This window comes from Pinus tabuliformis, chromosome Q (genome assembly GCF_031772625.1).
Source record: "Pinus tabuliformis cultivar Carrire ecotype Pingquan chromosome Q, CPIR1, whole genome shotgun sequence".
NCBI lineage: Eukaryota > Viridiplantae > Streptophyta > Pinopsida > Pinales > Pinaceae > Pinus > Pinus tabuliformis.
The window spans coordinates 194,219,476-194,363,654 of NC_142296.1; positions in this window are offsets into that span (position 1 = coordinate 194,219,476).

The window sequence follows — 144,179 nt, forward strand, 5'->3', positions numbered from 1 at the left end:
CATTCCTTGGCCTGCACCCAGTGTTCAATGTGGACCGCCTTCGGCCATACTTTCCACCATTGCTAGACACATCCGACATTGCAGAACAGCTAAAACCCACAGAATTAAATCCAGATTGCGTGGAACAAGCTGCAACTGATCGGATCATGGACACACAGATCAAGAACACTCGCCAACAGAATATCCAACTGTATCGAGTTGTCAAAGTAGGCCAACTCCTTCAACAGGGCAAGTGGCTCACCAGGGAACAAGTTCAGCAGAAGTTTCCTCATCTCATGGAGGAGCTCAACGCAATGGGGACCATTGCTTCCTAAGGGGGGAGGAATGATCCAGGTGGATATTGGTGGCCACCTGCCAAGTCCACCTGGACCCCCACCATTGTCTTTCTCAGCATTTTCAGTTTCCTTAATTGTAGCACAACTTACTATTTTTAGCAGTTTTTCGGGCCCTGAACTTCCGGAGCCATTTTGAGGCCCTAAACGACGTTTTTTGGGGAATCCGGGGGCAACATGGGTCCATGGAATGGACCGATGTTGCTTGTTCCAACAATGATAGTGCTCGGATAGATCTTTCTAATGAGCTATTGTACGCGTCAAGTGGAGATCATATGCCAAAGTTACGACCCCGGGAAATTGATGTACCAATTTACCCCTAAACGGGGCCTACAGTTTGGCGTTTCATCTCCTAGGGTTAGGTTTTGGAATGTTAAGGGTTTTCCATTGTTTCTCAACAATAAATAGGCCTTCAAGCCTCATTGTAACATAGTTCAGAGGCATGTAGCCATCACATCTCTTCTCAGAGATAAGATACCATCGCCCTAGCTGGTTTATTTCCATTTCTGGTTGTAAGCATATTTCAGTATTTTCCATTAATGAAATGAAGTATTATTTCCGTTGCATCTTTGTGTATATGGTTATCTTTGTAATTTGTTGCATTCCTGTTTAAATCCAGATCACTGCGCATACTCGCAGTACTATGGGCCTATCAGACGACATGTAAGAAGTTGACTAGACAAACACCTTTTAGGCTTCTATATGGTGTTGAAGTGGTCATGCCCATGGAATACATTATGCCTAGTCTACGCATAGCGGCACTCACAAGTATGACGGATCATGGAGCCCTTGAAGAGAGGCTCACATAGTTGGATGAGCTTGAGGAAGAAAGATTTCTAGTTGGATTTCACCAACAGGTCCAAAAGTAGCACGAAAAACCATGGCATGATTGACACATTAAGCTACGCACCTTTAAGGTAAATGACCTGGTTTTGTTATATGACAACAAGTTTGATAAATTTCCGGGTAAATTTAGAATGCACTGGTTAGGGCCCTATGTCATTAAGGAGATTACCGATGGAGAAGTAGTTCAGTTGGTTAAATTTAATGGAGGTCCCTTCTAAGGAAAGGTTAATGGCAGTCAATTGAAGCCATACACTAGTGTTCCATCCATGTGACTATATGAAGGTAACATAGTCTTAGCACTCCAAGCATCTAAAAGGAGGCGCGGGACTATAAACTACACTGCATGGGTTTGGGAGCTATGTGATTAGAGGATTGTGCGAAGTAAGGAAGTTTCACAGGGTTCGCAATAGTGCAAAGGGAGCTACTCTGCCCAGGGAGAAATTGTGCAGGTCAGCTGGAAAGTGACCGTTAAAGTGATTGTTCATGATTTGATGGTAGAAATGTGGACAAATGGAGCTGGCGGCCGACATTTAAGACGCAATTTATGGGTTAGATCCTTGAAAATATGCAGCCAATTCGGGATTAATGAAGCAAATGTGGGGGGAACAGTCGGATTCAAATTTAAAATGCCTTATAAATTACAGGTGGTTTCCCAGCAAAAAAAACTTGGCATTTTGAGAATTGAGTTGTTGAGCTCTTAGACGCACATGAACCGCAGGAACTTTGAAGCTCTAATATCCAGTTTAGTATTTGAGACATTGCTGAAGGAGACACAGGAATTATTGCAGAAAATCATGTCAGTACCCATGAAAGCTATAGATACCGAGGTAGTGACAGTAGAGGAGTCAATGCCAGAAGTGGTTATGGAGGTAGAAGAAGTTGCTCCAGAGGTTTCTGAAGTATTACCGAAATTCCCCAAATCACCAAGGATGCTGAGACCAAAGCCCACCCAACCAAAGAGACAGCAAAAGGATAATAAGGGAAAGTAGCTTGCAATACTGATGTGCGCATCACTGAGAAGAAACCCACCGAAGGACAAGCTCACCGCACAGGAAACGGACAAAGCCATCAATCTGGAGCCGGAGGAGGAAGAAATCGAAGACATCCTGATGGATGATGAGGATGTCGGAATAGACGTGGAGGAAGTTGAATTCGAGGGTGCTAACCCTATCACTTGGTTGCTTGAGTATGTCCATCCGCGTAAAATTAAGACCAAGGTACTGAAAGATATCGATGAGAGGAAGGTCCCCTTGTAAAACCCTCTGCTACTAGATCAGATTGTTTTCGAAGGACCGTGCTTGGGGTGGGTTCCTCTGGTAAAACTCAAAGACTCAAAATTGGCTGACCAAGAGAAGTGCCCACACTTGGTGACCGATCAATTGATGCGCTACATTATCAATACAACCACTAGAATGACCACATTGGAGCTGCGAGGTGGCTCAGACGAGTAGACAAGGCAGATCTTCTCAACCTACTATGGCTGTCACACTACAACCGCACCCCGATTACAGTCTTGGTCATCAAGCAGCTACTATGCTTGGTGCATGATGGTTTTCTATGGATGCAGGAGCCAATACCCATCACTGACAGATTGATCCACAGGATCACGCGGTTTCCCTACACAGGAGAAAATACGGCCATGATATTTGGCATAAACGGTAGTGAGTAGCCCCTTGCGAAGGCCATGAAGGAGAAGTTTAAGTTGGTGAAGAAGCCACATAGATATGCCATATCGAGCATCAGTGACCCTATTGTAAAGGTGGCTACGTAGATTTTGGCAACGAAGGTGATGAGGATGTGTCGTGCTGATGAGGTGTCGGCACCTGTCGTCGTGCTAGCAGCCCAATGTGCCGAAGGATTCCAATTCAACTGGGTGGAATATCTCCGCGGTGAGTTCCTTGTGAACTGTCATGAGGCCCAGGAGCTCAGCAAGACGTTCCACTACACGTGACTCTTACTGTCTATTGTGTTGGTACCATGGGAGCTGCCATAGGACAATGAATTCCCTTTGGTTGTGCCAGACCTACCAGAAGCAACGAAGTATGCTTTGCTGTGGGTGACCAAGGATATGCAGTGCATCAAGGACAACAAGATCTTCTAGATCTTGATGGAGATGAACATCCACATGGCCATTAATCGCAAACTGTGGTTTTCACCTATAGTGTTTACGAACCTATTGGGCTGCACAAAGTTTAAGGCATATTTTTACCATTTGTCCATCAGGGCATGGAAGGACCCTGTGCAGACATGATATGACTTGCCTTACCTAGCAACGGATGGTGTCATTGATGTAGTACTTGACCCTTGGCTGGCAGAATGGCACACTACAACAGACATCACGGTGGGAGGGAGCAAGTCCACCATGTAGCGCAAGAAGGAGGAGGCCAAGCTCGACATGACAGAGCTGCCCAAAAGGAGAAAGAAGGAGGCCACTGATAAGGCCCAGGAAGAGTGTGATGCCACTCAGCAGATGGGAAGGTAAACATGTGGAAGAGAGTGGTGCTCTAACAAAGGCACGAGGTTACCTTCACCCGAGACAAAGGAAGAGATGGACGAGCAGACCGAGCAGCATGATGCGGACTGACACGCGACATCTGTCCGCATTAAGCCCCCAAGGAGACAAAAGAAGTGAGGGTCGAGGAAGAAGTCCAAGGCCGCTAAGACATCATTGGACCCAATCATCCTCAAGAGGGTGACTTGCATGACATTGGAGACATAGTGTGAGATGTCATCGCAGATGCCCTACAACAGTTTGAGTAGTAGCAACAACTAGTATTGGAGGCTATCCAAACAGGTCTGCAGGAGCTGCAAACCTGCATGTCATAGGCTGGCACGGTGTCCACCAGCCTTGCTATCAGCACTTCAGAAGCTGGAGGCCATTGATGCTACTCGCAAAGGCCTCTAACATGGTAGTGCTGCCTGATGGAGCAATGACCATGAAGATTGAAGTTAACAGGCCCACTGTCAGCACCCGCGAGGTATTAGGGTTGAATCTAGCAATGCTCCATGGGGAGGTGCTCCACCTATTACAGGATGGAGTGATTGAGGAGTTGAGGGCCCGTCAGCACCATGCCCTATAGGTGATTAGTCAACAAAGAATTAACAATGAGCAAATGGCACTACAACGAGACTCTGCCATCACCGCCATGACTGAGGCAACTGACCAAAACAACTGTATACTTCAGGTCATGGAGGAGGCAATCCGAATGGTCTTAGAGTTGGTCATTCTTGAGAAAGAACCAGTTGAGGTGCACATCCACAAGTTAGCTACAAGGGTGCGTGACACTCATAGAGATATGGCGAGGGTTCAGTTGGAGTTGAACCTTCAGATTATCTAATTGAAATTGAAGTCCCAACCTTCAACCTCACCAGAAGTGAATGAGGAACGTGCAACCGCTGTCACAGAGGCAATAGCGGTGGTTGACAGTGCAGTAGCGGACTGCACACAACTCTTTGAACAATCGTTCGAGGTCCTTACGAGTTTGCAGGAGGAGCCTAATGTACAACGACTAGAGATAGAAGCGCGTGAGCTGCAGTAGCACTATGATGAGGTCAAAGGCACAATGCGAATTGTCACGCTCACATAGAGACTGGAAAAGCTGCAAAAGGTAGAGTAGTTGAAAGAACAAGTGGATGCAATGCAGCACAAGGAAGAAGTGTTCAAGGCGTGATTGAATCCGTAGCTGGTTGAGGCTTATGTGGTTATGACCTCTATTAAAGGAAAGCATGTGACTCTGGAAGAAACACAGCAAAAGCTTCAGGCCGACATTTCAAGATCAGTGACTGAGCAGATGGTTCAAGATGCGAAGTAGGCGGCTGGACAGTGCACTACCAAGGTTGTGGTCATACAGATTGTGTTGGTAGGTCTTCGTGCTAAGATCTCCGCACCCACAGAGTGACTCGAGGGTGAGTCACGATGTTTGTGTTGGGGGCCTATTGGGAATGGGATCCCCCAAGGGAAGTTTTGGGGCTAAAAGCCCATGTTTTGGGTCAAATTTTGTAATAAAATAGTAAAGTCTTTGCATTTTGTGGTCGCGGAGTGTGAAGGTGTCATGAGTCATAAAAGGTTGTCTGCCCTTATTTTGTAAAGTGTAAAGTAGGCTATAAATATCTACCCATGGTCTACAGACCATGGGATTGTATAAAAAGAGCTAAGTAAGTAAGCTCTATGTAATAATCAGTTTTTAGTAGAGAAGTAAGAAGTCTTCAGCGATAAGGAGGAAATCTTTAGAAGTCTGATTTTTTGGTTGTAGTGTAGGTAGAGGCTCTAAAGCTGAGTGCGCAGAGGACTAGGATAGAAATCCGTAGCTGAGTGCGTTGACCCCTGCAGCTGTTTGTGTAGGGCGGATAGAATCTGTAAGCATCTGAAGATATCAATAAAGAGAAGCATTCTACAAATTTTGTGTGTTTGTTTCTTGTTAATGCATCTTGTCTTATTGTGTATGAATTTCATTTACAATGCTTATGTGATGTGAGAATATATGTAATTACGTTAGTTAATTGAACGCAAGTAACAATATATGTTTATGTGGTGCTAACTACGATTGTTTAGTAAGATAAGTAAGACACTTAAGGTAATTTGGGAATCTACATGATACACTGCTCTAGCAGTGTGAAAGTACCTAAACCATCGGTTAGGGCTGTGTGAAGGTCAATCATACTCCTTCGCAAAGGTACCAAAGGGTGCAATAAGGGGCTAGATAGATAGAGCCCTAGAACTTAGTGACCAGAGTGGAAGCAGGAATAAGAGGAATAAACTGACATCACGACCATCTCAGAGTTCCAAAACTTGGTTCCAGCATCCCCCCATACTGCTTCAAGTGAGACTTCGGTCCACCCTCCATGGGCTGATGCCGAAAGGGCCAGTAGTGTAGAGATTTGTTTGGTTAACTAATGTTGAACCTGGGTCATGCCCCACGCAACTAACAGTCTTTTCACTTGACTTAGGAGGCCTTGTAGGACTAGTGAGTGGCCCAAACAAGGAAGAATATATAATTGCGATCTCACTATTGATATAGTTGTAGACTATCCTTCATTTCCTCGCACGTGCGACTATGTATACCCTAGAAAATAGTCCCTCAATCTTTGTTTTCCTTCCTTCTTACTTCGTTGCCCTAGTAGACCTTTTACCTTGGCTTCCTTCGTTCTTCTTGTCCTCTTTGTTTGTGAATTTCAAAACTGAAGTGAGTATGTTGTATTTAAGAAGACAACCTCTATAAATAGAGGATTATCCCTGCTCTAAGGCTGACTTGATTAACTACGTGTAGGCCGACTTGAAGAGTAGACTTTAGATGGTTTCTATGGTGGTGTAGCATTCTTGAAGAGGCTTCGTGATGGTGCCTTTGCATAGGAGGGGACTTGACTTTGCTTGGAGGCTTTCCTTACGTATTCGTACATGGAGTAACATGACTTCAACATTTTACCTATAGCACTTAAACTAGTGCTAGACCTATTTAAATGAGAAAGAAACTCATTGACATATATTATAAAATAATATTTATTTTTCTTGAATAAATACAAATATTAAAAGTACATTTATGAAGACGAACCTAGTTACATTCCTTCAACAAGATAAACATGTTTATATAGATGAAAATTTTAATAGTTCTCATAGAATATTTTTTTTAATAATAATTATGATAAAAAATTAAGATTTATATCAAACATATATAAAAAAAATAAAATTATTAAATTTATTAATAGAAATAATAGAAATAATCCATTAAAATTATTAAATTAATCCATCCACAAACACCTTAAACATGTATATCTACTTAATAGTAGATAATGTTTACATAATTCAAAATGTAAATTATATGAATAAAACTCATAATTGTAATAAATTATTTTTTACTAAACTCAAACCAAAATTAAAATAAATGCATATTGATCTCACATTATATATGCCATATCCCACACAATAAGCATTGAGACCCTATACGAATCAACCTAGTCACCATTCAATAACTATAGTGTTGTTTCAATCAATCTTAATTGACCGAGACTATAACATTTAATTGTCAACCCATGGCAAGTCTTGATGTTTCAACAGAGTTCGCACTGTTTGTGCCGATACACTCCAGCCAAGAATAAGAAAATGCAGAAAGTAGTAAAATATGTCATTGATCTAAATTACTGAATCGAACCATGCATATATACATAAAAGCACTCTACAAAAAAAAATGTAAACTTTGAAACGAGAACTATAAACTCAAAACAAGAACTCTGCCCAAGAAAAAACATGAAAAACAATGCTAAAAACGAAAAGTGCGTATACTAGAATGATGGTTTCTTTTTTAAGGGTCAATTTTGAACATGTTTTAAAAATGGCAGTGAGAACGATTTTTTTTGCAAAAATTGTGCAAAAAACAGCATGAAAATTAAAAGTGATAATAATGGAAGGATGAATTTTTTTTAGGGTCGATTTTCAACATTTTAAAAAAATGTCAGTAAAACCGAATTTTTATGTGCAAAAAACACCCTCAAAATGAAAAGTGTCGATGTTGGAATAACACTTTTTTTTTGGGTAAATTTTCAACATTTTGAAATAATGGTGTAAAAGATTTCGTTATGACTCCAAAAAACATTAAAATTTCAAAAAAATAATTAAACCATAAAATTAAAAATAAAAACAAAAATAAAAACAATGAAAAAAACAAAAAAAATGTTTAAAAAAATACAAAAATGTAAATAAAAATACATATTAAAAAAAAAAATCGGATAGCCATCACTCGACCGCCCATGGGGACTGAGAATCATATAGCCACCGCTAGGCCACCTGTGGGGACGGCGAAGCACTGGCTATCCGATTCTGAGAATTGGATATCCACCTCAAGGGCGGTCACGGGGTGGTTATCCGATTCTGAGAATCGGATAGCCACTGCTTGACCGCCGGAGGGGGTGGTTATCCTATTCTCGGAATTGAATAGCCATTTCCTGACCGCCTGCGGGGCTGGCTATCCAATTCTTGGAATTGAATAGCCATCGCTCGAATGCCAGTAGGGGTGGCTATCCAATTCCCGGAATCAAATAGCCATCGCCCGGTTGCCCATCGGGGTGGCGATCTCATTCTTAGAATCAGACAGCCACAGCCCAGCCACCGCCCAGCCACCTGTGGGGGTGGGCAAGCAGTGATTATCAGAATCATATGGCCACTTCTCAACCGCTTTAGATGGCCACTGCTCGGCCTGTGGGGGTGGCTATCCGATTCTGAGAATTGGATAGCCACCCCCATGGGCAGTCAGGCTGTGGCTATCTCGGATACCCACCGTCTGACTGCCCATGGGGGTGGCTATCCAATTCTTGGAATCAGATAGCCACCGCCCGTGGGGGCATGGCGCTAGGTGGCAGAACTGCGTGCATATATATTTTTTAAAATTTTAATCGTAAATATATGTTTTTTAAAGTTTTAAATGTTTTTTCTCTTTTAAAAATTGAAAATATATGTTTTTTTTTAAATGGTTTCTTTTTTTAAATCCAATATATATATATATATATATATATATATATATATATATATATATATATATATATATATATATATATATATATATATATTAAATTTAAAATGTTTTTTTTTAAATATATATATATATATTTTAAATTTTAATAGTTTTTTGTTTTGTTATTTTAATTTGAGTATATTTTTTTTTTTTAGGTTTTTTTTTTTTTCAAATCTTGATTTTAATAGTTTTTTAGATTTTTATTGACTTTTTTTTTCTATTTTTTTTTAATCTAGTTCATATTTTATTTTTAATTTTAAATTTTTTAGCTTTTTGTTAATGCTTTTTAAAAATTTTCTATTTTTAGTTACTTAATTTTATAGTTTTATTAAATTTTTTTTCCCAACTTTTATATATATATATATGTATGTGTATGTATGTAAACCATAAAAAGGTTGGAAAAAAATAAAAAATAATATATATATATATATATATATATATATATATATTATTTTTTATTTTTTTCCAACCTTTTTATGGTTTACATACATACACATACATATATATATATATATATTTTACATTTTTTTTGTCCTTTTTTTTATATATTTTTATATTTGTTTTTTTTTTATAAAAAATTTGACATAAAAAATTTAAACTGTCAAAATTTGTTAAATTTAGAAAATAATTATTTACATTTCATACATTAGAAAATTTGAAGTCAAAAAATAGGTCTTTTAAAAAAAGGGCTTGATGCAGAATCACCAATTTTTTAAATCAGCATGCAAATTACTAACATTCTAAAACGAAATGTATATAAAAAAAATTAAAGTGCCAAAAAGTATGGTTTAAAAGAAATATGTGTGTTCTGCATCCAACCTTTTCAAAATCGGGTCACTCTTTTGCTATCTCTACGAAATAGATAATAGTATTAGTTCCCGTTTGAAAGTTTACATTTTTAAAATTAGATCATGCTCCGCAACTATCAAAGTAAAGGCATTCCACATAGGAACTAATATCAAATCCAGTTGGTTACTACCATTCTATTGATTAACTCAGTGTAACAGCATAATATAAATGGAAACAACAACGAATTTAATCCATGATTTTTACAACAATAGCAAGAAACCATATATCAATTAGCTAAACTAAAATGTACACTATCTCTATCATTGCAATCCCTGCCAAAGAGGAGGGCCCTTCCTCCTCAGCAAGGTGCAGGAGTAACACAAAAGAATTTAACAAATCAGCTGAAGAGCAGTAACAACATCACTGTGCTAATTAATATTAAAAATAAACTCAGAATTATAGAAGAAGAGTAACAATATTTTTCTATATGTTGTGTCCTTGTACATTAAAAATCGAGTTCCTTTATAGTTATTACAACCTGAAATTAGAAAACAGATCAGTTATGAGAATCTCATGGTTCTCATGCTGATAAAAAATAAAAGTAGTTACAACCTATTTCTAAATGAGTATACATTAGTTATGATTGCAACCACTTGGGTCTTGTTTCTTCCAAAATAAACAATCTCTATTGTTGACAGTTGTTATGTGGAATAGTACCTACATTTGCGAGTTTCAATGCAACAACATAGAGTGAATGGCAGTTCACGATGTCACGGCATCAGTGGAGACAACACTTTTGGCGTGACAATGGACTCTTGTATCAGTGCATAGTGTAACAACATCCAATGTGTAACAACAACTTGTAACAGCATCTAGGGTGTAACAGTGAATCATTCTACCCTTGTCTGTAGTTAATCCTCGCTAGTTGTCTGCTCCACAGCTTTGTTCTCGCAAGCCATCACTTGAAAAGAAGAAGAGCTTCCCAAAATACTTCTTCAATACTCTCCCAGTTAGCCACAAAAAGGGATAAATCCTCGTATTATTCGGTAAAATACAAAATGTAACATGACAGTAGAATAGGTTAAAAGGTGAGAAAACATGTAAATGGATCATGTAAAGTCATAGGCCTAGAAGATTGAAAGGTCAAAACTAGGGAAAGAATGGGAAGAAAAGAGATAAAAAACCACACCCAACATCTCCCCCCGACTGAAGCAACTACATGTCCCCATGCAGAGTCTCAGCTCGTTCTACTATACCCCCAATGCAAGTCTGTGAAATTGTAGGCACCATTAGTGTCTTTGCTCGAAGCTCTAAACCCTTTAATGGAAATCAACAGATGTGGCCAAGATTCCTCTTCATAGTCACATAGGTGGTAATCTGGTTGATACTCCCCTGCTGGCAACCATATGAAAGGAAATTTGAATCTAAGGCCAATCGAGAATGCCCGTAGTTTCTGAAAAATCTGAGCATATTCTAGCACCCATGTAACAGTAGCCAAAAATTTCATGTACTCAAAAGGATCCCCTTCTTGTAATTCATTGCTACAAGCCTTAGTGCGCTTGAGATATCCTGCTAGTGCTTGACTTTTCATATTTGCATACAGGTTGAGGCAGATTCTCGCGATCCATTTTCTATAGGTGGTTGACTCTTCTCTAATATTTAGAGTGCTCAGGATAGTTTAAACTCACACCCAAGTTCGTAAACCATCCCTAGTTTGACTCTGACCCACAATGTTGTTCTCTCCTTGTTCACTTTTGCTGATTTCTTGGCCAGGTGCCACTCAATCCGATTCCTCATGAATGAAAGGAAGGTCGGCAACTGCAAATCCCCCATGTAGGAGAAGACACTCGCCACCATATTCATGCTGACATATTCACACATGATATTATGCAAGAATAGCTCACACAGCAAGCTCGAGTCATCAAAGTCGTAGGAGTGAAAAATCTCCAAAAATGTACAGGTTGAAGAACCCAAGTAGGACCTATTTTCAAAAGCAGCTTTTAATCAAGAGATAAATAATAGCATTCCCAGAGGAACACTAGATACGGTGGGGATGACTGCCTGCATGCTAGTAGGTTTAGGGCAAGGTCATGGAGCTTAATATTACCATTCATCAGGTCTGAGACCTATCGATTCAACTGATACAACTGTTCATCCTTCTTCTTTATAGTTTCCTTGTGCCTTCGTGCTTCCTCTTCTCTTTCACATTCTTCTTTTAGCCATTTTTCTCTAAGGGTATCCATCATTCTTTTATGTACTTTGAGTGAGATCACTCTCTCTTACAGAGAGAGCGCCAGCTACTTCCATTTTTGTAGCTCTGGAAACAAAAACATCTTCTTAGAACACCATCCTTCATTAGGACCCAGTGTTCTTCCACATGCACTATCAATTGAGGGTGTAGTAGCCTCCTTACGGTGAAATTGTTCCACCACGGCGGTTGTTTCTTGTGTAACAACAAATTCGTCAGTGGATTTTATCACAGTTTCTTTATCTTCCTGGTCAGCTTCCATTTTCACCGGTAGCTCTTGTCTAACAACAACATTATCCATAGAATTCTATACATCCTTTTTCCCTGTGTCAACTTCTGTCTTCACTATTGGTTCTTGTGTAACAGCAATGTTGACCCTAGGCTCATGGATGTTAGCTTCCCCTTCCTTCTCCACTACCAGTTCTGATGAAACAGCAGTGTCAGCCAAGGGCTCCTGTGTATCCATTACCCGATCACTTTCTGTGGATTGTACCATCTCGATTGTTGGTTCTTTTGTAACAGCAACGTCCTCAAACGGTTTCTTGTGTATCATCTTCCCATATTTCAGTTTGGGTCTCCCTAGAGGTGGTGTCTACTATACAGACCTTAAATCCTACTACCACTAGCTTCTTAGCACAAGTTGCGCACACATTGCTCGAAACATCTCGCTTTCTGGCTCGGTCCATGGCCTCAGCCAAAGTATCTAGCCCTAGGGCTCTTGTCTTTGTCTTTCCTTCTACTAGTTGTTCCCTCAGCTCTCTATTTTCCTTTTTTAGAATTTCAATTTTTGACAGAAAGGATTGGGTCTTTCTCTTACCAGGTGAAGAAGGTTACTCTGGCTGAGCCTGCTTCTCATCCTTCTTCTCTGCTATTTCTTTGTTCTTCCTTGACATGAATGGGTACTCTAGGTGCATGTTAACCCTTATCCTCTACTTTGGTCACCTATCACCAATTGATTTATCAGCTAGACTCTTGCTAACCCTTATTGTCGAGGGCTAGGGTTGCTCCTTTGTCACCACTGGAGCTTCCTTAGATGTCTCGATTTTCCTCATGCGGGTGGTCATGGGCCTCTTCCTCATGAATTCTTCCCAATCATTGCCTTGGCAGCTCTAAGCGTCCAACACAATGAGGTTGATAAGGCAATGGTTGGTGACACACGTTTATGGATGTGCAGTTGTTTTCACACCTGCATCCATATGCCTAATGTTTCCCAACAAGAAGTAAGGAAGGTTGACCAGCTGTTGATGCCGGAGGTGGTTCAACAATGGAAAGTGGTAATTAAAAACAACTATTGCCCTTCCCTCATAGGTAATGTACTTGATGAGGTAGAGTCCAACATCAGTCCATGGATAGGGGAGTGACAGTGTGTCAATTTTCCTTCCTTTCTTTACCAATGACTCTTCTTCGTAGAGGAAATCCCCTTTCAGTGAGGGGTCATTGACCTTCCTATTGAACCACCTCTTTCTTTCCACTAGTAATCCTATTACTCTAGCAATCACCTCTTCCGTGATCTCCATCTTCAACCCTCTGACCTCTGTCTGGTTTCTCTCCAAATTCTTTGCAAATTCCATGGAAACACCACCATCAGATCCTTCTAACCTCCAGAAGGATTCAAACCATCCCGCATCCTTGAAAATCTGGCATGCTTTTGGGTACTCCGGTAAGGCTTTTGTGGACCCTCGCTTGTTTTGTATTACTGCTCCACACCTTTTTTATGAAAATTCAATGTTGTTTCACCTCCTTCCCCCTTCCACTAGACGCTCCAGGGCCATTGACACACAACTTAGTTGTTTCACCCTACACTGTTATCTTCTAGTTCTTTGAGCACTTTGAATGGGAATTCAGCGCTTCCAGCGAGGGTAAATGGTAGGGTGGTAGGGTGGCGCAGGTGAGGATTTTGAATTAGGATTTTTCACTTATGATTCATACTACACGGTCAATTTTCCTTATTAATGTTCAGTCATGGTAGGTCTCATCGAAGGTACATTTTTCCTTTTTGGCATAATTGGCATTAAGTAACAATAACTACCAAGTCATCGTGCCTTAATTGCAGGATTTTTCGAATAATCACAAATCATGCGACAGTCATGTCACAATATGATCCCCCCCCCAGGCTTAAATATGATAGTTGTCCTCGGCTCTCAAAAATCATGTTAGGTTTCCATAATTACCAAATAAAGCAAATTCAATATTACCTTTTGATGATGTACCTGGGTGACATGGGGTGAACTCATGGGTGGCGTGATGTGTAAACCAAGCTTTGACAACGAGACGCGCAACTTAATTATGACGACAAGGATCATGGTGATGTCTACTATTTTATTACAATAAAATATGTCATTTATTTCTGAAAAGTCATTGGATATTGTAGGTGTGACATCCAAGACGACTAATATATATTATTTTAATTTCTACAAAAAAATAAAGAATAAAATATGATGTAACAATACTTATATCATAAGATATGCCTTGACATAATAGATGTTGTAACAGAGTGTGTAACAACCACCACGAGGTAATTTTCAACTGCTAGAAAAGGTCTCTGTTTGTGCCTGGGGAAGGTTTTCACAGCCAGATTATTATTATTATTATTAGTATTATTATTATTATTATTATTATTATTATTATTATTATTATTATTATTATTATTATTATTATTAGAGTTTGAAGGTGTAATAGTTGCAAGTCATAATTGATTTTTAGTTGTTACAATTATTCGAAAAATTAAAATTTTTGTAGCACAGGGGGGCTTTCCCCTGTTCCTATAATCTGTAGATCCGAATTTGTGACAATGTTGACAAATGAACCCATTGAAGCAGGTTTGTGATATAACCAAAGACATTACCCATTTGCATGCACTGGTGTCCTCGCACTGTCAATGGTCACCCAATTTACAGTCCCATTGTCAAAGACTTCATCTACCTCATAGGGACCTAACCATCTGGTGCATATCTTACCCTTCAAGTATTTAAATCTTGAGTCATATAAAAGAGACAAATATCTTTTCTGGAACTTCTTCTTCTTGATAAATCTATCATTCCACTTAGCTCTCTGTTGTTGGATAATCTCTGTTTGCTAGATAGCAGCTAACTGTTTCTCCTCCAATTCATTGAGCTAGTTCAATCACTGCTATTGTGTTGTAGCCAAATCGAAATTGACCTGCAATGTTGTTCCTAGTGTCTTGGTTTCAAATTTAATGGGGAATAAAGGGTTCTTACCATACCCAAGTTCATATGATGAGAATCCAGTGGTATTCCTCCATGTAGTCATGTATACTAACAACACTTCTGGAAGTTTATCAGTCCAATTTCTTCGGTGAATGGCCACAGTCAGTAAGGATCGCCTCAGTGACTTTGTTAGTGCTTTCCACTTTTCCATTTGCTTGTGGATGATAAGGTGTTGTGATTCTATGATGGATTTTATATTTTTTGACCAACTCCTGGATCTTATGAGATGTGAACTAGGGCCTTTCGTCTGTGACTATCTCCTTGGGTATGCCAAACTGGACAAAGATGTCTTCAAAAAAAATCCTGAGACAACTTGCTCCATGGATCTAGTTAGTGCCTTCGCCTCTACACATTTTGTGACATTGTTAGTGCAGACCAAGATGTAAGACCTTTGTCTAGATGAAGGATTAATTGGTCCCACAAAATCTAGAGCCCATTTCTCAAAAGGTTCTAAGACGATTTGGGGTTTTAACGACATCTCATTTGATTGCAGTGGTTGGCCCATCCTTTGACAACTATCACATTCCTTCACAACTTCTTGGCATCGTAAAATATTGTTGGCCAATAATACCCTGTTTAAAGGACTTTGTATCATGTCTGTTTGTCTATGAAGTGCCCTCCAGAAGGTTTCTTGTGACAAGATTTAAGGATATCAAAGACCTTATCTTCTCTAACACAACGTCTGATCTAGAAATCTAGTCCAGTGTGATAGAGATTCCCATCTCTCCAGGTATATGTAGCACTTTGCTTTATGATGTTTCTTTTCTTCTTGGAGGACAAATATTGTGGAAAATTCCTTGTAGTAAGATAATTGGCTATATCTGCATAACAAGTTGAGTAAGCAGAAATAGCAAAAAGATATTCATCAGGGAGAGAATCCTCAGTGGGAATGCAACTATCATGAATAGTTAGCCTAGAAAGAAAGTCAGCTACTACATTATCTTTTCCAGGCTTATCTACAATAGTGATATCAAATTCCTGTAACAACAATAACCAACGTGTAATCCTACCATTGGTAATTGCCTTATTCATTAAAAAACGAATGGCAAAATGGTCAATGTGTACAAATTCTTGATACTTAGTGATATAATGTTAGAATTTATTGATGGCATGCATGACTGATAAGAACTCCTTCTTGGTCACTATGTAATTAAGCTCAGTCGGGGTTAGTTTTTTGCTTATTTAGTAAATAGCATACGGATTCCTATCCTCTAGTTGGCCCAAAATAGCACCTACAACAATATCAGATGCATTTGTAGCTATATGAAATGATAGTTCCTAATTAGGTCCTCACAAGACCAGATCTGTTGATACACAACATTTCAGATTTAAAAAGGCCTTCTCACACTTCCTTTTCCATAATAAATCAACATCCTTTATGGGAAAGGAAAATAATTACAATGCAATTTTTGAAATTTTTTCTATAAATCTCCTGTAATACCCTGCACGCCCCAAAAAACTACGTACCTATTTTTGCGTTTTGGGGGTTGGAGTTTTTAGAATTACCTCTATTTTTGCAGGGTCTAGCTTAGTTCTATTAGTAGAAATGTAGTGTCCAAGCACGATCCCTTCAGTCATCATCATGTGACATTTTTCAGTGCTGAAAGCAACATTAATCTATACACACCGTTCCAACACTTTTTCCAGATTGACTAATGTTGTTTCAAAAGCATCTCCATAAGGTGTAAAATCATCCATGAATATTTCGACGCAGTCATTCAACAAGTCAGAAAAAATTCCCTGTATTTCCCTTTGAAAGGTTGCTGGCGCATTACAGAGTCCAAAAGGAGGTACTCTGTATGCGTAAGTTCCCCAAGGACAAGTAAAGGTCATTTTATCCTAGTCTTCCAAGGAAATCTATATCTGATTGTAGCCACTAAATCCATCCAAATATGAAAAGAAATTATTTCCGGAGAGGGTATTAAGGACCTGATCTATAAATGGTAAGGTAAAATGGTCCTTCTGAGTGGCCTTATTGAGTTGTCTGTAATCAACACAGACTCTCCACTTGCCATTCGTTTTGGCAACGATGACAAGTGGTGACACCCGCTGACTGTAAGGTATTGGATAAATAAAATTAGAACTCACGAGTTTTTTTAGTTCTTATTTCACCACATCCTTTAATGCATGGTTCATGCGGTGTTGTGGTTGTCTAACTGGTTTGCAGCCATCCTTCAAATAAATACACTGAGTGCATAGGTTCGGGTGGATCCCTTTCATATCGATATAGTCCCATGCAAATGCCTTTTTGTATTTCTGTAACAATTGTAATAGTAGTTGGTTTTGCTCGGCAGTCAGGTTGGGGTTAACATTAAAAAATATTCCAGATTCTATCTCAATTGGACTACTGTCAATATTTGGAGTAGTTCTCATTTGTTCAAAATCTATATCTTCACCTCTTCTTCCTCATTCGCATTCTTAACAAAAGCGATAAAAAGTGAGTTACTAATAAAACCATTAATGACATCATCTTCTATCTCATTTTTGAAATACTGGCCTTTCCGTAGAGTGAGGAGTGGCAGGGAAAGATCTGACTTAGGCTCAAACTCATCCCACCAAGGGTTGTGTACTTCCATATTTGATTTTGGGGGGTAAAGATTAAGATTCTTTGTTTACTCACCATTTGAAATCACCATAGATCCTAACCTGCAACCTATAAATGCATCCACAATGGCCAGCCAAGGTCTTCTTAGGATCAAAGGATTCCCCCCCAATTTTGATTTGGGCTATAAGATAAGAAATTCAGTCAGATACCTCCAGGAAGCTATTGTAATCATTATATCCTTTAAAATCCCCTCGGGTTTAACATGGGACTTGTCTGTGAATTCAAGTATAGTAGGAGTATGTCTAAATCCCTGTAGCCTGAGAGCGATAAAGTGGTCCTTTGTCATTACATTAATGGCATCCCCGAGATTGATCAATGTGTTGGCTATGGGCTAATTATTAATGTAGACAGTGACCGTAGGATTTCCTAGATCATTGTACTTAGTTAGAAGAGTTTGAGCATACATTAATTCAGATAATTTCCCCATCACATGTATGGGGACAGGGTCTTTAGGATTCCTCCTAGGTTTCTTGATGCACAAATCTCTCACTATTTTAGCATTAATAGGTACTTCTTTAAGGGCTTCTAGCAAAGGAATTCATACATGCAAATTTTTCAACTCCCTAAGAAAATCAGATTTGGGCTGTGAAGTCATCCTAGGTTCATCCAATCTCTGAGGATACAGAGGGTCCTCTATTACAACAGTCGAATCTGTTGTTACAGGTGTATTAGCCTTCCTCGAGTTGGGTATTACAACAGTAACAGTTCTTCGTGGATCGGTTGTTATAGATGTAACAATTTCCTCTATATCAATTTTTGTAGGCGCAGTAGCAGCCTCAGAGCCTCCGTCATCTCCTATAGATGGCTCATTCCTCCTCTGTAATGAGAGGGGAGTGACTTGGTTTAATTACCTTGCCCACTCATACTTGTATTTCATTAAGTTCCACGGGGGTAATAATGTAGGTTTGGAAGGTAGTTGGAGCTCCTATGCCTTGAGCTACTTTATTATTTGGATTTGGGTTAGGTTGCATAGGTAGTTGGCGCCGCACAGATGGTGGAGTAGCAGGAGCATGGAAAGGAGGTAACTGCAGCTGTTCTTGCATGGGTAGTCTAGGCAGACATGAATTCTGGGTATTTCTTCTCCATTCTGGTTCCACGGATATGGTTGAGGTTGAGGATATTGAACAGGAGGAGATGGAGACCACTGGTTCTGGGGTGAAAGAAACTGTGATAAAGGAGGGGTAGGATATTACCACGGATATCGTTGAGTATTATATGAATTGTTCCATGAATTGAAAGAGGAAAAGTATTGAGACATACTTGGAGTTTGTGGTTGTCATGGCCTCCTTGGTGCAATGAAATAAGAGGAATACACTTCCTCACTTGGTTCTCTGAGTACTGCCTTTAGTCTAGGAAGCTCCAGACATTTCCTTGTAGAATGCTCCAGCTCGAAAATATTACACAAGATGATGTTGTTCAATTTTCATTCCCTTAAACGATGTTTCTTCCGATAATTCAGACAGAAGAAAGCTAGAGGTGTGTCAGGTTCCACTTGTGTCTTCACAATTTGTGATGTTGTTATCTGGGCAGAGAGAGTACTGAGGATATCAGTCTTGAAATTTTTGAACAAATTCCTGATCTCTGCTCTGATTACTCCTCTACCTGCGTATTTGTGTATTCAGGTAGAAGCATCTCAAATTGTATTCCTCAACTTGGACGATCTTCAAGAGCATCTTAGGCAGAGATTTACAATTTTAGTGAATCGCTCTTGCGATATGTCCCCTTTTCCTAATAGGTTCAAGATTTCAAGATAGTCATCCCTCATTCCCCTGATAAATATAGTCTTCAAGATTTACTGGTCTAAATCGCTATGTTTAGACCTCCGCAAATTATAGTGGAACTGTTCCACATAATATTCCAAGCTTTCATCCTCCTTCTGTGTCATTCTAAATATCTCCTCCATTAAGTCCCTGGTTCTCCAATAGTCCTGGTACATTGATAAGAACATCTCCTTCATATCATTCCATGTTTGAATAGAAGTGGATCCCAATCCCATGAACCATCTCAAGGCTACCCCTTTTAAAGTAACAGGAAATAGTTTTAATTTTTGAGCATCTAAAGTATAATCATAACTTTTTCGTAAGACATCAAACTCAAATAAAAAGGTGTCTGGATCTTCCACAGTCATCCCCTGAAAGGATGGTAAGGATGATAGAGGAATATTTTTCATAGGAGATTCACCTCTGATATCCCCAATTGGGAACTCAAATGTGGTGATAGTAGAATATGTTTTCGCATTGTTGTCATTATTGTCCCCCATGACAAATTCTTCTAATCCTTGTTGTAGCAGATGTCCCTAAAATTGTTCTTGTGATGGCCTTGTAGATGTGATTAGTGCCTCAGATATCGATTGGGCTAGTTGTTTCACTGCACTACTTGTATCTAGATATTGGTAAACCAACAGGTGTTTTTCCATCTCAAGTGTTCGATTCTCTCCCTCTGTTTCCCCTTGCCCCTCTGTCCTCAAGTTCTGGCTACTAGCTTCCCCTTCCTTCTCATGAATTGGATTTTTGAACTTGGGGGTATGGGTGCTAGCTTTAGAATGATATGGTCCCGAGATAGAGGAATCAGAGGTCTCTGTTTTCGCTATGGGAGTAACAACTTTCTATGGGCATATTTTCCTTGCATCCCTTTGGAGCTGGACTGTTCTTTTTCTTCCTTGGAGATTAGTTCCTGGATAAATGTCTTCCTTCCCAAATCTACACTCTTCCTTTCCTTTTTACGACCTGTTTTTCCTGTGACTAATTATAATGGGGGGTGATTTTAGTATCTCTGTAATTCCTACAATTGCATGCATGGAACTTGTGTGTATTAACTCACACCCTAACTGTCTCAGTGTTCGACCATGGTGAGCCTTCCCAGGTATGTTAGAGAAATGCACAAGTTCTTACCTCTCGTCTTACTGCCCAGAAACTAAAGATCTGAATACATGCTAATCAAAACACCAAAATTCCCTAAGTTCGATAGTAATCACAATGGTGAGCCTGCCAAGTCATGTTAGAGTGATGCACAGGTTCTTACCTCTTGTCTTACCACCCAACAACTGTGGACTAGGGACACTCTATATCAAACAAACAATTTGGCTAATTGTATCATCAAATGCCATCCCCGACAACAATGCCAAAATGTAGTGTTGTTTTAATCTGTTATGAAACCAGCTCACAAAAATATAGAAAAGATAGATCAACACCTTAGAATTCAGCCTCTTCGAGGGGGCAACCTTCTTTGCATTAAACAAATGAACAATTATTGGATGATTCAAATGAAAAAACTGCCTTTCTATATATAGGAGTCTAAGGGGTCACAATATAACCAAGCCGACCTAACAATAATAATATAAAGGCACAAAAATAACAATAGAGGGATTCTATGGGGCACAGTAATAAAAATATGGGGACAATAGGGGCACAACAATATTAATAAGGGATACAAATAGAATATTAATGGGGGCATCACTAGTATTATAGGGACCTAGCATGCCCCTCTCCTTCAAAAAAGTGTTGTCCTCAATGCTTGATTAGTTCTAGATTCTTTTGTATAAAATTATCATCCTCCCATGTGGAATCTTCAGTGGATAAGTTCTTCCACTTGATGAGATACTCTGAAATGGATCAATTTCATAGTTGTTGAGTTCCTATTTCTATGACTGCTTCTAGTTCCAATATAATTTTTCCTTCCTCGTCAAGTTCTGGAAATATTGTTTGAACTGGGATCTTGTCACCTATAACCTTCTTTAAACATGAAACATGGAAAACTGGGTGCACTCGAGAAGTTGCAGAAAGCTCCAAATTGTATGCCATAGTACCAATCTTTTGCAACACCTTGTATGGACCACAATACTTTGGTGAGAATTTTTTATCCTTCTTAGCTTGCTTGAGGGAAATTTGTTTATATGGTTGTAACCCTAGGAATACCCAATCACCTACATCAAAACTTCTTTCAATGCGATGTTGATCTGCCTGTTGTTTCATTCCATTCTGCGCCAACACGAGGTTATCCTTTAAGAGTTAGAGAACTTGTTGTTGATGATCGATGTGATGTTCCACTGCTTGAACCTTTGAATTTTCTCTTAAATACGATGTGATGGATGGTGGCTGATATCCATAAAGTGCCATAAATGGGGTCATTTTTGTTTCAGTATGGAAGGAAGTGTTATACCACCATTAATCCATAGGCAACCATTTCACCCATTGTGTCTGTTTATCAGATACAAAGTAATGAAGATATCCTTCCAAACATTTATTTATTATCTTTGTTTGCCCATTAGATTGAGGATGATAAGATGAGCTATGAGCTAACTGAATACCAAGACAAGAAAATAATTATGTCCAAAAGTTTCTTGTAAAAATGGGATCTCTCTCACTTACAATAATATTTGGGTTTCCATGTAGCTTTTGAATTGTTTCCATAAATGCCGTAGAAACTGTACTGGCTTTAAATGGATGTGATAATGCACAAAAGTGTGCATACTTGGTAAGTCTGTCAACTGCCACCATGATGACATTCTTTCCCTCAGAATTGGTTAAACCTGTGATAAAATCCATTGAAACCTCCTCCCAACATTGGCTTGGAATGGGTAAAAGTTGTAATAGACTAGGTGTCTTAATTGTTTCAGCTTTATTTTGTTGGCATACCAAACATTTTGCCAAAAACTTTTGAATATCCGATTTAAGGCCATCCCAAAAAATTTTCTTCTTAACCCTGTGGTAAGTTTTTAAAAATCCTGAGTGCCCTCCTAAGGGAGAAGCGTGCAATTCCAGAAGAATCTTTTGTTTGAGTTGGGAATTCTTACAGAGGTATAAGCGATCTTTGTACCATAATGAATCATTTTTCCAGCTAAATGTATCACATGTATTGGAATCTTGTTGTAACTTTCGAATAAGTTCCCACTCTTCTTTGTCATTCTTCCATTGCTCCCTTGCTTTGTTTATCCAATCTGGTTGGATAATAGAAATGGCACACAACATTGATTCGATATCCTCATCCTTCCTTGAGAGTGCATCTACCACAACATTTTGCTTCCCTTTTTTGTATATGATTTCAAAGTCATAACCCAACATCTTTGTGACTCATTATTGTTGTTCTTCAGAGGATAATATTTTTTCTAAAAAGTATTTAAGGCTATCATGATCCGTTTTTACCTTGAAGTGTCTTCCCATTAGGTAGGGTCGCCATTTCTTAAGTGCATGTAGTATTGCCAACATTTCCTTCTCATTAATAGCTTTGTCTAAATACTTTCCCTTGATTAGATGACTTTCGAAAGAAATGGGTCTTTCATCTTGCATTAAAATAGCACCAATTCGATTTCCGAAAGCATCACATTCCACAATAAAGGTTTTTGTGAAGTCTGGTGTAGCTAAGACCAGTGCTTGGCACATTACCTCTTTAAGATATTCGAAGGCTTTTATTGCTTCTGGAGTCGATGAAAATGCATCTTTCTTCAACAATGTTGTTTGAGGTGTTGCTATTTTCCCATAATTCTTAACAAACTTTCATTAATACCGTGTCAATCGGAGAAATCCTCACAAATTCTTTATGGATGTGGGGATTTCCCATTCCTTAATGGCTTTAATTTTGCTAGGGTCTACCTTAACTCCTTCATGAGATACAATATGACCCAAATATTACACCTTTTGTACTCCAAATAAACATTTGGATCTCTTTTGAATATAATTGTTTCTCCTCCAATAGTTTTAGCACCATGTCAACGTGTTCAACATGATCCTTCCAAGACTTACTGTCGATTAGTATATCATCAAAAAATACAAACACAAATTTTCTAAGTAAGGGTTTGAAAATGGAATTCATCAAACCTTGAAATGTAGAAGGTGCATTGGTGAGGCCAAAAGGAATGACCAAAAACTCATAGTGACCCTCACGAGTTCTAAATGTTGTTTTCGAAATGTCTTGAGTTTTCATTTTGATTTGATGATATCCTGACTAAAGATCTAACTTGGTGAAGTAAATTGATCCATGCAATTCATCCAATAATTCATCAATGCCAGGAATGGGAAACTTAACTTTAATAGTGAGATTGTTAAGCTCCCTATAATCTAGATACATGGACCATGATCCATCCTTCTTGTGCACCAATACTACTGGAGTAGAGAAAGAAATTTGACTAGGTTGAATTATACCAGCTCAAGCATTTCTGTAACCATATGTTCAATTTCACTCTTTTCGGCATAGGGATATATGTACGGCCTGATGTTTGGAGGAACACTTCCTAGAATCAAATGAATAGCATGATCATGATCACGAATAGGTGGGAGACCTTTGGGAGTCTGAAATACCTTGGAATTATTGTCCAAGACTTTTTGGAGATCTGGAGAAATAGATGATTTCGATGTGGAAACATCTAGTGAACATAATTGTGCAATGACACCTCGTTGTTCCTTTTTAGAAGCTTTTTCATACTGTTAGAGATTATTATCTTTCCCGATTTCCCTGCAATACCCCTTAATTCAACTTCCTTTCCTTCCACATAAAATTTCATGAAAATTTCTCGAAAGTTAAAAGCTATTGTACCCAAGGATTGTAGCCATTGGACTCCTTGTACAACATCAGCACCTCCCATGGGAATAGAAAGCATTAGGCTTTTCAATACATATTCTCTCATGGATAGCTTGATATTATGGAACTTTCCAAAGCAATTTATCGTTCCTCCATTTGAAACCATCACTTGACACTTTGGTGCTAGATATACAAAGCAATTCAATTCTTTTGCTATCTTACAATGAATAAAATTGTGGGTACTTCCTGAATCAATCAACACTATTACCTTTTTCTTCTTGATTTGTCCTTCTATCTTGATGGTTTGAGGAGTGGTAATTCCAGCCAATGCACTACAAGATATGGTCGGATTCATTTCTTCTTTATCTAGGCTTTGTTCCTGGAGTATATCGTCTTCTTTTGACTTTCTTGCTCCCTTTCTTCTTCCTCTTCACAATCTATGTAGAATAATTTCTTCTTAGCACACTTATGACCTTTAGTGCATTTGCTATCACAACTGTAACAAAGCCCTTTTTCTATTTTTTCTTCCAATTGTTCTGGTGTCAACCTTATAGGTTGTGGAAGGCTAGCGGGAACAACACTTCCATCTTTATAGTTCTGAGTGGTATGCTTCCTGGTTGCCATAATTTTGCATTCCATTTTTCTTGCTAACCTGAATGCCTTCTCCAATGAATCAGGTTCCCAAGGGTGAACATCATGTTGGATATTACCCTTTAAAGTCCCTATGAAAACATCAATCCTATGCTCCTCTGGAATATTTTTTACCCTTATGTTCAATTTTTGGAACTCCTCAATGTGATCCATTATTGAACCCTTTTGTTTGAGACTTATCAATTGGCTAAAAAATGTGTTTCTTTTTGTATCCTCATAATGTGTTGTCAATTCTTCTGTAAAAATTGCCCAAGTGATAATTCTTTAATGAGAGCAAAGCCATTGATACCATACAAATTGATTTGGTTCCAAATATAAAGTTGCAATATGTACCTTTTGTGTGTTTTTCACATTATTCAGATCACAAAATTACTCCATATGTAATATCCATGTTGTGGGATCCTTGCCATCAAACTTCCTCATATCGATTTTTGGAATATGGTGGGTCTTCGATCCAACATTAAAGTCTATGGAATCATAATTAACATTTCTTTTGTTCTCATCATGAGTGACCATTTCTTGTAGCAACTTATTCAAATTTATCTTCAATTCTTCCATCTTATCATCGATGCCATTCATTTTAACGTCCATGCCATTCATCTTAGTTTCCATGCCATTCATCTTAGCTTCCATTCCATTCATCTTAGCTTCTATGCCTTTCTTTAAACAATCTATCTCAACTTCTACAGCTTTAAACCATCGATATTAGCATCTACATCTTTCTTTAAACCATCCATCTTAGATTCTGTTACCTTTTGTGCAAGTGACACTTGTTGCACTTGGTCTCATAATTTTGATATATCATGTTGCATTTCTTCCTCTTCTTCATGAGTATACTAGAGCTTTCAGGTTGCTTACTAGGTGTTTGCATTTTCTTTCCTCGGGGCATCAATTACCAATAATAGTTCTTTACTATGCCCTTTGAATTCCTTCAAACTAATTTTTCAAACCAAGCTTATGCAAAAATTTAAAAAAAGACTACACACCTTTTTTCACTTTGTAGGAGATTGATATTGAATCTGATGTATCTCTGTAATTTCGGATAATCTAGTTCTAAAATTATGACCTGTAGTAGCCCTCTGCGTCCTCTTTACAATGCCACCAGTTTGATCCAAATTGGATTCTCCAAGGAAGAGTTATGCACAATCTCCCAATATGACTTGATTATAGACCTTTCCAGAAGAACGAAATTGTATGAAGTGCCACGTGTCAATGTTTTGACCTTTGGCTTTGAAAAATATATACAAGAAACTAAAATCCGTCCTCTCTTTGTACCTTCTTACAAAATTTCAATCTGATGCTCAGAGAGAAAGTTATGACGATCTTCCCCAGGTCACCTATTTGGAATGTAATTCAGGATTCTGCAAAAAGACCAACTTCTGCAGATCATATCTCCGCAAATATAGCGCGAAAAGCTCTAAAATTCGGACTCGAGGTTCAGTGAAATTTCATCTCAAATATGTTTTGTTTTTTTTCTTTTGAAATGTCGCAGAAAAAAAGTTAGAACGAAAATGCCACGATGACCTATTTGGAGCAGCAAAACCCTAGAATCCAAAGCTCTGATACCAAATGTTATGAAACTAGCTCACAAAAAGATAGAAAAGATAGATCAACTCCTTAGAATTCAACCTCTTTGAGGGGGAACCTCCTTTACATTACAAAAATGAACAATTATTTTATGATTCAAATGACAAAACCTCCTTTCTATATATAGGATCCTAAGGGGTCACAATATAAACAAGCCAACCTAACAATAATAATATAAAGGCACAAAATTAACAATAGAGGGATCTATGGGGCACAATAATAACAATATGGGGACAATAGGGGCACAAAAATATTAATAAGGGATACAATTACAATATTAATGGGGGCATCACTAGTATTATAGGGACCTAACATAATCAATCTCAACTAACCGAGACTGCAAGATTTAATTGTCAAACCAAGGTAGGTCTTGCTGTTTCAATGGAGTTCACGCTGTCTGTGCTGATACACTCCAGCTAAGAATAAGAAAATGTAGAAAACAGTAAAAGATGTCGATGATCTAAATTTCTGAATAAAACCATGCATGTAGAGATAAAAACACTCTACAAAATTAAATCATGCTTCGCAGCTATCAAAGTAAAGGTGTGCCATAGAGGAACTAATATCTACTCCAACTGGTTACTACCATTTTTTTGACTAACTCAGTGTAACAACATAATATAAATGGAAACAACAACGAATGTAATCCACGATTTGTACCACAATAGTGAGAAACCATAAATAAATTAGCTAAACTAAAATGTACAATACGTCTATCACTGCAATCCCTACCAAAGAGGAGGGCCCTTCCTCCTCAGCAGGGCGCAGGAGTAACACTAAAGTATTTAACGAATCAACTGAAGAGCAGTAACAACATGACTGTGCTGATTAATATTAAAAATAAACTCAGAACTACAGAAGAAGAGTAACAGTACTTTTCTATATGTCGTGTCCTTGTAAATGAAAAACCAAGTTCCTTTATAGTTATTACAACCCAAAATTAGAAAACAGATCAGTCGTGAGAATCTCATGATTCTCATGCTAATAAAAAATATAATTAGTTACAATCTATTTCTAAATAAACATACATTACTTATGATTGCAACTGCTTGGGTCTTGTTGCTTCCAAAATAAACAATCCCTACAGCTGACAGCTATTATGTGAAATAATACCCACATTTTCCAAGTTCAGTGCAACATCATCAAGTGAATGGTGGTTCGAGATTTCACATCATCGTTGGTGACAACACTTTTGGCATGACAACGGACTCTTGTATCAGTGCGTAGCGTAACGACATCTTGTAACAACGTCCAATGTCTAACAACAACCTGTAATAACATCCAATGTGTAACAACAACCTGTAACAGCATCCAGGGTGTAACAACGAATCATTCTACCCTTCTCTGCAGTTAATCCTCATTTCCTGGCTGCTCCATAGCTTTGTTCTCCCAAGCCATCAACTGAAAAGAAGAAGAGCTTCCCAAGATACTTCTTCAATACTCTCCCATTTAGCCACAAAAAGGAATAAAGCCTCGTATTATTTAGTAAAATAAAACAAGGTAACATGATGGTAGAATAGATTAAAAAGGTGAGAAAATAGGTAAATAGATCATGCAAAGTCATATGCCTGGAGTGTTAGGCCCCTATACTACTAGTGTAACCCCTTATTGTTAATAGTACAACCCCCTTATTATATTGTTGTACCCATGTAGTCCCCATATTGTTACTATTGTGCCCCATAGAAGCCCACTATTGTTATTATTATGCCCTTACATTATTATCGTTATGTCGGCTTTGATTATATTATGACCCCTTAGACTCCTATATGTAGAAAGGAGGTATTTTCATTTGTATCATCCAAGAATTTTTCATTTGTGTAATGTAAAGGAGGTTGCCCCCTCGAAGAGGTTGAATTATAAGGTGTTGATCTATCTTTTCTATCTTTTTGTGAGTTGGTTTCATAACATTCGGTATCAGAGCTTTGGATTCTAGGGTTTTGCTGCTCCAAATAGGTCATCGTGCAATTTACGCTCTAAATTTTTTTTCTGCGATGTTTCAGAAGTGAAAAAAAAAACCATTTGAGAAGAAATTGTGTTGAACCTCAGTTCCAGATTTCAGAGCATTTTGCACAATATTTGTGGAGATATGATCTAAGGAAGTTAGCCTTTTTGTAGACTCCTAAATTACATTCCAAACAGGTGACCTTGGTAAAATAGTCATAACTTTTGTTTTGAGAATCAGATTGAAATTTCATAAGAAGTTACAGAACTAGGACTGACTATAGCTTCTTGTGTACATTTTTCAGATCCAAAGGTCGAAACAGTGACTCATGGCACATCGTACAAGTTCACTTTACTGAACTAGTCTATAATCCAATCACCGTGGGAGATTTGGCATAACTCTTCCTTGGAGAATCCAATTTGGATCAGACTGGTGGCATTGGAAAGAGGACACAAAGGGCTACTGTAGGTCGCGATTTCAGAACTGGAAATTCCTAAATTACAGAGTTACAGTCGTTTCAAGATCGAGCTCCTAAAATCAAGAAAAAGTAAGATGACGAAGTTTGATGGCAAGGATCCGGTAAATTGGATACTACAAATGGAGAAATATTTTGATTTACATGGTGTACCATTGTTACAAAAGGTATGTATTGCATCTAATTATTTAGAACTGAATCAATTTTTATGGTATAAAGGGCTTTGTTCTCGTAAACCACTTGTCACATGGTCAATTTTCACAGAGGAAATGATAGCACATTATGAGGATACAAAGGAAAACTCCTTCTTTATCCAATTGATAAATCTTAGACAAAAGGGTTCAATGGAAGAGCACATTGAAGACTTTGAAAAATTGAGTAGAAGGGTAAAATATAATCCAGAGAAGCAAAGGATTGATGTCTTCATAGGGACTTTAAAGGATAACGTTCAACATGAGGTTCGTTTTTGGGAACCTGATTCATTGGAGGAGGCATTTGAGTTGGAAATAAAAATTGAAAGCGAAATTATAAAAACAAGGAACCCCACCACTCATAACTATAATTATGGAAGTGTTTCTTCTCCTAGCCTTCCACAACCTACAAGGCTTACACCACAAAAATTTGAAGAAAAAAGAGAAAAAGGGATTTGTTACAATTGTGATAGAAAAGGCACTAAACGTCATAAGTTTGCTGAGGATAAATTATTTTACATAGTGTATGAAGTGGAGGAAGAAAAGGATCAAGAAACATCAAAAGAAGTGGATATACACTAGGACCCAGCCCTAGAGAAAGAAGAAGTGAATCTGACCATTAAAGCATTAGCATTAATTACCACTCAAACTCTTAAGATAGAAGGACATATGAAGAAGATAAAGGTTCAAGAAGTGAAAGATCACATCGATAAAGAAGAAATGAATCCAACCATATCTTGTAATGTATTGGCTGGAATTACTACTCCTCAAACTATCAAGATAGAAGGACATATCAAGAAGAAAAATGTTCAAGAAGTGAAAGATCACATTGAGCATCAAGAAATGAATCCGACCATATCTTGTAAAGCATTGGAAGAAATTACCACTCCTCAAACTCTCAAGATAGAAGGAAATATCAAGAAGAAAAAGGTTGAAGCAGTGAAAGATCACATCGAGCATCAACAACAAGTTCTCCAACTTTTAAAGGATAACGCCACTTTGGTGCAGAATCGAATGAAAAAATAGGTAGATCAACATTGCAGTGATAAATGTTTTGATGTAGGTTATTGGGTATTTTTACGGTTACATCTCAAGCAAGCTGTTTATGAGAAGGAAATGTTGGAAATACTACATGCACTTAAGAAATGGTTACCTTACCCAATGGGAAGACACTTCAAGGTAAAAATGGATCACGATAGCCTTAAATACATTTTAGAACAAATATTATCATTAGAAGAAAATAAAAAATGGGTCACAAATATGTTTGGTAATGACTTTGACATCATCTACAGAAAAGGGAAGAATCCTTTTGTTGCATATGCACTCTCAAGAAAGGATGAGGATGTGGAAGCATTATTTTGTGCTATTTTTGTTATCCAACCAAATTGGATAAACGAAGCAAGGGATGAATGGAAGAAGGACAAAGAAGTGTGGCCACTCATTCAAAAGTTGCAAAATATCCCAATTCAAACAATATTGCTAGAACTTGAAGAGGAAGGAAAAATCATATTATAACCTGGAGCAGTCATAGAAACAAGAACCCAACAGCTAGGAAGAACTTACCCACTGAAGATTCCACATGGGAGGACAAAATTTTTATACAGAAGCATCAAAAGCTACTCAAGCATTGAGGACAACACTTTTTGAAGGAGTGGAGCATGTTAGGCCCCTATACTACTAGTGTAACCTCTATTGTTATTAGTACAACCCCCTTATTATATTGTTGTACCCATGTAGTCCCCATATTGTTACTATTGTGCCCCATAGAAGCCCACTATTGTTATTATGCCATTACATTATTATTGTTATGTGGGCTCTGATTATATTATGACCCCTTAGACTCTTATATATAGAAAGGAGGTATTTTCATTTGTATCATCCAAGAATTATTCATTTGTGTAATGTAAAGGAGGTTGCCCCCTCGAAGAGGCTAAACTATAAGGCGTTGATCTATATTTTCTATCTTTTTGTGAGCTGGTTCCATAACATGGAGGACAGAAGGGTCAAAGCTGGGGAAAGAATGTGGAGAAAAGAAGTAAAAAAACACACCCAACAATAACCAAACCATTTGATAACATACATTTTCAACATTCAAATTTCAATATACAGAGATAGTTCGTAATTATGAAGATCACTCATCACTGTGATTGATGTGCCAATTTCTGTGTATATTGTTCACGGTCTGACTTAACACCAAAGGTGCTATGAAAATAATTGGCCGACAATGATATGGGTGTGACGATGCATTTGTATGAACAAAAATGTCTCCATGCAACAAATTCAATATTGGAAGCATTAAATCAAAACCTATTACATGAGATGCTATCCTTTTATCAATAATATTTTTAGATAACAATGTGGATAACCTAATGTACGTATATTGAACACACAGCTAGAACAGAATCATTATATTGAAATGGAAGATAGAGGACCATAAAATTTCTTGTGTTACTTTTGTTTATATACAGTCTTTCTTTGACGTATACATATAGAATAAATTAAGGTAAGCGCTTTTCTCAATCCAAATCAGCCCAACTGAATACCAAATTGAAACTGAATACATCACACTTTAATAAATAGATGCAAAGTGAAAGATAGAGCTTGCAAACAAAGGACTCCTTCCATTAGTAAACTTATTTCTCCTAAACCACGTCATGATGATATGGATGACCCTCAGGTGTTTGTTCAATGATCTAACTAACCATTTACAAGTGATTGCTAGACTCTCTCGAATTCACTACATTTTCATGGGCTTCCTTGCTCCTAAACTTAATTTCAATGTAGATAGAGTCCCATTTTATAATAATAGGAACAATGCATTAAGTAATTACAACAACCTAATGAAACTTAAGCAACTTCAACTTATTCTTACATTGGAAAATAACACATTGTAGAACATGGCATTGAACCAATAATAATCTAGAACTTTCATTTACGTAGTTATCTCCAACACAAGTTTTTACCGAAAAATGAATTATTTATCATATCTAACTTCTCTACATAATCTAAAGTTATACTTTAATAAAGGCTTAGTAAATATGTATATACTTTAGTAAAGGCTTAGTAATATGTATTCCTTATTATCATTTGTATTATAATAGATCAAATCAATTTCTTTTGACTGCCACAAAATAATGTTTTGTTTCAATATGCTTTGATCTAGTACAATAGATTATATTGTTCTGAAGTTTGGTAGAGCTTTGATTATAACATTTGATGATTGTTGGTTCTCTCATGTTTTCAAGAATTATTCTTAGCAAAATTGCTTGATAGGTTGCATGGAATAAGGCCTTATACCTGGCTTCAGTCAAAGACAAATAAATAGTTGGTTATTTCTTGATGCTCCATGATAGGCTGAATGCATAACCAAAGTTGGAGTTCATGTCATCTAGATCTCTTACCCAACAAAAATATGAATAACTTGTCAACTCAACATTCAAATCATTTTCAATCCCCTTTAAATATTGAAGGTCTCTCTACATTGAATTTCATGTGGCTTAGCCATGAATTAACCAAATATGGCTTACCCATGAATTTATTAAATATGTTGACTGATTATTCAATATTTGGCCTAGTCATAGTTAAGTAATTTATATTTCCCACCAATTGTAAATAAAGTGTGTCATTCACTTTTTCTGTTTCAACATCATTGGTGAGTTTAATTTTGTTGAAATTGTGTAGATACTACCTTGCATCCATTCATATTGAATTTTTCTAATTAATTCTTGTGTATATCAAAACTTCACTACCTAAACATTAATGAAACTTTCCAAGATCCTTCATTTCAAATTCATCTCATAGACAAATTTTGATCTTTTCAATTAAAATGGTACCATTTCCTATTATGATAATATCATCAACATATACATAAATCAAGACAAAATGTCCTTTTTCATCCTTCTTGATATACACATTTGGATCTCCTTTACTTTTAGTAAATCCTTGTTGAAAGAAGAATGATACATTTCTTCCTTTAATTATCGATTTAGAAATCTCATCCTAACATCTAACTAATTCAACTTCCAATTATTCTTAGTAGTTAATATAATCATCATTTTAATGACATTCATTTTAACTGCAAGTGCATAAATGTCTTCATAATCTATCCATTCTTTTGGTGAATAGCCCTTTAATACCAATATAACTTTATATTTATCAATAGTTCCAGTAGCATTAAATTTAATTTTGAATAATCATTTTGAGCCTATGGGGACTTTATCCTTGGGAAATTTTGTGAATTCCCGTATTTCATTTCTCATAATAGAATCATATTCTTCTTTCACTTTGTCATAATTTGAAGTATTTACTATACTCATGAATTCAATCATTAATGCCTAATCTCTATACATGACTGGTGTCCAAACTTTTCTTGTTTATGTTGGTAGTGGTTCATTGCTTTTTGGAGTTGGTCCACTTCCTCTTAGTGTGCTAGTAGCTTCATTGCTACATTTTTCTTCAATATCAACATGTTGATATTCACCTTCTTTTGCTTCACTATATTTAGGTAATTTCCATACACTATGTTCTCCCTTTTTTCGAATCTTGTTGGTACATTCATGAAATGTGACATCTCTACCTGAAAATGCTTTGTGAGTCATTGGATCATAAATTTTATGATCATAACAATAACTAATTAAGATACATTTGATTTCCTTGGCATGAATTTTTCTCCTATCTCCTTTAAGAACATGAGAAATGTTATTCTTCCAAAGATTCTAAAATGACTCACTACTAGTTTATAGACACAAAATGATTCATAAGGAGTTTTATGATATAGAATTTTTATAGGGCTTCTATTTTTCAAATATACAATAGTATTAATTAGATGAACCTAATTTTTTTATTTTAGTTTTTACCTTTTATCATGCTTCGAACACATTTGACCAAAGATTCTTTTTCCCTTTCTTTCTAGTATTTTTTTGAAGAGTATGTGGTACTGTAAACTATTTCTAAATCCTATGGTTTTTTCAATTATTAATGAATGAATCTTATGTATATTATCCCCCTTAATTAGATCTAAGGATCTTGATGTATTTACTTTCTTTCTTTTTAACCATAGTTTCAAATTATTTAAAATATTCAAATAAATAACTTTTTCTTCGAATAAAGTAGAGTCACCCATGTGTATATAGTTTTATCATAAATGAAAATAAGTAAATATGAAGCTCCACTCAATCAATAAGTTTGCATGGGACCACATACATCAATATGTATTAGCTTAATAATGCCCCTTTTTATATTTTTTTGTTTTGGGGGGAAACTCTTCCCTATGATTGTTTTCCTAATGCACATCCTTGACATTCAACATATTCATTCTTAAAATTTGGAACACTCTCCACCATTCCTTTATTTTGAAGTAATGTAAGGTCATTGTGATTGAAACGACTATAATTTTGATACCATGGCTCCTCTTTTGACATGGTTGTAGAGGCCATTGCTTGATGATCTTTCCTAATAACATCAACCTTGTACAATCCTCCAACTCATACTTCTATTGCTATGATGCCTTGGTTATCATGTATATCCTTTACAATGTAATGTGAATTAAAGAATTCAACTTTAATATTTTGATATACAATAATGGACACTGAGATTAAAATTTTCTAAATTCTATGAGCATACATCACATTTTGTATTTGTCTCACATGGTCACTAGGTGAAGTTACACATATATCATCATAACCTTTGACTTCATCAGATATACTATCAACTAGATAGATGTGAGTAACATTATTGTTTTAATGATATGTATTAAACCATTCTTTAATGCATGTCATATGAACTGAATCACTGGGATCAAAAAACCATGCATTAACATCATTAATTTTTACTGATAAAGTGGCATATGAAATGAATATGTTGTGTTTTTTTATACTATTACTAATTGTGGCTTATTTATCAACAAAATTTCTTGAATTCCTTCCGTGTGTGGACTCATCAAATTTCATTTTATTGCATTATTTAGAAAAAAATCCAAGCTTACTAAAATAGAAGCATCCATCCTTCCTCTTCTTACAGGTAATTTTCCTTGATGGTGTTGTGCCTTGATGTGGTTTTGATTGCAACTTTCCTCCTTTGTTCTTGTATGGTGGCTTTCGTTTGTATGACTATTTCCCTTTGTTTTTTAATGTTATATTTGAACTCCAACATAACTTATTGATATTCTTCCTTCTTTCTTTCTCTTGTAGAACAATAAGTGGCAATTCATCAAAAGTAGGAGCCTTTTCCTTAGCTACAAGTCTAGTGATGAACATATGAAAATCATCCAACATCCCATTTAATGTAATTGATACTATATCATCTCTTGAAATATTTTCACCAATGGCACCAAGCTTATCTGATTTTCTTTATTCTATAAAGCAAGTCACTAATGTTTTCATTTACCTCCATTTTAATTCACAAAAACCTATTCTTTAATAATAAAACTGAATTTGTATTTCAAGTTTCATACAAAATGTTAAGTGTAGCCCAAGTTTCTCTATATTTTTGTAATCCCTAATGTGTAAAATAATATTGTCATTTACAAACATTATCAAGAGTACCTTTCTTTGGTCTCCTCGCATTCCTCATAGTGAAACTTGGCAGGTTGGTCTCTTTGACTCATGATGTAAAATTATTTCATAGCACCTTCGCTGCAAAATCATTTCACAACGTCTTATTTTGTATCCTTCTACCCTATATCTATTGTGTTTGTGATCACTTCAAATCCTCCATGAAGGAATTGGTAAACCACTAACCACCTTTTCTCCCTATGTGGTTATTCCAAAGGGGATAGAAGTGTGTGGGTCAACGCAGTGTCCCGTTCTAGTTTCGTTTGGAAAAACAAAAGGGTAATAGTACCATTGGTTTTGGTAGCAGAAAGTGTTGGCAGAATTTCATTTTCTAGGCTTAAATCATTAAAGCTTTATAAAATCCATAAGTTACAAAAAATCAAAAAGTACACATAAAAAACTAAATCTCCATCCAACTTTTATAGGCATATAATATGTTCAGAATTTGTAATAGCAAAGACTAAATCTTAAATAAATGTACACATAGTCCAATTAGAAACAGAGAGAAAGAAAATAAAAATATTTGTGAATAGTATATAGGTGTGAAATCCTTCTTTCATGCACTTAAAACACATACTCATAGGCAAGAAAGGAGTGCTCCTCCTCCCATTCAAGGTCCCTTTATTCACAAACTTTAGAAAATGGTTCAATTCCCCTTCTCTCCAGAACGATGGAAGTAAAAAAGATAACTAGGTGAGATAATCATTGCTATGAAAAATAACTCCTAAATTCTAAGCTCTTCAACTTATTCAAGGAATACTTCAATTCATACTTAAATTAAATATTTATAAATTATAACAGAACAAAAAAAATCATTTTCCAACATTAACATGTGGTCAGTCCACCACATTGTTAAGATCTGCCCAAATTCTTCATCTCTCGAGCTCGGTCTAGTGCATTTACATCAATTCCCAATCTTGAACTGAGGTTGCTGGTGTTTCCCATTTGGTTGAAGCTCCAGATTCTATTGACCAAATATTGTAGTCTTCCATTATTGTCTACATATTAAAATTATAATTTGTGTAATGTTATCCATCTAGCTTAGGGGAGTCATTTAATATGAATATGTCAACTGATTCACCATATTTAGATAAGAAACTATCAAATTGTTATGTACCTATCTCACAAAAACACAAACCTCTACCATATGTTTAGAATATATGATAAACATACAAATACAAATATCAAAGTATCATGTCAATAACAAGAATATTTGTATGAAAAATACTCAAATGATAGATCCCTCTCAACTTCTAATATCAGTGGTGCATGCAATACATAAAATGTAATGCTAACAACTAACAAGTGTTCAAGGAAGCTTTGAAAAATAGTAGTTATATCTGCTAAGTCCCATTTCAAAAGAATAACCTTATTGGTGTGTAGAGGGAAAACCCAAGTTCAAAATTGTTTTTGCCACAAAACCCCTGAGATATTGGCCCTTTTAGCAACACCTGCAAGCAAGTCAAGTCTTACCTAATGCATCTACGAGGGATTTTAGGAACCTTGATAGTTCTATAGTGATGAAGGAGACAATGGTCTTACACTATCATTATTATACTCAATCGTTACTTATTCATAAACTGAGGTATGCCCTTATTCGACTTCGTAAACCCATTCTTCACAAATATTCAACAAAATTACAACATTGAAAGCAAACAATTCATCACATAGTGTGCAAACATAGAACATAAGCCAAAACAAATCCTTTTATTATCACTATAAAGTCTTCATTACAACCCAAAATGTCATGGATCACTATCCTAATAGATCCATCCATTACAGCACAAACATACATAAATTTAATTGTATGCATAAAAATTAAAAACCATAGCTTTTACATTGTAGCTTTATCTATTTATGGTTTTACACATAGGCACAAGTCGACCCAAAAGCCCCTTTCTACTAAGGACAATAAATTTTACCATGGGAAAAACCAACATAAGCCTAATGATGTTCCTTATTCTCTGCATTCCTATGTGCAAACTCTTGGCTAACCTTCCTGCACAGCTCTCCTTCGCACGAATCCTAAAACTTGTACTCAAAATTATGCTCCAACATGACCCCAAAAATCACATGTGGCTTGACCTTGAGCCACTCAATCTTTCTATCATTCTAATAAGGGAATTGTTTCTTTTGTTTTCATGATGAATGTTTCTAATATCTTCTTGATTGTAGTTACCTTTGTCGTTACTTCCTCTGCTTGCCCCAAAATGTTATCTTCTACCTCAACTATTATGGGGGTCTACAAATTTTGTGAGTTGTCTTGAAATACTTGCTTGACCATTTGATACCCAGTATCAATCTCATTTGTGACTTTAAATGACTCTTCTTGCAAGGTATCAAACCTATGTGATAACTAGTGCTACTCAATTCTCATGTTATTTATTTGTTTTTCCATATACAATCTTACCATCATGGCATACCTACACTTAGAAAGTTGTAGTGTGCTCAAGTTGTCCTTGATATTTTAAGCCTTCTTAGTTTGCATAGTTTGGATTTTTTGTGCCACTTCCTTGAGAAATTCACTCTCCATCAATGTTGTCCATATAAAAAATCCTTGCTCATACAACTTGTTGCATTATACATCCAATTATTTTATTTTTTCTATCGTCTATGTGGTTGTTTATTCCTTTTCCCTATTCTCTTTTTCTTCAAGTGGATTAGTTGTATTGATTCTAACTCCACAACCTTTGCCTTGAGACCCTAAATGGACTCACCAATATTTATTACTTTTTCCTTTGTTAGTGTGTATATATCCATCGATGTCTTTAGGAGGTTACAGTTGTATGGCTCCTCTACTGCTTTCCTCAACTTCTCTTCCCTCTTTTCTACTTACTCCTTCTCTACAACTAGATGCATTTTCTCTACATGCAATGCATCATGTCTTGTTGAAAACTATTCCAAATCTAATGTGGTTTTTGTCGCAAGGAACTAGATCTATTTAGTAACACTCAACTATAATTGGTTCAATGTTTCCAAGGGAAAGGGTGATGATAATAGCTATGTTGGGAATCACGATTATCGTTAGACCAAAACCCGGAGGAGTTAGTCAACAATCACATCGCCAGATTTGAGGATCCACAAGATGGGCTTAGTCCATGTCATGAAATACATGGGGAGCATTGGTTTATCCAATTTCCAACAATCTCCCCCCCAACGTGAACCAGGTGTTTGTTGAACCCATGACCTATGCTCTGATACCACTTGTTGGGAATCATGATTTCCATTAGACCAAAACCCACTTGTGTTAGTCAACAATTGCATCACAAGAGATAAGGATCAATGTTTGGTGGTTAGTCAATGTCACGAAACATATGGGGTGTGTTGGTTTATCTAATTTCCAACAAGCTTTGTATGACTAAACTCATTTTCCCATTATCGTAACTCGACAGTTGGAAACTCCATTACCATAGGTGAAATTTGAAATGTGCAAAACCCCCTAGATATGGATGATGACTGAGACTATTTTGTCCATGTATATATTGTGCTCACTACACTTTTCACTTCTATGTGTTTTTTCCCTACTTGTTGCATCATGTACAATATGACTGAATCTAATAACTAGTGCAACTGATCCAACTCTTCTTGTGTTCTTAGTTGTATTTTTTGTTGTTGTTGCAAAACTCTCTCCAATACTTCTTATGCTTTCTCTTTGACTTGGTCTTTCTTTTTTCTAAGTTGTCATGAGAAAATGATAGGACCTAAGTGACCCCTAGCATTTTTTCTTTTTTCCACAGTCATTCTCAGAAGGTTCCCCCTTCCATGTTTGGTGCTTGTTTCCTCTTTTCCCTGACCTAATAGTATCTTCCTCTTGAATATCTTCCACACCATTGCCGTGCTCATTCTGCTATGCATAATTATGAACTGATTATTCCTTGCTTCTCTATATGGTTATTGGATCCTCTGTCTCTCTCATTCATACCTTCCATTCTATGTCCCAACCATTAATTATTTTGTTTACTTCTGCTTCGTCGGTCTGTAACAACTCTACAACCATTTCTTTGTTGGATCGGGTTGCAACTATATATACATCAAGTGTGGGGTTGCTTGAAAGCATGTGATCCCCTTGTAAGCTTCTACTATTTGAGGTGCTATGTGTGGTATGAACTCTATTTTCGTTTGAACCCCCCTTGTAAACATAGAAAGTGACATTCTTGTCCTGCTGCCTATTTTTATTCAAGATAAGACATGAGGAGGCATACTAAGGCACCAATAAAGGTTTGTCTGTAGCTTCCCAAAATTGTGTCTCCTCCAATTCCCTCCATGCAATGAGCATGATCAATATTAGGAGCCATACATAGTGTAACTACACATTCTTGTCTTGTACTTCATGATAATCAATCAAAAATTGGTTAACCAAAAATCTCGCCCAATTCATTTCACTATGATGCCTACAATACAACTCATGATAGCACCTGATCCTTGTAAAATTTGTGCAATTACTTGCTCACCATCACCTATGATGAAAAACTAAAAATGTCCTCTTTTATGTTTGGAATGTAAATTTTTCACATACCCCTATGTGTGTCTATTCTCCTTGACTTCCTCTACGTGAGATTTTTCTCTTCTTTTATCTATGAAGTAAGGTTTTGGGTCCTCTCCCTAGGTAAGTAACCCTATAATTTTAGCAATAAGACTAGTGTCTATGGACACTAGCTAATTTAACCAAAGGAACCCTCCATGGACACAACTCGATAGAAATTTTACAAATATGTTGATTTTTGTGCTTCTTTAGAAATACGGGATTTATAACAAGTTTAAGATACATGACTGCTTTAGGCGGCACACCCACTCATGTAGTTCCACTATAATGACTAATTCATCTACGATCATGATTATCTCGACGTATGTTTCCAATGTAAGCTCTATAAATTATTTTTGTGTCTGTGATATCATGGTCATAATATTTTAAGTTCTCGACCACGTCGATCATGATCCCTTTCATGATCACTATTATGATCACTATTTCTATAATAAATGGTGTCACCATCAGATATTTTGGCTCCTTCTTGAGATGAATTGGTGGTGTGCAATATTTTCTTAACAACAGGTATGATCTCAGAAACTACCTTATTATGGGCTTAATCGATCTCGCTACTAGTGCTAGTTCTGCTACTATTGTTTGTGTAGGGTGCAGGGGCAGCCCTAGTGTTTTGGTATTGGCCTTCCTTCTAGGTGTAGAGGCTTCTCCTATAACCATTTCCATCTTGATCTCTTTTTGGTTCTCTTTAGCTATGCAAGTTCTATTTTCTATACACTTCCCTCTCTCACCACTCTCTAAATTCCTTAAACAAAATGAGCTCGTTTGACTAAGTATAAAGAATTTATGCTTCCATGCCATGCTACATGGTTTTTTAGTTGTCATAACTCTAAATATGTTAGATGCAATACTATTTCTCTTCACATTTAATTCTCCAGCTAGATAGAAAATTGGAGTGTACACTTGGGTGAGACTTGGGTGGGTGGATGTTCTATTATTGGCCGCTCCTATCAGATTCACCAATGTGCAAGGTTTTTGTCATTAAAATGTATATGATTTGTTATTTATGGAGTGGATTTTCATGCATTATGTCACCCTATTTTCCATCCTACATGGATGATATTCATGTTTTAGATTATCTTTCGTTTTCCCCCTTCCCTCTTTTTCCATCTTGTTAGTGCTTGACAACTGACTTCCACTTCAATGGATTTGTGCAATTTTGCGATGTTCTATCTTCTATGTGTGGTCCCTTCCTTTTAAAATATATAAAACCTTTTGTTTTTGTCTTCTCTTTTTTCTTCTTAAATTTTTGTTGTTTCAAAAAACATACGAACATCTTACTACACAGAAGTTCAGTTGCTCCTATAGAGTTTCATTCAGCTTTCATTAACAAAAAATTATACAAGTTATTCATTAAGATTTTCTAATTATATAGCCCTTGCCTCTATGACGCACTTGATTGTATGTGGGCCTAGAAAATGCATTTGAAACTTTTTGGGATGCTTCAAAAACTTCCTTTCATATAAAAAACCAATTCGACTAATTGAAACTTTTTATGTCTTACGAACCTATCATGCTATTCTTTCTAGCACACTTTTTTCATATTCTATGAAATCCTGCTATTGTTCAGTCTTCCTCTAGATGTAATAACTCTAATAGTATGTTTTCTACTGCGACTAAATTAGTCAAGTTTTCCATGGCAGCAATGTGTAGACTTAATACCAAGAACTCTATATGTATCACTACTTCTTGTCCATATACCAATTTGAAAGGTGTTTGTCCTATCACTTTCTTACAAGTAGGCTTAAACACCCATAGAACTATTGGAATCATTAAATCCGAATCGTCTTGGTTTAAATTACATACTTTTGTCATAGTGTTCTCCAAAATCTCGTTGAAAGCTTCAACAATGCCGATTTATTGAGAATGATAGGGGGTACTCTTCCGATGGTAGATTTGAAATTCTTTTGTTAAAAAAATAATTGTCTTATTCAAAAAGTGAGTACCTTTATCTCTCATCAGTATTTTAGGAATTTAAATATTGTGACCAGGTTTTCAAATAGAATCTGCATGTTTTTCTTTGTGTTGCAATCTCTGACGGGTCCTACATCAACCCATTTGGTAAGGTAGTCTATCACAGTCATTATATATCTAGCCCCTAATCTTCTTGATGGTGGATTGATAGGTCCAATGAAATCTACTTCCCACTTGTCAAATTCTTCTAGTGTTACTTATGGAAATAGTGGCGTCTTATCACTCTTAGATAGTTTTCCAACTCTTTTGGATACATCACAACTCTATAAAATTCTTTGGTATCCTTATAGAGCATGTGCCACTACAGTCCTGTGCACTAGATCTTTTGCATTGTGTCCATCCCTGCATAGTGGTCTCCTATTATTCCTTCATGTGCTTCTAACATTATCAAGGGCCTTTCATGTTCCACAATACAATTTCGAAGGATGCTATGTGTACATAACTTGTATAGGCACATTGTTATAAGTTGATAATCTACTTCCTTTACTACTAGTTGTTTCTTTAGTGCAACTATATAGTCTGTTGGGGCTACCCCTGGTCTAAGGAATTTGACATTGTATGTGAAATAATAATCAACCATATCTACTGAAAATAATTGTGCAATCAACAAATTATTATCAATGTTTCATTTATCCTCCCTCATTATTATGCGCAATAAGTGGCCTGGTCCTATATTAAGCCTTTCCAGTTTCACAATAATCACAAATTCATATTATTGAGAAAGAGAGAACCATTTGTATATCGTCCCCTTCAACAATGGATTGATAACTAAGTATCTCAACACATAATGGTAAATGCACAATTTGGACTATGACCCAAGTAGGTAGTGTTTTAACTTTTATAGTTCATATACCATTGTTAATCCTTCTCATTTTGTAGTAGTCTAATTTTGTTAAGTAGTTGATAGCTTCATACTTGCAAATGAAATAGGGTGATATATGTCCCCTTATCCCAGTTGAGCTAAAACTATGCCCAAGGCTATGGATTATGCATCTATATGGACATGGAAATCATTCCCCCAATCCAGAAAAACCAAAATTTGCACAATAACCAACTTTTACTTCGAAGTATCCAGAACTTGTTGGCATTCCTTGGTCCATTGAAACTTAGTATCCTTCTTCAAAAATTTCTCTAACGGATTTTTGATACATGCATGTCTCCTTCCACACTACATGACCCAACAAAATACCAAATTATGAGTAGAAATTACACTTTTTCAATTTCAATGAAATTTGCAATTGTCTACATCTTTCAAGCCTCAAACGCGGAACCTCAATATGGTTCTTTAAGTGAATAAAAACTATCCAGGCAACCAAATATACTTCTAAAAAACTATCTTTGAAGGCTACCACCATAACTCTAGAAAATGTTGTTGTTGCATTTTTCAGACCAAAGTGCATGATAGTAGATTGAAAGGACCCCCACTTCATTGCAAAGGTGGTCTTATGTCTATCTTACGGTGCAATTTTGATCTACTAATATCCTAAGAATCCATATGTAAATGAGTAGGCCTCTTTTCCTCCTACATTCTCTAGTACTTCATCTATAAATGGGGTAGGGAAAAAATTATGCACACAAGAAGAATTCAACTTCATTAGGTCCATACAAAACTTGATTTCCCCTGTCTTCTTGTCTTCTACTATCATGGGGCTTATCCATTCTAATTATTCCACTAGTTCAATAATCCCATGCTTTCAAAAATATTTTCGTTTCTCCTAATTCCCTAACTATGCCATTCATATTTAAAAATATATTAAGAAATAGATCTTGGTGTTCACACAGTAAATTGGGAATCTTACCTACTGTCTCCTTGTCCCAATAGTCTCCTATAAGTGCCAGTTTAGGATTTTCATTACTTCTAATGTTCACTTTGCATTTTCTGATAGGTTTGGCATAATATGAAAATTCAATCTCTAGTCCAATTACTGCATTCTCTCCTTCTTTTTCTAGTACTTATAGGTTCCTTGGATCATCTTCCTCTTTGAATTCTTTTGTAATGTTGTAGCATTGCATTAATTATTTATTTTCTTGAGAGTGTCTATGCATGGAACATAAAGGTATTGACTTTTGTGTGGTCTAGCCTTTTTGTGAAAAAATATTCTCCTTGATAATATGTAAATCTACATCCACTGAGAGATCATTTGATTCAAATTGAAATGTCTCCTTGAAATCTTGAGCCATGTCCCGCAGTTTGTCGTTCCTCGACACAATTCTAGTTTCATATATGCGTTCCTAGGAATTGCGTCCAATGTATGAATGAACAAATGCACCCATTCTTCTTTTGGTATCTTCCCCTTAGTCCATGTTTCGATGAAATCCTTAATATGAGAAGTAGGGAAAATAAGTCCTATATATTTTGTCCCAAAATTTACAAAATTTGGTCTGAACCTACTCTACAACAAATGTCTACATTTCTTCTAATTCTACACTATGTCTTTATGCACAACCCACCATCGTGTAGGAGTTTCTTTTAGGGCGACATTTAGGGCTCACAATCTAAGTTTTTGAGGTACCCGTGATGGTAATTATTTAACAAAGGAACATACATCTATCATTCCATCAAAATTTTGGGGATCACATACCTCTACTCCAATCAAACCTACTACATGGGTAATATGAGTGTATCTTCTAGTGGATAATTCACGCAATATTTGTTTCCAATTATCAAGTGCTTCATATGAATATGATGCATAGGAATTAATATTTTTCCATCTTAAAACACCATCATTAAATTGACATAATCATCCTTGTGTGAAGCCATATTATAAATGTTGTCAATGTCTTCTATGTTGAACCCTTCCCTCATAGGTTTCAGATATCAGTATCCTTCTGTTGGGTCCAATGGCACAATAAAGTTTAATTTCACTAACTCAAATTTCATTTTCCTCTCCTTCAAGTTGATTATGACTTGATTATCAAACTCCCATTCAATCCCTAGCAATGTAGGGTATGAGTTGGTATCATCCATAGTATCTATGACTTAAAAATCAACATACTTGTAACTCCATCAATGTTGTCCTCTACTCTTGTCAACCCGGTAATAGGGAAAATCATGTAATTGTTTTCCAACCTCAGTTGGATAGGTGGCCAAGTCAACTTTTGCCTCCTCATAATTTCCCATTTATTTTCTGGAAGAATATTCATATTTGACCGTAGATACAAAATAATGTTGTCCATGTCATAATCTTCAATCTATTTTATAAACTTGAATTCTCTGCTCATCATTTTCTTGTGTATAACATACTTAACTATGTGACGGGCTTCTACACAATAGGAATTTCCCACTCCTATTTGGATTGATTAATAATTACAACCAACTTGTCTATGGTTGACTCATCATTTATTAGTTCAAAACAACTCTTGAAGAAATTTTAATTGGGGCAACACAACTGATTTTAAATCAGTGATATCTCCCTCATCCGAACTCTGATTTAGACGAATTTTTTCTTGAATTTGGGTATTTTTCCACAAGTAATCCATATATGCTATTATTTTTCCAAATTTTGCACCAAAATATTTAGATCTAATCTTGGAAAAAATGAAAAAAATAGTTGCCCTGTTTGCCTAAGAAAGTGGTTTGATACCACTTGTAATATAACATACATGGAAATATATGATAATGAAAATATACCCAATAACTGCAAATAATCCCAAGATAAATACAAGGAAAAAGTATAAAAACTTCAGACCTTTATTAATAAAACCCTTGAGGTAGGGTAACACCATATAATTACTCCTTAAGGAAGGAAATCACTCCACAATCCATTGCTTTTCACTACAAAAATAATACTTGACATCCCTCAATGAAGCATCTGTAGCCTCTATATAGGTTTGATACATACAATACCATGGGTAATTACCATCAGTCTCTCAATAGCATACATCTAATACAGTGGGCTTATCACATTATTCCTAACTACTTTCGGTCCCTCACATTATGTGGTTTAACTACTTTATTTATTAACTATCGCCCATCACATTATTACAGTATTCCCTTGGGTACCTTCCTCTCTACACCGTAATATTCCCCCTAGGTATACTACAATGAACAACAGAGACACAATGAAATATACGATCTGAAATGTGAAAATTTCAAAATCTTTGTCTTCTTTTTCCACCACCTCTTTCAACATTGACGACAGTAGGTCGTCCAATGAATCATAGGATCACATGTTTTTCTTCCTCTCCTTCATAATTCTTTTGATTTGGTCAGAAATCTCTTTCCTTTTCTGCAATTCCAAAAGTGAATGCATGATAAGTCGATTACTTCACAAGAAAAATGTATGAAGGGTCAAACAAGGGAGGTGGTTTCTTCAGATATTGAATTGTTTTAGTTAATCTTCGATGAATGAAGGTTATTGTTAGATGTAGGGTTAACTAGCTGACGTCAGGTTGAAATTTTACTTGTTCTATTGTTCTTTTAGGTTACTGTTAATTTAGGTTTTAATGGAAACTTATAACTAATAAAAGTTGAGGTATTGTATTGGGAAGCGTCTATCCTTCATACAGCTAATAAAGAGATCAGGATATCACTCTACCGAAATAAAATTGAGTGAATAAAAATTACAAAAACTTTTTCCAACCAATTAAACCATGGATTGGAAGAATAATCTTATGTTTACGATCGGAAATGTTAGTTAGGGTTTCAATGGGTAAGTGCATTATTCAGTGACCGTAAATAATTAGCTCTTATTAACAGTGATGGATATGTTATATCAATGAAGTGAACAAAAGTAATTTCATTTTTGTAAAGGTACCTATTACATGTTTCTATTGATCTGATGGGGAAGGTGATACGAAGTGAGACAATGGGGATGGCATGATGTTAGGAAGTGGGGGACATTCAAACATGTGACTCTCCCTCTTGATCTCTTCTCTCAACCTTCCTTCCTGATGATATATTCTCTCTTCCTTCGATTGAACTTGTCACCTTCCTAAATGTTGATACCGCGTGACAAAATGTAGCTTCTTTTGGGTCATTGTCCACATAATTTTTGGACAAGGGGTAATAGTTTCTTTCTTTCGTCCCAACCCAACAGACTTATTTACTCTATTATTTGTTCCAGTATATGAGGTGTCTGATCAGTGCTATAAGTGTACGCTAGGGTCTTTCTATCTTTGTATGGGTTTCTATCACCTTAAACTTTGACTCACGGATCATGAATTTCGGCAGGAACAACAATTTTAGTAGCTCGACTTTGACCTTCATCCCTCGACCTGGCCTTCAACCTTTGAACTACATGTTTTCATTGACCTTTCCCCCTAACCTGTAAAGAAGGAAAACCAACTCTGCTTTGCGAAACAAGAGCACCAAAATAGAGACCTTATATCGACCTCTCATCTTGAGACCCAGATCTCTTGATTTCCACCTATAGCTTGATACCCAGATCTCCTCTTCCTGCCACCTTACGGAAATTAACTTGATGATGGGCTTGACACTTGCTAGATTGATTACAGGTGGTGCATATCTATTTATAAGGAAGGGGACTAAAGTGTCAGGGTAATAAACTTAGATTGTGATTTAAGCCCATTGGAAACACTCTTTTTTACCTGATAATATGATAATGTACCTCCAACAACGACGAAAAGTGACATTTGATTTTGGAATAATCCCATTTGAAGACATTTCGAACGACTAGGGGAATGTGAGACTGGACTCGCTAGTCTTGCTACAATTGTTGGCTGGTGGGCAGAAGAAGGTTGGCTAGTTGACCTAGCTAGGATATATTATTTGATCGTTGGTTGGGTTCGGCTAGGGCCTAGTCAATATATGCTCAATCAATTCATTCATTTATGATTAATTTAGCAATCACATTCATTCTAGATCATGCATGATTGGCTTGATATTGTTTTCTTTCCTATGTGGGGCTAGCTATCTAGCTTGGTCTTATCTAGAGTTCTGAAAAGATATTGGTCTGGTTTTCTTAGTAAAATTCCCATTATTGCATCTGGTTTCTATAGTAAAATGCCCCAATATGTGTGAAGCTAGGGTAGTTTTAGTAACAAGGGAAACAAAATAAGTAACATCAGCAGTTTAATCACCAATAGTCATGGGGCACACCTCATGCTCTAGGATTAGCATGTTTTTCAATAAGTATAGTGCAAGGAAGAGGTGTTACGTTATTCGTTGAGCCATAAAGGCAAAGGACACAAAGACATAGGTAAGAGAAGCAAGAACACATCTAGTTGTAACAAAGAAGGGAGAGAAGCGCCTAGTGACCTAGGGAACTAACAAAGGGAAGGGGGAAGGACCAGTTGACCTAGAACCAATCGATATTTATATAGATCCTTATCCCAATATCCCTTCCAAGTTGAAGGATTATTCCATAAATATAGCTAGTGAATGTGTTAGATGTCGCTGATTTGGAGGAAAATCTTCAATTTCTACATATGGACTGTTGGGTGTGGAGCCTGATTATCTTCTGTATTCAAAGGTTTCAGCCAGATGTATAACCCAGGAAGACTATACATCCCTCCACGCAGGGGGGACTTGTCCCCCCCCGTGGGGGTCTGGGGGGGCTAATCCCCCCCGGCTGGGGGGTCCGGGAGCCAGCGGTCCCCCGGCGAGGGTTCGGGGGAAGCGCCCTTGAAGCTAAAAATAGATGTAAAATTGCCTTGTAAAATTCTAGTAATTTCCAGTCAATCTGGATCGTTCATTAGTTGGATGATCTGATGGTAGAAGTTATGTTTAATTTAGGGTTTTTCACCCTAAAAGGCAACCCCTCACTATATATGAGGGAATTGTATTGCATCTATGTACATCTATATTTTGAGTGAGGAAGAGAGAGGAGATTAAGAGCAAAGGGGGTGTTACAATGGATATGTTGTAGGTTGTATCTCTTTAGTTTGCTAGATAATATAAAAGGAAGGACCAGTTGTTTCTCTGTTGACATAGCCCAAACTGGGTGAACCACGTATATATGTGTCTCTCTTGTTTTATGCATTTTCTGTGTTTATATTTCTGCAATATTTTATGTGTTCCATTGCTCTGTAATATATAATTTTCTAACATGGACTTCACCCACATGGCATCCTTCTTGGACCATATTCAAAAACGATTCCAAGATCAGCACAAAATGTTGTCAAAGCCCACAAAAATGTGTTTGAGAAATATTGAGGATGCCCTCACAAAAAATAAACAACTCATCTATCGCGTCAAACAATAGCAATCGCAATGTTTAAGTTTTTGTATTATTTGCAACAACAATCTCTCTAGAGAATGTAGAGAGTGTAAGACAACTTTCGATCACCTCTTTCAAGAGCTTCAAGGTGACCTTCAAATTCTTGCCGATAATTAGTAGATTATGTCCATTGTAGCACCTAAGGTAAATTTGGTCCTCATCAAACCTGTTTCAAAAGAGCTAAACATTGAAAAAAAAGGGTTTTTATAAATCCCTCTTGCAGGCTTAGATCTCTGTTAAGTCCCCCCAAAATCTTGTTAACTTTGTAGGGAAAACACTAAATTTTTTTATTTGTTTTTGGTTGGGTTTAGTTAAAAGTTGCTTGGTGGGAATTTGATTTTCATTTTTTTTAGAATATTTGGATTTTCAATAATTAAATCATTTTTTATATTTAAAAATTAAAAATATTTAATCAACTAAAAATCATTTTAGTTTATGTTCTCAAATTAAAATATTTGGCTTTTCAATAGCCAATCCAATTTTTATATTTAAAAATTAAAAATATTTAACCAATTAAAAATCGTTTTGGTTTATGTTTTCAAATTATTTTTAAAAATAATTTAAACAATTAAGAATCATTTTAGTTTATGTTTTCAAATCAAAAGTATTTTTAATATTTATCAAGAAAATCAAAGTGGCCATTGGATGGAGTATATTTCTAATATTGTCTAATGTTCATGCATTTGAAGGATATTGCCAATTATGTTTGGTGTTAAAATTAACATAATAGAATGAAGAATGATTAACCTCCTAGGAGCACAAGAGCTCATGTTTATCTGACATCAATGATTAGCAATGTTATTAGAATATGCTAAAAGAGATAAAATAATATGCAAATAAATGAAAAGGTCAGGCCTCCTTACTCATCTAGAATGTCGTGATCCTCCTATAAAATATAGCAGAGGTACTTGCATCTCCACACATAAATATAACAAAAGGTAATGAGAAAAATGAGGGAAAATATAAATCTAAATAGGATATAATGAATGTCTTTGGTATTTGGTATACATATATCAATATCACACCACACAGATATAATTGAAGCATTCATTTGAGGTGATAATTTAAGGAGAGGATCAAACAAAGTGTGAAGAAAGTATGATTCTCAAGACTCAGGTAAGCATGTGAGTTCAACATGCCACACTAGGCTTGAATATAACCCTTTCATTGCTTAGAAGATTTGGCAATATAATGCAATTCATTGTTATAGGTTGGGTGTCTATGAAAACCATCATAGAGTGTCTAAATACGATAGACCATCAAATGTTTGTGTCATGTGGGAACTACATCAAAGAAATTAATGATTGGATCATAGGGTCCCTCTTATGTAGTCATTCATTGACAAAAGCTACTTCCTGATGGGATAGAAGTGAAAACTAATAGTTTCAAAGGTAGGAATAATGGCGTCAGAGGTAATATTGTTTCCATAAATAGGAGAAACAAAAATAGGCTCATGAACACCATTAATATCTATTGGAGGTGTTACGATGAAATCAATAACGAATACAAAAGTTACAGTCAGTAGGATATGGATCATCAAGATGTTGAACCATCCAATGTAAAGATGGTTCTAAGTGATAGTGATCTAGTCACATAAAATACCTTATAATTTTGTGCTTCAGGATACCCCCGTGATTCAATAACTAATCCAAAATGAGAGGATATTTTTCTAAGGTGATTAGTTCCATATCAAAAACCATTATGTTTAGCTCTCAAATTTTAATAAATATATAGTGATATCCTTTTGCATCCTTAAATTATAACACCCTAAGACATCTATTTTCCATCATGTATGAGAATTCAAGTAAATCCATATATGTCATAAATTAGGTCATATACCATACTATTGAAAATAGCAACAAGAAATGCTAAAAATAGAAGTGCTAAAAATAGCACTGCTATAAATGTCATTTCCGGATACATTCCAATTGTAGTTAGTCCCTGAACTAAAATTGAGAAGTAAAATTCGAATTTTATCTTAGCAGTTATTTGTAAAATAATTAATTAATTCATCTTGAGTTAATTAGTTGTCGAAAATCAAACATGAAGTCTATGTGAATATGTGCAACAGTTTCCCCTTTGATTGAGGAAGTTATCACTTGATTAAGGAGATCAGGATGAGTTGTAATTAGTTAGCTCAGTTAACTAAGTAAAGTCCAGTTAGATTAGTTCCAATAGTTTGTTGAACTGATTGTGAGTTCAGTTAGTTAATGCATGCATGCATGTAACTACTGCACTTCAGATAACTGAATATTCTCTCATAAATAGCTCATGCATGTTAGTTCAGTCAGAGTCCTAGTTGAGATCAGATGATGGGACAATGTACTATCAGTTAAAGGAATATTCCATTGAGGATATCTCTTTCATGCAGAAGGAAATTCATTCCTTGGAGATTGCACAATTACTTCTGAGTTTGGTGAGTTGTGTGAGAGGTCAATTCACACAGGTGGTAGCAGATGACCTAGGAGAAGCTGCACAAGGAAATGGGAGGCTTGGATGATTGAGGGAAGGCATATGTTGTGTCTATTCATTCTATGAGCAGCATTGAGGGATTGTACTGAAAGATGGATAGCTTGTGAGCTAAAGATTTTTGTAATCCAGACATATTTCCACTTGTATGATAATACAGAGATCGGGCTTTTTAGCTGAAGCTTTCCCCAGAGTATTCTTCTGTGTTCATGTGCGATTGATTTCTCATTATATGTTATATGTGCTATATTTGATCTTGCTCAAAATCGATTAAGCTTCTGCAATTTTTTTTGTAGAAGTAGATCAATTATTTTTCTTTAGTATATTGCATTATCAGGTGATCTACATTAGGAAATTCTACATGGTATCGGATCAAAGGTGATCGAAGAAAAGAATGGTATAAAAAGAAGGGAGAAGTTTGAAGTTTGAAGTTCCTGATTATAAAATTTGAATTCTTATCATATCTCAAATTTCACCAATGGCATTCAACAGTTTGAGACTCGAGTATGCCCTTGATGGCAGCTCAAATTATATAGCCTGGGAGGATCGCATGGAAGCAGTATTAGAGGACAACAGGTTGAAGGACTTCATTGATCAAGAAGTCCTCAAGCCAGCAGCTGCTAATGCCCAAGAATTGACGGAATGGAAGAAATGTGTGGCTAGAGCGAGGAGAATCTTTCTGGAGGGAGTTTGAGACCACATAGTCTCAAGTCTCAATGGGAAGGAGACACCATTTTCAATGTGGAAAACAATGAAGGATCTATATTAGAACAGCAGTGATCAAAGGAAGTTGGCACTGAAAGAAAAGCTTCAGAAAATCAAGTTTGAAAAGGGCGACACGATCTCTACATATCTGAACAAGCTCACCACCTGGAGGGATGAGCTTGGAAGTGTAGGGATCATGACAGTCGATGATGAAATGGTGAGTCTTTCCCTCCTCGGTCTTCCTAAGAGCTAGCATGGCTACCAAGACTCGATAAATGGAAGAGAGAAACTGCCAAATTGGGAATGAATTTGGTCGGATCTGATGCAAGAGGCGATAAGGAGAAGCACCAGAGATGGATCTTCATCAAAGCGAGATGATGAAGAAAATCTAGCCTTAGTGAGTAAGGTAAGGAAAGGGAAAGGGAAGGCATCCCATTCCAAATCTGGTTCTTCCCATGGTGGGAAGAAGTATGACAAATCGAAAGTGAGACGCCTTCATTGTCATGAGGTGGGACATTATGCTACAAATTGTCCACAGAGGAAATCCAAGAAGGGATCCTTGAAGGGATCAGATGGTCAGGCACTGGCCTCATAGTTCAAATTGGATTTCACCCTCATCGCATGTATGGTTTCATTGATGGTGGGGTGTGTTTGGTACTTGGACAGTGGAGCTTCATTCCACATGAATGGCAAAAAGAATCTTTTCAGTACCATGGAGGAGAAGGATCTCCAGATGTGGATTGAGATGGGCGATGACGGAAAGTACCATGTTTTAGGTGAAGGTATGGTTTTGTTTCAAAGGGAGCATGGAGCTCCTCTCACCCTGACTAATGTAAAGTATGTACCGGGTCTGAAGAAGAATCTTGTGTTCGTCGCTATGCTGGAAGACAAAGGCTATGATGTAGTCTTTAGTAAAGGAAAGGCATTCCTGACGCATATCAGCATTGGACAGACCAAGAGGATTGGGATTCGAGTTAAGAATATCTACAAGCTGGAGGTGGACGACTGTACTGCATTGAGTTCCAAAGCAGAGTTGGAGCAGAGCCAAGATGTTGGTGAGCTATGGCATAGAATATTGGTCCACTTGCACCATGGGGTCTTGAAGATCATGCAATAGATTTCTACTGGACTTCCCAAGGGAAAACTAGAGCAAATGGATACATGCAAAGGTTGTACCTTGGGTAAGTATGCAAAATATTCCTTTCAGGATCGAGACAGTAGAGCTGGAGAAATATTAGAGTGAGTTCATAAAGATGTGTGTCGACCATTCTCTATAGCCTCCACCGCCAAAAAAAGGTACTTCGTTATTTTATTGATGATTTTTCTCGTAGATGTTGGATCTACTTTCTGAAGAAGAAGGATCAAACCTTCTCAAGGTTTTGTGAGTTTAAAGCCTTGGAAGAGAAAGAATCTAGAAAGAAAATAAGGGCCTTGCGTAGCAACAATGGTGGAGAGTATGTCTCCCAATAGATTAAGGACTTCTGCGGAGCAAAAGGAATTAAACAAGAGTTGACAGTACCCCATAACCCATAGCAGAATGGGGTGGCCAAAAGGAAGAACAGATCGATTGTGGGAGTAGCTCAAGTGATGCTGCATGACAAAAACCTACCAATTTATTTGTGGGTTGAGGCATGCAATACAACAGTATACTCACAGAATAGAAGCCGACATCGTATACTGGGAATGAAGACACCAATGGAGGCCTTTTCCGGGAAGAGACCAGATGTGAGTCAATTCAGGATCTTTGGATCATCGGTTTATTGCCATGTGACCAAAGATGCCCGGAAGAAGTTAAATCCAACAGCTGAGTTGGGGATACTTGTGGGGTACACTGATACACCCCACAACTATTGGGTGTTCTTGGATACCAGTCAGAGGATAGTGGTTCACAAAGATCTAAAGTTCGATGAGAAAAAAGCCATGTGAGTATCACTTGAGTGGAAGCTCAAGTTGCATGCAAAGGAGAAACTTTTAGTTCCTAAGGAGGAGGAGCCTCATACTGATGTGGAGAAGCTGCATGCAAAGGATCTGGCTATGGAGACATCCACTCATGTTGATTCCTCCAGATATGGGCGAAAATGCTCAAGGGAAGCTGACAGGTTGACAATGGATGCGCAAGAGAATGTGGGACAACCATCTTCTCGGTGCATATAGAGGAGGTCACCCGAGCGGTACACTGGTTACATGGCCCTAGTTGGGGAGTGTGTAGAGACCGAACCTTCTTCTTTTGAGGAAGTAGTGCAAAAAATAGTCTGGATTGATGCAATGGTGGAGGAGTACGACTCCATCATTTGGAACTATGTTTGGGATGTTGTCCCAAGACCGGATGACAAGTGAGTGGTGAGTTCCCGATGGCTTTATAAGGTAAACCAAGCAGTTGATGGGGGTGTTGAGAAACATAAGGCAAGGTTTGTTGCCCATGGTTTCTCACAGGTTGAGGGGATCGACTATGATGAGAGTTTTGCTCCTATAGCAAGGTACTCATCTATCAGGTCTACGTTGGCACTATCAGCTCATATGGATTGGAAGATCCATCAGATGGATGTGAAGACTGCATTCCTCAATGGGAATATTGAGGAAGAGGTGTACATTGAGTAGCCGGAAGGCCATGAGACCTTCGATTGTGAGTCACATGTGTGCCGACTCAAGAGGGCTTTGTACAGGCTGAAGCAAGCACCTCGTGCCTGGTACACTAGGATCGATAGCTATTTCACTAGGTTGCGCTTCAATAAGAGTGAAGCAAATGCGAACCTTTACAACATCATGGTAGAAGGTAAGCCATTGATCATTGTTCTTTATGTTGATGATCTGATATTGACAGGTAATGATCAGTTGATCAAGTGTTGGAAGGAGGACCTTACAAGAGAGTTCGAGATGAAAGATATGGGTCTTATGCACTAATTTCTAGGCATGGAAGTGTGGAAGAAGGATGGGGAAGTGTTTGTGTCTCAAGGCGAGTATGCCAATGAGATACTCAGGTGATTCCACATGGAGAAGTACAAGCCCATGCAGACTCCTCTAGCTGGTAACTGGAGGAAGGAGGATGCTACTTCAGGTGAGGTAGTAGCTGCTACTCTTTATTGGAGGCTTGTGGGTTCATTGATGTATCTAGCAAACACACGACCAGATTTGTGCTTTGCGGTGAACCAGCTGAGTCAAGCTATGGTTCAACCTACCAAGCTATTTTGGAAGGCAGCGAAGCATGTGTTGAGATACCTCAAAGGCACATCCCAGTATGGATTTTGGTATAGACGGACAGAGGGAGTGAAGCTTCAGGGCTTCATAGATGCAGATTGGATAGGGAGTCCATCAGACCAGAAGAGCACTTCCGGAGGAATCTTCAACCTTGGTTCAACTACAGTTTCTTGGTATAGCAGGAAATAGAGGTTGGTTGCACTTAGCTTACCAGAGGATGAATACATGGCTACCATTCAGGCAGCATGTGAGGCCATTTGGATGCGGAATATTCTAGTTGGATTGTTTGGTCAGAGGATGGATCCAACTGTGATCTACTGCAATAATCAGAGTTGTATGAAACTCTTTGAGAATCCAGTATTTAATGACAGGTCCAAGGACATCGATATCCAATATCATCATCTTCGAGACTGTGTGGCGAAGAGGATCATGTTGTTGCTATATGTTTCGACCAAGGAACATGATGTAGATATTTTGACTAAGGCATTGCCAAAAAGCAAGTTCGAGTTCCACATAGACAGGAATGGGGTGACTGATAATCCCTTTCTTGTTGATAGGGAGTGTCGAAAATAGCAACAAGAAATGATGAAAATAGAAGTGCTAAAAATAGTAATGCTATAAATAGCATTTCGGGATGCATTCCAAGTTTAGTTAGTCCGTGAACTAGAATTGAGAATTCAAATTCAAATTTGATCTTAGCAGTTGTTTAAATAATAATTAATTAATTCATCTTGAGTTAATTAGTTGTAGAAAATAAAAAAAGAAGTCTATGTGAAGACATGCAATAGTTTCCCTTTGATTGAAGAATTTATCCCTTGATTAAGGAGATCAGAATGAGTTGTACCTTGAGTTGTAATTAGTTACCTCAGTTAACTGTGTTAAGTCCAGTTAGCTTAGTTCCAACAATTTGTTGAACTGATTGTGAGTTCAGTTAGTTAATACATGCATCCATGCATGTAACTACTGCACTTCAGATAACTGAATATTCTCTCATAAATAACTCATGCACGTCAGTTCAGTCAAAGACCCAGTTGAGATCAGATGATGGGACAATGTACTATCAGTTGCAGGAATATTCCATTGAGAATATCTCTTGCATGCAGAAGGAATTCATTCCTTGGAGATTGCGCAGTTACTTCTGACTTTGGTGAGTTGTTTGAGAGGTCAATTCACACAGGTGGCAGCCAAAGGACCTAGGAGAAACTACGCAAGGAAATATGAGGCTTGGAGGACTGAGGGAAGGCATATGTTCTGTCTATTCAGTCTATGAGTAACATTGAGGGATTGTACTGAGAGTTGGATAGCTTATGAGCTAAATCTTTGTGTAATTTGGACATATTTCCACTTGTATAATAATACAGAGATTGGGTTTTTTAGCTGAGGCATTCCCCAAAGTATTCTTCTGTGTTCATGTGTGATTGATTTCTCATTCTCTGTTATATGTTTTCTTTTTGATCTTGCTCAAAATCGATTAATCTTCTGCAAGTTTGTTTGTAGAAGTAGATCAAGTATTTTTCTCTAGTATATTGCGTTATTAGGTGATCTACAGTGGGAAATTCTACATATACTATCCTAAAAATATCTACTAAAACAAAAATTATCATAACATGCTGAGAATGACCCAGCGTGTATTAAATTATCATCATGGAAGAGAAAAGTCATATCAATGCAAGGAAGTGCTTGTAAGACTTAAAAAAAACTAAGGAAGCGATGTTAACATACCAAGATTCTAAGAATTCCCAAACCATTTTCCGATTAGATTGGCTAGCCTTACATGTATGAAAATAACCCTTGATTCTCTTTCAATTTCCTTTTCAAGTAATGTTTTCCTAGTTTGATAAGGGCCATACACCAAAACGCGTTATGGAGGACTAAGGAACTTCCATTGCCCAAACAAATTTGGCCTCTGTAATGGAGGAATAACCAACTCATAAAGTTCCTATTTAACCTATTCTAACCCTCCAATTGAGTCAAAGGTTACATCAATATCATCTGTATTTATAACATCACACATGTAAGAGAAAGGAATCGAAATCCAAAAAACATGGCTGTAACAATAAAACTAAAATAAAAAGAAGGATGCGGCGATTATAAAAATACCATATGTGTAATAACATTGGGATATGTAGTGAAACAAATATTGATAAGTCTACATGGAGATAAAAAATATTCAGCATTACAAATGTCTCTCATCCATACATAGCATGCAAAATTGGAATGGGAGCAACAACATGGATTCATGCATTTACAAACATGTAAATTTTGTCATAATAAAAACTATACCTAAAATCCCATCAAATCACATTTGTAGCAGTAATAGAGAGTGGTGTGATCAAACTCTGACAAGGTATAAATTAAAATTTAAGGGGCCAAAACTTACATTTCAGACACAAATTTGAAAATTTCAAATTTGTTAGAAATTTCATCCATGAAGGAGCATAAAGTTTTAAGTTCTAGGAGGCAAGGGTTTGGATTTGCAATGTTATTCACAAAATTCATAGTAGAAACCCCGAGAGAACAATTTCAAGAGGCTAAATGATCCCTATATTCAGGGTTTGGTCCATAGGGATATGTTTCATTAGAAAATTAATATGCTGATGTGGAAGGCCACCTACCAAGGTCCAATTCCCTGATGACACAAACAAGGTTGGGGACATATTTTGACAAAAGAGTACTCGATCACATGAATATGAAGGAAGTGCATGTGAGTATTAATTCATATTTTGAGGGCCCTTGTGCCCATGGAAATAGGCCACTTTTGGTGCTTGAATTATTCAGACCAATTGCAATGCTTCCAGAGTATAGCGGGAGAACTTTCAAATAGAAAAGGTTTGGGACCTGAAATTTTGAAACAAAACTTAATGAATTTAAGGTTACAGATCCAAAGGTATGAATACTAAGTGAACAACATTAATAGAAATGACCTTGGAGCTAGAAATAGAGACAAAAAAGTAAATGACTAATTAATAAGAAGTTCGAAATCAAAATCAATGTATGCAAAGAAATAAACCAAAATGTTGTGGCATGAATATTAAGTAAACTGTCAAGATAACCAATGATCCATCAATTTAGGATTTGAGGTAAAATCCAATATTTTTCTTGTCTAGGATTTGAAATAAAAGTTCACATTTTTAAAGTATAAATAATTAGTAATTTTTGTGTACATCCGTGAATTCAGTTTTCAAGGGTTGATGTAATAAACATTGATTTGACCATTAAAAATTGTGTATATTATTTGATTTTAAGTGGAGAACAAAAATTTTCAAATATTGATAAATACCTCACAAGAGTTTCCGATGAATACCTCATAAGGATTTGTGAGTATCTAAGAGAGACAAAAACATTTTTTTATTTGCTTCCTTCATTTTTTCATCTTTGTTAAGGTGTTCTTGTTAGGATGGAGATGCTTGAGCCCTAAAACTAGAACCAGAAATCTTACCGCAATGTTGTTTGTGTATAATATCAATTCCTTTGTAAATGAAATCTACTTGTGTGCCCTGTTTGCAAACTATTGATAATAACTTGTGTAATAAAATATCAATAGACACCTGACATAATCTCAAATTGTTATAGACATTTTTGTTCCTTACAACATTGAGCATGAAATGTCCATAATCTAAGGGATCCAAAGTCCCTAAACATGTTGTTCCTACCCCTAGAGGAACAAGGCTAACAAACCACAACAATTCACATAAGTTCTCAACCAGAAACTGCTCAAAAACAAGTCAATTCAGGATCAATTCAGTGGCTCCACTAGCTGTCTGCGCTGAATGTCAAAGCCAACACTGGCTAACTGCACTGCAACGCAGGTAGAAGCACTACCAGGGTGCGCTGAGCGAGAGTTGACAAATGGCAAGTTCATTCCAAGAGGTGTCAAGACCCAGGAAGTTTCCAGAATCTTCCTCAATGACACTTGCCTCTGTGAATTCGACTAGTGATGAGTAAGAGGTTCCCAATCTCCAAGTGGAAGCAAGAACCTCCAAGTGGAATCAAGAACTGACAAAGGGAGAGGACACTAGTCAGATCTCAAGCTGACTCATCCTCTCTCCAAACATCTATATATGGATCTCTCCTCCATGAGATCTAAAGGCTGGAATTTTGTTATTGCAAAGAATTGCTGTTGGTTTGAGATTAGAATCATTGGGTGCTTAATGCTTTGAAGGGGGTGAAGATAGGAATTCCATTTGCTGGGAAGGAGATGCTGGATTGGAGCCCTCTGGGTTGTATCTCTTCCTGAACCTTGTTATTCATCAATAAAGCTATCTTGGTTTCTCCTATATACTGATGTATCTTTGATGTATGATTGCATTAGTATGTTTAGTTTATTTCTAATCCTGAACTAGTTATGAATATGAATCCATGTCTTGTGTAGTGTTCTCTTCTTGTGATCTTGCAGAAACCTCTTGAAGCTGGGCGAGCGAGAAGGCAAGTAGCTGGGAACTCTCAAAGAGAAGAGGAACTAGATCGAGGGACAAACGGAAGACACTGGTTAGTCCATCCATCTCTCTTCATTATTAATTCATAAAGGAAGAATACTAGAATAGTTGTCTCTGTTTGTTGCTAACGCACTGTCACACCTTAGGTGGATAGGATCGTCCTACATAGGCATTTTTCCCCACAACAAATTGGCGACTCTGCTGGGGAGATCTGTTTAGTCATTTTATTTGTGTCTCTATCATTGTTTGTTTCATAGACTCAACAGCAACAATCGAACTGCATCTGCTATTCTCAGATGCAGAGTAGACAGCTGCTGCTTTGATCCAATCACTGGATTTGTCTATGATCTGAACAATGGATTCACAAATGATTTGATGATCCTTTGTGATAGATCTTAGTACCCCCTCAAAGCATCCCTTTGATTTTACCTTGCTTGTTGCTTTGATTTGGCCTGAAACCGTAGATTAATCAGCAATCTGCGACCCAGAACCCAGTGAGAAACTCTCGCTTCTCCTTCAGCACAGACCCTGTGAAGAAGTTCTACATTTCAACGCAGGTCCCGTGAAGGCTACCTGCGCTGAATGTCAAAACCCCTGTGTTGAGGTTGCGCTGATCCAGTTAGGCCTTGTGCAGCTGGGGTTCTCTGCTCTGTTTTGCCTTGTTTTGATCTCTGATTTTTGTAGCCTGTAACCAGCATAGGTACCAGTCTGATAACTCCTTTTCTCTGCTTAAATTCCGCCTCCTTTTGTACAAAAAGACTGTGAGTGTTTTTATGTGTTTGTGGCGTCATTTGCAGTCTTCCTTTGCAAGAGTGAAATAATCATCCTGTAGCCCTTGATTAAGATCTGTTGATTGTGATCTTAGGAGAGAGTTCATTGGCTGTTTACAGTTGATTTTACATTTACTTTTGCTTTTGGTTTGAGTTTGTCTCTTTTAAGTGTCGAAACAAGTATTCATTTCGGAAATCATTAAGTGTTGTAATCTCTTCTACCCTCTCTGATTTCGAAAAAGTAAACTTGTTTGTATTTTTCATTTAAAAGCAAATTCAAAGTTGTACAAAAAGCTTTCTTTGTAGGCATCAATACTAAGAAAGCGGAAAACAAACACCTGCATTGTGCATTTGCATTTTGATAGTTTGCATGTTTGATTTAGGAAAAGTGCATTAGAGTGTGCTGATTTCTCTTTGAGAAAAGATGGTGTCTTTCTTTTCCCTTAGTAGCTAGGATTTTCAAAGTTGAAAAGATATAAAGCTTGCTTATCATCTTTAGACTGCATTTAGGAATTGTATCATACATCTCGTGGTGAACCTAAAAAGGCAAACTTCTAAAAAGATCAACCTAAAATAAATTGAATGAACTTAACAATGCTTTGCAACATAACGCACAACATAGAGGTCTAGGCTAGAGACGTGTTCCGGCGTCGTAAAGCCTGGTGACTGTCGATCTCGTTGATGGTGGGTGATTCCTCCTGAGAGACGATAGCGCTAGTACGGATTGTGCTCCCACGTACCGTCGCGTATATATTGGGAGACCCCTATAGGCATAAAACCTTTATCCTTAGGAAGCCGTGTCGGCCGCCCTACTGATCGCAATGCACTGAACACAGCATTTAGGAAGATTGACCGCCCGTACCTTAAAAAGTATTCTGTGGTTTTGCGAAAAGTTTGGCACACCCTCTACCTAGAACTCCAGAGCAGTTCCTTTTGGCCTTTTTCAGACTCTATAACGAAAAAAGTCCATCCGAGCATTTGTCACTTCAGGCTCGTTAAAACATCGAAGGAGACTAGAGTCATCTTTTGCTTTTTCTCGACTCTTTAAAATTGAAAAAGCAGGTTGTGCCTAAGCGTCGTTAAAATTTATTTTAAACGGAATAATCATCACCATTCCCTCGTTGATCTTCAAAGTTAGTCTCTTTTCATCGTAAGTTCTTGTAGAATCGCTAGAAAATCTTTTGGATAGACTAGATATGTCTGAACAACCGTCGACATCCAGGACTATGTCATCCGACACAGCAGCGGCAGAGCCTCCTGCTGCTACCCCAACGATGTTTGATGGTATACCATCTGTCCCAGCAAGTTATCAACAACAAGCCGAAGTCCCATCAGGGACTGCTTCGACGACATGGTTAGTTCCTATTTCTTCATCCAGATTATCATCTGGTATTTCTTATGTTGAAACTCAACAAATTGATCCAATGTGTCTTCAAAGGCCAATCTGCCCTTTATGTATTGGATTGCCACCATATGGAGGGTAGTATGCCTTTTCATTGTTCCCTCTCGGAGAACAACCATATGGGAGTTCACAACAAAGTTCAAGTCAAACTGGAATTACATCCAGCGGTTGGGTACCAATACTGCCTCAGCAACCAAGGGTTGTATATTCAACGCAACCAGTCCACCCTGTGTCGAATATTCCCACTATACCTACTATGGCGACTGCGTCGCAAGTACAAGCGCTACCTGTTGTATGTCAACCCCAAGTTTCTCAGGTTGCAATACAACAGCCTCTTGTCTCAACGACTCAATCACAACCTCAGGTTAGTGACTCCTTATCTGGAGCGACTCAGGCTCAAACAAGTACTATGACTCCTCATCTTGGTCAATCATCCAGTATTGGACAACAGCAAATGGTCAAACAACCAGGGCTGGTTCAATCTCAATAACTGCCATTCCAGCAATCATATCGAGGACCTGAGCAACAAGTCTTTGTAAGTAATGGGCAACCATATTATGGTGGTTATGCCCATCAACCTTGTCAAAGTTGCCAACATTATGCTGGTATGCAAAGACCCACTGCTCAGGTGATTCCATCTTATCCTGGGTATGCTTCGCCTAACCTAAATCAACATTTGCCCTTTGTAGGAACTCTAGAATTACCAGATCTAAACCAGCTGACGAATGATCCAATTGCTTATGCCCCTTGGTGGCCAGCGATTCCGCACAAACTTCCGTTAGATATTCCTAAATTTAATGGAAATCCAGGTGAAGATCCATCGAATCACGCGATGACATTTCATCTATGGTGTTCATCAAACACCCTAAACAATGATTCGATAAGGCTTCGCCTTTTTCAGAGGACGTTAACGGGTCCAGCGGCAAAATGGTATATTGAATTGCCTAGAGCTTCGTTTGACAACTTCAGTACCTTAGCCACGACTTTCTTAACCCATTTTCAATTACCGATAAGGTATGAAACAGGAACGGAACTCCTAACCAACTTCAAACAGACAACGGCCACTCACATATCTGATCATATACATGAGTGGCGATGTCGTCGTAGGATGGTGAAAACGTACGTTCCCGATCAGCTATTAGCTGAATGGTTTATCAAATCCTTACTTCCTACAATCACGGAAGATGTGGCAAAGGGGGGAGTCATAACAGAAGAGCAAGTCATCGCTCGTGCGCAATATCTGGACTTGGTCTATGCTCAGTTTGGCATGCTCTACGACAAAATACCTGACGCCCCTAGACCGGAATTCTCAATTCCTCCTCCTCCTAAATCAAACAATGACTCTCACACCGCCGATGGCGTGATTGGCATGACAGACATGAAATCGACAAAGGCTACATCTAAAAAAGCCCGTAAGATTTCCAGTCAAAATGCAAATGAGGAACTTCTTGCCTCGGAAGTAAATGCCGTGTCGACCGACAAGGGCAAACAACTGAAGCAACCGGGGGGCAAGAAGAAAAAGAAAGGGAGAAAAAGGAAACCCCCTGCGGGGTGTCATATATGCGATGAGGATCATTGGACGAGAGATTGTCCACATATAGCTGAAGTTAAGAAACTCTTTAAGAGTTCAAAACCCTCAGCAGTATTGACTGATCCGTTTCCAAACCCGGGAACCAAGCTGGTTGCTAATCAAAATACTTCCCGATCCCAAGTGCTTATGTTGTCTGTCTCAAAGCAGCAAAATGATTCTTTGACAAGGAATAAAGATTACAGGAATCCACAGCTGTCGAATAACAAGGCTAATGAACAACCTAGTAGTTCGACGACAACTTTGACCGAAGTTGTGCCACCCATCATTCCTGAACCAATGATAAAGTTGCCAAAGGGAGGAGTACACAAATCGACATTTAATCCTTGTGCCAAAGTAGCACAAAATTATAATATAGTAGAGGACCTGGCCCAATCGTCGTCCGCTATGTCGACACTTGAGGCACCGCAAAATTGCCTCTCCCATGAGCAAGCTTTATTATCAGCAATAGGTGAAATTGACCCAATGGACTCCAATCTTGTGGCCTTTGATCATAAAGGATATGACCCTCAGTTACCAGCTCAACTAGCTTTCCTTATTCAAGTGAAAGCCCTCAACAAAACTGTTCATCGAACAATTATTGATGAGGGGGCATCTACGTGTATTATGTCGATGAGTTGCTGGAAGAATTTAGGCTCACCACCCTTGTCGAGATCGTCAACGACGTTAAAAGCATTTGATGGATGATCATACACTCCATACGGGATTTTAAGTAACTTGCAAGTTGAACTAGGGGGAAAAACAGTAGGAATTGATGTTGAAGTAATTGATAGAAACCTCGATTACAACATCCTACTAGGAAGGCCCTGGATATATGCCATGGCCACAGTTGTGTCGACCTACTTCAGGAAGATTGCATTTCCCTTTCAAGGAGGAATTACAGTCATCGACAAACAAACTTTCCTCCCCGAAAGTTCACAAGTTACGAGAAGCATTCCAATGATCCATGGAAGCAATCATTCGCTTCAAAATATTGGAGTAGGTCTCCTAAAAGACCCTACCTTAATGGGTACTTTTGCCCTACCGCCTGCAAGTAATCTGGCGGAAGTGGCCACAATGGAAACCTACAATATGAAATCTTCTATATCTAATGGATTCAGAAGATTCCTAAACATTTTGTCAGCGTGGATCATCGCCCTGATAGAAATACTGTAAATACAGTGGGCTCCGAGGACGATTCTAATCTCGTGTCAACCTCGTTAAAAAATGAAACAAGGAGTCATGAGGATAGTTCTTTTACTGTGTCAACCTCATTAAAAAATGAAACAATCTCCTTTCCAAATCTCAAAGGTAAACCTTCATTCCAACCACCAAGTTGAATGCAATGAAGCTTGGGGGGCATGCACCTCGATTTGCATTGTTATGCTGGGGGCATGCAAACTTATCATCAAGCAGTTTTAGCACACAGTTCATGCTCGTTAAAAAATAAACGCAAGATCCGAGCAGTTTTAGCACATAGTTCATGCTCGTTAAAAAATAAACATAAGATCGAGCAAATGTTTCCACCCGCGTTTAAGCTCGTTAAAAAATGAACTATCCTGGTAAATAACCACTGTGAATGTAATTTATCAGCCATTAAAGCCTTGGTCGCGTTTGCACCGTCACCTCCACTTTTCCATTGGCCGATCGTTCACCTCCATATGTTTGTTTACCCATTTTGAGGAACAGCTGCGAAGAGTGATTTCACTAGCCATCCTTGTGACACTGCCGTGATTGGAAAATTCCAACCTGTACCTAGAATCAGCTGCTAACCTGTTTCATCACTCATTCCTCAAAAGACGAGTCTTCTTTAAGCTCTTTTCATCTGACTCGTAAAATATGAAAAGATTGTCGAGTCCTTGGCCTTCCAGCTCGTTAAAAGGACAGGAAGTGCTATCCCTCCTCTAGATTTTAATGTTTTTGGACCTGAGGGATTATTGCACAAAAAGATCGAGCGCTTGTTTTATTCGGCTCGTTAAAACTATCGAAAACTCATCCCTTCTGTATTGTTTTATACTTTTTCGGACCTAAGGGATTAGATGACGAAAAAGGACTTTTGGAGTTAACTTTATGTATCTTTTCAGACTCTCTAAAAATGAAAAGAACCGAGTTATCTTTGTCGTTAGACTCGTTAAAATCATTAAATAGCGACAAACTTGTCTTTAGACGAGAACGAGTTTCACTATCGCTAATCTCGTTAAAACATAGCGATGGGCTTGCCCGAAGGGCAGGTTATAGAACAAGTATATGTTATCCTCCTCAAGCTTGACAAAAATAAAGAGGTACTGGTCAGCAATGACTGGGGAAAATTGGGAGAAACTCAAGAAAACTTTGATGGTAGCAAGTCGCTCTTGAACATGAAACTTTTCCTCCGTACCACAATCGGGTTGGGTTGTTTCATTCACCGGTCACATCACCATGGTCTCGCCATACCATCCATATTTGGGGTAATGCTACCAATCCATCGCATCAGTGTCGCCATATGTTCAAGAGAAGTCGTTCAGAAAAGTCAACCGTGTCCCATCCACTGCTGTACATTATCCTTCATCCTTTCATGACCGGCACCCTGAATCATATGTCACAGATCGTTTTCACCTCCATCAAAATCATTAGCTCCGTTCAGTGTCATTGATGTGGGATTCATTAAGGCCCTCCTTTGACGGATCACTTCTTGTCGACATCAGCTCATTATCCAAGAAGTTGATCTAGGAACAACCCCTTAAGTACTTTGAAGCTTGCATGCCTCAATGGCAAGTTTCTCACTTCCGGCGACAGGTATACATCAATGACCTTCGACCGAAAGATTTTGCGTGGTGTTCGACGCCAAGTCCTTTATTCACACCATGTAAATTGTACTGCAGTACCTTGAGGGTCATTATCATTATCGGTGATTCCTCTCGCGCTTGTTAACGGTTTACCTCATTGACCGGTAATCAAGCGATGTCTTTCCATGTTCGACTTCAGAACATTTCTCACATGGATCGACTTGTACTTAGAGTGAAGATCGAACGAGTTTGAAGACCCCGGATCTAGTTTCATCCATCTGGGCTGCGATGTATATTCAGGAAAGATAAAGACATTGACATGTACATCATTGCAGCAGATAATCATCCTACCCAAAGGATGATAATTTCATCAAAATTATCAGTCTACCACCATACGATTGTCTGTTCTATGTACAGAAAAATGAATTTATAAAGCTGAGCATGGGAATGCCCGCCTCCGCTAGATCATGAAAGCAGTATGAAAAATAATGTATTGTACTGTATCTTATTACAGGTCTCCTCCCAGCATTGGATGAACTTTAGATCCTCCTGATAAAGCATTTCACCCGATAAATAGCCTCATACTTTAGAGGGCAACTGTTATAGACATTTTTGTGCCTTACAGCATTGAGCATGAAATGTCCATAATCTAAGGGATCCAAAGTCCCTAAACATGTTGTTCCTACCCCTAGAGGAACAAGGCTAACAAACCACAGCAGTTCACAGAAGTTCTCCACCAGAAACTGCTCAAAAACAAGTCAATTCAGGATCAATTCAGTGGCTCCACTAGTTGTCTGCGCTGAATGTCAAAGCCAACACTGGCTACCTGCACTGCAACGCAGGTAGAAGCACTACCAGGGTGCGCTGAGCGAGAGTTGACAAATGGCAAGTTCATTCCAAGAGGTGTCAAGACCCAGGAAGTTTCCAAAATCTTCCTCAATGACACTTGCCTCAGTGAACTCGACTAGTGATGACTAAGAGGTTCCCAATCTCCAAGTGGAAGCAAGAACCTCCAAGTGGAATCAAGAACTGACAGAGGGAGAGGACACTAGTCAGATCTCAAGCTGACTCATCCTCTCTCCAAACATCCATATATGGATCTCTCCTCCATGAGATCTAAAGGCTGGAATTTTGTTATTGCAAAGCATTGTTGTTGATTTGAGATTGGAATCATTGGGTGCTTAATGCTTTGTAGGGGGTGAAGATAGGAATTCCATTTGCTGGGAAGGAGATGCTGGATTGGAGCCCTCTGGGTTGTATCTCTTCCTAAACCTTGTTATTCATCAATAAAGCTATCTTGGTTTCTCCTATATACTGATGTATCTTTGATGTATGATTGCATTAGTATGTTTAGTTTATTTCTAATCCTGAACTAGTTATGAATATGAATACATGTCTTGTGTAGTGTTCTCTTCTTGTGATCTTGCAGAAACCTCTTGAAGTTGGGCGAGCGAGAAGGCAAGTAGCTGGGAACTCTCAAAGAGAAGAGGAACTGGATCGAGGGACAAACGGAAGACACCGGTTAGTCCATCCATCTCTCTTCATTCTTAATTCATAAAGGAAGAATACTAGAATAGCTATCTCTGTTTGTTGCTAAGGCACTATCACACCTTAGGTGGATAGGATCGTCCTGCATAGGCATTTTTCCCCACAACACAAATGTAGTTTAGGCATATATTTTGCTTGGCAGAAAAGTAAATTATTACTATATCTTCAAAGTAGGGCATTACTCTTTGGTTTTGTGCTTGAAGAATATGAAGAGTAATATTCAAATTTTGCACACAATTAAGGTAGTACTCATGAATTGATAGTTGATTAGCAACTTTATTAGTTCACCTTTTGGGTAGTTGACGTAGAGGGCTCTTTGGTTTGGTTCTTGAAGAAGATAAAGAGTAATTTTTTAAATATTCCACACAAATAAGGTATTAATCTTAAAAACTAAGGTATTTCTCTTGAATTTATAGTTGATTAGCAACTTTGTCAGTTCACTCTTATGTTTATTTGTGGTAGAAGCCTTTTTAGAAGATGTTTTTTTCGGGCTTTTAGGAGTCAATAATGGTCATCACAATTAATGCAGGGAAGAAATTATAGATAAATTTATATATTTATTTTAAATATTTCATAATTATTAAAGAGTAAAGAAGGTATAAATATATTTATAGGTGATGGTGTTGTTATTGTTGCTTTTCCTTTTTGCAATGTTAAATTATGTGCTAATATAATATTGAGGAAGATGGTTTATTTTACTATTCTCCATACTGTATTATTCTCTTTGTAGGTATTCTTCATAATGTATTTGACATGGTTATAAGCCTTTGAATTTAATTCCTTGTGAATGTGATAAAAGGATATAACCTTGAAGGTTCTAGTCAACTCCATAACTCTAATCATCTATTGATCCAATAAAGAAATGTTCAAGGAAGTATAACCTTTCAACCAATTTATAACATCCTTTCAATCCCTTATCACTTGTAAGTTTAGATTGTTGAAGTGACACAATTAAAATGACTAACATAAATGACTAATTCATATTATTGTATTACTTTTTAAGTAGTCATATTTTTGTTCCTAAACTAAGTTAGTCATTCACGTTAGTCATTTTCAGTTACATTACTTATTATCTAGTCGTATATTTTATCCCAAGACTAAATTAGTGATTTATGTTAGTCATTTTTAGTTGGGTCACTTAATATTTCTCATTTTTTGTATTATTTCACTTGGAAAAGTTGTGGTGACTAATGTTTTTAGTCACTTGGTCACTAATTTCATCATTTTCTACTAGTGATCGATAAGATTGAATAGGTATGGATCATCAATGCCAATATCTATGTTATTCCTAAGTCACTTACCTGAGTTTGCAATACCTTATGTTTTTCTTTCCAATTGGATTCTTAATTGTCCATTAAATACAAGGAGGTTTCACTTATGATTAAATACATATAATTTAGGAGTGGATAATAAAGGTGACATGGAATGTTACTCTAAAGAATTTCCATTGAATTCTCATTTGTGAGAAACCATGGCATTAGAAAGGTCGACCATCGTTTCCATATGTAGAAATTGTTTAATTTGTGGTTGGACATTCATGGTTCATCTCTTCGTTGCAATTCTAGTATGTAGATGAGTGACTTATTGTAACATCCATGGTCAAAATTCCATGTAATAAAGTTAATAAAGGAAAAATAATAACCAAGGTCATGGAACACGTATTCTAATTTCAGTGTTGGGAAAAACATCGTAGTGTGGGTGTTCATTTCATTTATTATGGAAAAGGAAATTGGCAAAGGCTTTGGAAAGGCATGAGGCATTAATTAGCATTTTATTTATGAAAATAATGGAAATTAGGATGTAACAGCCTTGGTTAAAACTCCATGTAAAAATATATAAGACCACAGTCATGCGACAAGTATTCAAATTTGAATGGCAAGGAAAAATTCCTAGTGGGTGTTCATTAGGTTTATTATGGTTAAGGAAATTGGCAAAGGCAATGACAAAGGATTTGGAAAGGAATGAGGGATAATTTGGCATTTTATTTCTTAAAATAATGGAAATTAGGAGAAAATGAAGGTGAAAGGTCACAGGTTGGATGTGAGGAGGAAAACGAAGGAAAATAAAGGAAATTGAAGAAAATAGAGGCCTCATTGATAAAAAAAGCTTATCAGGATCAGTGGGAAATGCCTAGTTAGTGTAAGCTTGGTCAGTTTAGTTTTGGATCTCTCTCTCTCTCTCTGTCCCTTGTCTCTCTCACACTCTTGGATACTTAGAGTTTCCTTGGAGCACTCTTGGAAAGTTTGGTATTCTTGGATTTTTGGAGCAAGGAGGAAAAGGAAGAGAATGAAAGTGCAATAGGACATCGGGATCAATAGCTACAACAGGTTTTTCTTGCAGGTACTGAGTTTCATGTATGTTTTCGTCACTTGTTTTGGCATGCATGGCACATGCATGTGGTTTCTTGGTTATGATATGTCATTGGCATGGAGGATGACCTGGATTGATAGTGTATATTCCTAGTGTTGGGTGATTTAATTGTGAGTTAAATCCTTGTCATTAATTGTCAACCCGGGGTTCGTAGACTCATGTGGTATACATGTACTATATGTACTAGGTGGTTATATATTAGAATAGATTAATCTAATGAAATTAAAACTAATTACAAAGAAAATTAAATTAATCCAATCCAAACCAAACCAAACATAAATAAATTGAAATCACACTTGTATATAAGAAATCACACTTGTTTGAAAATGAAATCACACTTTCACAAATGAAATCACACCATCACACTTGCATAAATGAAATAACACTTTCTTGAAATTGTAATCACACTTGTAGAATTGAAATCACACCACACTTGCATAATTGAAATCACACTCACACTTGCTGAAATGAAATCACACTTGCTAAAAGGAAAAACACTCTTGCATAAAATGAAAACACACTTGCTGAAAGGAAAAGCACACTGCACAAAATGAAAACATACTTTCTGAAATGAATGAAATAACATAACTCCACTATGTTACCAATATGTACAAAGGTGTGCAAACTATGGTTGATGGGGCCCCTTCATTCCTCAGCAAGCACACTTAACAACTATCGCATCTTTGAGATCAAAGTAGAAATATGTACTTCATAAAATGAGTTACAATATATTACAATAATTCTCTATCCTCACTTTAGAAATCACATCTCGGATGGAATTTGGAACCTCTAGCTAATAACTAGCATGAACAACTAACCATCTAAGACCTAACACTTAACAACTAACAACCCTATGTATGAAGGGTTCACTCCTATTTCTACAAAAAATGAAGATAACTATTCAGTAAATATATATCCTTAGATCTCTCCTAAATCCACATTTATCTGTTGTGGTTACAACTAATCACCTAAAAATGTAAGATAGAAATCCTCTCAAAATTCTCATTCATTATTCTTATCCTTTGAATGTGCTTAGTTAATGATCCACATCTTCTACAATTATTCTACAAATCTTCATGAGTTGGAATTTGAAATTCTAATTTTTGGTTGGGTGGCCAAATAAGACCCTTCTAGAATCTCCAAGTAGGCCTACAATATCACAAAACTCATCACACTTTTAGATATATATATATCTATATATATATATATATATATATATATATATATATATATATATATATATATATATATATATATATATATGAAGACATGTTAATTTCCTAATATTTAATCACAAATTATCTTAAAATACTTAAAATAAATGACATGGAAAATAATAATGATAAATCCATGTGATTATGAAAATGGTTACTTAATGTAAGTTTCTGGGGCTATAGAGTTACGAAATGAGAATAAAATAATGGAAATGTGAGTAAAATTGGTTGACATTTTGGAGACCCAACATACCTCGCAACTGAAGATGTTGCATGTCCTCATGCAACTATTGCATTGGTTCTCTTAATCATAAGTTGATCTTCTTGAAATGTTTTGCTCCTATATGAGATTTGGCTTTGTATTGACTCTCTTTTAACTTTCCATAATCATATAATTTGTCAATTTTTATTCTTTTTGCAAAGTGTACTTTGAAATACATTTGATTACAACATATATTTTTTATGGTTGGTTCTTGTGTGACAATCAAAATTTCCGAGTATTGGTTCTTGTGTAACAATACTTTTATTATTTGTGTTGCATAAAAACACTTGAAAACATTGAAAATTCCTTTTTAAGTTCCATATTCACTATCATCGATTTGATGTGCTCATAAATTGATGATTGCAAACCATACAAACTTTTGGAATCAACATGAAATAATAGTTGATTGGTAAAAATATGTTGATTAGGATGAAATGAAATGTGACATGTGACATGAAATGTGAATCTCACTCCCCCCCAACTAAAGGTGTTTTTTAGTTTTAGGAAAATGACAAAAGAAATATAAATGAGCTGAGGGATTTTCCAAAATCACAAGTTTATAATTTAAGGAATTACATGATTAAAGATTAGAAAATAACATACCTTCACTTACTTGAAAATTGGACAAGCTATGTATATCGAAGAGTGTGGTTGTTGCTGTTGGATCATGGAATATGAAGTAAAAGAATCTGATTTTCTTTTTCTTTCTATTAGTTATATGAATATAGGATGAGATTGGAATATTTATTGCTATGGATGGTGAATTGAGTCCTCCTGCAAACTACTGAAATCATATAGTCTTCATTTGTTCCAACTTAGTGGCATAATTATTATCTATGTGAATATATGTGTCAATGTTGAATATAGAAAATAAATTGCTGGATTACTGGCCATTAATGAATGCCATTAACTAACACGAGACAACTCACCATTGATGGAAATGAGAGTCAAGATGCCTAAGTACATCTTACTAGGTACGAATAGATGTGTTGTAGTCGAGTCACCTAGAAGATCCGATAAACAGGGGACATTGATGTATTCCCACTGTTTATTGGTGAGAGAACTTGCCATTAAGGTATGCAAGCCTCAAGGTACTTGAAATATTTCTAGTCTTGATCCGAGATGATGTGTCAAAGTCGATGGGTCAAAACGTGTTAGAAGGGAGGCCTTAATGAATCCTCCATCATCTAATCTGAGTATAAAATAATAATTTTAAGGACTATGGATGGAAGATTTGCATTGAAGCAAGGTTTATTTGACAGAAAGGAAAACAAAAATGGGGTGACTGAGCTTTGTAAGGAACTTTAATGAATTTAGTTTTGATTTAGGGGTGAGTGAAAATGAGGCAAGAAAGTACAAAGATTGCAAAGGGAAATGAGTTTCTGGTAGTAGGTAGATGGAAATTTATGGATCGACCATAGGATTAGAATGAGTAGCAATCGTAAAATTGGTATCTATTTAGTAGCAATGGTGTAATGGATCTAATTTAATATGGAATGATCATTCTCTTTTGAAAGAAACTTGGTCTTTAAAAGGTACTCGTGCATATCGTGATCTTCTTCATCGTCCTAGAATCTGCAAAAACTTAGTAATTTCTGCAATAAAATGTAAGACCCTTGAGATAGAAAGATGAGTAGTCTCTCTTCATCTGATATATACACAAAAAACTAATAAATAGTACTAATAAAACAAATTTGAGGATGAAAAATTAAATGCAGTTTTACCTTATCGGAAAGGAGTACCATGGATCACCTCTTATTGTTTTTTTGGTGACTTCTTCATTGTGTTTCTAACCAATTTTTAGCTTGAGACCTCTTTTCCATACACTTAATGCCTCATCAATAGACCATAATCAAAATTTTCATAAGCTATTGAATTGTGTCGATTATGCAGTGTTGGGTTGTGTTACTCTTTTTTGGACCCTATATCAGGTTTGGCAGACCTACCTATGGTTTTGTGCATGATTTTCGCACATGGTTTTGGACGCGATGGTTTTTGGTCCATGGTTTTGGACGCGATGGTTTTCGGTGCATGGTATTGGATGCTTCGTCATGCATAAATATGTATTGTAACATTGCAAGGAACATAATGAAAAAATCAAGCTCGTAGTCTCGATTTTGGGATCCATGGGAAAATCTCTGTGTGTATGTGCTTTATGTGTTATGCTCTCACACTGTTTATTTTCTGCGTTTTAGAATTCATATGCAGGTAATTTTTGTACAGGGTTAAAACCTACATTTGGTATCAGAGCTATTTTGGCTTCAAGGGGATGCCTTTGTTGCTAAGGGGTTTCACTCAGGCTTGTGGTAGACCCCATTCGGTGGGAGATCTACGAGATCGATTCTGGTGGTGAAAGAAGATGGCGAGCAGTGGAAAGATAGAGATCGAGAAATTTAATGGTCAGATTTTTGAGTTATGGAAACTCAAGATGGAGGATTTTTTGGTGGATAAAGATCAGTGGATCGTGGTAGATCAGAGTACTAAACCAACATGAGTGTCGGATGAAGAATGGAATAAGTTGGATCAGAAGGCAAAGAGCACAATATGATTGTGTGTCTTAGATTTAGTATTGTTGAATGTATCACAAGAAGCTACAACAAAGGTTTTGTGGGACAAGTTAGGGACTTTGTACCAATGTAAGTCTCTAATGAATAAACTGTTCATACAAAAAAAGTTGTATAACTTGAGGATGAAAGATGGAGACTCGGTGACAGAGCATCTAAATGCGTTTAATACTATGGTAAGTCAGTGATCATCTATTGATATCAAAATTTCAGATGAAGATAAGTGCATTAGTTTGTTGTGTTCTCTACCAGATTTGTGGGATAGTTTGGTTATTGCAATAGGTAGCAATGCAACTGCCTTGTAGTTTGATGAAATAGTCTCATCCTTGTTGATGGAGGAGATGAGATGGAAAAATATGGAGAGCCAAAATGGTTATGCCTTGTATGTACGAGGAGGGTCCCAGAACATAAACAAAAATAAGTCATCGACTGGGAGATCTAAATCTAGAGGGAGATCTAAATCTCCAGGAAATCCTGTAAAAGTGGTGTGCTGGAAATGCAGAAAGAAAGGGCACTACAAAAGGGACTGTAAATCTAAAGCACCTAACAAAGGAAAGGGATCTGATCATGCTCCTTTGCAGAGGTGAAAACCACCTCAAATGAATGGGGATGTGTAATTGGCTTCTTCAAGTAGATGTGTAGATCACGAGGCATGGTTGATTGACTCAGGTGCATCCTTTCACTTCACTCCCCATAGAGAGTGGTTCTACAAGTATGAGAAATATGATGGTGGTGATGTCTTCTTACGGGATGATAGGAAGGCTATAATCTTTGGTCGTGGAAAAGTAAAGTTGAAGTTGCAAGGTGGATGGGTTAGAACACCTCCGAGTGTTCTACATATCCTTGCATTGGCCAAAAATTTGATTTCTGTAAGCAAGATGGATGATGCAGGTGTGAAAACAATAATTGAGAAGGATACCTGCAAGATGGTTCGGGCAACACTAGTATTGATGCGGGGAGTTCGGATTGGAACTTTGTACAAGCTACAAGGTAGCACTGTTGTTGATGGGTGCAACAGTTCTGTGGTTCCTCAAAGTGGAGCACAAAATCTAGTGGTCTTTGGAGTGAAGACCATGTTGTCGCATCAAAGGCTTGGACATATTGGAGATAAGGGCCTTCGAATACTTCATGGTAAAGGTATGGTAGAAGGTATGAGTAATGGCTCTCTAGATTTTGATTTCTATGTAAATTGTGTATATGGGAAGCAGAATCAGGTGAGTTTCCCATCTAGTGGTAAGAGGGTGAAACAACTATTAGAGCTTGGTCACAGTGATGTGTTTGGACATGTGAAGCCTCCATCATTGGGTAAGTCTATGTACTATGTATCATTTATAGATGACTTCTCAAGGAATACATGGATATATTTCCTTAAGAAGAAATCTGAAGTCTTTGAGAGGTTTAAAGAATTCAAGGCTCTAGTGGAAACCCATACAGAGAAGAAGATAAAGGTGTTGAGGACATATAACGGTGGAGAGTTTTGCAATAAGGAACTTGAAGAATTCTATAAGAAGTGTGGTATAGCATGGCAAAAGAATACTCCATATACACCTCAGCAAAATGGAGTTGCAGAAAGAATGAACAAGACGTTGATGGAAAGGGCAAGAAGCATGCTTAGTGGTGTCGGGTTAGGACAGGAATTCTGGGCAGAGGCAGTGGCGATAGCATGTTACTTGGTCTATAGATCACCTTCATCAACATTGGAGGATAAGACTCCACAAGAGGTATGGACAGGTAGGAAACCCTCTCTTTCACATATGAGGGTATTTGGATGCGATGCATATGTACATGTTCCAAAGGAGAATCGAATCAAGTTGGATAGTAAATCTGAAAGGTGCATCTTTATTAGGTATAAGGATGGTTTAAAGGGTTATAAGCTTTGGAACCCAGTAACAAGGAAGGTTGTGTACAACCGAGATGTGGTGTTCAAAGAGGTGAAAGATGTTATTAAACATGAATTCCAACCAAAGGAACCTGAGAAGATAATGTTTGAGCTAAAGGAAGAAGAATCAGAGTCTACAACAAAGGAGGAATCAGAAGATGAAGAGCGACAAACTCCGGATGTGAGAAGATCAGTTCGAGAAAGAAGGTAGCCAAAAAGGTATAGTCCATCTACTTTTTGTTCAAATTTTTCTTTATCTATTAATAATGATAATCCCATAATTGTAAAGGAAGCAGTAGATTCAGAGGATGGAAAACTCTGGAAAGAGGCCATGGTTGATGAAATGGCATCTTTGCACAAAAATGAGGCTTGGGATCTGGTGGACTTGCCAGCTGGAAGGAAACCCATTGGCAGCAAATGGGTGTTCAAGAAGAAGAAAAATGCAGAAGGAAAGATGGAGAAATACAAATCTCAATTGGTAGCAAAAGGATATTCCCAGGTGCTGGGAATTGATTTTGGTGATATTTCTTCTCTTGTTGCGAAGGTAACTTCTATTAGATTACTTTTATCTGTTGTTGTTGCTTTTTATTTTGAGGTAGAACAAATGGATGTGAGGAACCCATTTCTTCATGGGGATCCGGAAGAGGAAATCTACATGAAGCAACCTGAAGGCTTTGTGGTGAAGGGTAAGAAAGAACTGGTATGCAAGTTAAAGAAGTCTTTGTATGGGTTAAAACAGTGACCAAGGATGTGCTATGAGAAATTTGATACATTTATATGGGGACTTGGCTTCGCCAGAAGCAAAGCATATCACTGTGTGTATTTTAAATTAACTGGTGACCGTGTTATTTATCTGGTCTTGTATGTGGATGATATGTTGCTGGTTGGAAATGACAAAGAAAATATCCAGGATTTGAAAACCCAATTGTCCTCCAAATTTGACATGAAATATATTGATGCTGCAAAATATATTTTGGGCATGGAAATAAAAAGATATCGGGCAAAGAGGAGGCTTTCGTTAAACCAGAGGAAGTATGTCGAGACAATATTGCAGAGGTTTAATATGTAGGATAGTAAACCAGTGAAGGTTCCTATTCCAGTAGGTGTAAATTTATCTGTTGAACAGTGTCACAAGACACAAGAAGAGGAAGAGGATATGTCCCGTGTTACATATGTAAGTGTAGTAGGTAGCTTGATGTATGCGATGGTATGTACTAGACCAGATATTGCACATGTAGTGGGATTATTGGGTAGGTTTATGTCGAAACCAGGGAAGGAGCATTGGACAACAGTGAAGTGGGTTTTCAGGTATTTGCGTGGCACTAGTGATTATGGTTTGTGTTACCAAGGAAGACTAGGATTGGATAGAGTTTTGGATATACATGTCTTTATTGATGCGGACTGGGTTGAAGATCTGGATCAGAGAAGATATACAAGTGGGTAGGTGTTTAACCTATTTGGAGGGGCAGTCAGTTGGATGAGTAAGAAACAATCTGTAGTGGCACTATTAACTACAGAGGTAGAATACATGGCATCCACTCATGCAAGCAAGGAAGCAGTTTGGTTGTAGAGATTGTGTTCAAGTATGGGTTAGTACAAGGATCTATAAGGATAGACTGTGATAGCCAAAGTGCAATTTTCTTGGGAAAGAACCTTACTTACCATTCAAAGACAAATCACATTGATGTTCAGTATCACTTTGTGGGGGATATGATAGAAGACAAAAAGGTGTTGCTAGTAAAGGTGGACACTTTGAAGAATACTGCAGATGCATTGACAAAATTTGTGAGCTATGAGAAGTTCTCTTAGTGAGGAGAAACAATGGGTGTTTCAGGGCTGGATAAATGACTAAGCTCACATGTGGCCCCCTGTGGAAAGAAAACAACAAGTGGGGGAATGATGGGTTGTGTTATTCATTCTACGACTAGCCTACGTAGTGAATCGGGGGGTCTACACCCTTTTTGTTCTGTCAATTGTGTAGCAGAGGGGTCACAGGGGGGTGGTAGCCCCCCCTGTCTGCGGTGTTTGAGGGGGCGGGTAGGTGCCCTCTACAGGGTCCGGGGCAGTGCCCCGAGAAATTTTTTTTTTGACCCTATATTAGGTTGGGTGGACCTACCTATGGTTCTGTGCATGATTTTAGCACATGGTTTTGGACGCGATGGTTTTCGGTCTATGGTTTTGGACACGATGGTTTTTAGTCCATGGTTTTAAATGTAATGGTTTTCGATCCATGGTATTGGATGCTTCATCATGTATATAATGTATTGTAACATTGAAAGGAACATAATGAAAAAATCAAGCTAGTAGTCTCAGTTTTGGGATCCAGGGGAAAATCTATGTATATGTGTTTTATGTGTTATGCTCTCACATATTTATTTTCTGCATTTTAGAATTCGTATGCAGGTAATTTTTTTACGGGGTTAAAACCTACATGTAGAAACCAAAAAAATTAATCGTTGCATTGTCTTTCCACTTTACAATAGGGAATTAGACTTGGATGTCCATTTGTCAATTATCGTAGTTGGTTTTTTAATATTTTCAAGTTGTTATGAAAGTTGAAGCCTATGACTATGTTTTTCCTTTTACTCTAGTGCTCCACCCTTATCCATGATCTCGTGGATCAAGAAAATGCTCAAAATTCAAAATTTCTAGATCATCTTAAGACCAATGCCAAAGCATATTCTTGTCGCCCTAAATCCACCAGAACTCATTTCACTGAAATCCAACTTTAGATGCTCCCAGAATTGCATTATGTTCATTTTAGGAAACAACCAAAGAAATGAATTTTGAGTTTCCAAGAATGCCTAGTCAGCAGTCCGTATACTAATTTGGTCATGGCATGGCAAGTTTGACTATTCCTTCATTAGAAAATGGATGGTTGACACTTGGCACTGTTTGATTCATTCACTTGTGGTAATTTTTCATTAGTTATGGTTTTATTTTGGAGGGCCAATGAGCAAGTGCCATGTGGGCAAACTAGTGGTTGCCATGTGCCCTCCTCGTAGTAAACCAAAATTTTTGTGTGATGTTGAACTTCCTTCACAAGATTTGAAACTGTGACCTGTTGCTAAGCAGCAAATAGCCTTTACCAATCCACTTACCATATTTATTGTTAAACAATAATTTTGAACATGTATTTAAAGTTGAATGTGTGTGCCATTTGGGAAAAGGGTCAGGGCTGAGCCCTAGCTCCTGGCCACTTCAGTGCCATAGAACCACAGGTGAGGGCCAAGGGCTAGGCCTTAACTCGACCTCAGTCCCATGAAAACCACAATATGACCAATGTTCAATTTAAAGAGCACGACGGAGGAATGGGGATTAGCCCTGGGTCATATGACCCGCATATGACCACACCTGTGGAGGAAAGGGGTAGAAATATGTTAGCCCTTTTTCTTAGCAACCAACATGGTCGCATGGTGCCTATGTGACCAATATTTTTGAAACTAGGGCTAAATGCGGATTTCAACCGCCTTACAAATTTGAGCATTAATCGGGATTGTAGGCCAGGTTTTTGTGCAGTTTCCGCATTCGGGGCACACAGGTAGGGTTTAGCTCAAATTGTAGGATTATTAACAACATAATTGGGTAGAAACTTCAAACAATGATATTTTACTCAATTTTTGGCCAAACAAGGTGCAAAAAGAGTAAAAAAAGGGGTTTTCGATAGTGTTGGATCCATTGGAGACATTAGTTTTATTTTCTTATCTTTGTAAAAGCCTCTAATTATACTTTTGAGTATGAATTTAGATCTCTTATCCAATTTTTATTGCAAATTTTTAAAACTAACTTTGTTCAGTTTTCTTTTCCAATCTTCCAGGCCATAGAGAGTGGAAGAAGAGAGCATACACAACAATATTAAAACTCTTTATTCATTTGGAATGTGAAATTTAAAAGACCAAATGAAATGATTTGATCTCTAACTTCAAATTGTGGCTCTCAGAGCTCTATTTGTTCTCCTTCTTGTCAAATATTCATTCTCTTTCTACATCTTCCTCCAAATGATTAGTGAGATCGGTGGCTCTTACTGCACCACCAAAAATAAAATTGCAAATGAAATCTAACTTAAAAAACTTAAAGAAAAAACACATCACCAAATTTGGTTTTTATTCATTGATGTTATCCTAGTCTACTCTATTGGAAATAGAAAATTTGTTTCATTTGTATGCATATTTCTAGTGTAACCATGTGTGTAACAAGAGTAAAAATATATTGATGCTTAGTTTTGAGAAATATTCATTAAAACACATCAAAGCATGAAAACCCAGTTGTTTTCATAATAAAATCATGAAGGAAGAATATAAGAGTGATGTGACTTGGTCTTTGATTGGAACCATTTTTCAATAAGGCCATGACATTCCCGATTCCTTTCTTGGTTTAAATCACATTGAATATCCTCCTTTATTATTCATTCCTTAATCTTAGATTCCACTGGTTTCTCCTCAGCAAATGTATCATGTGATTCTTTAGTCTCTTCAACTGACTAACAAGAGGAATCAAAAGAAACTTGAAGACCTTCTTATGGAGGTGGAGAGACAGACAAGTGTTTGCATGGAGTTAAAATATAATCTTTCTGAGAGGCAGATATCCTAGTTGTTTCTACGATTCGATAAAGTTCTTGGAAGAACATTATTCAAATTCTTAATTGTCTGTGAATTACTCCAACTAGTTGATAATTCTTGTTGTGCACACATATTAGTACAAAGTTATTGAAAATTTATTGAAATCTAATATGCATCGTAAATTATTTTAATATGATTTTAACCATGCATCTAGGAATGAATGAAACTATAATGATTTGTATAAACTTTCAAAATAAACACCTATGTATACCCTCCCTAACAACGGCACCAAAATGTTAGGTGATTTAATTGTGAGTTAAATCCTTATCATTAATTGTCATCCCAAGGTTCGTAGACTGATGAGGTATACCTGTACTATATGTAATAGGTGGTTATTTATTAGAATAAATTAATCTAATGCAATTAAAAATAATTAGAAAGAAGATTAAATTAATCCAATCCAAAGAAAACCAAACATAAGGAAATTGAAATAAAACTTGCATAAAGGAAACCACAGTTGCTTGAAAATGAAATCACAGCACCACACTTACATAATTGAAATCACACCACACTTGCATAAATGAAAATCATATCACACTTTCATAATTGAAATCACACTTGTTGAATTGAAATCACGCTCACACCTACTGAAATGAAAGAACACTTGCTGAAAGGAAAAGCACTCTTAAATAAAATGAAAACACAGTTGTTATAGACATATTTGGGCACCGCGTTATAGACATTTTTGGGCACTACAACCCCAAGCATAAAATGTCCATAAAACAAGGGCTCCTAAGTCCCTAAAAGTGTTGTTCCAACCCCTAAAGGAACAAGGTCAACTGATTACAGCTTCTCTCAGAAGTTCTCCATGAAAAACTGCTCAGAACTAGTCAAAACATGATCATTTCACCTGCTCCATAGGCAAAGTGCGTTGCATCTCACCTAGGTACTGTGGGTGTGTTGAATTTCAAAAAGCCCTTCTATGGGGTGTGATGGGTGAGAAGTGACAAATGGAAGTGTCAATCCACAAGGTGGAGAGGCATGGAATCTTCCAGAAACTTCTCCTGTGACACTTGCCTCTCTGAATTCGACCAAGGATGAGTAAGAGATCATCAATCTCCAAGTGGAAGCAAGAACTATCAAAGGGAAGACACTAATCAAATTACAAGCTGACTCATCTCCCTTACAGATATCTATATATGGATCCCTCATCCCAGAGATCCAGAGGCTGGAATTTTGCATCTTGTAAGGAATTGATGTTGGTTTCTTGAGGCAACATCATAGTGTTGGGTGACCTAAGCTTTGCATGAGGTGAAGAAGGGCTTACTTGCTGAGAGGATGATGTTGGGTCAGAACAACTAGTTGTAACTCTCTTGGCTCTTTCTTGATTATCAATAAAGCTATTCAAGTTTTCCTCCATACTCTTGTGTCATTTATGTTTCATGCATTTGTATGGTCAATTTACATCCGCTCATATTTATGATAATAGATCCATGTTCTTGTATAGTTTTATGCTGCTTTGATTCTATAGGTACTCTGTGAAGCCGGGTGTACAAGGAAGCAAGTAGCAAAGGATTATCAAAAGAGAGAGGAATCGAGCAAGGAACCAAGCACAAGACAGGGGTTGGTCTCCTTTATTCTTCTCTCATCTATCTTTCATAAAGGAAAATGAAAGTAGTTTTACTTTGTTTGTTTCTAAGGTAGCTACCACACCTTAGTGGGGTTAGCAGTTCTGCATAGACACTTTTCCGTGTAACAAAATGGTGACTCCACTGGGGAGCGACTAGGTTGTTTGTTTATCTACATTTTGTTTACTTTATAAGCTTATAGACGAAGCCTGAAGTTGAGCCATGCAGCTTTCGAACTGCATTTGCTATGAAAATGCAAAGTAGATAAATGCCACTTCAGTCAATCTCCGGGTTTTGTTTATGAATTAAACAACTGATTTACAAACTCTCTAATTGCCCTTGTGGTGGCTCTAGTAACCTCCTTAGATCTACCCTTGTTGTTGATTTACTGATTACCACTTGCTCGGCCAAAATCCCTGAACTGAACTGCAAACTATGGTCCGGAACCCAAGAAAAGTCTCGTCCCTAGCCTAGCGCACTCACTGTTCTTTGAATCTGAAATTTAGCGCACTTCCCGAGTGTAGTAGGTGCGCTACATTTCAAGTTCACTGTGTTACAGGTGCGCTGATCAGACTAGGCATTGTTCCTGAATTTGGGTTTCTGTGTTCATTCTTTTCAGTTCTATTCATGAGTTTTCCTGCCTATGGTCAGTACACCTCTGTTTGAAACCCCTTTCCTTGCTGATATTCCGCCTCTATTGTGCAAAGAACTGTAAATGTTTTTTTGTATTTGTTGAGTCATTTTCAGTTCTCCTTTGCAAAAAGTAACGTAATTGTACTGTCGTTTCTTGATCTGAAAGTGTCGCAAGTGTCGTTTTTAGTCATAGAAGAGGGTCTGATTGCTCTTGATAGTCGATTACCCTATTACTATTGTATTTGATTTGGATTTGTAGTTTTTCTAGTGTCGAAAGCAAGTCTTCATTTCCAAATCACAAAGTGTTGTCATTGTCTTCATTTTTGATTTTGAAAAGAAACTTGTTAGTAATTGTCGCTTGAAAAGTAATTCAGATTTGTGCATTATCTTTCTTTTTATCATTCACATATTAAGAAGGATGAAAAACAAATACATGCATGTGCATTTTCATTTAGACTGTTTGATTGGTTTGATTTAGGACAGTGCATATAGTGTGTGTTGTTTGCTCTTTGTTGAAAGAATTCTTTCTTTCCTTAGTAGCTAGGATTTTCATTGCACAAAGAAGATAAAAGACTATTTATCATCTTAGATTGCATTTTAGGAATTGTAAATCTACATCACGCGGTGAACTTGAAAGGTAAATTTCTTAAGCAAGATCAACTATAAAATAAATTTAATGAATCTAACAACGCTTTGGAACCTAACGCACAACATCTAGAAGTCTAGGCTAGAGACATATTCCAGCGTCGTAAAGCCTGGTAACTGTTGTTCTCACTGTCGGTTGGGTGATTCCTCCACTTTGAGACGGTCAGTGCCAGTACGGACTTGTGCTCCCATGTACCGTCGAGTATATTTTGGGAGACCATAATAGGCTTAATCCTTTATCCATAGGAAGCCATGTCTGCCGCCCTATTGATCACAATGCACTGAACACAACATTCGGGAAGATTGACTGCTGTATCGTAAAAAGTATTCTGTAGTTTTGCGATTGGTTTGGTAATCCCTCTGCCTAGATTTCTAGAGCAGTCCCTTTCGTTCCTTTTCAAACTCCTTAATAGAAAAGGTCCATCTGAGCACTTGTCACTTCAGGCTCATTAAAAATCAAAGGCGACTAGAGTCATCTTTTGTTTTTTCTCGACTCTTTAAAATTGGAAAAAAAAGTTGTGTCAAAGCGTCTAAAATTTATTTTAAACAGAATAATCATCACCTTTCCTACGTTGGTCTTAGGTTGAGAGAATGGATTCCACCAACCAAGGAATTCCCCTTGGAGGAAATCCTAGTCCCTTCTCCTCTTGGGGAGATGTTGGTGCACCCCATATGGCCACATTGGTGCTTCTAGGATTGACAATCGGCTTGTCGTATGACTCTTCTCAACCTCTGTCATTCAGAACACTGCAATTCCTAAACAATCGAGTCAGCAACTGGACAATTCCAGAGTTAACTCCCAACCCTCTACTTCCTCCAATTCTTCCTCTCCTCCTTCCTCTTCACTTGATGAGGCTGGTAAAGCCAAAAATCAAGTACTAGAGAAGAAGAAGGAAAAGAAGAAGAAAGAGAAGAAGAAGAAGGAGCCAAAGGCGAAAAGGGGAAACTAAGCGTCATCTAGCGAAAATCCACACACTGCACCGACCATGCCTAAATCGCCATGTGTCATTTCCAAAGGAGACCATTATCATAGAGATTGTCCTTGCATCCCTCAGATTTTAAGGGACTGGTCTCCTCGTTTGCACAATCTGGTGTCGTCAACCTCTGATGATCATGTTGAAAGCACACCGTCAACTAGTGAAAGTGAAGCCCCGGGACAAAAAGGAAAATATAGATTTCCGTGTAAACTGTGCGAAGGCTATCATGCCGTCCACCCTTGTCCCTTCTTAGACGAGGCTAAAAGAGTTTTGGACGATCGTCTGGTTTCACCGTTACGACTTCCTCCTGGATATAAAAAACTCTTGCCGACTCCATCACTAGTTGAAAAATCGGCTGACCCGCCCAGGTGGTCGGCCGAAGCATCTATCATTGAAGACAAACCATTTGAACCCATACCAGATGAAAGTCAAAAGGTCGAGATGGCAGTTGACCCGGTCTTGCCTTCATAGGTTCCATCTTTAGATGATACAGCACCGAAGAGAACAAGGATGACACCGTCCAGATTCTTTTCGTAAGCACAAACTCCGATGAACATGGGGGCAATTTACCCATTCCTTTACCGCAGGAAGGAAGTTAGTCAGCGTCATACCCGGTCGTCTATTCGGTCCCACCTACAAGCAACCTAGTTGTTTCCTTTGACTAGAATCAAGTAGGCAGACCCCATTTACTGGCTAGTGTACCATTCCAAATTATTTCTCAAATATATATAATGGTTATGGCCAGTACAATCATAGATGAAGGGGATTCTGTGAGTATCCCTTCCTCGACTGCTTGGAAAGCACTTGGTTCGCCATCGCTTTTTCCTGAAATGAGAAATATAATAGGCTTTGACAAAGGAACCAGTCGACCGTTAGGGATCCTTCCCAATGTGCCCATAACATTGAGAGGGAAAATTGTTCATATGAACGTAATGGTAGTCCAAGTACCCCTGGATTATAATCTACTCCTTGGACGAGACTATATTTATTGCATGGGAGCCATTGTCTCATCACTCTTTAGAGTAATGTGTTTTCCGCATGAAGGAAGAGTGGTCAAGCTCGTAGCCCAGCTTTCATTTCCTGGATCACACATAGCAAATAGTCATATACCATCCCTGAGTGGTATTTTCACACAAGGAATGTCTCATCAATCCCCAATCCGTCCACTTGATGAGCGCGAGTGATTCGGAGGACATGACTGAAACCCAGGGGGCATGCACCCTGGTCTACCTCAGTAGGAAAACTTCGGGTATAGGGTAGGTTTCCGCGAGAGATATATGACTAATCTGTACTCCCATCCATGATTGGAAAAGGGGGTTAGACTGGAATAAGTTTCCCTTGTCAAATTTATGTGAGTGGAGGCGTCTGCACCACTCGCCTTTGTCTATTTCGGTAGGCATCGCCGAAGAAGTGTTTTGTTTGCAGTCCAGATAAAACAATCTTTGGTAACCTGAAACAGGTAGGCCTTTCCCGATAAAACAAATGTTTTGTCGGTAGAATAAAAGGTGACCTTGAAGCTTTATTTATACCTGGGGGCATGCAAACCCTTTGGCGTGCAAGCGAAGAGCGACCATTTATTTTTTTAAATTTGTAGGTCCTCTAACCCTTTAAACTCATAGGATTGGTCGTTTCCTAACTTGCATAAAGAAAGGATGTGGGGCAAAACTCTAAAAATTGTCGTTTTCATATATGAGACATTCTGATTATACGACTGGATTAATCTAGCAGTTTTAACGCAGACTTCATGCTCGTTAAAAAATAAACATAAGCAATGAGCAAATGTTTCCCCCAATATTTAAGCTCAACAAAAAATGAACCAATTCCCAGTAAATAACCATCGTGAATGTAGTACCTCAGCCTTTAAAGCCTTTGTCGTGTTCCCATCATCACCTCCACTCTGTATTAGCCGATCATTCACCTCCATTTGATTGTTTAACCCTTTTGAGGAATAGTTGCGAAGAGTGATCCCGCTAGCCATCCTTGTAACACTGCCGTGATTGGAAAATTCCAAACCTTACCTGGAATCAGCTGTTACCCAATTTTATCACTCGTTCCTCAAAGACGAGTCTCCTTTAAGCTCTTTTCAACTGACTCGTAAAATATGAAAAGATTGCCAAGCCATTGGCCTCTCCAGCTCGTTAAAGGGACCAGAAGTGCTATCCCTCCTTTAGATTTTAATCTTTTTTGGAACTGAGGGATTATTACACAAAAATATCGAGTGCTTGTTTTGTTCGGCTCGTTAAAAGTATCGAAAATTCATCCCTTCTGTATTGTTTTATACTTTTTCAGACTTAAGGGATTAGATGAAGAAAAAGGATTTTTGGAGTTTCCTTTACGTCCCTTTTCAGACTCTCTAAAATTGAAAAGGACCGAGTTATCTTTGTCGTTAAACTCGTTAAAACTTAATAGCGACAAAATTGTCCATAGCAGACAAGAATGAGTTTCACTATCGCCAGGCGCGTTAAAACATAGCGATGGGTTTGCCTGAAGGGAAAATTATAGAACAATCATATCTTATCCTCCTCAAGCTTAACAAAAATAAAGAGGTACTGGTCAGCAATGACACGGGAAAATTGGGAAGAAAACTTGAAGAAACTTTGTTGATAGCAAGTCGCTCTTGAACATGACACTTTCACTACGCATCCAAGTCGGGTTGGGTTGTTTCATTCACCAGTCACATCACCATGGTCCCATCACAGCATCCACATTTGGGGTTAATGCTACCAATCCATCACGTCAGTGTCGCCGATATGTTCAAGAGAAGTTACTCAGAGAATTCACCTGTGTCTCACCCGCTGCAATACATTTACGCTCCATTCTTTCATGACCGCCACCCTGAACCTTATATCACCAGATCGTTTTCACCTCCATTAAAATCATTTGCTCCGTTCCGTGTCATTGATGTGGGATTCATTAAGGCCCTCCTATGACGGATCACTTCTTGTCGACATCAGCTCATTATCCAAGAAGTCGATCTAGGGACACCCCTTTCAGTACTTTGAAGCTTGCATGCCTCAATGGCAAGTTTCTCACTTTCGGCGACAGGTTTACATCAATGGCCTTTGACCGAAAGATTTTGCGTGGTGTTCAACGACAAGTCCTTTATTCACATCACGTGAATTGTACTGCAGTACCTTGAGGGTCATTATCATTATCGACGATTCCTCTCGCTCCTGTTAACAGCTTACATCATTGGCTGGTAATCAGGCGATGTCTTTCAATGTTCGACTCCAGAACATCTCTCACATGGATCGACTTGTACTTTGAGTGAAGATCGAACAAGATTGAAGACCCCGAATCTAGTTTCATCCATCCAGGCTGCGATATATATTCAGGGAAATAAAGACATCAAATGTACATCATTATTGCACAGATAATCATCCAATCAAAGGGATGATGGCTCTACCAGAATCATCAGTCTACACTCAGACAATTGTTTGTCCTATGTACATGAAAATGAATTTATAAATCTGAGCATGGGAATGCTCGCCTCAGCTAGATCATGAAAATATTATGAAGATAATGTATTGTATTGTATCTTATTACAGGTCTCCTCCCAGCTTGAAAGAACTTCGGACCCTCATGATAAAGCATTTCACCCGACATCAAAAAAGTTTAACAACCTCATGCTTTAGGGGGCAACTGTTATAGAAATTTTTGGGCACTACAACCCCAAGCATAAAATGTCCATAAACCAAGGGCTCCTAAGTCCCTAAAAGTGTTGTTCCAACCCCTAAAGGAACAAGGTCAACTGATTACAGCTTCTCTCAGAAGTTCTCCATGAAAAACTGCTCAGAACTGGTCAAAACAGGATCATTTCACCTGCTCCAGGGGCAAAGTGCGTTGCATCTCACCTATGTACACTCTGTGGGTGCGTTGCATTTCAAAAATCCCTTCTATGGGGTGCGATGGGCGAGAAGTGACAAATGGCAGTGTCAATCTGCGAGGTGGAGAGACATGGAATCTTCCAGAAACTTCTCCTGTGACACTTGCCTCTCTGAATTCGACCAAGGATGAGAAAGAGATCATCAATCTCCAAGTGGAAGCAAGAACTATTAGAGGGAAGAAACTAATCAAATCACAAGCTGACTCATCTCCCTTACAGATATCTCTATATGGATCCCTCATCCCAGAGACCCAGAGGCTGGAATTTTGCATCTTGTAAGGAATTGTTGTTGGTTTCTTGAGGCAAAATCATAGTGTTGGGTGATCTAAGCTTTGCATGAGGTGAAGAAGGGCTTACTTGCTGAGAGGATGATGCTGGGTCAGAACAACTGGTTGTAACTCTCTTCACTCTTTCTTGATTATCAATAAAGTTATTCAAGTTTTCCTCCATACGCTTGTGTCACTTATGTTTCATGCATTTGTATGGTCAATTTACATCTGATCCTAGATTGTTTGTGATAATAAATCCATGTTCTTGTATAGTGTTATGCTGCTTCGATTCTACAGGTACTCTGTGAAGCTGGGTGTATAAGGAAGCAAGTAGCAAAGGACTATCAGAAGAGAGAGGAATCGAGCAAGGAACCAAGCGCAAGACATAGGTTGGTCTCCTTTATTCTTCTCTCATCTATCTTTCATAAAGGAAAACGAAAGTAGTTTTACTTTGTTTGTTTCTAAGGTAGCTACCACACCTTAGTGGGATTAGTAGTTCTGCATAGACACTTTTCCCTATAACACACTGCAACCCCAATCTTATATATCGATAAACCAAGGACTCTTTAACCCCTAAAAGTGTTTCTTCGTACCCTAAAGGATCATGGTCAACTGATTACATCATTCCCCAAAAGTTCCACCTAAAAACCACTCAGAACTGCACAAAATTGGACCATACTAACTGCTCCATTTTTAGGGTGCATTGCATATTGACTCCTACACTAGCCAGGTGCGATTCATACTGAAGAAGCCTTTTGTGGGGTGTGATGAGTGAGAATGGACAAATTTCCTGATAGTTTGCCAAGTGGATGCTCATGGAATCTTCTAGAAACTTCTCCTATGACACTTGCCTCTCTGAATTTGCCCAGGGATGAGTAAGAGATCCAAGAAATCTCCAAGTGGAACCAAGAACAACAAGTGGAATGACACTAATCAAAAACCGAGAGATGACTCACACCCTTGCAGACATCTATAAATGGATCCCTCATCTGAGAGATCTAGAGGCGAGAATTTTGTAATTTGTAAGGAAGTGCTGATAGTTTGTCTTTGATAAAAGAGCATTGTATTATTCGGTGATTTTGCTTTTCATGAGGTGAAGAGGGCTTTCATGCTGGGAGGATGATGTTGGATCAGATAGTTGGGTTGTAATTCTCCCTTCTATTTTAATAAAGTTCTTTGAGTTTTCCTCCATACAATCGTGTATTTGTGAATCTTGTCATTTGTGAATGCTATTGTAGGTTCAATGTATTTCTGATTCTTCATTGTTTATGATATAATAGATCAGGATGCTTTGATGGTGTTTTGTTACTTTGTTTCTACAAGTATTCTCTAAGTGGGACAAGTAGGAAAGGAGTTGCAAGCTCTATCAAGGGGGAGAGAAATCAAGCAAGGAGTTAAGCAGAAGATCCAAGTTGGTCCCTTTGCTTCTCCCTTATCTATCATACATAGAGGAAATCGCAAATTTCTTTGATTGTTTGTTTCTAGGATAGCTGCTAATCCTAGTGGGACTAGCAGATCAAAAAGACACTAGTTTTCTTGGAAACAATATGGTGACTCCACTGGGGACCGAATAGTTTGTTTGTTTGTTGTTGATTGTTTGTTTTATAAACTATAGACGGAGCCTAAAGTTACCCAGAGAGCCTTCGAACTGCTCTTGCTCTACTATTGCAAAGTAGATGAATGCTACTTCAGTCAATCTCTGGTTTGGTTTATGATTTGAACATCTTATTCAGAAGCATTCTAGATGCCCTTTTGGTAGCTCAATAACCTCTCAAGATCATACCCCTATACTTTTTTCTTTACTGCCCATAATAGCTCAGCTTAACTCATTGAAATCAGCTGCAAGTTTGAGCCAAAACCCATCTCAGTTGCGCTCCCTAGCCGATCGCACTGTCTGTCACTGGAAACTAGTATGCATCACACTTCCTGAGTTTAGCAGGTGAGATGCATCCATGTTTCTGTGAAGCAAAGGTCCGATGACTGAGTAATCCTATTTCTCTCCTTGAAATTTGGGGTTTTGACCTTGTTTTCAGCTCTGTTCAATTGTTTTGCTGCTTATGAATAGTATCTCATTGTCGAAACCTCCTTGCTTTACATAGTTCATCCTCCATTGATTAGGATTAGTAAATATTTTTATGTATTTATCCATCATTTGCAATCCTTTGTCGAAAATTTGGTTAAATCGATTTGTCGTTTTGGAACAAAAGTGTCGTAACTGTTGTTTTGTGTCAAAAACAGAAGTGTCGCTGAGTCTTCCTTTTTTGGATAGTCGATTGAACCTTTTTTCCATGTATTTGATTTGATTTGTTGATATTTGAAGTGTCGAAAGCATCTTCTATACGAAATTGAAAAGTGTCATTTAAGTCTTCCTTTCTATTTTGAAAAGAAATTGTCGAAATGTCACTTTGAAGAAAATATTTCAGATCTATACTTAGTTTTCATTTTTTGGATTTGTCACATTAAGGGAACGAAAAACAAATACATGCATTTCATTTGCATTTAGATTGTGTGCAAAAAATGATTTAGGAAAAGTGCATTTAGTGTGTGCTATTTTCTCTTTGTTTCAAAGAATCGTAATCTTCTTTCCTTAGTAGCTAGGATTTTCATTGCTCAAAATAAATAATGATTGTTTATCATTGTAGACTGCATATTTAGGAATTTTACATCTACATCATGTGGTGAACCATTGAAAGGAAAACTTCTAAGAAAGATCAACTCTAAAATAAATTTCAATGAGCTTAACAACGCTTTGAAACCTAATGCAACACATCTAGAGGTCTAGGCTAGAGACGTGTTCTCGCATCATAAAATCTAGTAACTATCATTTTCATTGAAGGTTGGGTGATTCCTCCTCTTTGATATGACAAGTGCTAGCACGAAATTGTGCTCCTTGTACCGTCGAGTATATATTGGGAGACCACAATAGGCTTATATCCTTTATCCATAGGAAGCCGTGTCTGCCGCCCTATCGATCGCAGTGCATTGACTACAACATTTGGGAAGATTGACTGTCGTACATAAGTCCTTGGTAATTTCTGTTTAATTTATCACCAAGGTGTATTTTGCAGTTTTGCGATTGGTTTGGTAATCCCTCTGTCTAGATTTCCAGAGTAGTCACTTTCGTTCCTTTTCGACTCCTTAAAAGAAAAGGTCCATCTGAGCACTTGTCACTTCAGGCTCATTAAAAATTGAAGGGGACTAGAGTCATCTTTAGCTTTTTCTTAACTCTTAAAAATTGAAAAAGCAAAGTTGTGTCAAAGCGTCATTAAAATTTATTTAAATTCGGAATAACATTATTTTCCCCTTAATTTTGAGTTGATCTAGTAATCCGCAATCGTGGAAGAAAGTCAATCAAAACCCCGTCGTTTGCGGAGACTAGCAAGTCAACCATCTTTGACTCCAGAAACGAAACCATTCCGAGCAAAACGGTCTCATTTAACTGAGTCCAATTCACCTGATTTATTTGAAACTTGTGTTTCAACATCATTAGAGACTACAGTTACTCCAATAATTTTTGGTATATTTGCCTTTAGAGAAGAAGTTCTGCAGTTGCAAGAGGACATTAAAACTGATCCTAGTGTAATGGTAGACACTTCTATAATTGAAATAGCTCCAGATAGAGCTGATCTAGAGACTGAAGTTCACTTACCTGAACATCTGGAATTTGAGTTCCAGAATTTAGAAGGTGTCACCCCTCTAGTGTCCGTTCCTACAGAAGCTATACCTTCTTCAGCTCTAGAAATATTTTACGAACCTAACCATCTACCTCTTCAACCTAGACTGATTGCAATAGAAGAGATAGTAGAGGATCTTCCATCCAATACCCCATTACATTTTGGAACTAGGATCCACTTATATCCTTCTACTCCTGAAGTTAGTTCTTTTAATCATCCTTCATCGCAAGTTCTTGTCGAATCGCTAGAAAATCTTTTGGATAGACTAAATATGTCTAAACAACCATCAACATCTAGGACTGTGTCACTAGATACAGCTATGGAAAAGTTTCCCGCAGCCATCCCTACAATGTTTGCTGGTATACCATCTGTCCCAGCTAGTTACCAATCATTAGCTGGAGTCCATTCAAGGGCTATTTCAACGACATGGTTTTTTCCTGTTTGTTCATCTGGAATCCCATCTAGTATTTCTTATGTTGAAACTCAGCAAGTTGATTCGACATGCTAGTATCAATTTGGGTAGACCAGTCTTTAAAGACCGATATATCCTTTGAACAATGGACTGCCGCAATATGGAGGGCGGTATGCTTTTTCATTGTTCCCTCTTGGATAATAACCATATGAGAATTTACAAAAAAAATTAGGTCCAACTGGAATTACATCTAGTGGTTGGGTACCAATACTGCCTCAACAACCAAGGGTTGTATATTCAATACAACCGACCCAATCTGTGTCAAATATTCCTACTACACCTACTACTGTGACTTTGTTGCAAGTACAAGCACTACCTGTTGTGTGTCAACCTCAAGTCTCTCAGGTTGCAATACAACAACCTCTTGTCTCTACGACTCAATCAAAACCTCAGGTTAGTGCTTCCTTACCTGGAACGACTCAAGCTCAAACGGGTACTATCACTCCACATCTTGGTCAATCTTCCAGTATTAGGCAACAATAAATGGTCCAACAACCATGGTTGGTACAATATTAATGACCGCAATTCCAACAAATCTACCAAGAATCTAAGCAACAAGGCTTTGTAGGTAATGGACAACCTCATTTTCAAAACGGTTATCATCAAGCAGACTATAATGGTTATGTCCAACAACCTTATCAAAGTTACGAGCATCATATACATTATGTTGGTATGAAAAGACCTACTGCTCAGGCAATTCCATCTTATCCTAGGTATGCTTCACCTAACCTGAATCAACAGTTGCCTTTCGTAGCGACTCTAGAATTACTAGATTTGAACTGGTTGATGAATGATCCAATTTCATATGCCCCTTGGTGGCTAGCAATTCCTCATAAAATTCCCTTTGATATTCCTAAATTAAATTGAAATCTAGGTGAAGATCCATCGAATCACGTAATGACCTTTCATTTGTCGTGCTCATATAACACCCTGAATGATGATTCAATTAGGCTTCACCTTTTTCAATGAACGCTAACTGGTCTGGCAGCAAAATGGTATATTGAACTGCCTAGAGCTTCGTTCGATAACTTCAGTGCCCTTGCCACTACTTTTCTAACCCACTTTCAATTACCAAGAAGGTACAAAATGGGAACAAAACTCCTTACCAACTTTGAATAGACCACGACCACTCACATATCTGATCATATTCATGAGTGGCGATGCCATCATCGAATGGTAAAGACATATGTTCCTGATCACCTTCTAGCTGAGTGTTTTATTAAGCCCTTATTACCTTCTATTACTGAGGATGTGGCTAAGGGAGGAGTTGTCACTGAAGAGCAAGTCATTGCTCATGCACAATATTTAGACTTGATCTATACTCAGTCTGGCATGCTCTATGACAAAATTCCTGACGCTCCTAGGATAGAATTTTCTATTCCTCCCCCTCCTAAATCAAACAAGGACTCTCATGCTGGTGATGGCATGATCGGTACCTCGAGTACGCAAACTGCAAAGGCTCCATCTCGTAAAGCCCTTGCAGTTTCTAGTCAAAACGCAAATGACAAACCTCTTGCCTCAGATATTAATGCCATGTCATCTGGCAAGTATCCAAAGCAACCAGGGGGCAAGAAGAAAGGGAAAAATAATAAGAAGAAACAGGAGAATTCAACTCCTAAAAAATCTTCTTAAAACCCTACTGGGTAAAAGAAACCTCGTCAATCGTGTTTCATATGTAATTAGGATCATTTCACAAATAATTTTCCACATCGAGCTGAGGTCACAAAATTTTTAAAGACTTCAAGTACCTTAGTGGTGTTGACTGATCCGTTTCCGAACCCAGAAACTAATATGGTTGCTATCGATCATGCTTCCCCATCCCAAGTGCTTATGCTATCCATCTCAAAATAAAAAAATGATGCTTTGATATCGACAAGGAATAAATATTATGGGAATCCATAGTCATCAAACAACAAGGCTACAGATCAACCCAGTAGTTCGACAACAACTTCGCCAGAAGTTGTTCCGCCCATCATTCCTGAACTAACTATAAAGCCACCAAAGGGAGTAGTACATAAATCGACATTTAATCCTCATGCTCGAGCAACACAGAATTATAATATAGTGGAGGACCTGGCTCAATCGCCATCCGCTATGTCGACACTTGAAGTACTGCAGAATTGCCCCTCCTAAAAATATGATTTGTTATCAGCAATAAGTGGCATTGATCCAACGGATTCCAATCTTGTGGCCTTTAACCATAAAGAATACAAACCTCAGTTACTGGCCTAACTCGCTTTCCTTGTACATGTAAAAGCCCTCAATAAGACTGCTCATCGAACAATTATTGATGAGGGGGCATCTACTTGTATTATGTCAATGAGTTACTAGAAAAATTTAGGCTCACCACCCTTGTCGTGATCATCAATGACATTAAAAGTTTTCGATGGAAGAACATACATGCCATATGGGATATTAGGTAATTTGCAAGTTGAACTGGGGGGCAAGATAGTAGAAATTGAAGTCGAGGTCATTGATGGAAACCTTGACTACAGTATCTTATTGGGAAGGCCCTGGATTTATGCTATGGATGTCGTTGTGTCAACATAGTTTAGAAAGATTGCATTTCCCTTCCAAGGTGGAATTACAATCATTAACCAACTAAGCTTTTTCCCCAAAATTTCACACGCCACTGGAAGCATTCCATTGATGCATGAAAGTTCTCAATTGCTTCAAAATGTTGGAGTAGGTCTCCTAAAAGACCCTTCCTTAATGGGTACTTTTTCCCTCCTGCCTCCAAGTAATCTGGCAGAAGTGGCCACAATGGAAAACTGTCATATGATATCTTCTACATCATCAAAGATTAAGAAGAACTCTGACCATTTTGATAGTGTGGATCATCGTGAGGTGTTGCCCCCAAGCCCCATAGAATCTTTCTAGCAATCAATTTTTTAGGCCTGGGCGACGAACCCAAGTCAACACTCAGCGAGTGTTTGGATAGTATGGAACCTCTTCCGATCCTTGGTCTCGTATACATTCTGCAGACGAAGGAATCATTCAGTCAATGATGATAGGAGAGATGCAGTGGGAAGATTACCACCATCGTTCCCACCTTCAAGATAACAATGAAGATCATTCAGGCGACCTTAATCATCCTTCAGTTTATGATTTTCTATCAAATACTGTAAATACAGTGGATTCCAAGTGAAATTTGTCCAATATTGAAGAAACTATCGCCATTAATATCTCGACCAAACCGTATGTTGTAGATAATTTCATGTTGGCAAATCATGTTCTTCATTAGAACTAGAAATTTACTGCGCTCTCTTTTGCGAATTCAGAGATGTCTTTGCATGGTCATATGAAGAAATGCCAGGCATTGACTTGAGAATCGTTGAACATGAAATAAAGATGTATCCAGATGTCAAACCAGTAAGACAATGGCTTCGACTTGTTCATCCGAAGAAAGCCACTGCCATTAAGGTAGAAGTTGAAAAACTTTTACATGCTGGCTTCATTTACCCTGTTCCTCTCACTGATTAGGTATTGAACATTGTTCCTGTAATGAAAAAACAAGGAACAATTAGAGTGTGCGTCGATTATAGGCATGTAAATCAAGCTTGTCCAAAGGACAACTATCCTACACCCTTCATCGACCAGATAATTAATGAATGTGCCGGATGCAAAATATTTTCATTTATGGATGGATTTTCTGGATACAATCAAATCAATATCCACCCATAGGACCAGTCAAACACTACATTTATATGTCCGTATGGCACATTCGAATATCGTAAATTACCTTTCAATTTGAAGAACGTAGGGGAAACTTTTCAGAGGGAAATGAACTACGACTTCCATGACATCAAGCACATAGTTCAACCATATCTCAACGATTTACCAGCTCATTCGCGAAAGTGGACTGATCATTCGCAGCATTTGAGATCCATAATTTTATGTTGTTGACACTACAAGATACGACTCAATCCACACAAGTGTGTGTTTTGTGTCAGTTCCGGTCGATTACCTAGTTTTGTAGTTTCTAAATACGGAATTCGACTCGACCCATTTAAGGTTTAGGCAATCCTTGACATGCCTCCACCTTCAAATTTATTTCAGATTTAGAAACTCCAAGGGAAAGCTAACTTTCTGAGGAGGTTCATTCCACATTATGTCGAACTCGCTAAAGGTTATACACGTCTTTTGAAAAAATAAGTACCCTTCAACTGGGATAAGGTTTCACAAGCTTCCTTTGATGCTTTAAAAGGCTTCCTGATAAAAGCATCATTAATGTATGCTCCTGACTATCGAAAAGACTTTAACCTATATCTCGCCACCGCAGATACAACCATCGCTATGGTTTTAGTGCAAGAAAATGATCGAATAGAACATCCTATATATTATTTAAGTTGAAACTTAAATGATACAGAAAGCAAATACCCATATGTTGAAAAGCTAGCTTTAGCAGCTGTTCAAGCAGTACAGAGATTTCGACACTATATACTCTTTCGCAAAACTACCATTGTGTCAGATTGCAATCCTATCACCTACATTCTATCGCGTCAATTACTGGGGGGCAAGTATTCGAAATGGATAGCCATTTTGCAAGTGTTTGATCTAGAATTCACCATATCCAAATCAAAGAAGTCTCTCATCTTCGTGGAGTTACTTTGTGACCTTCCATCGTCATCCAACAATTTAACATCTAAAGCATCAATCATGGATGAGACTCTGTTTCTGATATCGTCAAGCGACCCATGGTATGGAGATATACTAATATATCTCCAAACCCAATCTTTTAGGCCAAACACCTCTCACTCGGAATAGTGGCATATTTGATACCAAGCCAAGGGCTACATGATTGTCGGTGATACACTTTACCGTCTGTCGATACAGTTCTGCGAAGGTGCCTCATGCATGAGGATGCCGAAAAAGTTTTAAATGACTTTCGTTCAGGTGCATGTGTAGGGAATCTATCTGGTTACGATACTGCACAAAAGATCTTACAAGCTAGTTATTTCTGGCCCACTATATTCAAAGATTGCATAATTGCAGTCAAAAGTTGCCATGCTTGTCAGATTTTTGGTCGCAAAACTAGATTACCACCTCCACCACTGCATCCAATAGTTGCTATTGGGCCATTCACTAAATGGAGCATTTATTTCATGACATGTAACCCCACCTCGGACGGGGGGCATGGGTATATTATAGTCACTGTCGACTATTTTACAAAATGGGCCGAGGTGATGCCTACATTAAACAATAGCAGTGAAACGGTTGCTCTTTTCTTTTTCAATCATGTAGTCTCTAGATTCGGTGTTCCACAGGCTATAGTCATAGATCATGGATCACATTTTTGCAATCACATGATGGTTGAAATGAATACCAAATTAGGAATATCCCACGATATTTCTACTCCATATTATCCGTAGACTAACGGACAGGTTGAGGCAATCAAAAAAGTCCTTAAGCGCATGCTGTAGAGAATGATTGGAGTCCACAAACGGAATTGGCATTTAATCCTGTACTCACCTTTGTGGGCATATAGGACATCGGTGAGAAATGCAACCAGATTTACACCCTTTTAGTTGGTGTATGGTCTAGAAGTTGTCTTACCAATTCAGTGCAAAATTTCATCTCTCAAGCTTGCAATTGATCTGCTTCCTGAAACTTCGGATGAAGAGGCTCGTTTCTTGGAACTAATCCACTTGGATGAAACCCGTTGTGACGTCACACTGGCTAACGAAGCTCATAAGAAACGTGTCAAGGCACAATTTGACAAAAATGTCAAACCTCATGTCTTCTCAGAAGGTGACCTGGTCTTGCTTTATGATCAGGACTCTGACAAATTGGGAGTAGGAAAATTCAAACCATTATGGATGGGCCCCTACATTGTTAAATGGGTATTGACAATAGGATCCTACTAGCTGGTTGATTATGATGGGATTTCACTGTCGTAGCCCCGAAACAGGTTGTATCTTAAGCGTTACTATGCTTGATTAAGTGTAGTACACTCTTTATATATATATACTTTTGTAACATTTTTGTTTTCTTTTAGAGTTGTCATTTTGGTTAGGTAATCCACTTTGCATTTGTTGCAGATGTTAGACTTTTTGGAACCATTTGTTGGGTATGCCGATGGAGCTAGTCATAGTATGCGGAATCTATCTTCTGCGGCCTGGGCCATTTTCACTCCAAGAAGTGAGTTAGTGAGTTTCAGGGGGATATGTATTGGGTGATCAACGAACAACATCGTGGAGTATAGCGTGTTGATTGAACTTCTCTCTAATGCGATTTCACATGGCATACGTCGACTCATTGTCAGGCTAGATTCACAACTCGTCATTCTACATCTTACTGGCATTTATTCTGTTCGGAACCCAACTATTTATTGTATGTTCCTAAGAGTTAGGATTTTGGAAAGACATTTTGATTCCATTCAATATCAACACATTTCCAGAAACTTAAACACATCAACTGATTCATTAGCAAACTATGTGTTAGATAGACATTTGGAGCATTTGTAAAAAAATCATTTTACATTAACATTTTCATCAGGATTGCATAACTTAACCAAAATAAAACTTCAAAAATAAAAAATATACAACTGTTTATAGATTTTACAAAATGTTTTGTGTCTGAGACAAAATTAGCTACATGACTAAGAAACTCAAAAATGAATGCAGAAAAGAATCATAGACTAATGATGCTGGTGATAAGATGTCACCGCCTGTGCGATCATGCACAAGAGTCGGGTCCATCGACTTGGCACACCAGTAGTGTGGCACTGTAACCTCAAGGGTAACTCATCAGTCCTAACATCTGAATACCAAGAGTTAGGCCCTTGATCTGATCCTGCAGCACAGCCAGGGTCTCTAACATGTCCAAATCTCAAAGGACAGCCCTCCCTATAGCCTCTCCTGCTGGAGCGTTAGCTGGTACCAGTGGGCATGCCGTTCGTCACACTGGCCCAATATCTGCACACACATATGAGTTCAATTAGTCTTGATAACATTTAAAAACACAAAAGCATTATAAAAATGATAAACAAAGATATGGTCAAATCATTTTACCTATAACACTCCACTGCTCGCTAGCTGGTAGCGCCAAGTTTGGGTCACCTTCAAAATCCATCCTGACATATGGATACTCCACAAATACCATATCTTGATAGTCGAAGCACTCAAAGAAGGCATCAGAGAAATAAATCTGTGACTGGCCAGCATGTCTGGCCATAAGAAAAACCCATCTCTGCATCTGTGGTTCCCTCAGTGCTAGAAATCCTAGTGAAATGTACTGAGGCTACGTCAGTGGAATCCTCTCCAAGGTAAAAGCAGTCAATATGGAACCATAGCCAAAATTCTTGGATCTTCCATTCTTCACTTTGGAGAGTTGTTCTTTTATGACAGGAAGTAACACCTCACACCAGTTGAACACCTTCAGTTCCAGCCATTCTAGGGCGTACTGAATGTAAGATCTATTTTCCAAGTGAAAAGCCACACTACCAGCCAATCTAGCAAAGGTAAATAAAATGCTCCTCAAGGGCTGATCAGTGACATCCCAGATATTGATCTTGCCATCTCTGCTGGGCTGAGATCCATCTCCACAGAAATCATGGATATAATCTTTCACAGATTCACCTCCACGAGCGGATCCTAATAGTGAAAGAGGGGCACCGTGCCTCGATAACCTCGTTAGAAAGTAAATATCCTCGACTGTCAATGGAATATATTTGCCTATGATCTGGAATACCTAGTCGATCGGATCCCAAGCATCAAGAAAATATTGCAACAAACTAATTTGTTGCCTCATGCTGGATATGTGGAAGAACTTTAGAAAGCCATAATTTCGTAATGCAGTAACTGTGCCCTGGTCATGTAAGGCAATCATGTCCTCTTCTTCATGTTCATGTTCATGCCATGTGACAATGATCTTGATCCAAGAAAAATCTGAAACACAGACAAACGATAAGTTAGGATCCAAATTTGAGCAAAAACAGGCAAACATTTCATGAAAAATCACTGTGTAAAGCTTCCCTTCGGCGCCCATTGCACCCTGCCTTTGAGCAAGGTGATATGCATATTGACTGGTGAGTGTATAGGTCAGTATGCATCGCTCCTTTTGATATAAGCTAGGTGTGATGGATGGAGAACAAATTCTTCAAACCCCAGGGGCCTAGAAAAATGGAAAACTTTGCTCAAAATCAAGAAAAGATGGAATGAAAATGAAGAGCTTAGGGTTAGCTCCTACCTAGTCCTGACGGCGCGGAGAATAGTCCACCGGATCTCCCAAAATCAAATGTTGAAATTTGAGGGGGAAAACCACTCCAGAGCTCCAAAATCCCAAATTTGAAATGAAATAATGAAAATGAAAGGTAAGGCTACTTTTTATGTTTACTATTCATGTACTTCATTTAAAATATTAGTTTTCATTCATTTTTCGTACATATATATGTATTTCTAATCAATTTTATGGAGTGACTGAGCAAGTTAAATGACCATCGAAAGAATCTCATGTGCTAAATAGTATAAATATTTGACCACTCTCTTGAGCATATTTTCCGTAAGGTTTGAGCTTGTTAAAAAATGAACCCGCGCTCTCCTGAGCATACCTTCCGCAAGGTTTGAGCTCGTTAAAAAATGAACCCACACTCTCCTGAGAATACTTTTTGCAAGGTTCGAGCTCGCTAAAAAATGAACCTGCACTCTTATGAGCAATGTTACCGTATGGTTCAAGATCGTTAAAAGATAAACCTACCACTGAGCATATGTTCCCACAGAATTCAAGCTCGTTAGAAAATGAACCCACCTTTGGTAAATAACCTTTGTGATTACCCTTCTATCATCCTTTTTAGCCTTGGTTGTGTTCCTATCATCACCTCCATTATTTTGTCCAATCATATGCTTCCACTATATTGTTTACCTTTTTTAGGAACAACTACGACAAGTGGTCCTGTTAGCCACCCTCTTCACATTACCATGTTTTCAAAAGTTCCAAGCTTACCCGGAACCAGTTGCTACCCTAAAACACCAATCGTTCCTTAAAAATGAGTCCTCTTTAAACCCTTTTTAGACTCATTAAATATGAAAATATTGTCGAGCTATTAGCCTTTCTAGCTCTCTAAAGTGATTGGAACTGCCATCCCTCCTGTATATTTTAAACTTTTTAGACCTGACGGATTATCTCATGAAAAAGTTCGAGCACTTGTCTTTTTCGGCTCGCTAAAGTGATAAAAAAAGTCATTCCTTTTGTATTATTTTAATCTTTTTTGTACTTAAGGGATTATTCTATGAAAAATAACTGCTGGAGTTTCCTTTTTTTCCCTTTTCAAACTCTCTAAACATGAAAAGGACCGAGTTATCTTTGTCATTAAACTCGTTAAAACAATAGCGACAAACTTTTCCACCTAGACAAGAATGAGTTTCACTGTTGCTAGGCTCAGTAAAACATAGTGACAGGTTTGCTCGAAGGGCAAATTATAGAACAAGCATATGTTATCCTCCTCAAGATTGACAAAAATAAAGAGGTACTGGTCAGCAATGACTAGGGAAAAAGGGAAGAAAACTTGAAGAATTTTGTTGGTGGCAGGTCGCTCTTGAACACGACACTTTCCCTCCATCACCATGATTGAGTCGGGTTGGGTTATTATGTTCACCAGTCATATCACCATTGGTCCTCCATGCCATCCATATTTTGGGGTTAACACTACCAATCCATCTCAGTGTCGCCGATATGTTCAAGAGAAGTCATTCAGAGAATTCACCATCCAATTAATTCCTCATCCACTGCAATACCTTCACCCTCCATTTTTCATGACCGTCATTCCTGAACCTTGTATCATCAGATCATTTTCACCTCTAGAAAATCATTTGCTTCATTTTGTGTCATAGATGTGGGATACATTATGGCCCTCATACGATGGGTCACTTCTTGTCGACATTAGATCATTATCCAAGAAGTTGACTTAGAAACAATCCTTTTAGTACTTTGAAGCTTGCATTCCTTAATGGCAAGCTTACCACTTCCGGAAATAGGTTTACATTAATGGCCTTCGACCGAAAGATTTTGCGTAGTGTTCGACATTGGATCATATATTCACACCACATGAATTGTACTGTAGTACCTTGAGGGTCATTATCATTATTAGTGATTCCTCTCGCGCCTGTTAACAGTTCACATCATTGGCCGGTAATCAAGCGATGTCTTTCCATGTTCAACTTTAGGACATCTTTTCACGTGGATTGACTTGTACATCGGGCGAAGATTGAACGAGTTTGAAGACCTCGGATCTACTTTCATCCATTCGGGCTACGATATATTCAGGAATATAAAGACATCAAATGTACACAGAAGCTGCATAGATGATCATCCAATCTAGGGATGATGACTCTACATATAAAGAATCACTAGTCTGCAATTGCAAATGATTATCTATCCTATGTACATGAAAATGAATTTATAAAGTTGAGCATGGGAATGCCTGCCTCAGCTAGATCATGAAAATAATATGATGATGATGTATTTTAATGTATCTTATACAGGTCACCTTCCAGTTCAAATACCTCGGATCCTCATGATAAAGCATTTCACCTGACCTAAAAAGATTTAGGACTTCATGCTTTAGGGGGCAACTGTTATAGACATATTTGGGCACTAAAACCACAATCTTATATGTTGATAAACCAAGGGATCTTTAACCCCGAAAAGTTTTGTTTCATACCCTAAAGGATCATGGTCAACTGATTACATAATTCCCCAAAAGTTCCACCTGAAAAACCACTCAGAACTGGCCAAAACTAGACCATACTGGCTGCTCCACTGTAAAGGTGTGATGCATACAAACTACTACACTAGCCAGGTGCGATGCATACTGAAGAAGCCTTCTGTGGGGTGCGGTGAGTGAGAATGGACAAATGTTTGAGACAGTTTGCTAAGTGGATGCTCATGGAATCTTCTAGAATCTTCTCCTATGACACTTGCCTCTCTGAATTCGCCCAGGGATGAGTAAGAGATCCAAAAAATCTCCAAGTGGAACCAAGAACAACAAGTGGAATGATAAAATCAAAAACCCAGAGATGACTCACACCCTTGCAGACATCTATAAATGGATCCCTCATCTGAGAGATCTAGAGGCGGGAATTTTTTAATTTGTAAGGAAGTGCTGATAGTTTGTCTTTGAGAAAGGGCATTGTATTGTTGGGTGATTTTTCTTTTCATGAGGTGAAGAGGGCTTTGATGCTGGGAGGATGATGCTGGATCAGACAGCTAGGTTGCAATTCTCTCTTCTATTTTAATAAAGTTCTTTGAGTTTTCCTCCATACAATTGTGTATTTTTGAATCTTGTCATTTGTGAATGCTATTGTATGTTCAATGTATTTCTGATTCTACATTGTTTATAATATAATAGATCAAGATGCTTTGATGGTGTTTTGTTACTTTGTTTCTATAGGTATTCTCTAAGTGGGACAAGTAGGAGAGGAGTTTCAAGCTCTATCAACGGGGAGAGAAATAAAGCAAGGAGTCAAGCGGGAGATCCAGGTTGGTCCCTTTGCTTCTCTCTTATCTATCATACATAGAGGAAATTGCAAATTTCTTTGATTGCTTGTTTCTAGGATAGCTGCCAATCCTAGTGGGACTAGCAGATCAAAAAGACACTAGTTTTCCTGGAAACAATAGTCACTGAAAGGAAAAGCACACTTGCTAAAATGAATGAGATAACATAACTACAATATGTTACAAATATGAACAGAGGTGTTCAAGATGTGGTTGATTGGAGCCCTCCTGTAGGTTTTAACCCCATATAGAAATTACATGCATACGAATTCTAAAACACAAAAAATAAGCAATGCAAGAGCATAACACATAAAACACATATACATAGAGATTTTCCTCTGGATCCCAAAACTGGGACTACTAGCACGATTTTTCATTATGTTCCTTTCAATGTTACAATACATATTTATACATGTCGAAGCATTCAATACAATGGACCGAAAACCATCGCATCCAAAACCATGTGTGAAAACCATGCACAAAACCATAGGTAGGTCCGGCCAGCCTAATATAGGGTCCCAAAAAAATTTCCCCGGGGCGCTGCCCCGCCCCCCTCAAATCCCCCTGTGACCCCCCGCTACGCAATCAGCACAACGAAGGGGCACTCCGCCCCCCCTCTAACCCTCTCGTTAACTAAGATGCCTAGTCATGGAAAGAATATAACACAACCCAACATTCTCCCACTTGTTGTTTTCTTTCCACAGGGGGCCACAGGAGAGCTTAGTCGTTTATCCAGCCCTGCAATGCCCATTGTTTCTCTAGACCAAGAGAACTTCTCAGAGCTCACATATTTTTTCAATGCATCTGTAGTATTCTTCAAAGTGTCCACCTTTACCAGCAAGGCCTTTTTGTATTCTATCATATCCCTCACAAAGTGATATTGAACATCAATGTGTTTTGTCTTTCAATGATAAGCAGGGTTCTTTGCCAACAAAATTGCACTTTGGTTGTCATAGTCTATCCTTATAACTCCCTATACTAACCCCAAAATTTAACACAATATCTACAACCAAACTTCTTCCTTGGTTGCATGAGTGGCTTCTGTGTATTCTGCCCCTGTAGTTGATAGTGCCACTACAGATTGCTTCTTACTCATCCAACTGACTGCACCTCCAAATAGGTTAAACACATGCTCACTTGTAGATCTTCTCTGATCTAGATCTCCACCCCAATCTGCATCAACAAAACCATGAATATCCAACACTCTATCCAATCTTGGTATTCCTTGGTAGCACAAACCATAATCACTAGTGCCACAAAAATACCTGAAAATCTACTTCATTGCTCTCTAATGCTCCTTTCCTGCTTTTTACATAAATCTGCTCAATACTCCCACTACATGTGCAATGTCCACTCTAGTACAGACCATTTCATACATCAGGCTACTAATTGCACTTGTATATGGAACATGAGACATGTCCTCTTCCTCTTCTTGTGTCTTGGGACACTGTTCAATAGATAACTTCACACCTAGAGGAATATGAACCTTCATCGGTTTACTATCCTCCATATTAAACCTTTGCAGTATTGTCAAGACATACTTCCTTTGGTTTAACCAGAGCTTCCTCTTTGCCCGATCTCTTTTAATTCCATGCCCAAAATATAGTTTGCAGCACCAAGATCTTCCATGTCGAATATGGACGACAATTGGGTCTTCAAATCCTGGATAATTACATATCATCCACATACAAGACCTGATAAATAAGATGGACACCAATTAATTTAAAATACACATAGTGATCTGCTTTGCTTTTGGTGAAGCCAAGTCCCCATATAAATGTCTCAAATTTCTGATACCACATCATTGGTGACTGTTTTAACCCATACATAGACTTCTTTAACTTGCATACCATTTCTTTCTTACCCTTCATCACAAAGACTTTAGGTTGCTTCATGTAGATCTCCTCTTCCAGATCCCCGTGAAGCAATGTTGTCTTCACATCCATTTTTTCTACCTCGAAATCAAAAGCAACAACAATAGATAGAAGTAATCTAATAGAAGCTACCTTCGCAATAGGAGAATAAATATCACCAAAATAAATTCCCAACACCTGGGAATGACCTTTTGCTACCAACCAATCTTTGCTTTTCTCCACCTTTCCTTCTGCATTTGTCTTCTTCTTGAACACCCATTTGCTGCCAATGGGTTTCCTTCTAGCCGGAAACTCCACCAGATCCCAAGCCTCATTTTTGTGCAAAGATGCCATTTCCTCAACCATGGACTCTTTCCAAAGTTTTCCATCCTCTGAATATACTACTTCTTTCATAGTTCTGGGATCATCATCAGTATTAGATAAAGCAAAAGTTGAATAGAAAGTAGATGGACTATACCTTTCTGGTTGCCTTCTTTCTCAAACTGATCTTCTCACACCCATAGTTTGTGGCTCTTCATCTTCTGATTCCTCTTTTGATGTAGAGTCGGATTCTTCCTCCTTAAGCTCAAACTCTATCTTCTCATGTTCCTTTAGTTGGACTTCATGTTTAATAACATATTTCACCTCTCCGAACACCACATCTCAATTGTACACAACCTTCCTTGTTAATGGGTTACAAAGCTTATAACCCTTTAAACAATTCTTATACCTAATAAAGATGCACTTTTCATATGTACTATCCAACTTGGTTCTTTTCTCCTTTCGAACATGTACATATGCATCACATCCAAATACCCTCAGATGTGAAAGAGAGGGTTTCTTACCAGTCCATACCTCTTGTGGAGTCTTATCCTCCAACGCTAATGAAGGTGTTCTTTTGACCAGGTAACATGTTGTCTCCACCGCCTCTACCCAGAATTCGTGTCCTAACCTGACACCACTGAGCATGCTTCTTGCCCTTTCCATTAATGTCTTCTTCATTCTTTCTACAACTCCATTTTTCTCAGGAGTGTATGGAGTAGTCTTCTTCCATGATATACCACATTTCTTATAGAATTTTTCAAATTCTTTTCTGCAAAACTCTCCACTGTTATGTGACCTCAAAACCTTTATCTTCTTCTCCATCTGGTTTTCCACCAGAGCCTTAAATTCTTTAAACCTATCAAAGACTTCATATTTCTTCTTAAGGAAATATATCCATGTATTCCTTGAGAACTCATCTATAAATGATACATAGTACATAGAATTACCCAGTGATGGAACCTTCACAGGTCCAATCACATCACTGTGCATAAGCTCTAATATACGTTTCGCCCTCTTACCACCAGAGGAGAAACTAACCTGATTCTGCTTCCCATATACACAATTTTCACATAAATCAAATTCTAAAGAGTTATTACTCATACCTTCTACCATACCTTTACCATGAAGTATTCGAAGGTCCTTCTCTCCAATATTTCCAAGATTTTGATGCCACAACATGGTCTTCTCTCCAAAGACCACTAGATTTTTTGCTCCACCTTCAGGAACCACAGAACTGTTGCACCCCTCAACAACAATGCTACCTTGCAGGTTGTACAGAGTTCCAATCTGAGCTCCCCGCATCAATATCAGTGCTCCCTGAACCATCTTGCAGGTATCCTTCTCGAACACTATTTTTAGACCTGCATCATCCAACTTGCTTACAAAAAATAGATTTCTAGCCAATGGAGGAATATGCAGAACACTCGGAAGTGTTCTAACCCTTCCACCTTGCAACTTCAACTTTACTTTTCCGCTACCAACGATTCTAGCACCGCCATCATATTTCTCGTACTCACAGAACCACTCTCTATGGGGAGTGAAGTAAAAAAATGCACCTGAGTCAATCAACCTTGCCCCATGATCTACATGTGTACTTGAAGAAGCCAAGTACACATCCCCACCTTCATCTGAGGTGGTTTTCGTCTCTGCAGAAGGAGCATCATCAGATCCCTTTCCTTTGTCAGGAGCTTTAGATTTACAGTCCCTTTTGTAATGCCCTTCCTTTCCGCATTTCTAGCACAACACCTTTACAACTTTTCATGGAGATTTCGATCTCCCTTTAGATTTAGATATCCGACTCGATGACTTATTTTTTTTTCTGTTTTGGGACCGTCCTCATATAAATAAGGCATTACCATTCTGGTTCTCCATATTTTTCCGTCTCATCTCCTTCGTTAGCAAGGATGAAACTATTTCATCAAACTGCAAGGCAGTTGCATTGCTACCTATTGTAATAACTAGACTATCCCACAAATATGCTAGAGAACACAACAAATAGATGCACTTATCTTCATCTGAAATTTTAATATCAATAGATAATAACTGACTTACCGTAGTATTAAATGCGTCCAGATTCTTTTTCACCGAGTCTCCATCTTTCATCGTCATGTTATATAGCTTTTCCCATAGGAACAGTTTATTCAACAGAGACTTAGATTCACTACAAGAAAAAAGGACATTGGTGAGGGGTGAAAAATGTCACCATAAGCTCATTGGTGACGGTCAAAAGAGTCTTTGTCACCAAAAACTAAACGTCACCAAAGGTGGCATCACCAAAAGTATAGGTGTTTTTGTGACATTCAAAGTCCATCACCAATAATGATTTATAATGATGGATAGTGACCATTGCCATTTTGTATGTGAAATGGTGATGGACCATAGCCTCCGTCGCAGAAAATTGAACATCACCAAAGGTGGCATCATCAAAAGTATAGGTGTTGTAGTGACATTCAAAGTCTGTCACCAATAATGATTTATAATGACGAATAACGACCATCACAAAAAATTGAACATCACCAAAGGTGGCATCACCAAAAGTATAGGTGTTATGGTGACATTCAAGGTCCGTCACAAATATTGATTATAATGACAGATAGGGACCGTCACCATTTCATGTGAACAACAACGATTTATTGTGATGGATATTTCATGGTCGTCACGATTGGTGCATATATATGGTGACGTTCGTTGACCGTCATCAAAATCTGCATTGCGTGAAGTATAGGTGTTATGATGACATTCAATGTCTGTCACGAATAATGACTATAATGACGGACATCGACCGTCACCATTTCATATCAACAACAATGATTTATGGTTACGGACCTTTGAGGGTCATCACTATTGATGCATATATATGGTGGCATTCGTTGACTGTCACCATTTCATATTTTGGTGAGGGTCAAAAAATGTCACCAAAGCTCATTGATGATGGCCAAAAGAGTCTCTGTCACAAAAAATTGATCGTCTCCATTCCATATGAATGTTAGGGCATGATGGTATCGAACCACCAACCTCTTGCTTGTAAAGTAGGTGGTCTTCCATTGAGCTAGCACCCTTTAAAGAATTAGTCTTTTAAAAATTAGACCTTGAAACTTCATAAATTGCAAATTCTACAACTTTCAATAAATTCAATTCTCAACAATATTTTACTAAACAAGCAAGGTAGCATCAACACTGTAGGTCCATACTTAATGGTTATGGAAATTATGAAAAGTGGGTAGAGGGAAAAATAGTTATGTATAAGAGAATCAATATGTTCAGTTAAATACTCAATTAGAAGTGAAACTCTGAAGAAATTTATAACCTATAAATGACCTATAACTATCAAATGCACCAAATATTGCAAAGGAAATTTCATAAGTGGATAGCATATGGAAGAAGAGCATTGATGAAGAAAAATGCAATATGTTATAGGTTGAGTGAAAGAAAAATATCAATGTTGTTGTTTGGTGTTTAGATATATAAATGATATCTAAACTTTTGAGCAAATTTAACATGGATCTTCAGAAACCATGAATGACACACACACACACACACACATATATATATATATATCCCCTTCACATAAACGAACATGCAATTTGGAATTTCACAAGTCCACACTCAAAACATGACATCAACCAACAAATAAAAAAATTGACTTGGAAAAAAAGCAATAGCTTCACCTTCATTCTTGAGTTGCTTTTGTTTATTTGAATTTGACTTGTGACATTCTTTCTCTGACAAGGAATCAAAATCATCACTAGTATTAAATTTATCCAACACAGAGTTTGGATATCCCATTGACATTGGTGTTTTTGTTTCCATGCTTGAAAAGCATGGAGTTTCTTGTCGATAGTAGAATAAGATGTGTGCCTACTACTCAATAACACATTCTTTATTAACCATTGTTACTTGACAGAAACCAAAGAGACAGCACAATATCAGCGTACACAAAATCCCCTACTAAAATATAATCATAACTTAGCTAAGAAGTCTAAAAGATGTTCTTAATTAATAAACTTTGTATTTGGAGAGATTGTTTCTTTATATCTAAAAGAGACTATGTTGTACAACACTTATGTCTATTTATCTAGAAAATTATATCATAGCATGTCACACAGTAGAAATCTACATTACCTAAAGTAAAAAGAAAAAATTTCTCAAGGAATAGATTTAGAAAAGAGCTTTGAAAACTATAAGTTTGTATTCAAAGCTTCAATTAGTTTAACAACAAAATAGTTGGAGTTTGAAAGTCAAAATCATTCATAGGAAATGAACATGAAAATGGCCAAAGTCGCTATTCATACAAATAAAGCTAAAGTCACTATTGCCATTGCAGATCACTGAAATTTGGACAGTGGTCTAACAAGTAGAGCTTATTTGTTGGGAAGACTTGTCAATACCATCATTTTTTTCCATGGTCTGTTGTGTCTCTAGATCTAGATCAGATAGTTTTCTATTCTCAAGTTCTATCTTTCAAGTACTAATTTTTGGCTCACCCTTTAAAACACAATTCTACCACTCCATTTTATTTTGTTTTGTCAAGAGAATTGGCAGAGCCTTCCCATCCTATGTTTTACATCATCAATAACCATCCATCAATGATATAAAGAATAAAAGATATACAACAAAGGCCAAAGATGTGCTTGTTGTATACCTACGTTCTAGGACTCATTTGACCTTATTGGTGCAAAGAACTCGCCCTGAAAAAAGAACATTCATGTGGAATTTACAAAACTTTTTTAAATCAAGCTCCAAGTAAACCAATCAAAATATGAACATCCTTTTAGTCAATAAAATCTCTGATCTAAAATAAAAATGGTCTAGAATTGAATGTTCTATCAACCATATCAAGTAACTAACATCAGGTGAGAAATACAGGCCATGCATATTGGATTAGTGAAATAATTGATCTGATAAAGCTCAAAATCAAACAGATGACTTACAGCTAAGAAACACAAATAAATGACTTAGAACTAAGACATGAGGTTTCCCTTTCAACCATGTCATTAAATAACTCTTCTTTACATCACAGACCATTAAAATTTTTCTGATACCAAGTGGAAGTAGTATTGTAACAATAACCTCTGATAGTCTATGTCCACGAATACTTCCCAAGATCTGCTCCATTACCAAAATTTGGGGCTAGATAAGATACATGCAAAGACCATCAACATGAAAACAAAATCTACATCCCTGTAAAAAAATGGGAGGAAAAAAAAAATCCACAAATCGAAACACATTGTAGGATACCTCATTCCTGCAAAATGATTATCTTGTCCTAAACAATAAAAAAAGAAATCAGGAGAAATGTAATTTTTGCCACATTTTGATAATGAAATCTTTTGCATATTCTATGAAAAATCAATGGAAAAAAAACAGCTAAAGCTTGTCAACATCATGATTATAGTAAAACATAAAGGAACCGCTCCAATGCATATATAATCCTAAACATAAGCATCTATACATATAAGTATTTATTGAGGACATTGTATTTTGTGAAAATATGGAAGTCAAATCTTTGAAATAACACAATTTATGGTACCACTGCCTTACGAAGTCCATTCATTTGAGTATTTACGAAGTCCATTCAAGAATTTCTTCAAAGTTCAAAGTTTAAACAATTAACATGTAGCCTAAAAAAGCTCAGATTTGAAAAGGAGATAACCCAAAGATGTAGAGTATATATCTCACATTTATATATCCTAATTTCCAGACATTGAAATGACACCTTTTAACATACTATTGTGAATTTAGCCCAAAATTCTAGAAACAAAAATATTAATGGTTATTTTGCTAATATAGAAGTTTTATACATGTTTTTATTTAAACAGTTAGCTTGCAATCTCAAACATATCTAAGGATGCACACAATATGTTTCACCTTTAGTGCTGGTGTGTGAACTTGAGCCAACGAAGTCCAACATTTAATAGTTTTCCTACAATATGCAACAGGTGAATAGGTGAACAATAGTATTGTAGGTATGTGTTATGAATATATGTCTTGTGGGCCAATAAGAGTATGGTTGGAATAGTCATGTCCAACCCTTCCAAGTTTGCCTATAACTTTCACTGGTCTAATAGGTGAACAATAGAACTATAGGTGTGCATTTTGCATCACTTACCTAAATCCAACACCTTCAACATAGAAATTTCAAAGAATATATCTAGAACTAGTAGGTAATTTGCAAAATGAAAGAGTTGGCTTGATTGTTTCTAGAAAAGACTATATTCTTACATTGTTCAATGTAAATTCATGACACTTTGCCAAGCTTAGATGGAACAAAAAGGATCCAAGCTAGAAGGTTATTTAAAGAATCCTTACTTAGCCAAGTTAAAATGTTAGCCATTTTTTGTCAAAAAACATAAATGTAAAAACTTTAAGAAATTCAGTGAAGAGACTATAGAAATGTTCTTATCAAACCACTAATGTAAACAAAGCTAAGAAATATTGCTTTGTAAAAGAGATATTCATGGTCAAATTAACAAGAAAGTGAACTTTTAGCATAGTTAATGCACTAGTGTTACTGTTACAATATTTGGCCCAAACAATAAATAGAAAAAACACATATTCAATTTAGTAGGAGAATGTTGGGAAAATAATCTCACAATAATACCCATCATTAAACATTATGACCCACTAGATCACATTTACATCCTTTTGAAGTCCTTCAAAAAAGTACTTAAAAGTTGTGAACAATGTCATAACAATACTTCTAGCTGTAGAACAAGAATTTCAAGCTTGCATGTGTTTTATGATATGGATATTTGTCCTTCACACATATTTATGTGGCACAAAACCACTTTCACGCTTAAGAAAAAATGTGGTTGTAAATGCATGGTGAACTCTCTTAGCACAAATATACTCTTAGTATGGTATAGGATTCTCAGACTAGTGCCAAGTTTAAGGGTGCCAAAGACCTTAGATTTTAACTATGATATGGTGCACGCTTGGCTTCAAGACAACGTATTCTTTAGGAATTTCATGTTGGGAAAACTCCAAATCTGTTTATAGGAAAACTCAAGTTAAATGGAAATTTCTTTGTATAATGGATGTGATTCATATGGATGCACATTAATGTATATCGTTTTTCCTAAATTTGAATAATTTATGTATTTTTTGGTCAACCAATTTTTTAATGTGGTTTTTATCTAGTTCCGATTTGATTTGACAGCAGAAAGAGCTCAGGAACTTGAGTGGATAAATTAATATCCTCCCCAACCAAGTTCAACTGTTACTTGTTGTTCGTGAGACACTTGTTGATTTGTACAACAAATGTATATATTCTTGGAATATGATCTAACTATGAATATGGAAGTGTTCAACTATCTTTTTGAGGACATTGTATTTATGAAAATTTGGAAGTCAAATCTTTGAAATAACACAATTTATAGGAGTGACAAGGTATGCTAGGCAGTGGTAAGCTAGAAGTCGAATCTGAAATAACACAATTTTGGACAATTGAGAACTTCATATGTGTGTGTAAGAACTGAAATCCATGAACACAATCACAACTCATCATATAATTCTCTAAGATCTCCAAAACCCTAGATAGAGAAAACCAATAGAAACCTTAGCTCCACCAAAGATATTTAAAAAATACTCTAAAGGATTGATTGTTAGAGTATCTTTGGTGGAGCTAGGGCTTCTCTTGGTTTTCCCTATCTAGGGTTTTTTAAATCATGGAGAATTATATGATAAGTTGTGATTGTGTTCATGGGTTTCATTTCTTCTTTATATATATGAATTTTTCGGGTGAATGCTCCAAGAAACACTAGCACCTTAAGACAAAAACACATAAAGTACAAAGAAGATTGAACAAGAGAGAGAGAGAGAAAGTAGCACTGCTCTTACATCTCTAACCCAAGTATGAAAAGGAATATGCATAAGTGCATGATCGACTATAATAACAACTCACTCCTTCCTCTATTTATATGAGAGGTAAATGGGCTCTACAATAATAAGCGGACCTAGTCCACTACAAGAAAACATGCAAGACACAAGTAGGTCCACCCATTTGAAGCACTCTACTCTAAGTGACATGTGTGAGGCTCAAAGGTGACAATGATTAACAAGCAAGGCCTCCATGGCATGAGCACTACTCCCCAAGGTCCAACAATCCTCGAAATGTCCAAAGCTCCAATGCATCTCCATGGTCATGTGTCTCCTTAAGGACAATGCATATCCAAGGTCATGTGTCACCTTAAGGACTCCCACAGCTACATATCCACTCCCTCAACCCAAGAATCCACATGTCAAGTGTAAATCTCCATGTAAGAAACCAAGCAACCTTGTGCTATCTAGGGATCAATAACCTCCTTTGAAATACCCAACTCTACTCCAAGCACATAAGCTTCCTTCATGCACCAACAACATGAAGTCACCAAGCTCCATACTTATCCAACACTTCGAGGAAGAATGTCTTTCAAACATCCAAACAAGGTCTAGCAGCAAATAGTAAACCACCTCCAATGTCCAAGTCCATCATGGAAGAGCATGGTCCAACTATACACCATGCACCCCACATCTCACGAAGCACCTCCAAGGCCCAAACATGGTGTAAGCAGTTTCAAAGTAACTCGAAGAGCTAAAAATTATGTCCCTCTCATCATAAAATCCTTTGTAGCTCCATACATATTCGGTTACGACTTTCATTCATAAATGTCACTAATCAAAGTTTGCAGTTCCTCTTTTCTACAAAAAGTGGGAAGACTAACCATAAAATTACGATTAGACATTGGAGAGGCTTTTTATGAAGGTGGTCTGAAAGAGACCATTTCGTGCAAGGGCAGTATCCATACTGCCTTGGTCCTAAGTTGGCATCCATATCTTGACGAAGTTGTTTGTGATGTGTGCTATTGCATGGATTTTGCAAGAGACTATTTGGGGTAGGCAGCGTCCATATTGCTGTTGATTTGGCTTGAGTTGGCATCCGTACCTACTTTGAATAATTCCTTTGTATCATATTTATTTTCTTGGTTACTCATCTACACAGTACTTCCTGCTAGAATCTACATTTTTTCTTCAAAGTTAGTATCCAATTCTGGTTGAAATCACTGGTATTTTTTGTCGGTGCTTGTCTTCATATCTTTCCTATTATTTTGTAATTATTCAAGTCTTTCCTATAGTTAGGTCCTTCTTAATTTATGATTTTTGGTATGCTTTATTTTTCAGATTTCAGATCTAGTTTTGTAATTTTTGGATTTCAAATTTCAATTATAATCGCAGAATTCTAGGTTGGCTCAAATCATTGGTATTAGATCCCTAATTAATAGTAGATCCATATCATATTTTTTGTTATAGTTGAAATTATTTACTTTTTTTCACCAAAATGTTTATCTTTTAAGGAATCGATGTAAGCAAGACATATCAAATCACAACTCAGATATATATTGTTACCAACATACACATCAACACACAACACTCATAGATGCATTCATAAATGCTATATCATACATTCGTATAGAGGAGGAATCTACTACCCCTTTCATTCCTTGTCCTCCTCCTTTTCTTGTGCCTTGTGTTGAACCTATTCAAATCAAAAAATTTGAAAATCAGATCACTGATATATCCATTCAACCTTCATCCACTTCCCATCATTTATATATGATGGAGGAAACCAAGGAATGGTTCATGAAGACTTAGGTGAAGACCAATCCCTTGATTTTTCAAGATGATATTAACACTCACAACTTTAATCTTGAAATTGATCTTATCAGCAATCTAAGTGTCATCAAGATGTGATCATTCTTACACCTTTAAGCCCTGTCTCACGCAGTCATTTCCTCCCCCTATTTACAAATTTTACAATATCCTCAATGTAGATTGTTTTGAAAATGTATAAAATGATTATCTAATTTCTAACCTTTACCATTTGGCAAGGTCAAAGTTTATTTTCCAATAAATATATATTATCCCTTTGATCAAATTAAAGATGATCATCATTCCTCTCATCCATTGGTAATCAAGGAAGTAATTTGCAGCCCTCAACATTAATCTTTTTTACAATGTCAAAGATGACAACCCTCCTCTTGGGCCTTAATCATTAAAAGACAAGTTCTGAAAATGTTAAGTATCCTACCATGTAATATGTCATCTTTGAGTTTCGAAAAGTCAAATTTGAACACCAATCCCATGCTTGGAGGTCTTTCAAATGGGCAATTTTCCAAGTTAGCCCCTATGATGATCTTTTGCCATGCGATGTCTAAGGGAGCACCTACTCATATTGTTCACCAACACCATCTCCTACCCTAATTTATACTCCCATCGGCCAAAATATGCTTCTTGTAAGACCAACTTTTCTTTCTACCTATTAGTTTCATAGTACCAAGATGTCCACTTGCATAAAAATTGCATTCCATGTACATAAATTGCAAACCTGATGGATGATAAGGAAAAGGGGATAACCTATATGCCATGAAACATCATATTCCATACTTAGAATTCACCCCAAGGTGTCAAAATTGCATGCCAAGTGGCAAAATTTCATTTCTCAGGTTAAAATCTGCATTACAGCCATACCTGATTGCACACAACCTCCTACAGATGTACATATGGAGAAGTCATAAAATATAGTGCTACATTATTTCTCCTTGTGCATCTTCCTACACTTCCATAATTCTAATGTACACCTTCAAGTGAGAGTACTGTGTGAGAAACAATAGAAAAAAATAATAGCTAGAACATTGGTAATAACATCAAGGTAAAAAGGTAAAGGGGAGGAATTTGGATAAATAATTCCTTTGGTAGCATTGGCAATTGTTGATGCAATTCTATGCATGCTTTTCATAGATGCAGGGAGTCTCTAAACTATGATCTCATTGACATGTGTGATTATGTGTGTGTTATATTCATGAACATGGTAATGGTTAAATGAATGTGTAGAAAAATTCCACTGAAATTGATAGGTCCCTGTCAGGGATCATTCTCATGGAAGAATGACTAATCATGTTTATGAATTGAATGCATGTATGGATGACATGCTTGAGATTCCTAGTTATGTGAGGAATTCATTGAGGAAAAGGGAATTTTTTCTACTATTATTTTACTGTCATGTGATTATGAATTTCATATGCCCATGTTTATATTATGATGATGAAATAATGATCATGAATAGTTATTGGGATAGGTGGCCCACCCGAGATTGGGGGTTTCCCGAGCCTACGAGAAGTGATGGGTAGAGACTGTGTAGTAACTAGATTCTCATGATATTGTGTAATGTGTATATGTGTATTTTTTTGTAATGTGTATATTTCACTACTACATATAGCACTAAATTGCGACTACAAAGTCTGATGGTATGGCCCATACTATCGCAAAGGTCAAGAAAAATGTCATATTTTTAGTTTTGGTGCCCATGTTTGTCACAATTACAAAGTCCTATTTTACATGAGTCATAATTGTGACGTATTATTTCTAAGGAAAAATAATTGCGACAAATTACTTATATGGTTGCAAGTGTGATGAACCACATCTGTGGTCGCAGTTGAGAAGAACCATGTTTGTTGTCGAAATTGCGACGACCATTATATATATGTTTTTTATTTGGTCTAAATCTAGTTATATGTGTTAGTTATATATATATATATATATATATATATATATATATATATATATATATATATATATATATATATATATATATATATATATATATATATATATATATATATATATATATATATTATGTTATGTTATTGAATATTATTTATATATGTTTGTAGCCTTTTTAAAGTTATGCATGACCACACTAAGCAAAAGGATTAAAACATTTGGTGGGCGCACCTAGTACCAAGTATTCATGATACCTAAACACTGCTCTGTCGCACCACTTCACCATTTCACAACCCCTACTTGTTTTCGCTGATTGTGCCATGTGTTAGTCCCAAAATCTCTTCACTAAGTTCCCACCTAAGCACCCCTTCGCTAGAATCTAGATTCCATGCTGACAATAGCTAAGGTATAAAATACAAAGGTAACAAATCTAATGGCTTGAGATTGAGTGAGAATTCCAATTTAAGTTTCACTGATTAACCTAATTCCATCATGATTTCTTGTAGATACCATTTAAGATACATATATTGTACTAGATGATTTAGATATTGCAGCTTAATACCTGGAGATACAAACCCCATCACTTGTAGATCCAAACCCATGGCCACTTAGAGATCCAAACCCTTGGAGTATATTCAGAGCTTGTTTCGACCGATCGTGCCACTTATAGATCCAAACCCCACTGCTTGGAGATCCAAACCCTTGCCAACAAAGACTAAATAATGGTATTACTAGGGTTTTTCTTGTTGTTATTGTTAAACGAATCTCTATGGCATAGGATTAAAGAATTGCTTTCATTCATGGAATATAAGACCTCATATGTGTTCCAAAATACAGTCCAAAAAATACCATACCTACATGGGAAACTCTATGAATTCCACCAAGATGAGACAACATTATTTGGTAGCTTACTCAGCTAACAATTTTTCCATCACATGGAGACAAAACCACTAAGGTATTACAACAAATTCAAGGGCCTCAAGAAATAATACCAGCATAGTCAAATTCTTTTTTAAATGAAAACAAAAAAGATATTTTGTTAGCCCACAAATACTTACAACCAAACGTGGTTTCCAAAGTTCTTATACCCAAGCCTTAAAATCGAATTAGATAGAACTCAACCAAAAAAGTACATAGAGTGTGCATTGCTTGAACTTATCACATACACCAAAATGAAAACCAACAAATATGTGCATAGGAGTTTCATCAGAAAGGATTCTATTACCTCAAGGAATCCCTTTAAGACAACCTTTCTTGACATTTTTAGAGAAACAATCATTGCAATTGCTACCTCCATGAATAACCAAAGAATTGGTAAACTCAATTCATGCCCAAGGGCACCCACTTTTAGGTTCTATCATGCCTTGTGACAATGTCAGCTGCCCAGGGCCATTGCAAAACAACTAGGCTATCAAAGCAAAGAATTAAAGACAAATAATGGGCACTAAATGTTAACAGTACCAAGCATTAAGCCCTAGAAGAACACATATAAAACCCCAATTTGGAGGTATTCATCCCATGTCCTTTCTAAAAAACCAACACCAAGTGATCCTTCCTTCTATCGCATTCATTTAGAGAGATTATCCATTCTTCCACAAAAATATATAATTTACAAAGAGATCAACTTGGAAAAGATAATTATCGAAATAAACAATGATAGATGCTCTATACCTTTGCTTATACTACCTATGCATTGAATTTGACCTATGCTTTCCTTGATGCTGCAAGGTCTCATGATTTTGAAGTTTACATATTACCAACCAACTTTGTATTTTGTTTCACCATGATAGTCTACTGTTATGAAATATTTTTGGTAAAATATTGCACTCAAAACCTGGTAGAACTCTTAGCATCCTTTATTTTTCAATCTTGACATTGAGCCCCATAGCTTAAGATCATCCATGCACATATATTATGAGGTACCAAATTATGGGATATTTCTTAAATCCAACCTAGCCTTCTTATATGTTGTTAAATAGGAGAAGTTATCCTTCTTCCACAATAATTATTGGCAGAGGAACTATTCCATCTAATTGAGAAACCATGGAAAGATACGTCAAAACACTGAATTTAACCTAGAATGCAAAAGTAGCCTCCTATGCAAGAATTTGGATGGTTTCGTATACAAGAATTTTGAAAAAGCTAGTTTCAAAAAGCTACTTCCCAACATATTCTAGAATTTTTGAATGTCTTTGATATGCACGATCTTCAACAATTATAGGCACCTACAATGATCTTTTTCAATAACAAGAAATAAAGAAGAGGTAACGAAGATAAAGTCATTGAATCAATGACTAGGAGTTTAAATATATATATATATATATATATATATATATATATATATATATATATATATATATATATATATATATATATATCTTTAATACCTCAGTAAAAATATCAGATTGCAAAAAAAAAGTGGCTTCATCCTATGTGGAAAAAAAGAGTGAAATAACAGATTGCAAACCATATTCTCTAAAAGTATTCCAACTATCTTATGTTGTAATTGATTTTTATTCCAAAATATATGGTGTAGACATAGTGCTTGATTTCATAGTTTCTATATCTAGAGCTTGTAAATTTTAATGTTTTCTTCATGCCAAAGAAATATTGTAGTTCAAAGAGTCATCACTATCCTAGAATATTTGTCTAATAGTTAATGTGCGAAAGAAGAGCCATATTTTAGAAGGGTTTATACAAAATAATTTCCAACAATTTCTAACAGAGTTGTTGGTAAAATGGTCAAAGCAATTTATAGTTTGCAACCATTTTTGGTATTACTACCAAGCTTCTAAAAAATTTAAGTCGGTTCTCAAAAAGGCTGTTGGATTCCTCCTATGTGTTTCATGTAGATGCAATTTGAATCCATTAGTATAAAATTTTGTTAGACACCTAATATGTTAGGGTTGGTGGGGAGGAATTCCAATATTCATTGAAGTCCAAGTGACCTCTTGGAAGATGAAAACCAAGGGTCATAAAACTATGTATTAATATGTACATCTTGTCAATATAATAAATCCACAGGAGTTATTCAAATATTTCATATCAATTTTGTGTGTGTTTGACCTGGTATCATTGTAGGTTCCTCTCTAGCCTAATTAAATGTGTGAAAGCCATTAGTTTCATGGCCTTAATGTGGGAACCCTCACCAAAATTGTGCCCTCTCTATGCATGTCAATTTTTCCTATTCAAACTACACCTAAGTATTTTACCATTTATGTTTTCCATATTGTAAACCTAACGCACTTAGCTACCCCTATGTCTAGTTTTGTCACAGCTCTAACCAATGTTCACCCACAAGTTTGTCAATTCTATTTAATGCATGTTAAGGAAACATTGGCATATGATGCTTCCTCCAATCCTACACCCATTTCTCTCCTGCATCATTTGAAACCCAAGAAATGCACACTACTCTTATCTAGTGGACTCTCTTATGTCTGTTGTAACCCTATTTACCCACAATTAACCTTCAAATATAGTCAGCCCTATATTCAAAGAAAATATCATTTATTTATGTGTAATAAGCTCTTACCACCATTAGATGGCATGGTAGCCTTACCAACTGAATATTGTGCATCAAAAGAATTGATATAACAAAAAAAATTGCCATGTGTTGGAGAAACCAAACCTTGAAAGAAATGTTGCATCACACTTTGCAAACTGCAGCCTCATGAGTAGCTCCAGTCTTCAGACTTTCCAATAATTCTTCAAACTTCCAAAAAATATGTATTGTACATGGAATTTTCGGGTCTGGAAAAAGTTACATTATGACTGTTGTCATCACTTTTTCTCACGAGAACTTTCAAGGGTGGGGAAGCAATGAGAATTCTAGTATCTGCTGCAACAAATGTTGCAATTGATAGGGTTTTGTCAGATATAAATGGTGTTGAAGATGCAACACTGAAGGAAATGCAGGAGAAAATGAATGGAGCATCTCTCAACAAGAGGTTGGAAATTGATGAGAAGCTAAAATATTTAAAGGAATGGAAGATTTCCAAATGGAAGGCGAGACTCAAAGATGAACAAGTGGTTGGTGTCACCTGTTATTCGACAAACACTTCAATTTTGAAGGGAAACAAGTTCTAGATATACATTCTTGACGAGAATAGGTTTGTGTTGGTGGTTTAATTTCTGAAGCAAGGCAACCATCAAAGCTTGTTATATAATGATCTTATTCAATTCAAACTTAGAGAAAAAATAGCCTTTTTAAATAGTGGGTGTAAATTTGGCAGTGATATACCTATCCTTTCAGAATTGTTTGATTGAGTATTTTGATGGGCAGAGTTTAATTAGCATATAAAGCCTCAAATTACAGCAGGGTACCCTGTGTTCATATGTCTATATGACTCAGTTATGATGAAGATAAGGGTAGATAGGTTTGGAACTATTTTCACCATCAAATAATAGTGAAACGATGACCTTTTAACACTTTATGGAGTGCAAAGATGAGATTAGACATTGTGATAGTTAGTAAGTGATCTAAAGGCTACACACAACAATGATTGATGAGGCTATCTATTGCATCAATAAGTATATTCTTATCAAACTTCTCAGGTTAGATACCAGATTCCCAATGGTTTTTGGATCCAAAATTGTTCATGCATCAACATGTTAGGTTCCTATACCAACAGGTTTCATTTTTCATGATTGACAGTGGGAGTGTCAAATATGTTCATCTTTGATGCTGCAAAGGTTCCATATTTTGTATACAGACAGATGTGTAAGTATTGTTCTTTATCACAATTGATGGGTGGCCCTACAGTTCAATCTGGACCATGCCATGTTTAAATTGTTGTTGTAGAATAGAGAAAGAGCATATGTCCAAATAGTTCAAGCTTGGCAGATCAGTAGCTAGGTAGAGAAATGAAGGATCCCAACTCTTTAATCTGGACCCTTGGAAGTGATAAGGGTAGATTTAGATAGGAGGGCAGTTGAAAGAAAAGAGGATAATTGGGGTTTGCAAGTCTAAGTGCACCCATTCAAAAGAAAGAAAAAATGCTAGGTGCATTAGGCTGGGTAGGTACTTTGAGGTTGCAGAAGCAAGGTTTTGGTCACTTATTGTACTATCAAAAAGAGCTCATCTTATCAATGACAGAAGTGTCAAAGCAGTTGTTTGGTGGCAGAACTTTGGAAGTATGTCTAATTCCCCTTTACTCCCCCTAAAAGTCTCTTACTAACACCCCTTGAGGACCTTGGGATCTGCCAAACCAGTCCTATTTTCACTTCACTTTTGTAAAATATCAAGTCAAGTTTTGGCTTTCCTCAATGAAAAGAAGCCACATTTCTTGTGTAAAAGTCATTTCTCCACATTCCATTCACTTCTATGTCTAAGTTTCATTTCATAAACTTAGCCACTCCCCTACACTTTCACCTCCCTAACCTATGTCCCCACCCCTACTTCTAAAAAAAATCATATAAAATCCCCAAAAAATACTAAATATCCTACCCTATAGCACTATAGCTATGTAACATAGTCTTGGGAGATATTAGTCCATTTGGGACTAATATGAACCCTTCCGCGTCCTAACCTAGAATTAATTTAACCTCTGGTTAAATTAATAGCTATTCCCCCTCGCTCATAAGCCTTGTTATTATACCCTCCACGTTCATTTTTCAAAATTTGGGTGTTTAAGTGTTTATTTAAACATTAGACTACCCACACGTCCAACCCTAAACCCACTTACCTAAGGTCTAACCTTACCACATATATTATGCATTAAAATAAGCGGGTCCTACTCCAAAAGTTGCACGTCACTCCGTTTCCCCCGTCCGCCGTCCGATGTCCCAAGCCGCAGATCAATGGTGGGTGGTCGATTTCATATGCCAATCCGCCGAAGGTTAGCATCTAGGGGATGGGCGGTTTCCCTGCTGTACCCTCGCCATGCGTCATCCTCCCGGCGTGTTCGGAGGCCCCCTCCCCGATACCGCTTATGCCCAAAGGTGGTGCGGGATGAAACCGGAAACCGCCATCCGCTAGTGACGTCAGCACCACGTCACCATGACGTCACCTCCGCGTCGACCCGCTGCTGCCCCGTGTCACCACCACCTCACCTGCTTACGTCCTTACCCCGCCAGCGTGTCCTCTGCCACGACGTCGCCTGAGTCAGCTGCCACGTCACCTTGCCGTACCCGGTACCCGCCGATGACGTCATGCTGACGTCATCACAGAAAAGCGCCAAAAGCGCCAAAGTCCCAAATTTTCATAAAAACACGCGAATTCGACCGTTTTAGTTCATTTTTATTGGTCGAGTCGGGTGTGCTGCGCATGCTGTTTCACGTCGCCTTGCCTCCAAAGTCCAAATTCAACCAATCGAGCCACTGCCGCCTACAATTTCGCCTCCATTGCTCGACATTCTACTAGCTCAATTGCCCTCGGCGACTAAAAACCAGGTATTTGCCTAATTTTCACCTGTTTACCCCTGTTCTTGCCATTTTCTCCTTTTCACTTGCTTAAATACCCGCAAATTCCCAAATTAAAGTCACTCATGTACCCAAATGCTACCTAAATTCACTGATAAATCTCCAGCTCAAAAGAAACTGTGTAAACCTGCGCCCACTTACAATTTCACCATTGAAAGCCATTTTTAAGCTCGTATTCCTGGCAAGAACTTCATAAAAGCTCAGCATTATCCCCTTTTTGCCACATTCCACTGCAAAAGACTTCAGTAATTGGGCTAAAATAATCCCCATTCCTTCTGCAATTTGCCCTCACAGTCGTTCAATCCAGAGAATTTATCAAAGAGAAAAAAAACCTTATCCAAACTTTACAAAGTTTTCGTTTTCCATTATAGTTACAGATTTTGAAGACTAATGCCTCATTTGAACTTAGTTTGCAACTCTTTTGCAAATTTTCCCAAGCAGCTTTCCTCAATCTGTTGTTGTTCTAAACATTATTCCAAGCTCAAGCACAGAAAGACTTCAAGATGGCCACTCCAACAGCTTTAAACATTACTCCTATGAACCCACCCAACAAAGAGCTTGAAGAAATGCCCCTAGCTAATAAAGATTACCTCATTCAAGATTTGGTTAGGGACAGGAATCACTTGCAGACCTTCTGCGAGTTGAGAAACGGTTTTTTAAACAACTGTGACATGTATGGCATATGGGAGTCTAATTTGCCTCTTTACTTCCTCCCCTCTGTTAATATTTTTCCTGAGATTATCCATCTATGTGCTGAGAACTATGAGCCAACTCAGATAGCTGTCAAGTCTCCATCTGGGAGCATACTTTTTCAGGTTACTCCTGACTCTATCAACCAGATGCTAAAGTTCAAACAGACTCAGCTATTGTTTCCTTTCTCTATGAACTACTTGCTGGATGAGGGCTCCAAGCTCTCTAGCTCTGAGATTGCAAGAATTGCCAAGGCATTCATGAGGGCAGACCGCCAACCTACTGAGCCACCTCCATTCCTATATGTCAACTTCAATGAGGTGGGCAAGCTATTTGTAGATATGATTTCCTGTGTGCTAGGTTTTAAAACAAGTGAGAACATTGATGAAACAATGTTGGTTTTATTGTCTGCATACAGCCCGGGACAGCCCCCTGCTGTCAAGTATAACTATGCCAAATTTATATCCAACAAAATACATGACCAGCTAGTAAAACTAGATAGCGAGGGAGTCTTTAAATATTCATCATATATCTATCATTTATTCATGTATTACCAGTCTGAATGTTTCCAATGTCCCATCAAGAAGTTGGATTCAAAGGGTGAAAGAAGGTTTGTTGTCTTTTGGTCATCAGTTTTTCATGAGGTTCAGAACTCCCCATATTCCTACTGTGAGTTCATTGACCAATTTGTTTATCCAGTCTCCTGTCTCCTAATGAGAACTCCTCCTCCTAGATTATCATATGACATGCAAAAGATATTGCAGCTATCCAAGAATTACAAAATAGGGGATTGGTATCTCTACCAAAATCACACTGTTATTAGAATCTATGGCTGTGGGCTCTGTCCTTACAGGCTCCCAAGATATGTACCAATGAGACTTTTTGCCTTGGAATACTATAGGCAGCTCATTAATTCTGATCTCACTCATTTTCATAGTGCCAAGAAGAAAGCTCGCCTGAAATTTAAAGACCATCTAGGCCCCTTTATTATGAACAAGAAGGAAGGTTGGTAAGATGTTGATCAAATATTGGGGCAGAAGCTCAAGTTGAAAAGGAGTTTCTGGTGTTTTTCTTATGACCTCGATGGCTTTATCAGTGCCAGAAGAGTTAAATATAGGCTGACAGCATATGAGCATTGTAGAATCCCACAAATTGAACAATATGCCAACCAAGATGAGTGGGTGGCAGGGACATTAGTTGAGGAGTTTACTCAAGAAGAAATTATGGAGAAAAATGTCAAAGATTTAGAAAAAACTCTTGACTTGGATTCTTTTGACCAGGTAACATTCAAATTGCCACACCAAGTCGGAGAGGGCTCATCCACTGCTGCAGCTTCACAAGCTGCCCAAGAACCATCTACATCAGCAACAGGTACAACAAAAGGAAAAGAAGTGATGCATGTAGAACAAGAGATGGTTACAGAACAACCTACCACCTCAAAGGATCAAACTCAAGAACAGGCTCCTCCACAACAAATAGAGGCACTGCAAGTGCCAGCCTTACAAACTCCTGCTAATGAAGAAAGACGTAAGAAGCGAGACCGAGAAGACTCCACACCTGCTAGTGGGTCTGCACAGCAACGTGAAGCAAAGAGGCAAAGAGTTGATCCTCTAGTTGAGGAGGAAATTAGTGAAGAGATCCTACAAATTCCAAGGAGAGAAAGGGAAGCAAGGCTTCAGACACCTACTGGCTCTTTCCAGCAAGAGTAAGAGACGTAGCATGGCATGGAGGTATCCTCCTCAACACAACAACGCAAGCGGCTGCTTGGTATCAAAACTACTTTCATGGAAATCAAGGCTCAAAATGAACTGTTAAGAGTACAATTATATGATCAGTTCCTCAAGGCAACACCTGCCAAACAACAAAGATTGATGGCAGCTTATGATTTCAAAGAAGAGAAAATTATTCTTAGCCATTTCGAGCCGAAGCTACAACAGCCACAGTCAGCCGCAGATTATGTGAAGACAAATTTAGAAGTCCTTGCCAAGGACACTCACCCCATGGATCAAATAGAATTACACAAGAAAACAGGTGAGATGGTCTATGCCACTCTAGTAGATAAGGCCATGCTAGCCCATGAATTGAAGGAATATTTGAAGAATACAAATACTCAACTAGATTTGGAAAGAATGTCCTCCTCAGCCAAAGATAACAGAATAAAAACATTGGGGGACATTATTGTGGACCTAGGATATGATCCTAAGTATCCTGAGCATGTCAGAGCCCTTACGAGGAAAAAGGAAGATGATATTGCTGCCCTCAGAAAACAATTGGGGTTGCCTTCTACTATGCATCCTCAAACTGCAGAGCTGGTACAAGAAAAAGATGTCGAGGATACAATGGATCTACAGATGAGAATGAACCAAAGAATAATTTAGATGGAGAAAGAATTGGAAAGAACAGTCCAAGGCAAGCAGGGAGAGTCCACCTCCTAGCCACCTCAAATAGTTCCAACTGATGTCCCTATTCCTCCTACACAAGCAGCAGCAATCCCTCCAGTCATCCCAACAACTATAGCAGCAGCAACTACAACAACACCTGAATCTAGCATGAGCATGGATGAAATGATGAAAGCAGTTAAAGAGCTAGAACTTTAGGCAACAGAGGTAAAAGAGGCCAAAGAAAAGTTGGCCAAACTGGAAGTAAGCTACGATAAGTCCAAGGTGACAGTAGCTAAAAAAACAAAGGAAATTAAGGCCTTGAACGATAAAATAAAAGCCTTGGAGAAGGAGCTGAACTTGGAAAAGACTCTAACTGAAATAAAAAAATAATTGTGGGAGAAAATTGGCCAATCAATCACTGGACAATGGAAATCAATCCAAACCGTGCATGAACAGATAGAATTGATAGGCCTAGCTCAATTTGAGAATCAAAGGGCTAGAGCGGCATTGGGAAACATGCCTGAGCAGGCTACTAAAATGATTCATTTCCTGAACACTCATACCAAAGAAGAGTTGGCAGCATTAAATATCAATAACAGGACAGATACTATTCTGACAGCAAAAAAGATGCTGACCCTAAGAAATTTTGTCCAAAGCCTAGAAAGAAAGTGTCAGGAAATGCAAGCAGAAGTAGATGATTTCAAACTAAAGCTTGCAGCCTTGCAGAGCAGAGGATTGCCCAGCCTATTGACCAGTGCTGGAAGACTACTGACCCATGAGCAGTATGCCACCAGGATGAATAATTTTATTTCAAATCAAATTATAGCATCCACGAGTACCTCAGAGGAAACAGGGCCTCCATCTGGACAGAGCCTTTATGACAAGCTGGAACACTTATTTTACATTGAGCATGAGATCAATCACTTGTTTTAGGTCCCGCCCAATTTTTACAGATATGCCGAGGCAGATGAGACATTAATAAAGATACAAAGACATCAACTACCTAAAGAAGATTGGTGGCAAGCACTGCTGGAAATTTTGCCAAAGTAATCTCTGTCCTTTCTCTGTTTTGGTCAGCCACAGGTCATCTACAGGTCAGCAGAGTTGAGTATGCAGGCACCAGACAGAGCATGAAGACAACAGGCAGAGCAGGTCAAAACAGTGACTCAGCAAATCACTGGGACAACAGGCCCAAAAAACACAAATTAAAAGCGCAGCCTCAGCCGACTCAGTTGATCCCAAAAGTCTCAATTTTCTTACAAAATGGACAGCTAGCAAGCTAATAATTACTGCAACATTTAATGCTTCATTTACTTCCTTGGAAGAGTTGGTGATGTAATTTATTGCATGAAGACTCATCATCTAGATATTTTATATCTCATTTTTGTACATATACCTCCCCACAAAACATATTTTGGGTTGGTGATTTTCTCTCTAAGACACTGCGCTGTAAATTTTCAGACTTTCTAATACAAATGGCTGGTGAAGTTCATGGTCTCTGCACTGTCTAGATGTGAAAGTAATGAACTACATTCTGCTACAAAATTCCTGTGTAGTTTATTGGAACAATAAGCTTTCCTAAACCGTGTTTTGTCTTTTATGTGTTTACAAGTTTCATATATGTTTCATGATCTTAGAAATAGGGAAGAAGAATAGCTCAGGACTTGTTTGAATACACCCTATGCTCAATCTCTGTTTCTAACTATGTTTTCTTCAGAATTGGTCATAAATATGAATTCTTAATTGCTCATGTTTGCACTGATTCTTTCATTCTAAATGATGTTTAGGAATTTTTAATTGCTCCTAGACAATGTTCTCACACTTTCCCTCTATCAACATAGTGAAAGATTCTTGACTGCCTTTCATTCCCTGATTCGATGCCATTGATTCCCATATTTGAAGAATTGTTCCATAGATGCATGTCTGGCTCTGTAGCATTACATTTTTCCCAAGAAATACTTTCAGTAGTACACCATCATTGACTCCATTGCCCAATAGTCTAGACTGTTCTGAGATTGCATACCAGTTCTGCCTGAAATCATCATCCAACCAAATTTAAAACAAAACCTTGTACGTCATAACTAGCCTAAAATTACTCCAAAAAAAAGCCAAAACATAAAGAGAGAGCCCTCTCTGGTTGCAGGTAGGCTAGGACCTGTAGCTAAAAGATTGGTTAGTGGTTACCTCGGCTGTATTCCCTTCAGGAAGCAGGTAACAACCTGAGTGATAACATCACTGGTGACTCCACTGGGGATGAACGAATTTTTGCAATTGTTGTCTATTCCTTAAAACTACAGATGAAGCCTGAATGTCAGCCAGGAAGCCTTTGAAACTGTTCTTGCTCTGCATTTACAGGATTAAATAAAAGCTGCTTCAGTCAATCTTCATTCTAGTTTTAAGCTGTAAACAGCTGTTCCAAAATTTGACCAATTTCTTTCTAATCTAAAACATTCTTAGAAAATACCAAAAATAGGTTTAGAAGCTCGCTCCAAAGAAAAAAACTCAGTATACCAGGTCAAACCCTGACCCAGATCCTCTAGCTATTTTTGACAATCCCAACTTAATCACAAAGATCCTTAGGAAACAAGAGGAACAAGAAGATTTTGTTGATTCAAGCCCTGAAACAGTTCAGCAAAACTATATTCCAACCCCTACTAAACCTTCAGTCCATCCTCACATTGCTCCTTCTTCTCCTTCTTCCTCATCCACCTCTCAAAGCACTTTCTCTGCACCTCCATCCACAACACATATTTCTGCTACTATCCTTGCTATCCCAACTATTCCATTATTTCCTGTTGTCCCATTTATCCCTGGTAATATGGCAAATCGGTATGCCCCTTTACAGCTACCTACAAATCCAGGGGCTATGCCTTAGGATTATCAAAGTAAGATCAAATATTTTGATGGAACTAGCTCTTATACAGCCCAGCAACACACTAATAAAATGCAGGACTATTTTGGGAATTATGAGATAGATGATGATGATGTGAGAATGAAAATTTTTGTCCAAAGTCTAATAGGTGAAGTAAGAACTTGGTTTAGAGCACTAGTTGCAGATTCCATAGCCAATCTGGATGCCCTTTACCAAACATTTCTCAATAGATGGGAAAAGAAGAAAGATCCCTTGCATATTTTATCAGAGTATGACAGTATAAAAAGTGGTCCACAAGAAACTATCCTAGACTATTGTACTAGATTCAACAATGTTTATAATGCCATTCCTTAAAACCTTAGACCTCTACCTGATTTAGCTGTGTTTAAATTCCCTGATGGATTTGATTTTGACATGGCATACCAATTGAGGGAAAGAGCCCCTCAAACCTTAGCAGACATGCAGAATATAGCTGTCAGTGTGGAGGCAAACCTCATTGCTAAACGAAACCGAGCAAGAGCTGAAAGAAAAACAACTTTTAAAGAAGAACCTTCAGCATTTGAACAAAAATTGGATGCAATCATCAAAGGTATGGACAAACTTGGAGATAGAGTAGAAACCATTGAAAGAAAATCATCATGGGAAGGTCAACCAAGTACTGCAAGAAGCCCAAACTTTAGAAAGAATCAAAATCCAAAAGTTGGGAGGGCTGGCCCTGATCAGAATATCAGACCTCCGTTTCAAGAAAACTATGCCGAAGCCTCAACATCTAGTGAACCAACAGAGGACCCTCACATCAACTTGATGGGTTTGAACAGTGAGCAACAAATCTTTTTAACTCAAGAAGACCAAGAGGCTCATAACATCAATCAATTTCAAACCAAATCAGGAGAGTCATTTTATTTTAGAGAAGGCTATGATGCAACAGTCTATGAGGTTCATAAACAATACAAATTAACAAGTAGAACCATAGATGTGCCTGAAACTACGAAGCTCAAGGATACCAAGCAGCCAAAGAAAGTAAAAAATAAAGTTGCACTCACAGAATCCTCTAATAAAACAGACCCAAACCCAAGAGAAGTTACTGTGGAAGATGTATCAAATGTACGGCCCACTAAAAATCGGACATTTACATGACCTCCCACAAAAGGAAATTGAAACAGGATTCCTGAAAATATTTCCAAAACACAGGTACCTCAAAACAACATTCAAAATCAAGAGAAGATCACTGAAGATTCAGCCAAAAAAGAAAATTCTGCTCGTCACAACACAAGAACTCAAATGGAGAAACCCTTCAATCTAGAAGTAGAAATTGGTAAGCTGAAAATAGCCATTCCTCTCTCTGAGTTGGCCAAACATGAAGTGTATAGACAGCAAATCAATAGGTCACTCCAAATACCAGAGAATAGGGATGTTGTCAATGTTTTAGATGATCAGCCTAAATTACTCTTTGGTCCTGAAGTTAATGGTAAAGCAGGAAATTGAGGAGTTCCACCTTTTTATGTTACTTTAAATATTCATGACAAGGTGTTACACAATGCAATGTTTGATTCAGGAGCTTCCCATAACCTAATGCCTAAATCTGTGATGGAAAAACTAGACCTAGATATCACAAGACCATACAAATATTTGTTTTCATTTGATTCTAGCCAGGTCAGGTGTCTAGGCCTAATCAAAGATTTGTGTGTCTCCTTGGTCCAATACCCAACCAAAATAATTCTGATGGATGTGGTGGTAGCTGATATTCCACCCAAGTATGGTATGCTTTTATCAAGATCTTGGGGGGCCAAACTCCAAGGATCTTTGCAATTAGACATGTCCTATGCCACTATTTCGGTCTTTGGACAGCCAAAGAGATTGTACCATGAAACACTAATGAAATATGTGGTTAGTAGTCAAGAAAAACCCCAAAACTTCCCCATCTATTCAATACATTCCGATATGGATTCATTCATTTTATATAATGCTGACATGTGTCCCAAAACTGATGTCAAAGTCCTGATAACAGCACAACCAGAGGGTATGAATGAACAATCTAATACTCAAGATCAAAAAACTGTTGTTATGATTGATGTAGTAAAGGGAAATGATACATCAAATGACATACAAGATCCAAATCTGCCCATTGAACAAACTTCTAAAACTTTTAAGACAAGTCATAACCAAGAAATCTTATGGTACTTAGAGTTTGATGGCTCTGTCAATAAGTTAGGAGCAGGGGCAGGGGTTTGGGTACACAATGTGCAGAATAATCGCGTAGAAGGTCATGCATATAGGTTAAATTTCAGATGTACAAACAACATGGCTGAGTATGAAGCCCTACTGTTGGGACTCAAACTCATCAAAAATCTAGGTGCAACCAAAGTCCCAATTCTAGGGGATTCAGATCTGATCATATAGCAGATAAAGGGAAATTTTGTCACAAATGATCCTAGGTTGAGGGCTTATAGAGGGGCAGCCATTGAAATACTTAACACCTTCTCAGAATCTCAGTTAACCAAAATTCCTAGAAAGCACAATTTACATGCACATAGCTTGGCAACCTTTGCTAGTACTTGCAAGCTACCATTTGAGCTAACCACCATTTCACTGCCGAAATCAAACATAGACCTGTTGTCCCTGATAATGTAAAAAATTGGCAGATCTTTGAAAATGACACACAGATAAATAACTTCCTGACTTTGAAGGAGGAATTCTCTAACATCAACATTGATACCAGCACTGTGGATGACCAACAACAGATAGACAGAATTGAACAAAATATATCAGCTGAAACAACAAATCTGATCTTGCATCCAACTACTTTTGATGACAGAAATTTACAAGAACTGAAGCAAACAGACCTTGATGAATTAGCTGAGGTAGAAGCTGAAGTAATTGAACTAAAAGACAATTTTCTGCCCACAGGCTTGACTCCTTTGGAGGATTTATTCGATTCAAATGACATCTCAAGGAAGCCAAAAATGCAACCACTGAATGCTGAAATTGAGGACTGCAACATTGGAACCTCAGAAAATCCCAAAATGGTAAAACTCTCCAAAGCCTTGCCTGCTGATCAGAAATTGAAATATATAGACTTGTTTAAGGAATTCCAAGATGTGTTTGCCTGGAGTTATGAGGACCTCAAATCTTATGATACTTCAGTCATCCAACATACTATACCTCTGAAAGAGAATCAAAAACCTTTTAAACAAAAGCTTAGAAGAGTGAATCCTGTCCTTCTCCCTCTGATTGAAAAAGAAGTTAAACGAATGTATGAGGCAGGAATCATTGCTCCAATCAGGTTCTCAGAGTGGATCTCAAATCTAGTGCCTACTAGGAAGAAAACGGGAGAGATAAGACTGTGTGTTGACTTAAGAAACTTGAATAAAGTCTCTCTCAAAGACCATTACCCTTTACCAAAAATGGACCATATCTTACAAAGGGTAGTGGGAGCTTCCAGAATTTCATTGTTAGATGGATTCTCAGGATTCAATCAGATCTTAGTGCACCCGGATGATCAAGACAAAACTGCCTTTACAACACCATGGGGAACCTTTAAATATGTCAAAATGCCTTTTGCACTCAAAAATGCAGGGGCCACTTTTCAAAGAGAAATGGATATAGCCTTTGCTAAAGAGATTCATGATTTCTTAGTCATATACCTAGATGATCTCACTGCTTTCTCAAAATCAGACCAAGAACATTTAGAACATCTCAGACAAGTGTTCATAATTTGCAGGAAATATGGCATATTATTGAATCCAAAGAAATCATTGTTTGGCCTATAAAAAGGCAAACTCCTAGGTCATATAATCTCAAAAGATGGCATTAGGATTGACCTGGACAGAATTCAAGCTATCCTTCAAGTGCCTCATCCAAGGAACATCAAAGAACTGCAAGCGTTTTTGGGAAAGATCAATTTCCTAAGAAGGTTTATTCCCAATTTGGCTGAGTTAATAAGACTGTTAAATAATATGTTGAAGAAGGATTCTAAAGTAAAATGGACCATAGAAGCTAAACAAGCCTTCGAGGACATCAAAAGAGCTTTGACAAACACACCAGTCCTTACAAGTCCTAGGTTTGATAGAGATTTCATCATTTTTTCATTTGCTTCTGAACATATAATTTATGTTGTCTTATTGCAAAAAGATGACCAAGGATGCGAGAAGCCAATTTCTTTCTTTAGCAAAGCCCTTAGAGATGCTCCCTTAAATTATCAAATCATGGAAAAACAAGCATATGCCCTTGTAAAATCCATCAAGGATTTCAGAGTTTACATTTTATACTCACATGTGATAGCCTATGTTCCAAATGTAGTGGTCAAGGACATTTTAACTCAAGAAGGAATTGAAGGCAAGAGGGGCAAATGGATAGCCAACATCTTAGAATATGACATTGAGATGAAGCCTACAAAACTGATAAGAGGACACAGACTAGCCAAACTAATGACTGAAACCAATTTCCAAGCCCTTGATATCAATGAAATGGACAACAAAGAGGAGATGGCGACTCCACAAATTAATCAAACCTTTTTACAATCGCCCTGGTATGCTGACATATGTTTTACATTGTTAAACCTGCAAGCTCCTCCAAGGTTGTCCAGGACAAAAAAGAGATTCTTGAAAATGAAAGCATCAAAGTTTTGTATTATAGACAGTGCCTTGTTTTGGAAAAATCATGAAGGTATTTTGCTTAATTGCCTAACATTCGATGAAACTGACAATGTACTCAAGGAATTTCATGCAGGGGACTGTGGAGGACACTTATACTGGAAATCAACAGCTGATAAAATCCTAAGGGCTAGATTTTATTGGCCCTCCCTGTTTACTGATGTGAAAAAATTTGTAATGTCTTGCCACAAATGCCAGATCTTTGAAGGCAAGAGAAAGCTGTTACCTATACCCCTCAAACCTATTTCAACTGAAAGACCATTCCAACAATGGGTTTTAGACTTCATTGGTGAAATCCATCCTTCATCGTCTGGCCAACATAGGTGGATTTTGACTGCCATAGACTACTTCACCAAATGGATAGAAGCCATCCCTTGTAGGCAAGCCAATGATTCTGTTATCATGCAATTCTTAGAAACCAACATCTTGTCAAGGTTTGGCTGTCTAGAAAAAATTGTTACAGACAATGCTGCTGCATTCAAATCCAAAAGAATCATCAACTTTTGCCACAAATACCACATGACCTTGTGCCATTCCATAGCCTATTACCCTCAAGGCAATGGCCTAGCTGAGTTCTCAAACAAAAGCTTCATCAACATCATCAAAAAGGTCCTGGAGGAGAACAAAAAGAATTGGCATAAGAAGCTGGTAAATGCACTATGGGCAGATAGATTGACCACTAAAAGATCTATTGGTACAAGTCCATATGAATTGGTTTACGAAATGGAGGCAAGGTTCCCTTCATCTTTGGGAATCCCTGTGATCAAGTTGCTGCAAGAAATACAGGTAGAGCTTAATGATATTCAAAGAAGGATCAATAAAACTATTTACTTGCAGCAGACAAGAGAAGAAGTATATCAAAGAACCCAAGTTTTACAAGACAAACTCAAAAATATCTTTGAGAAAAGAACAAAAGCTGAGGATTTCTTATGGAAGGGACCTTATGTTATTCATGTTGTACATGGTAATAGCACCTATTTTCTGAAAAGCTTGGATGGCACAAATACTGAAGAAGGCCCGGTGAATGGGAGAATGCTCAAACATTATTTTCATCCCCTTTGATAAGTATAATACAACTGTATATTGTACATTAATATTTGTATTTCCAATAGTTTTATTTATAGTAGTTTGATAAGGAATCAAGTGCAGCAAATTTTGAAGAGAAATCAGGAGATTACACCACTTTGGATGTGTATTTTGAGTCCACCATAAGAAATCAAGAAAAGGACTTCGGAAGTATGAAGATGATGATAAGCACTCACAGAAACCAGCAAGAAGCAGAGCTGTAATTTCAGGCAGATCAGCTCAAAAAAGGTACTTCATACAGGTTACAAAGCTCCAGGTCAGTGGTATCCAAGACAAGGAAGTTTCAGACTGCAGCGAGAATTGAAAAATAAGGAAATCTTACCTACTTTCTTGGCTTTTCACCAGGAAAAGCCATCCCCAAGTGGAGCCACTATTAGGTTCCTATACCTATACGTTTCATTTTTCATGATTGACAGTGGGAGTGCCAAATATGTTCATCTATGATGCTGCAAAGGTTCCATATTTTGTATACAAACAGATGTGTAAGTATTGTTCTTTATCGTAATTGATGGGTGGCCCAATAGTTCAATCTGGACCATGCCATGTTTAAATTGTTGTTGTAGAATAGAGAAAGAGCATATGTCCAAACAGTTCAAGCTTGGCAGATCAGTAGCTAGGTAGAGAAATGAAGGAGCCCAACTGTTTAATCTGGGCCCTTGGAAGTGATAAGGGTAGATTTAGATAGGAGGGTAGTTGAAAGAAAAGAGGATAATTGGGGTTTGCAAGTCTAAGTGCACCCATTCAAAAGGAAGAAAAAATGCTAGGTGCATTAGGCTGGGTAGGTAGTTTGAGGTTGCAGAAGCAAGGTTTTGGTCACTTATTGTACTATCAAAAAGAGCTCATCTTATCAATGACAGAAGTGTCAAAGCAGTTGTTTGGTGGCAGAACTTTGGAAGTATGTCTAATTCCCCTTCACTCCCCCTAAAAGTCTCTTACTAACACCCCTTGAGGACCTTGGGATCTACCTAACCAGTGTTGTTTTCACTCCACTTTTGTAAAATATCAAGTCAAGTTTTGGCTTTCCTCAATGAAAAGAAGCCACATTTCTTGTGTAAAAGTCATTTCTCCACATTCCATTCACTTCCTATGTCTAAGTTTCATTTCATAAACTTAGCCTCTCCCCTACACTTTCACTCCACAAAATCATATTAACTTCTAATTTTATTATATAGCTCCCTAACCTATGTTCCCACCCCTACTTCTACAAAAAATCATATAAAAACCCCAAAAAATACTAAATATCCTACCCTATAGCACTATAGCTATGTAACATAGTCTTGGGAGATATTAGTCCATTTGGGACTAATATGAACCCTTCCACGTCCTAACCTGGAGTTAATTTAACCTCTGGTTAAATTAATAGCCATTCCCCTTCGCTCATAAACCTTGTTATTATACCCTCCACGTTCATTTTTCAAAAGTTTGGTGTTTAAGTGTTTATTTAAACATTAGACTACCCACACACCCAACCCTAAACCCACTTACCTAAGGTCTAACCTTACCACATATATTATGCATTAAAATAAGCGGGTCCCACTCCAAAAGTTGCACGTCGCTCTGTTTCCCCTGTCTGCCATCCGATGTCCCAAGCTGCAGATCAATGGTGGGCGGTCGATTTCATATGCCAATCCACCGGAAGTTAACGTCCGGGGATGGGCAGTTTCCCTATCGTACCCTCGCCACGTGTCATCCTCCCGGCGTGTTCGGAGGCCCCCTCCCCGATACCGCTATGCCCAAAGGTGGTGCGGGATGAAACCGGAAACCGCCATCCACTAGTGACATCAACACCACGTTGCCATGACGTCACCTATGCGTCGACCCGCTGCTGCCCCATGTCACTGCCACCTCACCTGCTTACTTCCTTACCCCGCTAGTGTGTCCTCTGCCATGACGTCGTCTGAGTCAGCTGCCAGGTCACCTTGCCGTACCCGATACCTGCCAGTAACGTCATGCTGACATCATGGCAGAAAAGCGCCAAAGTCCCAAATTTTCATAAAAACATGCGAATTCGACCATTTTAGTTCATTTTTATTGGTTGATTCGGGTGTGCTACGCATGTTGTTTCATGTCGCCTTGCCTCTAAAGTCCAAATTCAACCAATCGAGTTGGTCCCACCTGCAATTTCTCCTCCATTGCTCGACATTCTACTAGCTCAATTGCCCTTAGCGACTAAAAACCAGGTATTTGCCTAATTTTCACCTATTTACCTTGTTCTTGCCATTTTCTCCTTTTCACTTGCTTAAATACCCGCAAATTCCCAAATTAAAGTCACTCATGTACCCAAATGCTACCTAAATTCACTGATAAATCTCCAACTCAAAAGAAATTGTGTAAACCTGCGCCCACTTACAATTTCACCATTGAAATCTGTTTTTAAGCTCGTATTCCTGGCAAGAACTTCATTAAAGCTCAACATTATCCCCTTTTTGCCACATTCCACTGCAAAAGACTTCAATAATTGGGCTGAAATAATCCCCATTCCTTCTGCAATTTGCCCTCACAGTCTTTCAATCTAGAGAATTTATCAAAGAGAAAAAAAGCCTTATCCAAACTTTGCAAAGTTTGTGTTTTCCATTATACTTACAGATTTTGAAGACTATTGCCTCATTTGAACATAGTTTGCAACTCCTTTGCAAATTTTCCCAAGCAGCTTTCCTCAATCTGTTGTTGTTCTAAACATTATTCCAAGCTCAACCAACAGAAAGACTTCAAAATCGGCACTCCAACAGCTTTAAACATTACTACTATGAACCCACCCAACAAAGAGCTTGAAGCAATGCCCCTAGCGGATAAAGATTACCTCATTCAAGATTTGCTTGGAGACAGGAATCTTGAGAAACAGTTTTTTAAACAACTGTGACATGTATGGCATATGGGAGTCTAATTTGCCTCTTTACTTCCTCCCCTCTGTTAATATTTTTCCTGAGGTTATCCATCTATGTTCTGAGAACTATGAGCCAACTCAGAGAGCTGTCAAGTCTCCATCTGGGAGCATACTTTTTCATGTTACTCCTGAATCTATCAACTAGATGCTAAACTTCAAACAGACTCAGCTATTGTTTCCTTTCTCTATGAACTACTTGCTGGATGAGGGCTCCAAGCTCTCCAGCTCTGAGATTGCAAGAATTTCCAAGACATTCATGAGGGCAGACCGCCAACCTACTAAGCCACCTCCATTCCTATATTTCAACTTCAATGAGGTGGGCAAGCTGCTTGTAGATATGATTTCCTCTGTGCTAGGTTTTAAAACAAGTGAGCACATTGATGAAACAGTGTTGGTTTTATTGTCTGCATACAGCCCAGGACAACCCCCTGCTGTCAAGTATAACTATGCCAAATTTATCTCCAACAAAATACATGACCAGCTAGTAAAACTGGATAGGGAGGGAGTCTTTAAATATTCATCATATATCTATCATTTATTCAAGTATTACCAGTCCGAATGTTTCCAATGTCCCATCAAGAAGATGGATTCAAAGGGTGAAAGAAGGTTTGTTGTCTTTTGGTCATCAGTTTTTCATGAGGTTCAAAACTCCCGATATTCCTACTGTGAGTTCATTGACCAATTTGTTTATCCAGTCTCTTGTCTTCTAATGAGAACTCCTCCTCCTGGATTATCATATGAAATGCAAAAGATATTGCAGTTGTCCAAGAATTACAAAATAGGGGATTGGTATCTCTACCAAAATCACACTGTTATTAGAATCTATGCCTGTGAGCTCTGTCCTTACAGGCTCCCAAGATATGTACCAATGAGACTTTTTGCCTTGGAATACTATAGGCAGCTCATTAATTCTGATCTCACTCATTTTCATAGTGCCAAGAAGAAAGCTCGCCTGAAATTTAAGGACCATCTAGGCCCCTTTATTATGAACAAGAAAGAAGGTTGGCAAGATGCTGATCAAATACTGGAGCAGAAGCTCATGTTGAAAAGGAGTTTCTAGTGGGTTCCTTATGACCCCGATGGCTTTATCAGTGCCAAAAGAGTTAAATATAGGCTGACAGCATATGAGCATTGTAGAATCCCACAAATTGAACAATATGCCAACCAAGATGAGTGGGTGGCAGGGACATTAGTTGAGGAGTTTACTCAAGAAGAAATTATGGAGAAAAATGTCAAAGAATTATAAAAAACTCTTGACTTGGATTCTTTTGACTAGGTAACATTCAAATTTCCACACCAAGTCGGAGAGGGCTTATCCACTACTGCAGCTTCGCAAGCTACCCAAGAACCATCTACATCAGCAACAGGTACAACAAAAGGAAAAGTAGTGATGCATGCAGAACAAGAGATGGTTACAGAACAACCTACCACCTCAAAGGATCAAACTCAAGAACAGGCTCCTCTACAGCAAATAGAGGCACTGCAAGTGCCAGCTTTACAAGCTCCTGCTAATGAAGAAAGACGTAAGAAGCGAGACCGAGAAGACTCCACACCTGCTAGTGGGTCTGCACAGTAACCTAAAGCCAAGAGACAAAGAGTTGATCCTCCAGTTGAGGAGGAAATTAGTGAAGAGCTCCTAGAAAGTCCAAGGAGAGAAAGTGAAGCAAGCCAGCAGACACCTACTGGCTCTTTCCAGCAAGAGCAAGAGAGGCAGCATGGCATGGAGGTATCCTCCTCAACACAACAAAGCAAGCAGCCGCCTGGTATCAAAACGGCTTTCATGGAAATCAAGGCTCAAAATGAACTTTTAAGAGTACATTTATATGATAAGTTCCTCAAGGCAACACCTGCCAAACAACAAATATTGATGGAAGCTTATGATTTCAAAGAAGAAAAAATGATTCTTAGCCATTTCAAGCTGAAGATACAGCAACCACAGTCAGCTGTAGATAATGTGAAGACAAATTTAGATGTCCTTGCCAAGAACATTCACCCCATGGATCAAATAGAATTTCACAAGCAAACAGGTGAGATGGTCTATGCCACTCTAGCAGATAAGGCCATGCTGGCCCATGAATTGAAGAAATCTTTGAAGAATACAAATACTCAACTAGATTTGGAAAGAATGTCCTCCTCAGTGAAAGATAACAGAATAAAAACATTGGAGGACATTATTGTGGACCTAGGACATGATCCTAAGGATCCTAAGGGTGTCAGAGCCCTTACGAAGAAAAAAGAAGATGATATTGCTGCCCTCAGAAAACAATTGGGGTTGCCTTCTACTATGCATCCTCAAACTGCAGAGCTAGTACAAGAAAAAGATGTTGAAGATACAATGGATCTACTGATGAGAATGAACCAAAGAATAATTCAGATGGAGAAAGAATTGGAAAGAACATTCCAAGGCAAGCAGGGAGACTCGACCTCCTAGCCACCTCAAACAGTTCCAACTGATGTCCCTGTTCCTCCTACACAAGCAACAACAATCCCTCCAGTCATCCCAACAACTGCAGCAGCAGCAACTACAACAACACCTAAATCTAGCATGAGCATGGATGAAATGATGAAAGCAGTTAAAGAGCTAGAACTTCAGGCAACAGAGGTAAAAGAGGCCAAATAAAAATTGGCCAAACTGGAAGTAAGCTACGATAAGTCCATGGTGACAGTAGTTGAAAAAACAAGGGAAATTAAGGCCTTGAATGATAAAATAAAAGCCTTAGAGAAGGAGATGAACTTGGAAAAGACTCTAGCTGAAATAAAAAGATTTTGTGGGCCAAAATTGGCCAATCAATCACCGAACAATGGAAATCAATCCAAACCATGCATGAACAGATAGAATTGATAGGCCTAGCTCAATTTGGGAATCAAAGGGCTAGAGTAGCATTGGGAAACATGCCTGAGAAGGCTACTAAAATGATTCATTTCCTGAACACTCATACCAAAGAAGAGGTGGCAGCATTAGATATTAGTAACAGGACAGATACTGTTCTGACAGCAAAAAAGGTGCTAACCCTAAGAAATTTTGTCCAAGGCCTAGAAAGAAAGTGTCAGGAAATGCAAGCAGAAGTAGATGATTTCAAACTAAAGCTTGCAGCCTTGCAGAGTAGAGGATTGCCCAGCCTGTTGACCAGCGCTGGAAGACTGCTGACCCGTGAGTAGTATGCCACCAGGATGAATAATTTTATTTCAAATCAGATTACAGCATCCATGAGTACCTCAGAGGAAACAAGGCCTCCATCTGGGTAGAGCCTTTATGACAAGCTGGAAAGCTTATTTTACATTGAGCATGAGATCAATCACTTGTTTGAGGTCCCCCCCAATTTTTACAGATATACCGAGGCAGATGAGATATTAATAAAAATACAAAGACATCAACTGCCTAAAGAAGATTGGTGGCAAGCAATGCTGGAAATTTTGCCAAAGTAATCTCGGTCCTTTCTCTTTTTTGGTCAGCCACAGGTCATCTACAGGTCATCAGAGTTGAGTACGCAGGCACCGAACAGAGCATGAAGACAACAGGCAGAGCAGGTCAAAACAGTGACTCAGCAAATCACTGGGACAGCAGGCCCAAAAAACACAAATTAAAAGCGCAGCCTCAGCCGACTCAGTTGATCCCAAAAGTCTCAATTTTCTGACAAAATGGACAGCTAGCAAGCTAATACTTACTGCAGCATTTAATGCTTCATTTACTTCCTTGGAAGAGTTGGTGATGTAATTTATTGCATGAAGACTCATCATCTAGATATTTTATATCTCATTTTTGTATATATACCTCCCCACAGAACATATTTGGGGTTGGTGATTTTCTCTCTAAGACACTGCGCTATAAATTTTTAGACCTTCTAATACAAATGGTTGGTGAAGTTCATGGTCTCTGCACTGTCTGGATGTGAAAGTAATGAACTGCATTCTGCTACAGAATTCCTGTGTCGTTTAATGGAACAATAAGTTTTCCTAAACCGTGTTTTGTCTTTTCTGTGTTTACAAGTTTCATATATGTTTCATGATCTTAGCAATAGAGAAGAAGAATAGCTCAGGACTTGTTTGAATACACCCTGTGCTCAATCTCTGTTTCTAACTATGTTTTCTTCAGAATTAGTCATAAATATGAATTCTTAATTGCTCATGTTTGCACTGATTCTTTCATTCTGAATGATGTTTAGGAATTCTTAATTGCTCCTAGACAATGTTCTCACACTTTCCCTCTATCAGCATAGTGAAAGATTCTTGACTGCCTTTCATTCCCTGATTCCATGCCATTGATTCCCAGATTTGAAGAATTGTTCCATAGATTCCTGTCTGGCTCTGTAGCATTACATTTTTCCCAAGAAATACTTTTAGTAGTACACCATCATTGATGCCATTGCCCAATAGTCTAGACTATTCTGAGACTGCATACCAGTTCTACTTGAAATCATCATCCAACCAAATTTAAAACAAAACCTTGCACATCATAACTAGCCTAAAATTACTCCAAAAAAAAGCCAAAACATAAAGGGAGAGCCCTCTCTAGTTGCAGGTAGGCTAGGACCTACAGCTAAAAGATTGGTTAGTGGTTACCTCAGCCATATTCCCTTCAGGAAGCAAGGGACAACCTGAGTGATAACACAACAAACCATGTGTAAGTTCAAGGAGAAGTCAACTCACTTTGGACATTTCCTAGCAGGAAGGGAGCACACTAATCAATCATTATGCTTTGGGTTGATGAGGCTAGGGGCATTAGAATTGGTTGGAGTCAATACAAACAATTAATTTTGATTGTTGCATACCTCTCCAAGAAAAAGTTGTGAACTGACTAATATAACTAATGATCTTCCAGAATAGATGCATATGGAAACAAGAAAAGAGACTGAACATAAGTTTGGAGAGGTGAAAACTGGGAAACATCTTGAAGTGGAAAGAACATGTTTTGTTTCTCTGGATTCTATAAATGACAATATCAT